The 131159-nt window shown below is 31.6% G+C and overlaps 9 protein-coding genes across 14 annotated transcripts; 4 read left to right on the top strand and 5 right to left on the bottom strand.

Annotated features, from left to right (window-relative positions):
• The first annotated feature begins 11055 nt into the window (after positions 1-11055).
• Positions 11056-15222, top strand: LOC108469510 (hypothetical protein At1g04090). Its single transcript, XM_017770386.2, has 2 exons — positions 11056-11298; positions 13327-15222. The coding sequence occupies exons 1-2, from the start codon at positions 11196-11198 to the stop codon at positions 14904-14906; spliced, it is 1683 nt and encodes a 560-aa protein (XP_017625875.1). The 5' UTR covers positions 11056-11195; the 3' UTR covers positions 14907-15222.
• Positions 15223-22584: 7362 nt separating this feature from the next.
• On the top strand, positions 22585-26078 carry LOC108469583 (RPM1 interacting protein 13-like). Its single transcript, XM_017770492.2, has 3 exons — positions 22585-23317; positions 24369-24455; positions 24524-26078. Exons 1-3 carry the CDS (start codon positions 22982-22984, stop codon positions 25727-25729), a joined length of 1629 nt encoding a protein of 542 aa, XP_017625981.1. The 5' UTR covers positions 22585-22981; the 3' UTR covers positions 25730-26078.
• Positions 26079-26386: 308 nt separating this feature from the next.
• LOC108469584 (uncharacterized) lies at positions 26387-32965 on the top strand. Of its 4 annotated transcripts, XR_008269673.1 has the most exons (15): positions 26387-27106; positions 27443-27494; positions 27621-27710; positions 28301-28378; positions 28487-28561; positions 29010-29062; positions 29433-29583; positions 30023-30133; positions 30501-30627; positions 30743-30840; positions 31395-31533; positions 32075-32127; positions 32224-32323; positions 32545-32584; positions 32660-32965. XR_008269673.1 is itself a non-coding variant. In XM_053018433.1 (14 exons), the coding sequence occupies exons 1-13, from the start codon at positions 27021-27023 to the stop codon at positions 32302-32304; spliced, it is 1194 nt and encodes a 397-aa protein (XP_052874393.1). In that variant the 5' UTR covers positions 26387-27020; the 3' UTR covers positions 32305-32323; positions 32660-32965. The 4 variants fall into 4 exon arrangements, 2 of the variants coding, with proteins under 2 accessions (XP_052874393.1, XP_017625985.1); XR_001869155.2 differs by having other exon boundaries at positions 32224-32385; positions 32545-32965; XM_053018433.1 differs by lacking the exon at positions 32545-32584.
• A 38-nt stretch (positions 32966-33003) lies between these two features.
• LOC108469585 (photosystem I reaction center subunit IV, chloroplastic-like) lies at positions 33004-34554 on the bottom strand. The gene is made up of 3 exons (XM_017770497.2): positions 34159-34554; positions 33292-33357; positions 33004-33205 (listed from the first exon to the last, which is right to left on the bottom strand). Exons 1-3 carry the CDS (start codon positions 34429-34431, stop codon positions 33101-33103), a joined length of 444 nt encoding a protein of 147 aa, XP_017625986.1. The 5' UTR covers positions 34432-34554; the 3' UTR covers positions 33004-33100.
• Positions 34555-36910: 2356 nt separating this feature from the next.
• On the bottom strand, positions 36911-40242 carry LOC108467539 (tetraspanin-18-like). Of its 2 annotated transcripts, XR_001868850.2 has the most exons (7): positions 39772-40242; positions 38785-38884; positions 38315-38395; positions 38102-38206; positions 37426-37638; positions 37125-37233; positions 36911-37048 (listed from the first exon to the last, which is right to left on the bottom strand). XR_001868850.2 is itself a non-coding variant. In XM_017768188.2 (6 exons), the coding sequence occupies exons 1-6, from the start codon at positions 40086-40088 to the stop codon at positions 37192-37194; spliced, it is 858 nt and encodes a 285-aa protein (XP_017623677.1). In that variant the 5' UTR covers positions 40089-40241; the 3' UTR covers positions 36911-37191. The 2 variants fall into 2 exon arrangements, 1 of the variants encoding a protein (XP_017623677.1); XM_017768188.2 differs by having other exon boundaries at positions 36911-37233; positions 39772-40241.
• A 3308-nt stretch (positions 40243-43550) lies between these two features.
• LOC108468399 (S-protein homolog 1-like) lies at positions 43551-44027 on the bottom strand. Its single transcript, XM_017769285.1, has one exon. It carries the CDS (start codon positions 44025-44027, stop codon positions 43551-43553), a length of 477 nt encoding a protein of 158 aa, XP_017624774.1.
• Positions 44028-55281: 11254 nt separating this feature from the next.
• Positions 55282-55746, bottom strand: LOC108468400 (S-protein homolog 74-like). Its single transcript, XM_017769286.1, has one exon. The coding sequence runs from the start codon at positions 55744-55746 to the stop codon at positions 55282-55284; it is 465 nt and encodes a 154-aa protein (XP_017624775.1).
• A 3459-nt stretch (positions 55747-59205) lies between these two features.
• Positions 59206-71614, bottom strand: LOC108469732 (sterol 3-beta-glucosyltransferase UGT80A2-like). Of its 2 annotated transcripts, XM_017770748.2 has the most exons (15): positions 71172-71613; positions 69232-69413; positions 67470-67709; positions 66584-66695; positions 66009-66179; positions 65399-65462; positions 65168-65225; positions 64906-65083; positions 64545-64675; positions 62554-62656; positions 62393-62469; positions 61201-61248; positions 60889-61038; positions 60059-60234; positions 59206-59611 (listed from the first exon to the last, which is right to left on the bottom strand). In XM_017770748.2, the coding sequence occupies exons 1-14, from the start codon at positions 71380-71382 to the stop codon at positions 60064-60066; spliced, it is 1896 nt and encodes a 631-aa protein (XP_017626237.1). In that variant the 5' UTR covers positions 71383-71613; the 3' UTR covers positions 59206-59611; positions 60059-60063. The 2 variants fall into 2 exon arrangements, with proteins under 2 accessions (XP_017626237.1, XP_017626236.1); XM_017770747.2 differs by having other exon boundaries at positions 59206-60234; positions 71172-71614.
• A 25251-nt stretch (positions 71615-96865) lies between these two features.
• On the top strand, positions 96866-99695 carry LOC108469019 (uncharacterized). The gene is made up of 8 exons (XM_017769904.2): positions 96866-97145; positions 97680-97760; positions 97841-97929; positions 98017-98091; positions 98497-98600; positions 98689-98766; positions 98903-98965; positions 99277-99695. Exons 1-8 carry the CDS (start codon positions 97023-97025, stop codon positions 99378-99380), a joined length of 717 nt encoding a protein of 238 aa, XP_017625393.1. The 5' UTR covers positions 96866-97022; the 3' UTR covers positions 99381-99695.
• Positions 99696-131159: the final 31464 nt, after the last annotated feature.

Raw genomic sequence — 131159 nt, 5'->3', positions numbered from 1 at the left:
TGATGGTGTGATGTTCACCTAATTTTTTTAAATTACCTAAATTAAAAATACAAAAACTTAAAAGATGACATGATACAATTTTAAAGCGTGACTAACATGGATCAAAAAATTAACCATATTTATGGAGTAATTTTTACTTTATCCATTTAAATTTCGATGGTTGAATTGTGGTTCTAGTCTCACTATTTAAAATATATATCATGTGTTAGTTCAAATAGATAATATCATTAATTACTATATTAATATGGATTTAAAAAAACACATTCTCGTCTTGATGTGGACTTTTTATGATGAAAGTTGTGTTTTGAAAAAAATTCCACATAATTACAATTTTAATGAAAATAGTTAATGGTGTTATTTATTTGGACTAACTACTAACAATATAAAAATTAAAGGATCAAATTATAATAAATTAAAATATATATTAAATCTCAATTTTGAATAAGGACCAAAATCATAATTTAACCAAAATTTTATATATATATATATATATTCGTGTCGTGTGTTCAATGGTGCAAGGTATAACAAAAGGGTATACATTTATCTTGCATGTGTTATATACCCTAACACACCAATAAACCAAGCATTGGTTTTTTATTTATTTTAAATTATTGTTTTGATAAAGGAAGAAAATGTTAAATAATACAAATAAATATCATCGATTGAGTCTTAATTCGATTGGCATTGATATTATTACTAATGAAAGAAGATGTAGGTTTGAGTACGCTGAAATATATTATCCTCCTATTTAAGAATTGGAGAGGAGTTATGAAAATAAGCTTAACGGTGTAAAAAGCCTTCAAAGTTTTTCAAGAAAAGCAATTAAGCCCCTATTTTATTTTTTACACTCAATTGAGTACTTAAACTTTTAAAATGTATTAAAAAGACCCTCAAACTTAAAAAAAAAAAGTAATTAAGCCCCTGCTTTTTTTTGCACTCAATTGGATACTTGAACTGTCAAAATGCACCAAAAAAGCCCTCAAAATTTAAAAAAAAAAAGCAATTAAGCCCCTGTTTTTTTTTTACACTCAATTTTCAAAATGCATCAAAAGACCCTTTGACTGTTAACTTTAACAGTTGATCGTTAAAGCTAACCGCCCCTAATGTTTTTCAGTTAAAGCAACCACATGCTATAACCACGACGTGACATGCAAAAAATAATAAAAATAAAATCAATTAAAATTATAAAATGATTAAATTTTAATAAATAATAAAAACATTTATTTTTATTAAAATTAGAAAAATTATAAAAAATTATAAAATATATAGAAATATAGGAAAAAATTATAAAATTTTATAAAGTAGTAAGAAAATTATAAAAATGTAAAGAAAAATAAAATTAGTAAAAAATTATAAAATTATCGCATCGAAAGAAGCATTTTATAATTTTTCTATAACTTTATTGATTTTTATTTTATTTTTATTTTTGTCACATGTCACTTTATGTTGCTGCATGCGATGGCCTTAACGAAAAAAATGGGGTCGTTAACTTTAATAGTCAACTGTTAAAGGGCCTTTTTTATGCATTTTATAAATTTTTTATGATTTTTATAAAATTTTATATTTTTTCTAATATTTAATAAAATTAAATATTTTTATATTTTTTTTAATTTTTAATATTTAATATTTTTATGTTTTTATTATTTATTTTTTGGCACATGTCGGGCCATAGTTATGAAACGTGGTGGTTTTAATTGAAAAAAATTAGAGGTGATTAGCTTTAACAGTGAAATGACCTTTTGATGCATTTTGGAAATTAAGTGCAAAAAAAAGTAGGGGCTTAATTGCGTTTTGTGAAAAAGTTTGAGGGCCTTTTTGATGCATTTTGGTAGTTTAAGTACTCAATTGAATGAAAAAAATAGGGGCTTATTTATTATTATTATTTTTTTTAAAAGTTTGAGAGCTTTTTTATGTATTTTAAAATTTAAGTACCCAATTGAGTAAAAAAAGCAACAACTTATTTTTTTTTTGAAATGATGTAAAATGTTTTAAGTATTTAGTATAACACGTTTAATAGATACATATTTTATAATTAGAATTATTTATATTGTATTTATATTTATACAATTTATCAAAAGAACACAAATTCACTCTATTATATGATCATTTATTCTCATTTTTATTAAACCAATACGTCCCTTTACCATTCTTAAAATTCCAAAAATTTAGCTGCCTTTATATGAATTTTGGGTTGGAATATACTTTGGTAATGTATAGCACATAAGGTTTGGTGGATGTGTTGTCATTTTTCTTACAAGGCAGAGCTAGTTATTCAGTCATAATTAAAGCAAAACATTAGGTCAAATATCCTATTCCTGCTTGAATTTGAAAGATATGATACCATCTCTTCCTGTTAAAGATTTAGCCTTGGTCGCAATATCTCGAGATTTTAATTTCGTCTTTGACGGACACACTTTATAATCGCTTAGTTAAGTTCTATTACCGCAATATTTTCTCTTGGTCATACTAGATTTTGTTACATATTCATCTTGGCATGATATGTGATAAGTTGTTCGGTAGTTCATAAATAATTTTTCGTTAGGAATAGTTTGTATAAAATTTTTCACAAAGAATAGTTCGTGTCAACCCTTCATATGATACGGTCCATAAACGACCTTCCACAATCCTAAGCACCTTTCGTGAGAACCACCAAAGCATAATCGTCTCATACGACCCTAAAGGAGAGTGTCAAAGCATAACCACATAGTACACTCCACGTTGATAGTTGACTTGCACAACTATGCAAGTACAAGCTTGAGTGCACGAGTAATCAAAGATCGACTCTCTCCCTTAACAAACTCTTTTTCTTCTTCTCCCCTTCCTTCTCCTACTTCTCTCTCTTCTTGCCACCCACTCTCCACCTGTCATATGTGAACCAACACTTCCCTCCATCATCCTCTCCTCTCTGTTGGTAACCTGTATCAACAGATTTTGATAGGAAGAAGAAAAAATATCATGTTAAATTTGTTTCAATTTTAAATTTAAGCAAATTGATCCTTTAAAAAATATCTATTAATAACAAAAGTTAATTTAATCTTTGTCAAGTATAATATACAATAAAAAATATTCAAAAGGGTCAAGCTTGAAAATGAGATCATGATTAAGCAAGAAGAAAAACCATCCTACTTTATCTCTACCAACAAAACCAAACTAGCATTTTTAAATTGCTATCGGAATTTTTCATCATTCAGACGTCTTTAATCTTTCGAACATTTATTAATTTAAACCAGAGATGGATCCTCATTAGGATAGGGCTTAAGGGGCTTTCGCCTTCTAAAATTTTTGAAAGTTTTAATTATGCCTCCTAAAATTTTTAAAAATTATTATTAAACCTTTGAATTTTTTAAAAACTTCAAATAGACTCTTTCACTTTCTTTTTTTTTTCTTTTTTTTTTTTGTAAATTTTCATAAATCTCTAAAATTTTGGAGCTTTTAATTAGACCTACCAAAATTTTGGAAATTTTCACTAAAATTCTCAAAACTTTTAAAAATTTTAATTAACCCTAAAATTTAATTCCAAAATTCACCACATATGTAAACCCCAAAAACAATTATCTTAATTTTTTATATTTTTATTTATTATTATTTTAAATAATTATCTTAATTTTTTTAAAATATTTACATTATACTATTAGATATTACTATAAATTTAAAACCCATGTATCATTTTTTAAAGGATGTTTTAAAAAATAAATTAAATTCATCTCCAATTTTAAATATATGAAAAGACGTATTTATATGGGCAGTGAAAGATGGAGAGAGAAGATAATTTTATTTCAAGTCTCTCAGTTTTATTTTTCAATTTAATCCATAATTTTAAGTTTTAATTTATTCAATTTAATCCTCACACCATGTTATAATTGAGTCTTAAATGTTTTTATTTGTTCATTTCATGGATGCAGTTATGGGTTTATGCAATTTGGTCAATAATTAGTTTTAATTATTGTTTGATTTATTAGTTTTAATTCTTTTCAATAATCAGTTTGTACTTTTTCTTCTAAGGTCAAGCAGAAAATTATAAAAAAACAATATATTTAATATATTTTAATTGATACATTATAATCAATTTATGCATCGCACGAGTAAAAAAAATAATTATGTATATCACATTAGTATAATAAAATTACAATATACTATCAACTTTTTTAGTAGAAAAAACAGCATAAAACGATTACGAAAAACCACACATTTTAAGAACTATAAAAGCTCATTTTATCAATTAACAGAAGTCCTTAGGTCAAAATTAAAAGCCCAGATACCGTAAGCTTTATCGTATAATCAACAATCACGTTTTAAGATCTAACACTCGCATGATCAACTTTTTATTCTAAATATTAAAGCGAATGTTGAATAATTATTTGTTAGAGTAATTATAAAATTATTAGATGGATGCAAATAATGATGATTAATGTAACATATTATTACTTTTAATAAAGAAATTTGAATAATTGATATATAATTTAATTAATATATACAATAACTTATATATTAAAAATAAATCCAATCCAAAATCGTAAATAAATAATTAATTAAATGGATGGAGGGGTCTAGAGCAGGGGCGAAGTCAGAACAAAATTTTAGGGGGGTCGGATAAAATTTTATTTTTTTATAGTTTATATCTTTATAATTTGTAAAGGATTAAATCGAATTTTTATAATTTTAGGGGGACCAAAGTACAATTTAACCTTTACTAATTTAAAATTTTTAAAAAAATTTAAAGGCCAAAAGAATAATTTTACATTTTAGGGGGCCAGGGCCCATGCCACCCCCTGACTTTGTCCCTGGTCTAGAAAATGTAAGTGGATTGAAGAATCTAACACCAACATTGACATATTTTTTACACCAAAAGTTATTAAATTATTAATAAATTTATATTTTGGTCATTCAACTTTAAAAATTATAAAAGTGATCATTGAACTAATTAAAATTTTTTATTTAAATCATGCATTGTTAAGTTATTTTTAAAAAATCTGTCTCATGAGCTTCAAGTAATAACTCAACAATCAGTATAATGGATTAGTACTCATAAAGGAGTAGAATATATCTTAATTTCAAGTTGATTTGATGGTCAGTGTCAGAAATTGGAAAAGAAAGTTGTTTGGATTTCAATTTGTGAATTCGTGACATTTAAACTTGTATCATACAAAAAATTGAACCATAGGAGAGAAGGAGAAAAAGAAAATTTCTAATTAGTGCAAGTGATGCAAACAAATAATGCCATTTAATAATCATTTTAATAGTCTAGTAACTTAAACAAAGACTTTGAACCTCAACACATGGCTTGATGGTCAAAGGTGTTCACCGCCCCAGGTGTGGCCTGGGTTCATGTAACAGCCTAATTTTTAGTGGTGTCGGAACAGTGATTCGAGATCACTAAATCGGACAAATGAGTAGGAAATATTATTAATTTAGTGAGTATAAGTTAAATGTGAAGTTAGGAAAAATTTTGAAGTAGTGAATAGTGTACTAAAAATAAATATTAAAATAATTAGAATCGAAAACGAGGTATTGAGACCTCGAGAATTTTAAATCGAGCCATAAATATTTTTATAAATATTTATAGAGTGTTAATAAGTCAGTATTAAAGTTTCATCAAGAAATTTTAAAGTTCTGATAGTTAATTGAACTTGTGAGTTTATATGGCTAAATTTTAGTGATTATTTGTTAATTTTATGAATTTCATGATGTGTTATTTCATATGTATTGATGATAAAATCGTGAATAATGTAAAAGCATGAAAATTGAATAAATGATCAAATTGAGCATTTCAGCTCAGTGACAAGATGAATTGAAGGAAAAGACCATGGTTGGACCATGGCAACAAGTGATAAGTGATAGCTTCGGCTACACTTATCTGATCAAGGATAAGTGAAAGTGATAAGTAATAGCTTCGGCTACACTTATCTAATCAATGACAAATGACAAGTGAAAATGTAACACCTCCTACCCGTATTCATTGCCGGAATAGGGTACGAGGCATTACCGGAGTTTACTGAATATTTTCAGATAATTTTGAGTCATTTATTATTTATATTTTGAAATAATCATAACGTCTCTCTATTGGGCCCTCGAAGCCCAAAACATACATTAGAAACCAACTGGAATAAAATCGAGATCATAAATTTTTTTTTTGCAAAATCTTAAATTATATTTTCATCTAAGTACTTACCATTTCAATGCTCCTTATAATTAAACATGTTACCACTCAATCAATAGCTTGACACTTGTCTAAGCGTCAAACAACAACATTATTAGTATACTTGCACATATTTCATATAAATTCAACATTGATATACCTATTTTCTCAACATATCACACTTGAGTTTAATAATAGTCTCAACTTATATAATTTCTTTGTATCAACATATCAAAGATAATTATATATGTACATGTCACAAAATATATTATTCTCTTCTTGTTTCTTCATAAGCATATATCATTCATTTCGTTATATCAATATTTCATGAACCATCATTTCCTTATATCTTGTTTATATTTATTTCGTAATAGTTCAGTATTAAACTTAGCATAAATTAAATTTCATGTACCTATACTTATTTCATTTATCTATCTTCTTAATTATTTCATACAACTATTTTGTACATATATTTCCATATGACCAATTCCTGTAAACATTTCACACAACCATGTCATATAACCATTCCATCTGATACATGTTACCTGAATATCGATTGTTCAATAGATATCTTGGCGTTTCTCTTCCTCGATCTTATTTATCTTCGACATGATATCATAGTATCTTTCAACTATGGTTTTACTCGTTTTCTGTCATGTTGCCATGGTATCTTTCAACCATGGTCTTATTCATTTTCCCGTCATGTTGCCATGGTATCTTTCAACCATGGTCTTACTCATTTCATGTCAGGTTGCCATGGTATCTTTCAACCATGGTCTTATTCATTTCATATCACGTTGCCATGGTATCTTTCAACCATGGTCTTACACATTTCATATCACGTTGCCATGGTATCTTTCAACCATGGTCTTATTCATTTTCCCGTCATGTTGCTATGGTATCTTTCAACCACGGTCTTACTCATTTCATATCAGGTTGCCATGGTATCTTTCAACCATGGTCTTATTAATTTCATATCACGTTGCCATGGTATCTTTCAACCATGGTCTTACACATTTCATATCACGTTGCCATGGTATCTTTCAACCATGGTCTTACACATTTCATATCAGGTTGTCATGGTATCTTTCAACCATGGTTTTACACATTCCATATCAGAGAGCACACTCTCGCGAACCTCATCCTTACAGTGAGATTACCAGTCCAGGCTAAATCCCCTGTAATATAAACTCATAGAGTATTGTCGGGATTACCAGTCCAAGCTAAATCCCCTGCAACGACAATTACTCTAATGAGCTTGGGTCTGAATTACCAGTCCAGGCTAAATTCAGACCCTAATTCGAATTACCCATCCGGGCTAAATTCATTTTTCACATATCCTTCGGGAGGGCTATATCAGGATAGGATCACCCGTCCGGGATAGATCCTTTTTATCGTCAATTCCTTTTCAGAGATCCATCGAATTTTCCTTCCATTCAACCGAGATTTTTTTCCCTTTTTTTTTTTCAAATATATCAATGTTTCATAAATTTCCATATAATGAACATTCAAATCATATTCATATAAAAAACATGCATTTCAAACATTTAAGAATATAATTCAAGTTACACGAACTTACTTGGCGAAATTGCAGAAATATCAAGATTAATGGGCATTTTGGTAATTTACCATTTTCCCAATTTTCACCCGATCTTAAATTGCAAATTTCATTCAATTTATTAATTTAGATAATAATAAAAATTCATTCCCTTCAATTTGGTCATTTTTGACATTTTTACAAAATTACCCCCTAAAGTTTTACTTTTATTCAATTCAGTCCTTAAGCCTAAAACATGCAAATTAGCCATGCTAGCTGGATATTCATATATATTTTCCTCCTCCTCCTCCTCTCCATTCCATATCCTTAATGTATATAACACACTTGTAAGTAACATTATCTATAATCTTTATTATTTACTTTTATGAATATTCAAGCTGCCCATCTGTGTCATACTCACTAAATTATTTATATCTGGAGCTATATAACTCCAAATTAAGATCCGATAATTTTCCCTGAAACTAGACTCATATATATTCTTACCATAAAATTTTCATAATTTTTGGTTTATCCAATAAGTACAGTTTATTCTTTAAAGTTACCCATGCTCTGCTGTCTAACAGTTCCAACTCTTCTTCACTAAAAATTAATTATATCCTCGTACAAGATTCAAATGATGTTTTCGTTTGTTTCTATGGAAAATAGGCTCATTAAGGATTCTAAACATATAAATTTAAGCCCCTAATTATTTTTCTCTAATTTTTTATGATTTTCCAAAGTCAAAACAGGGAAACCCGAAATCATTCTGACCTTGTCTCATAAAATTTATTATATCTCATGATTCACAATTCTATTGCTTACATCGTTTCTTTTATAAGAAACTAAACTCAATAAGCTTTAATTTCATATTTTATTCATCCTCTAATTCGATTTATGCAATTTTTGGTGATTTTTCAAAGTTACACTACTGTTGCTGTCCAAAATAGTTTTAGTGAAAAATGTTGATTTCCACTTTGCCCCAAATTTCACAGTTTATACAATTCAGTCCTTGCTCAATTAACCCCTCAATTGAGCTAATTTTTCTCAATTAATACTTTAGTCTATCATTTTAAACTTCTTCATAACCCCTAAAAATCAGAACTTTAGCATTAGACATTAATTCCAAACTCTTTCTTAATTAGGTCCTAAAATGAATTTCCATCAATTTTACTTGATAAAATCATCATATACCAAAAGTAAAGCTTCAATTCTATGATTATTCATCATATTATTTCAGCACTCATCCATAAAAACTTTAAAAATTAGCCATGGAATCAAAAACTAATGAAATAGTAAGTTGGACCCAATTATAAAATTCCAAAAACATAGAAATTTCAAGGAGAAAGCAAGAATTAAACTTACATGAAGCTAGAGCATGAAAACCAGCTTGAACCCCCTTCCATGGCTGTTTTTCAGCTGATGAATATGAAGAGAAATGAAGAGAATTCTAGATATTCTAATTTAGTCCCATTTTTATTTAGCTAATTTTGGAAATTTTCCAATTTTGCCCTTATTTCACCCATTTCCTGATTTTTCTCAGCTATTGCCCCCCAAAATATCTCCTTTGGGCTTATTTTCACTTTAGGTCCTTTCTCATTTGAAAATTGAGCTATTTAATCCTTTTAGCAACTTTTACACATTTTCCAATTTAATCCTTTTTATTTAATTGACCACCCAAACGTCAAAATTTTCTAACGAAATTTTAATACTACCTTATTGACATTCCGTAAATATTTATAAAAATATTTATGGCTCGGTTTATAACATCGAGATCTCGATACCTCTTTTTCTCAATTTCTTGACCAAATAAATCTTTATAAAACACAATTTACTATTCCAAAAATCTTTTAAAAACTACATTTGGCTTGTAAATATTAAATAATATAATCTACGAGTTCAGTTTTCAGATTTGATGGTCTCGAACCACTATTTTCGACATCGTTGAAATTCAGGCTATTACAGAAAAGTGGTAGCTTCGGCTACCTGATCAGTGAAAAGTGGTAGCTTCTGCTACCTAATTAGTGAATAGTGGTAGCTTCGGCTACAAGTGACAAGTGATTTCCGTATAAGACCATATCTGGGATATGACATCCGTGTGATATATGCTACTGTATAAGACCATATCTGGGATATGGCATCAGTGGAATATGTGATTCGTGTAAGACCATAGCTGGGCTATGGCATCGATATGTGATATGTGATTACGTGTAAGACCATAGTTGAACTATGACATCGAGTAAACGAAGTACTCAATTCCGTAAGACATTCACTAATTTGACAAAGTTTGGTAAATGTTACATGTAATTATGTGATACAGGAAGTACGAGTTGATAAGATATAAGTATAGAACTTGGCTGATAAATGAATTCATTTGTGATTATATAATTGTTCATCTTGAATGTATTGTCCATATGTATTGATAATTCAAACGTATTAATGAATAAAGTTCCGACATGGAATAAATTGAATACGAGACAAATAATTATGAAATTGAACTCGGAATTCATGAAAATGACGGTTATTGATATATGGAGACATGAGACATTGGTATATGAATATGGAAAATGTTTGATAAATGTGTTTATTCATAATTATCGAATTATATACCTCGTATGTACTATTTGCATAAAGATGATATTTCAAATACTTTGGTTATTTAAGCTTAAATATGAAACAGTATGAAATCAAAATAAGTTGTTATAAAAATATATTTAGATTACAGAGATATGGCTGATATATGTTGTATGATTACATAACGTGAAATTGTGTATATATATGAGAAATTTAATGAGAAATGAGCCCATACACGTTTCTTGTTATTTATATGAAGTGTACGACTGACAAGGGTGATGAAGTTATAAACAGAGAGTTACACGGGTTGAAAACACGGGCGTGTGACTCTCCAAAGTGTGAAAATTTTTTAAGTGTTGCAAAAGTTTCATATGTTTACGGTTTGGTCCCGAACCACCCTGAATGTATGTTTTGGGCCCCATAGGCTCATATAAGGGACGTTAAACATATGTATGAAAGTTATTAATTTAGAAGAAATTTTATGGATGATTTTTACATGATTGATCATATTAAGTTCGGTAATGCCTCGTACCCTATTCTAGGCTCGAAATATGGGTAGGGAGTGTTACTGTTCAAGTCGCGTTAATCATATTTGTTGTTTGGGCTTTGCCCTATTATTGTAATTTACAAAAAGAATAAAAGTAAATGAAGACTTCCTTATAATTCAGTGATTATTTTGTAATATTTTGAAATTAAGTGAACACAATATAATTTTACTAATAATTTAGTGACAATGAATGCAATTTATCCTTTTTATGTTTTGTATAGAACAAAAAGGAAGTTATTTGCATGCATACATGTATATATAATCTATATACGTATACATCGGACCCACGAAATTTGACATTTTGATCCATTTATTCAAAGAGATTGGGAATATATCAAAATAATGCGGACAGGTTTAAAGATCAGCAGCAAAGTTGCATCCAAATTTTCACTTTACGAGAAAAAATGTTCGGGTGCGAATGTTTCTACAGGAAGAAAATGGATCTGTTGCCTCTTTCAGACCCTGAACCCTTCTCCCTTCCAGCACCTCTCCCTCAATGGCCTCATGGTACTACAATTTTGATTTTTTGGGTTTTCTTCGCATTGTGTGTTTCGTTAATGGGTTTGCTTCTTCTTCTTTTTTGATTGGATTTTTTTAGCCTCGATTTGTCCTTTTCATTGTTATTTTCTGATTGATGGGGGTGATTTCATGAGCTACTATTTTACTTATTGTATGAACTGATGTTATTTTTCAACCTTGTTTTGGAAAGTTTGCAACAATATGTTTACCTCTTTGTTATATCGAATTATGGATCAGTTAGGTAGCTGCAAATATGAGATTTTGTTTTCACATCTATGATGAATGCAAATATATATATAGCTTGAACTTGGGGATGTTGAGTATGGTATCATGTTTATTAAACATATCATGTTCGTGTTATGTTTTCGTCTTGTTTCTAAATTTTCCGGGTTTAGATCGGATTATTGATCAGTAATATGAGTTGTAGTTTCCACTTCTACAATGAATGCAAAAATTTAGTTTGTAGTTGGGATTTTTTGAGTGCAGTGTAGTTCTCAGTTATAGTTTTTGTTCTTAATACAAGATTGAAATGATGAAACAAACGATAAAATCTGGGAAATTCTTGAAGAACAAAAAAATTAGCAGGCTAAGAACAGAGGGTTCTGTTTAAAAACTAATTTACTGCATTTGAATAGGCAATTGAGTTTTGCTCTAATGATATCAGAGATGTAGTCTTTCCATATAGGTATATACGTTCTTATGCTTCTTCAGTTTTCCTTTCAAATGATGTAAGCTTTTGAGACCAACAAATCTTGAGAAACACAGCTTTGAAAGATCCCGCTTTTGAAAGAATTTTAGCCTTCTCAATCCCCTACAGATCTTTGTGTTTGAGAGGCCGAATTGTTATGTCCTTAGACTTCCTGCAGAGAAAGTAAGCACTTCTACTGATAGATGAAATCCAGATATATGAAACTGAGGTAGTGTGGAAAATCTATCTAACATGGTTATACAATTATCCAAGAAGTAATGAAATGTTATATGATTTGGTGGTATGTCACACTGACTCTTCATTTTTTTTTTTGAAGTATTCATATTTGACACTCTTGGTTTTTTCACACATATTTGGAAATCGGGGTGGAGACACGATATACATGTATGCATGTCCTATACTTGCTTCTGAGTCCAGATAATATAGGTGCTGGATACGAATCCGTTTACTCCAATTAATTCTTTGTAGCTTATGCTGACAAGGCCACTATGTTCTACTTTGATTATTCTTTTAATTGTGGGTGAACAAGAGCAAATCTTTTTTCCTAGAACTGTTTCATTTGTTAATTTTGTATTCCTTTCAAAAAACAAATATGATACATCAAATTGTTTTTTCCATGAACTCGAGATGTGGCCCACTGTTGTTGCATAAATACCTTGAGTGTGAATGGTAGGCGTGGATATTTGTCTGACATGGGTATACTCAATTTTTTTTTCAAGATTTCCATCTAGTCGGAGGGTCCTTGGAGGATTGTATCCTTGTAGTTATATCCGGATATTGTGTAGGACATAGGTTCTTCAAGAAAATAATAAGTCAGAGCAACATAAGGCAAATCCCCCATTCCCAAATAAAAGTTTTTCAGCACTTATTTTTGAGCTTTTCTCTTATGTTTGAGTAGCATCTCTTTGTTTCATCATTCTTCTTCATCATATGTCAGCTAAAACAATCTATAGGGTCCATTATTGAATTCTTGAACTGGGATGTGAGTGTCAGATGTGTATGTGTCTGACACAGCAAGGTCAGATTTTTTAAAATTTTTCTATGTATTTGGAGGATCCTTGTATGCCATATCTCTGTTCCCATATTTGGACGCGTCTGTTGGACACTAATATTTCAAGAAAAATGAATAGTCGGAACAACATAAGTTTTGATGTCATGTGATGTTTAAATGCAGCATAGTCCATAGCGGAGGCTGGTAAAATACAATGCAAGTTCAAGTCAAAAGGTTCACTTGAGCTGATGTGGTTTTATCATTTTGAATATGACTTATCTTGAAATTTCTTTTATTGACCTGCCTGCATTTTCAGGTCAGGGATTTGCTTCTGGAAAATTAAATCTCGGAGAACTCGAAGTCGTTAAAATCTCGAGATTTAAGTTCATCTGGAGCAGTAACTTGGAGGACAAGAAAAAAGGTGTCACGTTTTATAAACCAGTTGGAATACCTGATGGATTTTATATCCTTGGTCACTATTGTCAATCTAATGACCAACCTTTAAGAGGTTTTGTTCTTGTTGCTCGAGAGGCACCTTCCAAATCTGAAGCCACTGATTTCTCAACTCGTGTTACTTCACCAGCCCTTAGGGAGCCTCTCGATTATACACTAGCTTGGAAATCGAATGATGGGAGAGAGGGAAGTCTTGAAGGTTGCGGTTTCTTCTGGTTGCCACAGCCTCCCGAGGGTTACAAGTCCGTAGGTTTTTTGGTCACAAGTTCTAAAAAACCAAAATTAGATAAAGTGAGATGTGTTCGAGCTGACCTAACTGATAGATGCGAAAAGTATCGAGTTATGCATTCGGAATTTTCGTTTCGAGTTTGGAGCACAAGACCGTATCATCGAGGGATGCTGAGGAGAGGTGTCTCCGTTGGAACTTTTTCTTGCATTAGTGATTCGATACCTGGACTAGAACTGCCTCTCTCATGCTTGAAGAATTTAGATCCTTCACTACATGGAATGCCAAACTGTGATCAGATTCACGCACTAATAAACCACTATGGACCTACATTCTTCTTTCATCCTGATGAAATCTACTTGCCTTCTTCAGTTTCATGGTTTTTCGAGAATGGAGCACTTCTGTTCAGAAAGGGGGACTCAGTAGGTGAACCAATTGATGTCGGTGGCTCGAATCTACCTAGTGGTGGCCGCAATGACGGAGAATTTTGGATTGATTTGCCAAGTGGTGATCAGAGGAAAACTATCAAACTAGGAAATTTGGCAAGTGCTAAACTTTATCTACATGTGAAACCAGCACTTGGTGGGACTTTCACTGATATTGCTCTGTGGATTTTCTGCCCCTTCAACGGACCAGCAACTCTTAAAGTCGGTATTATGAACATTGCACTTAACAAGATCGGACAGCATGTATGTGATTGGGAGCATGTTACACTCCGTATATGCAACTTTGCAGGAGAGCTTTGGAGCATATACTTCTCTCAGCACAGTGGTGGTGTATGGGTGAATGCATATGAATTGGAGTACATACAAGGAAATAAAGCGATCATCTACTCGTCAAGAAATGGACACGCTAGCTTTCCTCACCCTGGGACTTACATTCAGGGTTCTGCAAAACTAGGAATCGGTATTCGAAACGATTGCGCTAGTAGTAACTTCTATGTAAATTCAAGTAATCATTACGAACTTGTTGCAGCTGAGTATCTTGGAGATGGGATCGTAGCTGAGCCTGGTTGGTTGCAGTTTATGCGAAAATGGGGTCCAACTATTGTCTATGATTCGAGAACTGAATTGGATAAAATTGTTCATGTTTTACCGGTGATGCTTCAATCTTCGGTGAAGAACTTTTTTTATAAGCTTCCGGTTGAGCTTTATGGAGAGGAAGGCCCTACTGGTCCTAAGGAGAAGAATAATTGGGTTGGCGATGAAAGAGGCTAGTTTTGTGGGTTAGCCTCTGATCTTAATAGCATCTTGCTGGTTCTCATCTGCTGCCCAGCAAGTACCGGACATTGCCCCGGTGGGAGTGTATGTGCTTCCTAGGCTGCCGTCCTTGTGTTCATAGTACAACTGTTGTTGAATTACATGTTCATACCCGGTCTAATGATTTGTATATTTATCATATCCGTTGTTTCGGCTTTTCAATTTTCTTGAAGTGTCTATATCCGATGCTTGTGTCGAGTGCATATTTTGATACTGAGAATAGAGATATAGTTCTTCAAAAATTCTCTAAATATATAAAAAAAATCTTTGAAAATATGACATTTGTACACTGTTTGACAAAAGCCTCAGTGCTCCATAGACATTTTTTTTATGGAATAATGCTTTGAGTACGTTTAAATATAGACATGAGATATGATCTTTTACGAATCTTTAAAATACATAAAATATATTTATATCATCTAGTGATATATGATACAATCATGTTCAAATAACATGTCATTTTTGTTGCTAACATTAAAAAATCAATATAAATAATTAACTATTCACTCAAATTTACTTTTATATTTTAAATTAGTTTTTTTAATTAATAAAAATAGCAATCTATTTTAAAACAACTACTGTTATGTTATTTTAATCCATGGATATACTTATTTTTACTACCTTATTAGTAATAATTGTGAAAGTTTTAATCGGTTAGGTCACCGGTAAACCTATTCATGGCCAGGCTAGGTTGGATTCGGGCTGAGTTTTAATCAATTTCTAGGCCCGTTTGATAGATCCAAGCTTGGGCCGGTCTGTATTATTGATGTTAAATCTAGTCTCAACCTGTATAATTTTTTTATTAAAAAATTGACAGCAAAACAATAACAAAATTTTGAGAAAACACCAACAAAACAACGGGAAAATAATAGTTTTTTTTTTTTTTTTGCAAATATGGGTTGGGCCTAGGCCAAAAGAATCTTACTCGAGGTCTGACCCATTTTTTAAATAGGCCGTATTTTTTTATCCAATCCCATTTTTCAGGCCTATATTTTTGCCCAAACCTTTCCACTTTTTAGGCGAGCCAGGTGACCCAACACATGGATAGGTCTAGTCACTAGTTTGTTGGTCCGACCAATTCGATCAACCCATCCAATTCAATTAAATAAAATTATAACAATTAAAATATTAAAAAATTCGATTCAAAACCCTCTCTGAACTGATATCTTAGTTGGTTCCCGATTCAACCGAACGGTCCTGTTCAAACAACCTTGATAATTATTTTAAGATAGTTCAATAAAATATTACTCTATTAATGCACTTAAGTACACTTGAACCTACATATTCTTAGTTGTTACAATAACAACTATACCAACTGAATTAAGACTTAATCAGCTTTTAGTATCATGTTTTAAAATGTTATATATTTTAAAATAAATTTTGATATATTAATATTTTGTGTTGCATAAATTTAAACATATGTATCTCCTTTTCATTTGAATTAACAAGTTTGCAGCATTCATATTTAAAAATAAAACAAGAATTTGCCGATTGAGTCTTATCTTAATTGGCATAAGCATTGTTGCCAATGCAGGAGGATATAGGTTCGAGCGTGCTAAAGCACATTAGTCTTCAATTTACGGGTTAGGGAGAGGTTATGGATAGTTTTAGGCGTTGTATCAAAAAGAGCAAATATGATCAAAATCTATAAATTATGTTTGTAGAAAAGATATTTTATATTTATATAAAATTTAATACGTTAATGATTTATTATAAAAATATAAAATACTAATATATTAGTGGATTAAATATGTTAAAAATATTTGTACTTTTCAGATATTTAAAATTTAGTCTCTGTTTTTATTTTCATAAATTTAACTTCTCTATATTCAAATTGAATAAAAATAAAGCCTAATTAAACCAAATACTAAAAACAAAATCTAAATGATTGCAAGCTTGTATGGATTCTCGATCTATATTTTATTTTGATAATTTTTTGTTTGTTTGTTTGCTTAATTGGGTTGTATATGATTGATTAAAAGGTTGTTTGATAATATAAAAATTAAACACAAAATTTTATAAGTGTTAAATTTATATTATAAAAATTATTTGTTAATTTTTTTTTGGTAATGAATAAATTTTGATTTTTGGAAATTACTTGTTTTATAATTTTAATCTTAATGATATAATTTTAATATTATTTTGAATAAGTTAATATAAAATTAAATATAACCATTTGAATGTTTTATTTTTTATTTTAATAAAAGTAAAGAGATAACTTGTTTTAAATATAATTTTAAAAATAAAATTAATTAAACAATTTTAAAATTAAGTGATAAGTAGTTATTTATCTACTTATTTTACTTAATAATTTTTTGTTAAAAAATTAAATTAAATGAACATTTATCTTGATTATAGAACACATTTAAAATTTAAAAATTATTTTTTAATAGATGAATATTTTCAATGAATTATCAAATAAATGATAAGTGTTAACCATTATATAAAAACATAGTTTTAATTTTCGATTGAGTTTTAACTCAATTGGCATGAGCATTATGTGGGTTCGAGTATGCTCATGTGCACTATCTTCCTATTTATGAGTCGGGGAGAGATTATAAGTAGCTCTAGACATTATATCAAAAAGAGCAGATATAATTAGAACTTATAATGAGATTACGTGCTAGCAAACAACAATTATCAAATTCCAATTATACCCTTTCATTCGTCTAGTTTTTAGTCTGGTTTAGATATCCTTGTTTTATTATTTTAGGATAAAGCAACATTTAGACTTAAATTTGATAAGAATTTTCAATTTAATCCCTAAATTTTTTGTACACTTTAATCTTGAAATTTCACAAAATTTCCTAATTTTGGTATATGGGATGACATCCCACTCTCGCATTATCACCTGAAAAATTATAATATTCTTATAAATAAACTAGAAATATTATCATATGCATATCTATGTGAAAAACACGAATTTAGAACATAGATGAAGTTAATTTGTGATACTAACTCAATCAAATACATTATGTGTGTGGAAACTACGTATTTAGAACACATGGATGCATCATAAAATAACATATAATAAATAATGAAATGTAAGGTTTGAAACTAATAAAAATAACAACAGATGCAATATGTACGAAATTAAAAAAAAAGTAGTTTATCTTGTGAGGAAAAAATTGTTATAGATAAATACATTATATTAATAATATTAAATTCACTCTTATTGTTATAATAGTATTATCATTTTATTATAGCACGTCAAAAGAGATAAAGTTAGTGAAAAGACAATTTAATATTGAAATTCTATTCTTTAAAATTAAATATCAAGTTGACTCGTAATAACAATGCAATTAAGTGACAGTGATAATATACAAGTTCGGTGAGAGAAAATATTTTTCATTAAAAGTTAATTTTATTTAAGTTTGTTGTACTAACCCTAACTTGTATCCATTGCCGGAGTAGGATTACGAGGTATTACTGAACAATACACATCATTTAATATCCAAATCTCATACATTCATACAATCATATACATATATCTTTCAATATAATGATATTGTCCCTAATCAGGGCCTACGAAGCCTTAAACATGCTTTAGTTCGGGACTAAACTGATAACATTTGTAAACTTTAGAAAACTTAGAAAATTTTCATGCATACAGAGATCACACGCTCGTGTAAACAGGCCGTGTGCCTCACACGACTAGTAGTCACGTCCGTGTCTTAGGCCGTGTAAAAATAGGGCATACATACTGACTTACATCACATGGCTGAGGACATGCCTGTATGCCAGTCTGTGTGAAAACTGGAGGGTATTCTGACTTGGATCACACGGGCGTGTGTCCAGCTCGTGTGGAGCATACTGACTTCAATTCAATATCAACACCAGGGGACACACGACCGTGTAGCATGACCGTGTGTCGTATACGACTGAGACACATGCTCGTGTCTCTATCCGTGTGGACAAAAATAGGCCATTTGCAAAGCCAATTTGCTACCCTTTTTGCACATACCTACACAAGCTCTTATGGTACCATTTTTAGTCACAAAAATGCAGCTAAAGTTCATCAACCAATATAAAAATATGTCAAATCCCTTTCAACCATGAAATATCATTGATAATTAACCAAAATAATTTAACCATCTAGCCATCATGAAAACCATACCAAGCTTACCAAATCATAAGGCATTGTAAACCACCTTACATGGCTAAAAATATACCAAACATTTACATAATTTATAAGCCAACTCTCATATATCACAATAACACTAGCCTATACATGCCATACACCATATTTACAAAGCATCAAAAGTACCAAAAAGTTGATCGATAGTGTGACGATGTTCCTGATGATCCCCGAGTCCGAGCTAACTTCAATGATCTATAAAACAGGGAAAGAACACTTAAAGTAAGCTTTAAAAGCTTAGCAAGCAATATACAAATAAATTTACCACATGAATCAACATTATTTTCATCCATAGGCAAACTATGAGTAAGCACATATAAGCTCACAAACCTTTCTCAATGTATACATATACAATATCATAAGTGAATTAATCAAATACTTCCCTTTTCAATACTTGTATGAATCTCATATGTACCTAAGTCACTTAACTCATTCACACATTCTTTCTCGACTTGACTTTGCCTGTTGAACCTTTTGGAATTGTTAAGGATACTCGGAAATCACATATAGCTCTTACAATGCCATATCTCAGATATAGTCATTCATATTATCACATATCGATGCCGATAGCCCTGCTATAATCTTACACAAAATCAAATAACGATGTCAATGTCCCAGACATGGTCTTACACGTAATCACATAATGATGCCGATGTCCCAGACATGATCTTACACATAATCACATCTCGTTAATCCTAATGTCATGACATTCGTATCCTATACTATTCCTAAGGTTAGTAAGGGACATTTGGATATTGTAACCCTGTCGATTATTGCTCGTATTTGATCATTCAACATTCATAGCAGTTCAATGAAAATTAAACATATATACTTTAATTTAAAGATATTTATTTGTATATGAACTTACCTTGTATTCGAGATAAACGGACTGGATCAACTATTCGATAACCTTTGATTTTCACTGATCTAAATCTGATTTCTTTCGTTCTTGATCTATATACATTCAAAATTAACTCATTTATTCATTTAATCATTCAATTCAGTCCACAAACACCTATTTAGGCATTTTTACACTTTAGCCCTTAAAGTTATACATTTTTACAATTTAGTCCCTATTTCACAAATACACAAAATTCATGAAATTTCATTAAACTCAAGCTTATCTGAATTTCATATAGGCCCCTAGCAGCCAATAATTTCATTTATTTCACATTTCAACCCCTCAATTTACACTTTTCACAATTAAATTCTTAATAGGCATTTTTACTCAAAATCACTTAACAAAACTTGTATAACTATCAACAATTATTCATTTTTCATCATAAAACATTCATAAGCTCAAGCATTAATCAATTCCACTTCACAAAATCATTAACAACTTCAAAAATTAAGGCATGGGCTTGCTAGAATACAAAGCAACGATCTCAAAAGTGTAGAAATCATCAAAAACTGAGCTCAAAACACTTACCAATCAAGCCTTGCAAGTACCGAACCCTAACAAGCTTCCAACCTCTCTTTTTTTCTTTGATATTCGGTCACCAAGAGGAAGATGAACACAAATTATGAATTTTGTTTTGTTTATTAACCTTTATTATCCAAATTACAAGTTTAACCTTAATGAATAAACATAGAATTTTATAATGCATATCCATTAATGTCCATTAACACAACCAATGGTATAATATCATCATAAGGACTTTTAATTTAATCAACCATAGCAATTAAGCACTTTAAAAAAATAGTATGTAACTTTTGCATTTTACGCGATTTAGTCATTTTTCTCAAATTGAGCTATTAAACGATAAAATTAGCTCACGAAAATTTTACACGTACATACTATCATGCTGTAAACACCAAAAATAATATAAAAATAATTTTCTAACCTCGGATTTGTGGTTCCGAAATCACTGTTCCAATTTAGTCAAAAACCGGACTGTTACATTTGCTCAATAAATTTTATTGCTGTAGTGGTAAAAAATTATTTGTAAATCTATTAAACATTAGTTTAATCTCTAGATATGTTAATTTTAGTTATTTTATTTAATAAAAGGTATATTAGTCATTTTCTCACCGAGTTGGCACCGATTAATCCGTAATACGAACTCGAGGTTTTATTACTAGTAAATATAGATATACAAATTTGGTGAGAGAAAACATTTTATGTTAAAAGTTAATTTTTTAAGTTTAATCAGAAATTATTATTGATGTAGTGGTAAATAATTTGTTTATAAATTCATTAAACATGAATTCAATCCCTAAACACTTTAATTTTAGTTCTTTTATTTAAAAACTATATAAAAGTATGAAAATATAAAAGATCATCAAAATAATAGTAGTAATCATTTAATAAAAGGTTATATTAGTTATTTTCTAACCGAGTTGGTACTTGATTAACCCGTGACACCAATCACAGTCAGGGTTAAATTAAATGTCTTACTAATGCAATTGGGGTGGTTTCAAATTTCAAGTAAAAAGATTAAAATACGCTCGAATAGTATAATTACAAAAATGTCTTACTAATGCAATTGGGGTGGGTTCAAATTTCACCAAATGCATATTTTTATTTGTTCTCTTCAAGTAAAAAGATTAAAATACACTCAAGTAATATAACTTATTTTAATTACGAAAGGACATCTTGAGTGGTACCGAATTAACTCGTGACACCAACCCACAGTCATGGGCTAAATTAAATATTTTACGGGTAGGTTCAAATTTCACAATTTGCATATTTTTATTTGTTTTTTAAAGTAAAAATATTAAAATAGACTCGAATAAAATAATTTATTTTGATTACGAAAATATATTTTCGTAATTTCTATAATCAATTGATGTCTGATTGACTCGTGACACAAAATCAATTAGGAGCTTAAATAATGATATAGATTTAAGTAATAATGTGACACAATCATGTTTAGGGGTGAGTATTTGATTGATTTGAGTTGAATCAAGTAAAAAAAATTTGAATTAGTCGAGATGACGAATCTTATTTTAGCAATTAAACTCAATTTGAAAATTTTTCTAATCGAATCAAGTAAAAAAATTTCGAAAAATTTCGAGTCAAGTCAAGTGAAGTTAACAAATCCTATTTTTTATACTCAATATTGTGTTTATATGGACCGATTTTTTAACAACATAAACAATATAATTGTTTTGCTTTTTAACTTAATAGGTAAACATTTATAAAAAAGTAGTTTGACTTTTAACTTAATAGTTTTGACTTTTTAACTTTAGAAAAAGTAAATATTTATCAAAACGACGAAGTTTTATATTTTTTCTTCGGATTTTTAGATAACTCAATTTGTGTAATGCATATTCGAGTTAAGTTGAAAATTTTAATTTTTTATCCAAATTGATCCGAATAACTTGATCAACTTAAAATTTAATTTTTATCAATTTTTAAATTAAATTGAAATTTACTCAGAAGAAGGTGTTGAAAAAAATCAATTTTCCGATTTTCTTACTAATAATAATTTTTAACAACTCTCATTTTCCTCTCTCTATATATATATATTTCTAACCATTTACTTTTTCATTTTTTGTAATTTTCCTTCCACCCTACTATATTTCGCTTTTATGTTTTAAGTACGTTTCAGTATTTCACTTTCCCCAAAATTCTCAGCCAGGGGGAAAGAAAAGAAACAAGAAAACCCTCAATACAATCAACAGCCGTAAAAACCCTAACATTCTAAATCGACGGATCCTAAACCCTGAAAATTTTCCAATTTCTTTTTACCGAAAGCCAAAATTCACAGGTCATTATCAATTCTTCGTGGTTCCCACCATGTTTTCGCTTTTGATTTGTACTCTTTTTCTTTTTTAAATTCAGATTACAGAATCCTCAAATTCCCCCATATGAAAACTTACTATAATTTTGTTCCTTTTAATATATAGAAATCCTAAATTATTATTATTTTCATCGGTTTTTTTTTTGGTGATGGAGTCAAATCCAGTGGTTTTCGATATAAGCTCCGACGACGACGATGAGGTGGCGTCGGGTTTGGAAGAGTCCAAAGGGGACGACTACGACTGGTTTTCGGAAGTTCTGGAAGCCGTTAGTAAGGGGTTCGACGATTCCGACGAGGTGGTGGTTATCGGGGAGGTCAACCCTAATAAGAAGTCGAAGACACGGAGCTCATCGGTGAGGAAGGATGTTACTTTAGAAGACGATGATTGTATCGTTTTGGAAGGTGACCCCGAAAAGGCGGTGTCCGATGTTAATGATTACCATGATGATTCTGATGAGTTGCTTGTTGTCGGCCACAAAGGGCAGGTAAAATATTGAAATTTTAATCACTATTTTGTTGTTTGAACTTTTTTGTTGAGTGGTTTTTGTGATTAAGTACATTGATGGAGTTTCATTTTTATATGTTTGGTTGCTGAGAAAATTTGAACAAATCAATCTCTATGTGGTTTCCAGTAGTTCCTAGTGAAATTTGTCTACGATGTATGCTAAGGAAGGGAATATAGAGGTATAGAAATAGTTGATTGACTTGATAACTTGATTCTTAAGCATTATTTTTGATATTACTTCTATTATATCTTTATGTCCTTCCAATGAGCACGGCTTTGTGCAGTGTTGAATTTTACAATTGGGAATATGGTTATTCTGATATCTGGGTTCTTAAAGGTGAATGTTAAAATTCAGTTTTGCTATTTTTTCAGCATTTCTTGAATTTTTTTTTGTGTATTTTGTTGGGGTTCTAGATTGTTCTTTTAGTAATTTGTCTTCTAGCTCCTGCAATTTTGAATGTTCATGGCGTTTAGAGATGCCCTTTCAACCAGCTGAAGCACCATCATTATTGGATCATCAGTATGTTGAGCCGTAAGTGTCATCTTGGATGACATGAAAGGTGAGAATTGAGCCATTGAAAAACTGTAATCATCTGTTGCAGTGAGAAATTGCATCTTAGTCCTTTCTATTTGCAACTAGATCAGTAATTTTTGGAGAAATAAGCTGATCACTAGTTTTCCTGCTAATATTCAAGGATTGAACTTGCTGCGATGGAAACTACTTCGATGGAGAACCAAAAAGTATCAATCTTTGTGCTCAGATGATCTTAAGGGCACAATAAATATGTTTCATTGATGCTAAGTTTCCAGATGAGCCCTTGAAATGTCAAAAGAGTGAAAGTATGAATGAAGTCTCAGAGTTTTCTTATGCGAGATATCTAGGAGCTGATGTGATATTAGGGGCATTTAGATGCTGGTTGCATTACTTAGTTTTTTTATATTTAATGTTGAACCTACACTTTTTGTTTTGCTTTACACATAGCATGAAATTTTGAATAGCCGTCTCATTTTTCTATATCATCTGTTTGCAGATTGCTTGCAGAGATTTCCCCCACCCACGACATGATTGTGCTAAATTTCCATTTAGTTCAACTTCTCATGATCAGCACTGTGAACTGGTAACTTTTGGAACTTTTTAATTTTGATATTCTTGATTGTGCTATGATTATTCTTTTTGAAATTGCAGTGCCATTGCTTTGTTTGTGACGTGCGAGCACCCTGTTGTTATTGGGGCTTAGGTATCTCTAATACTGATCATTGTCATGCCACTATTAAAGAGGAAATTTGGAGTACTCTGCGGAAGAATTTCAGGCATGGGAGAAATGTTTCCGTGCCTCCTGTCACATCTCATTCTACAATAGTGCCCCAACATAACCAACCGCTGCATCGCGACATTATTCGGTTGACGACACAAAATCACGTTTCCAGACCAACTCCAGTTCGACCTTCTGGGAACTGCATACCACAAAATAATGTCCCAAGGCCATCCATAATTCGTGCTTGTTCGTCCTCTACCAGACATGGAGTTCCATATAACCCAACTGTTGGTAGCCGACATGTTCTAAATAGAAGCACGATTCAGTTGCGCTCGGGTTCACAGGAGTTGCTAGGTGTGCGTAATTCTGTAATTCAAAGGGATCGAGGTACTAAGACTAGGAACATGAGTTGCCAATTTGTCTCTTCCAACACAATGTCCAAAAGACTAGATACTGAAGTTCCTGCAACAGTGACCCGCAGCGCATATGTTCCACCAGAGAACATTGAGAACATTACTTCTGCTCATGCATCACAGTATCAACCAGAGAACATTGAGAACATTACTTCTGCTCATGCATCACAGTATCAACGAAATCCTGCTTCAGTTACAACATCAAACGAAAGGAACCCGAACCTCATTGTCTGCCCAAACAATTCTGATACAAGTCTAGGAACACATACATATCATAGCTCCTTACAACCAAGAATGGACCCCATTTTTGCAAACTCAGCACCTTCCCTATACCCACCATACAATCTGTGTGTTCCTCAGTCTAATGAATACAATGATACCAGTCATGTTCAGAATCAAAATCATCCTGCAACATATAATGGTTTTTCCGATTTTGACATTAATTGGGTCAATAACATTGGCCAAAGCAATCAACAATCTTCTGCTGATTATTTACAGTTTCAAACCTCAGGATCCACAAATGGGGAAGGACCATTCAAGGTAAATGGGGGAGATAAGTCGTATTACAATGAGCTTGAGAGCCTCCTTTTGGATAACCAGTGTGCTCCTGGAGGGTCTCTTACTGCAGGACTTAATGCACCATCTCCTGATCATATACCTCTGGAAACTGGTATGCTTTTCTTTGATATCGAAAGCTCTTGGGATCGTCTAACTCGTGCATAGAGCAGATTAGCATTTGCTCGTGTATTCTTGTATGCTTTTCTTTGATATTGAGACCTGGTGGGATCGTCGTTTAGCTTGTGTATAGCGGATTAGCTACCTTGCTCCACAGACCTTGAAGAAGTCATAGTTAGGATGCTGTTCTGCGGGAGGGAACTCGGAGCACAGAGCTTAGCTTAATTGGTTTGTACAGTCATCTTTAAAAACCGACATCGGAGTTAAAATCTTGAAATATGCAACTTTTTTTTTATTTCTCAAGCTATGGTTTCCTTTGTGTGGGAAAAAAACTAAGAGGCCGAATGATGTTGTACAGAGATATTTAAGAATCCAATGGTTTTAGCTTATTGAACAATGTCCAGAATTCATTCCTTTCTTGATGTTTTTGCCTTAAAATAATGTTTTTGCAAGATGGACAGGGTTTGTTGATGCTAAATGTGGCGAGAATGTTGGTGAGGTGGAGATTAAGATGGTTAGAGAAGGCGAAGAAAGGAGGAAGAAGTTTGGAGTAGGGGACGAGAGAGAGGTATTAACCTGAATATGGGTCAAGTGCCTAGGTGATAACTGATGATTGTTTTGTTTTAAGTGGTTTGGTTGTGTTAAGCAGTGTGAGGTATAGATGGTGGAACCCAACGAAGTGGATGGCGAAATCGAAATGGTTATGAGAGACTATGGCTGAATTGTGTTTCTATTTAGGACTAGTGAACCAAATTGCAATTCAGTGTTTTTTCCTTGGGAGTCAAATCTATCATATGCAATAGTCAATCCTAGATTTGTTATTTATGTTGTAAATTTTTACTTAAGTTTAAAAAATATTGCTCATTACATAATTATTTATACTCAAATTCAGATTCACTTGAGGAAGGGCTAGTTTGGTATTACCTCTTAGAAGTATTTTTGGGATTAAAAGTATTTTTGAGATAAAAGTATTGTTAAATAAGATACTTTTGAGCTTTTTGATCGGAGACAAAAAATGTTTTACAAAAGCACTTCTTTGGCCAAAAGTAAAAGCAGAAAATGTTAATTTTTGTTCAAAGGTGTTTTTTGATTTTGAAGTATTTTTAAAAAGTAATGTTAAATTGACTCGAATTTCTGCAAAACAGCAAATACCCGAAATATTTAATTTTCTTATTATAAAAAATCCGAATATCAGCCTCTCAGGCATGAAGGAAAAGAATTGGTTGGCTCCAAAGTTCCACCTCTTTATCCATGTTTCAACGCTCGTAGCTCTTACCAACGATACTCCACTATCTATCCCTAAAGAAAGCTTTATTACGAGGAGGAAGAAGAAAAAACAATGGTGTCATCCTTACTTTCGCCTTTCCCCAACGTCATTTCACAGCCCAACCTCGTCTCTCGCGCCTCTCCTCCTTTCTTTACCAGGTCTCGCTCCTGTCCTTTATTAATTTTGAGGAAATCCAAATTCAAATAAACCCCACAAAGAAATCTTTATTGTATCGACATGGATTCAAGCACTATATCCATAACAATCCCATTCTTTTGATGCAAGATTGCAATGGAGAGAGATGATGAATGAGTTTGATACCAATTCATCTATGAATTTTGCATTTCAAAAATTAAGAACTAATAAATATATATATTAAATTTTTTGTTACTTGCATGAAAAATTATAGTTGTTAAAACTAATTTTGTGTGTGGTACTGTGGTTTGCTCAATGGTCAATGCTTCATTTCTAGAGATTTTTTTTTCAAATTTCAGGGCCCAAATGTCATCCGAATCGCTTCCACCACTTCCTGAACATCGCATCGTCGTACGCTTTTTTTATTTTTAAATTGCATTATTGTCTCTATCGTATATTCATACCCCCTCTTTGTTTTTGTTAAAGCATTATCATAAAATTGATGAATGTTTTCAATTTTGTTAACATGACCGACAGCTAGGGTGTGGGTCGGTCGGAGTGGATTTCTTGGCCTCCGTCGCTTCTTATCCTAAACCTGATGACAAAATCCGAAGCACTAGCTTAAAGGTTGTTATTTTCTAAAAATCCTTGCTTCCTACTTTTATTTACTTAATCTAATGATGATTGACTTTCTTTGTAAAGCTTTGGGGTATAGAGTATGTGTCTGACATGGGTATTTTGGTTCGACACGATTATCTTATTCGGACCTTTTTTTAGTGTATTTTAAGTGAGCAATGTAGTTCTTATTTGATCAATGTTTCAATTTGCCCTTCTCTGTTCAGTTTCGTTGTAGAACCTCGTAGTAGGTTATGTTACTCGGGCTCATGAGTGTTGGGTATGTACATGTGTCCAATACGAATATTTTTGTTTATCAATGTTTCAATTTGCTCTTCCGTCTTCCATTTCTTTGTAGAACCTCCCAGTAGTTTGTAAGTGTTAAGTATGGATGTGTCTCCAACATGAGTATTTTCACTTTTTTTTCTCTAAGTTTTTTCCTTAATAGTTTGAGAATCCTTGGAGGGTCATGTTTTCATATCCAAGTTTAGATATGCATTGGGCACACTTGTTGTAAGAGAAGGATACTTAAGGAAAATTGTAAGAGCTTGAGCTATATAACTAGTAGGTTTAATTGATTAATTTAGCATTTATTTTCACAGGTTCAGGGAGGTGGGAATGCTGGAAATGCCTTAACTTGTGTTGCTCGTTTAGGATTAAATCCGCGACTAATTTCTAAGGTCTTACACATCTTTGTTCTTCTTTATTTTCTCTATCTACTTCAATTCCACCGTGAAATTTGACTGTTGAATGAGATAACACTTTTATTGCATCATATAAATCATTAGGTTGCCAATGATGCCCAAGGCAAGAGTATATTGGAGGAGCTTGAGTCTGATGGAGTCAACACTTCATTCTTTATTGTAAGGCTTTGAGATATTTTATGGCTCTTACTTATGGGAAAGATCCATAGCCTACTATTATCATTGCTTTTATCTTGATTGATATAAGAAGGTTTTTTGCCTCGAAGATTTATTCCATTGGTATTTTTGAATGTTTGGATATTCGATTCTAGAAATAATGCTCCACCCGGATTTATGCAATATAGTTAGGTCATTTGCGTTTGTCGATTATGACTTGTCCAGACTCTAGAAGTTAGAAGCCAAGAAAAGAACCTAGGAACTTGGACTGTCATATAGCAGAGACTGACATGGGAAGGAATATATTTTATCATACATCACATCATAGATGGCTAGATGAGCTTTGTGCACTGGGCAGCCTTTTTTTTTCATATAAGACATATTTTACTGCCATTAAATGTCTCATTACAACCTGGACTCCCTCTCTCTGAACTAATTGTGTGGATTTCAGGTTTCTGAGGAGGGGAATTCGCCATTTACTTATATAATTGTTGACAACGAAACGTGAGCACTTGTTGCCTTATTCCATGCATTATATAATCAGTTATCCTTTCAGTAAGAAGTGTATTTCCTTGAAAAATCCTTCTTTTCTCTCCGATTCTGTATATAGGCATTCGAGATCTGCCTATAGCAGGTTTAAAGCATGGAAAATTATCTTCTTCAGAGTGGCTTAGATGGTTTAAGGTCACCTTCGACCAGCTCTTTCCATCCTTTATTTAAAATAGTATTTATTTACATTTTCTTTGGGTGTAGATATAAGCCGCAACTCTTAACACTTGTGCCAAGAACCCAAAGAAAAAAAACAAGTGTTGCTTATGTTAAAAAATGAAAATAGAAAGCATATGTATCCAATCAGTTGACACTAAACTTTCAGGAAAACTCGCACCTGTATTCACACCCCTGGTTATCCACCCTTGATACCAGATGAACTCTCACAGTCCCAATTATTATCTGCTTTGGATGGAGCCAATATGGTCTATTTTGATGGAAGACTGTACGAAACTGCTTTAATTATTGCAAAAGAGGTACATTTTCTTTTTCTTGTTCTACTTATAGTATCAAGGCAGATGAAATTAAGAGCTATCATATGGCTAGGGGATGTGTTGCTCCTCCTTCATTTTGCTTGGAGTTTATGTGTTTGACATTTATTGGGACATGAGATATGAGGATATGAAACTACCAAGTACCCTCTACATAAATGGAAAAACTTGGAAAAAAAATGAACAAATCCTTGTTGGACACTTAAAGATTATTCTTCTTATTCGGTAACCATTGGATATTCGGTAACTATTGGATTTTCCTTATTTTAGCTTCTTTGATTAGCTTTGCCTTCAACTTATGGCATATTCGATGCTGGCAGTTTTTCCGTGATTGCTAGAATATTAAGTCGTTCCTCTACATTCTTCATCATTAATATCAACTGATAGCAAGTCAATAGCACTCTTTTGTATGTTTCCAGTACAGGCAGCTTGCAAAAATATTCCAATATTAGTCGATGCAGAAAGGGAAAGGGAAGGTTTAGATGATCTTCTGAATTTTGCTAGTTATGCTATATGCTCAGCAAGATTTCCGCAGGTAAGTTGATCTTTTGATGGATCACTATATGTTTCTTTTACATTGAAGTTCCCCACAGGTAACTTGGTTTTGCAAACATATGTAAAAAATTAATGAAATGCCCTACAACTCTTATCCAATCTCCATAGAATCCTTCTTCCATAATCTTTTATAAGTGATGTAATCTATCCTTATCTTTAGGAACTTATTTTGTCATTATTAGTTAAATCTATTTTAGTTTCTCACTTAATTGGTTATTTGGATATTTAATTTTGGCCTGGTTCTTTAATCTTTAGTTACAAAGATGATATACATGTGTATTGCCACTGATATTTGTTAACTTAGTTGATTTTCTTTTGGCACGTATTATGAACTTCTGATGAAAAAGGCGTGGACAAAGGCTCCATCTCTTCCAAGTGCACTTCTTTCCATGCTTCTGAGATTGCCAAACTTAAAATTTGTGATTGTGACACTGGGTGAAGATGGATGCATAATGCTCGAAAGAAGTGTAAATGGTAAAATATCATATGAAATGGAACTGTAATCTTGTTGGAACCGTAAAAAAAATCGATACTTGCTTGATTCATTTGAATTTGCATTTTTTACAGCTATTCTCTACCATGTTTGCAGGTGGTTCCGATGCTGAAGAAATTGATATTCACGGTTTATTGGAATCACTGAAGCAGAGAAAAGATGAAAGCAAGACCATACCAACATGTATCTCATCGGTAATATACAAAGCAAGGACTTTATTGGCTTACATATTATATCTCATCAGGAATACAGTTGCACGATATGAACTTCACTATCTTAAATCTTTTTCTAGATTTGTGTTCTCAATTCAGGAGCATGCCTCTGATTCATGTTGCTATTTTACACTATATTACTCTTACTCTTCATTTCTCTTGAAATACTCGTGTCCACACTTGTGTCTGACACACTTTTAGATGTGCGCATGGGGATATGCCACACCAACGGCTCTTTAAAATTTTCTCTATTATATTGCATTTTTTATATACAGCTCATCTTATAGGATTGCTGCTACAGGTAGTTCATATTTCTGATAATTTAGGATTTTAAGTTTTCAATGGAACCCATTTAATCTCTGCCGTGATCTAATGTTGCTTGAATCCGAGTTCAAAGTTATCTCTTCCTAAATCTAGTTTGCAAGAGTTCTCTGGAGCTACTTCTGGCTTCTAAAATTCTATTCTCTTATAAGTGGCAATTATGATCTTCTGTTTCATCTTCCAGATTTTTATTTGCTAGATGGCTCCCCTTGTAGGTGGTTACCAATTTGAGTGTAAATGGGATAGGAACAGTATTTGGTCGGTTATTTATCGGAACAGCTGAAAAGATTCCACCATCAGAACTTGTTGACACAACCGGTGCCGGAGATGCATTTATTGGAGCAGTAGTTTACGGTACATTTATCCCTTCAGACCTCATTAGTCTCCAACTTTTGTTTTCCGAGAGATTAAACATATTTATGTTTAATTTGAAAGTTGCTACAAATAGGTAGCTAAGGTTTTTTTTTTTTTTTTTTGCTTTAAAGGTTCTCATATTTGCCTTGATCTCAACCATCCTTTGTTCCAAAAGTGCATAACTATTAATTAGCAATAAACCTGGCAGAAATGTCAGATTCTTCTGTATAGCACTCGATTAAGGTGAAGGTGATTGTATGCGTATATAAGATGAACCCTTCATCAACAGTTTCATCAGTTAGTGAGGTTTCGTCTATTAATCTATGCACAACTTATAGCCTTACTAGAAACTTCGTGTCCTCACAGCTGAACTAGTATCATTTTATGGGGAATCATACGACATCATTTCATTCATCTTACATTTTCTTAGACTAATGTAGTCTGCAACATTTTGCAATTCGTAACCTGGCCAGATGGGTCATTTTCTATTTATTGATTAAGCCATTTTCGAGGTTGATGACAACCCATTTTTTGTTTTTAGCTCTCTGTGCGGGCATGCCACCGGAGAAGATGTTACCATTTGCTGCTCAAGTGGTAAGTGGATTTACTCTTTGTTAATTAGCTGCTAAAATTTCTAATTGCCAGGAGATGTTTTTAGTTTCCTTACCTATTTTCGAGGCTTCAATGCAGGCTGCATCTGGCTGTAGGGCTTTGGGAGCCCGAACTGGTCTTCCACACAGAACAGATCCACGCTTGGCGACCTTCTTGTGACATGTCAACTATGTTAGAGGTTAAGTAATTTGAAACTTTGCCCTACAACCAAGAGCATTGATATTGCCATGACAGACTTCTGTAAGCTTTACTTTCATCAACATCATAACATGGTCCCTAGTACAAGCTAAGACATCCTTTTATATAGAGTAAAGGATTATATATATATAGAAACACAACCTTCTTTGCCTACATTAGACTTCTGGTCTTAATTCACTTATGTTACACTTAATATTACAGGTCAGGGTCCCAGAGAGGAGTTATGAATCTCACATTGACAGTTTAGAAACACAACCTTCTTTGCCTACATTAGACTTCTGGTCTTAATTCACTTATGTTACACTTAATATTACAGGTCAGGGTCCCAGAGAGGAGTTATGAATCTCACATTGACAGTGTACTAGAGTTTGATTGAAGACTCACAAAGTGTGAGACACTTAATGTGAACAAAATTGTGAGGCTTAAATGACCGAATCAGATAATTGCTTGTAATTTGGTGTGAAAGCTTTATAACATCTTGTATTGAAATTGGGTTTGGGTTATTAGTGATAGTGAGGTGTCATTGGAGTGGGGGATGTTATGGTCTTAGACAGCAACCATCAATCCTACCCCCATTTGTTGGAATTACATTTCATTTGCAATATAAAAATATATTCACAAATATCTATAAGCATTTCAAATTTACCACAATGCTTGGAATAAGAAGGAAAGGATTAAATTTATATAGATTTGAATTGTGAGCTTGTAATATGATACAAAATACAACATAAAATTACAAAGACTTGATGGACTAATCTCATTTAACTTCTTCAATCTCATCCAATGCATAGTTGTTAGTAGATACATTGGCATAGTTCACTTTGTTGAATCGAACCACCACTGGGTACCGAGTCTTGGGGTCCTGCAACTCGTAAAGTGAATGTTTTAACTCACTCAGCCATCACTTGTAAAGAAATGTCTAAAGAATATTTAAAAATAAAAATAAACCTGGTCAACTGTAACAACGGATCCATAGCCATTGTACCAATACGACTCCCTTCTAAGGATCTTCACCTACAGGATAAAGTCAGAAAAGCATACCAAAATTAAATTATAATTTATACTATAATAAAAATACAATTCCATTATTTTTAGAAGGATTAAAATATAATTTTAATTTTATTAATTTAAAATTTAAAAATTTAAATAAAAAATTTTTCATTTTAAATTTGGCAGGAGGTTACGCCCCTGTTTACCACCAATTCCAAATATATATATTATGTAGCGTCCTTGTCCACCTAACACCAATTCCATATAAATATATCTTATCCTTAATAAATTTTACCTGCAATCATATACCTAACCCTAAATCGAATTATTAAACTATTAATAATACAAAAATTAAAATAAATTTTGAAAAATTAATAATATTGTTCTATATTAATTACATCAATACACTTTTTCTTAGGTGAATGTACTTGAAAAATCTACTTCATCAAATTAATCTTTCTATTATTAAATAGAACAATTTAGACTTGTATTATTAAAATTATGTTAAATTGTAAATATATCATTTATTGATTAAAAGAGTTAATATTTGTAAGTGTTTATTGTTTTGTAAATGAATTTTTTTCAAATAATTTTATAGAGTAAATGTTAACTTTATTACAATTTGAAATTATAATGTGTATAATATATATTATTTTTACAGTATTAAAATATATTTTAATAGCATAAGGAAAATGTAAAAAAAATTTAAAAAATTTAATATTTTTGTGATTAATAAATATAACTAAGCCGTGCGAGGATTAAAAAAAAAACCCTAGTATTTACCATAAAATCCGGCTAACATAGATTATAATAATTGCAGCTAACCTTGGTTCCTCTTTTTGGTCCAATCGGTGGTGGCTTAGGCTTAGGGGCTTCACCACCTTCTGGTGGCGCAGTGGTGGCTGCTGGTGGTGGTGCTGGTGGCGAAGCCTCCTCCTCAGCCGCCCTTACAACGAGCCTTGAGCCATTGTAGTAGTTGTTTCTGGAAGGGGAAAAGAGCATGCTGATGTTATTGGTCTTAGAAGCAGCAGTGCCGGTGAGACTGGGCATTAACAAGAACCCCGAGGCAGCCGATGCCATGCCGCTGCAGCTACCCATCTCTCTCTCTCTCTCTCTCTCTCTCTCTCTCTCTCTCTGCTAAACCGTGGCTCTATAGTTTTAAGCAAATGAAAAAGAAAAAGAACAGGAATGTTGAGAGGCCTTGAATTATTTGGAAGTTTTTTTAAAAAAAATTATCAATGAATTTTATCTGATATCGAGAAAGTGGCTCCTTTTTACGTTTTTCATCCACTAGGAAGCTGACACCTATGCACCACATCTCTTTTCTTTGGATAATGTGATTATAATTTTAAAATCCCATCTTTTCGGAACTGCTTTATATCTCTGTTTATTTTATTATTAAAATTGAAAAATGTTATGAAAAAATATTATTATTATTATTATTTATTATTATTAAAATGTGTTTTGAGAAAATAAAATATTTATTTTATGTTGTAAAGTAAAAATATATATTTAAATATATTAGTATTAAACTTAAATTATAATAAAAATTAAATTTTAATCTATTAAGTAATTAATATTATAATATATGAAATATACGTAATATATAAACTCAAATTCATCATGGATATGAAATATATACACTTAAATTATAATAAAAAATTATAGACTTAAATTTAAAGTATTATTATTTGGAGAATGCCAAATTATTATTATTATTATTATTATTATGGTGTTTACAAATATTCAATTTAGATTATATTATAAAGATAGTAAAATAAAAATATTTGAAATGTAAAATTTAAATACTTTTAAATACTTAATATAAATTAGTTGTAAAATTTAATTTGAATGCACAAATCATATTTATTTTTATAGTTAACATAAATGAGGGTAAAATTATAATTTGCCATTTAAATCCACTTTTGAAAAACCGAAAGTTAAAAATTTTATCTTTTTGATTTCGCTTGAAAAGACAATTTGAAAAGCTAATTTGGTTTGAAGCTTTTGACTTGAAAAACAATTTTGTAACTCAACGATAAACAAAACTTTTTCAAACAGTCCAAAAAGGGAAAAAAATAGAAATTTAAAGCTAAATTCATGACTTATTTAATTAAATATTTAAAGTTTTTATTTAACAATAAAGAAAAAGCGATTTAAATACCTATTAATTGTAACAATTAGTTGTAAAGTTAACTATTTAGACTAGATCTGAATTTCAGATCTATGAACGGGATATTCCCGAAACTCACAAAGAAAGAAAAAAAAAAGGAAGTGAAATAAAAGACTTTAGAAATTATGAGTTATTGATTTAAATCTCATTATGTGTGAGTTTGATTTAGATTTATTTTAATGAGTTCCCCGAATATATTTTGTATTTTTATAACAAATAACTTTTATGTGGTAAGTTGTTTGTTTCTTATCTTTTGTTTTGCTCAGCAGTAGTGTCAATTTTTGAGATGGCTATCACCTTTTTTTTCTTCTTTCATCAACATTTTCTTCTTTCTTCTTCTCATTCACACATGAATTCTCTCTTTTCAGTTTGCAGATATATTTTGTGATATCTTTGTTGTCTTCACAAGTTGTGATGGATAAATGATGGTATTTGTCGTTCGTTAAAACTCCACCGGCCACCAGTAGTTTTTCTTGAAAAGTGAGTGGCTCTTCGTCAACTTCTTAATCTGCTTCTGTTTTGAAAGTATTTCAAAATAATAAATGATTTCTCATGTCAATTTGTACCCGTGTTGTTTTAAGTTTTTTATATTTTTTTACTTGTTTTATTATTATTTAATAAGTCTTTAATTTTAAAAGTTTTTTCTACTCTTGTAGCACGTTTTTAGTCTTACTTATACATGTAATCTTAGTTTTACAAGTGATTTTAGAGATGATTTTGCTATAATCCTCTCTAGTTTGGTAAAAGCTCAATTATTTTATCGATTTTTACTTGCCGTTTTAGACCATCTAGGGTTGATTTTCTTATCATATTAGGTACTTGCAATCACTCCAGATATGTTGTACTTGAGTTGTAAAAAGTCAATTATCAACGTGTTATAATATTCTATTGATGCTGAGACTAAAACTTTTATCATGTCGATGGAGCTTGTCCTTTATCATTTACAAATAGTGTTTGCTATGTTTTTTTTCTCTAAATTGTATAATTCGATTTTTTGAATGAATAAATAAATTTAGCTTTAAAAAAAAATAATTTTAGTGTGCATCTATGATTATAACTTTTCTAATGATTGTAACGTAATGTACAAAACATGTTTAATGGGTCACTTTTGAATTAAGTAGTTCTGTCCAATGGTCGGATAGCCTGCCCAACCTGACTTGAGTCGGACTTAAACAAAAAAATTTTAGATTCACTTTTTTCACTATGAATTTAACATTCATGGAATAATGTAGATTCATGTACGAACACTAAATGTATAGAGCCCCTAAATACTATAAATAGGTTCCTCTCGCAACTCAAAACGATTCAAGTTCCTAAAGTTTTTACATTCCTTTTTGTTGAGTTTCCTAAGTCTTTAATTCTATATTCTTACAATTCTATTAATTGTGGAAAGACATTTCAATATTCACTCAAATCAAAATCATTTTAAATGACAAATGAGAATTACAATATTAGACCCAACAAACAAGCTTTATCAGTTATACACCAGATTCAATCATGAACACCATTACAAAGTAATACAGCGAAATCGAGTCCGATGACCTATATACAAATCACAACATCAAACTTTGTCCACAAAAGGAAAGAATTTAAAGGACTAGAGTGCAATGATATGTACTTGATCAATTTGAAATACGAAAGATATTGCCATCGTTCTACTTCGTCTTCTTACTTGCAGATGCGTTCTACTTCAGTGAATTATATTTATCACTGCTTTGCAACCCAAACTGCAATGCAAAATTCAGTGGCATGATTTAGGAAACAACTATGCATAGAAAGATGCTAGGGGTAAAATAACTCGGCATAAATGAAAAGAATATTTTGAAATTGATTTCATGGCGCAAAACAGGGTGGAACAATGGAGATGCTCATCATTTTCTCCACTGAAGACAAGCTATAAGCAATAAAGTTCAGGATACCTTTTCTCTTATTTGTGAGCCCCAGACGTCAGAGCGAGTTCCCCTTCCATCACCCTTGGCTGAGGTAGATGAGTGGCTAGACTGAGGGTTTAGCAATGGCTCCCAAGTTCTACCTCTAATGCTTTCATAATCATCTTCATCTTCATCATCGATGTCTCTTCTTCTAGCAGAAACCATTGCCCGCAAAATTATTGCCACTAGCATTGCTAATGCCTGAAACATTGAAGGAACAAATCTATCACAGTAAAGAAATCAGCAGATTCACCGGACGCTATATGCATACATCTTTTATTTGCTAGTGGAAAACAATATTCTTTTCATCTAGCCCTTGAATTTAGTTACCATATACATATATAATATTTACTAACTAGAAAAATAAACAGTTCAGTGCTGGCATTAAAAAAACAAAGGGGAAACCTAAACAAAATACTTCTTTCACAATGGAGAAACTGCAAAACATGGTAAGATCACTGTAAAGTGCCATTATGACAAAATTCATAAAACCTTACGACCATAAAATGAACTTTAGTAGAACTTGACTGATGAAGTGCAACAATTATGACCATAAAGTACGTGTTCGTTTAGTTACTTCATTTTCTTTAAATGTGCATAATAATTGCAATCAATTAATTTAGGATGTTATAAACTGCATGAAGACACGGGCTAAAAAGTTTACTTGAATAATGACCACACTGATGCCAACCCATTTACATATATCAACGTTGTCTTCGACAAAGGACCGGAAGCTATCAATTTCTCCAGTTGGGTCAAATGGAAGATCCTGTCATAGAATGCAGTATTTAGTTGCAATCTTGTAGATGATAATCTGCACATGATCAAAACCATGGCATCTCATGATAAACACAATGCACCAAGAAAAAGTATATACCTTCTCCCAGCTACGGTCAATTGCAATAAATGCTACTAAAGCAGCTTCTATTAGAACGAGAATAATTTTGAGAAGTGTATACTGGCAGTTTTATCAAGTTAAGGAAAACCAAATAATAGAATGCAGTCCACCGGGTAACTGCCTGCAAGAGCTTAAAACCGTAAGTACTTAGTTTTAGAGACACTTAACAGTGAAAAGTAGAAGATTAAAATTGAATTTTGTGCTTAAAGTTTTAGTCCTATATTAGCACTTCATCTTCTCCTGCTACTGCCACTCCTCAGAATACAAAGCATAAGAAAAAGTTAAAGAACTTAAAGCTTCAACACATAATACCATTGCCTGAAATTCACGACTTTCATTAAAAATCATACTAGTCTCTATTGTAGAGATGTTTAGAATCACTGCAGTTTAACTTATCATTAAGCCAACTTCTTTTGAAAAGAAATATAAAGACTCATCTGGTAGGATACAAAACAAAGGCAGCATCCATTAATAGATTCAGCAGCTATGCAACCAATGAGAGCAACACAACATATCGTAATTCCTATTCCCATAAAAGAGTATATGAACCTGAAACAAAGGAGAAATCATCAAGTTGACACACATGTAAGCACTTGCAATCCAAAACGTCCAATCAAAACCACCACAAAAAGCAAGCATTGTATCGCCAATCCAGTGAAATAACAATTTGAAAGACACACAACCCAGTTAGCAACCAGTGACAACCAAGTTCTAAAATAACATCTACAGAAATAGTCACGACAAACTTTAAACTTGTTAAAGATAAAAGTCTCCGCAATTTACATTAAGCATATTCCATCCTAAAGGTAAGACTTGTAAGTTTGTTTTCTCAAATCCTATGTTACTTGAACTTGGGTGTGATTGTCGGATATGGGAATATAATTGATACAGGTATGTTCAATTTTTTTTAAGATTTTCCATGTATTTGGAAGGTCTTTGAAGAGATATATCCCATACTCATGTCATGAAATGTGTCCAAAACAGATACCAAACATGGGTACTTGAATAAAAATGAAGAGCTGGATCAACTTAGTCAATAAATATGGTGATTTAAATTACTGACTACATATTAAGAGGCAAAAGTAACAAAACAAAAAAACAAAATTAGAATTGAGCTAGCAATTTTGTTGCATGGCATGTTTTGTTGAAGAACATGAGGATCTCACGTAAGCAACTCTTTATCCAAGGTTTTTCTCCGATATACAATAACTTCTTACCTAAGTACAGATCATTAAATTGCATGATCAAAGATTCAACGTGTATAAATCTCAAAATGAGATTATTAACCTGTTCTATCAAACCCCCTTCCCAAACAATTAAAGTTCGTCCCCCTTTTTTTTCAAAAAATTGACAGCATTTAATGCAGTCTCCACTTCAAAATTCCTTATAAAACAATCAATTAATTTAAAAAAAAAAGAACTAAATAGAGCAAGTACCAGGGAGCAGGTAGTTCAACTGAGCTCAAATTAAACCCGACATCATTGTCCAAACCGGAAACCAAACCGACAGCAAAATCGTCGAAAACCCTAGCTGCTTGATCTCCCATCTCCGGTCCCGAGTTGAAGAGGATCGAATTGGAAACAGAAGAAACCGGAGACGGCGCTGAAGGAGGAGGAGATATTGGGACGTGATGGTTCCACTGATCCAACATCCATATTGAATAGAGAATAATGGATACTCCAACGAAACCTTGGAGAGAATTCAATAACTTGAGAACAAAAGCAAACGAAACGTGGCAGCAATTCGTTCTCATTCCCTCAGATTTTCAATCGATTTTGATGAACTTTTTTTCCTTTCTGTGGAGGGGAGGGAATGTGATCGAAGCTGCGTTTATTAGCCCTTCTTTTTGTTCTCGGAGAATTAGACTTCGAATCTGGGAAGAGACGGAAATGTCTACTGTTAACGACGGTTATGATATTTTGGGCTTCGTTAACTTACGGCCCATGAGCTTGAGCTCATTATTTTTTTATATTAAAATGATTGAAATTGAAATATTAATTTTTTTAGGAAAAAAATTAAATAAATTAAATTGGATAATAAAATTTTAAATGAACATAAATGATATTATACCTTTAATAAGAGAAAAGGTAGCCATTATCGCATCAATAGTCACTATCGATACCCCGATCGATCCTCGATTCAATTAACTAATTGGTTCATATTCAAACAACCATGAAAATAGATATAAATTTATGTCCGACCCAACTAATACAATGCACAATGGACCAAGAAGAGAACAAAAGTTGGCTAATCCGAAAAGACCCAGACAACGGACACAAAGCACACACACCTAATGAGAAAAATACACACACAACACAATTACAAATAATAAAACTCAAACTCGAGTCTTCAATATTTGAAACTTCAACCTTAATCAATTATTCAACTTTTTTTTTCACAAAATAATTAATATAAAATGTAATTAGATGCAAAATTTTATTTAAATAAATAGTAATTGAATGGAAAATGGAAAATATGGGATGTCTTAACCTTTTGTGACTGACCATTTTTATTCCACAAATAATATTCAAAGATGACATTGTTACTAGTTTTAACCCATCATTTTCTTCTCTCTCTATATATTAGTTTCAGTCTTATTCCAAAGTTTCCATTTATATTGCAAACGATATTCTTTATGCTGATAGCTGAACAAATATACTCCGTCGTCTTACGATCTCCATCGGCAGTTATTCCCACCACAGTCGTTTAGCAGGGACTTGTCGTCCACCCGGATGACATCAAGGTACTTTTCGCCGCCGGTCCACCACATGTGGCAGCTGAATTTGGTCGTTGAGAAGAAATCAGTACAGAACATCCAATTGAACTCGTTGGAGGTACAGTTAGGTATATAATTAAAATACAATTAGAATTAAAATGAAAATTTTTGTAAGCATTAAGGGCTAAATTTGTTAATTTTTAGATTTAAGATAAAATTTATAAAATGTGTAAACATTAGGGGCTAAATTTGTTATTAGACCAATAAATAAATGTCTACATCAGCTTTTCTTCACTAAGATGACGTAATTAAAGAAAGAGTGACTAAAATATATAATTTTGAAAATTTGAGTGACTAAATGAAAAATATATAATAATTAGATGACCAAACTAAAACTAAAAGCATATTTAGATGACTATTCTTATAATTTACCTTTTCATTTTATTGGAACAAATCTAACTGCAAATCCAAATCAGCCCTAAATAATATAATAAAAACGTGCTAAATTGTATTATCTAATATCCAGTGAATTTTGAATTATATTATTGTTGGGGATTTTAATTTTTAATAAAAAATTAATTAATTAACAATGAAATTTAATTTTAAACTAAATATTATTAAATAGTAAAATATATTAAAATTTTATGTTCAAATTGTAATAATATTAATAAATCATATTTCGTTAAATATTAAAATTAAATTTGTGGTAATTATTTAGAGCCAAAGGGAGTTGTTAAGTTCATGCAAGTAAATATGCAAATAAATCATTTTAAAGATATTTTTAAAAATAAAATAAAATATTTAACTTTTCCTATTACGAATTGGGTAAAAAAATAAATATGATTTCTATCAGTAAATAAATGTATTAACCTAATCATCTAATATATAATTTAAAAATAAAATATTTCTTTTTAATTTTTAATATACATGCGTATATGATACAGTATGAGAGTACAATCTTTCTATTGGGTAGTTGCAATTTTCTTTGATTCTAGCTTTCGGATTTCATTTGTTGAGCCTTTTTGTTGTTCATTAGTGCATTCTAACACTTCCTTGTTTCTTGTGTTAGTAGGTACAATAAAAGTCGTTTTTCTTGTTTCTTGTTTCTTATTTATTAAAATTAATTAATAAAGATAAAAAAATAAGCAAGAAAATTATCATGAAGAATCAACGGTTATAATTTGTATATATGGTGAGTAATTAATGCTACTTAACGTTTTTATTGCAATTACTTATAGCCATAAATAGGATCAAAAGGATAGTTCTAATTTTTTACTCTAACTTAATTATAAGTATTTTTATCATTCAATTACGGAAAGTTATAAAATAGTAATTTAATTATTTAATTTTTTATTTTTGGTTACTATCCATTAAATTAACAATGATAATGATAATTTTAACCTCAACATTTATACATTATATCAATTTAATCTTTGATTATAAAAGATTTAACCTCGGCATTTACACTGTATAATTTTTTTGGCTTTTCTTTTGTGACATTGAGGGCTAATTTTAAAAGAATAAGAAAAGATTAAGTTTTATTATCTTAAATTTTTGGTGTTTCTATTTTTGATATATGTATATATTTATCAAATTTAACTGATACTTTTTTAGCTTTTTAGGTGAAAGAGTCAAAAAAAATAAACACAAAAAAGTCTAAATTACACAATGCGTAAATATTAAAAGATTAAATTTTTAAAATCAAAACTAAATTGACCCAATATAAAATATTGAGGATTAAAATTGATAACATGTGAATTTCAAACGCTGCAATATCATTTTTCCATTAACCACTAGTTAAAAAAAAAGAGAGAGAGAGAGAAAAAGAGACAATCAAATAACAAAAAAACCTTAATTAGTTTTATTAAGATCTTTTAGCATTTCCTTCCTTTAAATTGCATTTTGCTCTAACTAAATTTGAATTCGAGTTTGGCTTCCAATATTTTTTTCGTTGATAAAATTTGAACCCAAAATTGATTTAAAGGTTATCAAAATTTTTTTTAGTATAATTAATGTATTTTTCATATCCATTTTATTGTTTATAAAGATCAATCCTTTTGAAAAGGATATTAAACTGTTCATTACTAGACCTAAACATAGGTAAAATTAATTATTTGTCTCATGATTTATATTAATTTTTTAAATTTTTAACTTCATAAACATGATAAAATTAATTAAAAGTTTAGAAACTCCTAAGATTAAAAATAATCAAAATTTTAATTTAGATTTAAAACCGATTTCATTTGTCTTTCTTATCTTAATCGATTCTTGAGGGTTCGATATTTGCCCTTGGTATAGAATAGCTTTAAAACTCGTGATTAGCATCTACCCTTTATTAGGCCTACAAAATGCGGAGAATTAATTATTAAGTTCGCTTCCGTAGATATATAGAAAATTTAAAAGAAAAAAGAAAAGAAAAGGAGATGCCATTTTTTAACCTCTATTCACTAATCAATTTTATTCCAAAAATAACATTCAAAGATAACGTAATCAATGGTTTTAACTCAACATCTTCTTGTCTAAATATGAAAGATTTTTAGTCTTATTCCAAGGATCCCAGCTATATTTCAAACGATATTCTTTATGCTTATAGCTGAACAAATATACGCCGTCATCTTGCGATCTCCACCGGCAGTTATTCCCGCCACATTCGTTGTCAAGGAACTTGTCGTCTGTCCAGAAGACATCAAGGTACTTTTCGCCACCGGTCCACCACATGTGGCAGCTGAACTTGGTCGTTGAGAAGAAATTGGTACGGAACGTCCAATTGAACTCATTGTAGGGCGCGACGTGGCGGACGCCGAGATCGTCGTCCTTGGATCTGCAGTGAGCTTCCAGAAACTCTCCGTGGCTGAACCCGTTGATGACGTGAACGTGACACTTGTTTAGAATGGAGTGAGTAACGAGTGACTGAGTCAGGCAAAGCACAATAACCAGCATCATCTTCTTCGTAATAACATTTTGGGCGGAACTCATATTTAAAGGTTGTTTAAAGTTTGTTGATATGGTTAATTTGCTTTCCCCTTGTATCCTTTATAGCAAAAGAGGAGGGTCTCCTACAAAGAAATATATATATATATTTGGATAATGATAAAATATCTTAAAATGTATTTCAAAAGATTTAATAGCACAATTTAAGTATTTAAAAAATAATTAAATTTGTCTAATTTTATGATTTTGATTAAATCTTTCCATATATTAATCTTTTTATAATTGAAATTATAAAAGTTAAATGTTTCTAAAAGTGTATAAAAAGTTATTAAAATAAAAAATAGAAATGATTTGACGAGGATGGGATAATAGAATTTTGGTTAAAATCAAATTAATCGATCGAATCGATTTAATTCGGTTAATTGGTCGGTTAATCGATCTAACTTAGTCGGAGGTCGGTTAATGATTTTTTAGAAATTTAATTATCAGTTAATTCTGCTTTAAATCGGTAATTAACTGAATTAATCAAACTTAATAATTAATAATACAAATTATATGTAGTTTTAATTGGTTAATTCGGTCAAATGAACATTATCAAATTTTTTATATGTTTTATACTTGTTTTAACAAAAACAAAAATATATAAATTTCGGTTAATTGACCGAATTAACTGAAATATTTCAGTTTAGTTAATTTTTTTGAAAAATTTCAGTTCAATTAATAATTAAAAGATTAAAAGTTTGATTAATTTAATTAATACTAGTTCGGTTCAGTTAACCGTTTAAATACCACTAGATAATACAAGCTATTTGAAAATTATTTATATTTTATATCTAATTACTTAAATTATGAAATCATAAATTTCATAAGCTTGATAATAATGTTAAAAAGTTTTTATTTTATTTTATATTTTTTATTTTTTAATATCATAATTATAATTATTATATTAAACATTATCCGTAACCTCCAAGATTTTATTTCTTAATAAATTCTAGGCAATTAACTATAAATTTAATACATAACCCATCATTCCAATTAATATATTAATTTTATTGTATTTACTGTTACAATCTCAATTAATTTACTTTTCAAAATTGAAGATTTCCATTTAATCCCTTTAAAATCTTTAATTATATCAGTTTTAATTTAATCTCTTTAAATCTTTAATTATATTGGTTTTAATTAGAATAATAATTTTAGTGGGCGTAAATAGGGATAGGGTCCCTAAAATGATAAATATCCCTTTTAGTCCCTTTTGAAGTATATAAAATTATAAATTAATATAATAGTAAAATTACATTTTAACTCCTCTCTAAAATCTATAATTTATCTCTATCCCTTCCTAAAATAATTTTCTAACTTCACCCTTATTATTACACATTTACAATAGTGAGGAGATTTTTTTAAATTTTTATTATATTTTAGTTTTATATTTGGTATTTGTACTTTCATAAAATATCCAATGTGGTACTTTTCCTTTGAATATATTCAATGTAGGACTTAAACTATCAATCATGTATTATTATGGTACTTGGAGTTAATACCTATAGTAAAAGCTAAACCAGCCAATGAAAATTCAACATGTGGATTTTTTCCAAATCATTGATTCCACATAGATAATATAATATTATGTGAAAAGATAAATAAAACAAAAAAAATATGAAATGGTAGTTGAAATCAAGTTATTGAACCTCTCATTCAAGCAAAATATATAAATTTGGGAAATTTTTGACTTGTATAAATTTCAGAAAATTTAGGATTTTTAAAATCGAATAAATTTTGAGTTAAATTTTGATTTTTTAAAGCTAAACTTATGTTTTTAGGTTTAGTTATTTATTTTTAATTTAATTTAATTTTTATTTTATTCATCTTTTCATATAATATTATATTATCCACGTGGAATTCATGGTTTGGAAAAAAAATCCAGGTGTCGAATTTTCATTGATTGGTTTAGCATTTACTAAGGGTATTAACTACAAGTACCATAATAATATATTGATTGATAGTTCAAGTATCATATTGAACATTTTCAAAGTATAAGTACCTAGTTGGACAATTTATGAAAGTACATGTATCAAATAAGACACAAATTGATAGTTCAAGTACCACATTAGAGATTTTCAAAGTATATATATCACATTAGACATATTATGAAAGTACATGTACCAAATAATACACAAATTGATAGTTTAAGTACCACATTAGACATTTTCAAAGTATAGGTACCACATTGAACATTTTATGAAAGTATAAGTATCAAATGCGACATTATCCCTTTATAATATTATATTTTTCAATTTAGACTAATTAAGTAGGAGTAATTCAATGTTTCTAACTAAATTATTAGAATAATTAGAATAGTGAATTTTTTCCTTTTATATTAATAATTTAATTTAATTTATTAATAGATTGTATACTAAAATTACTTAAAATAATACCATTTTATATCGAGCTAATTATTTATTTATTGATTAAATTATAGTATAAAAATTTAAAGGTTATAAGTTGTTCAAAATTTTTGTATTTTTATATATTTGAAATTTAATCTCTATATTTCTCTTTCATAAATTTAAAATTTAGGTTTATTTGTTAACATTGATAGAATTCTGTTGTGTTGATGTGATATTTTGATAGAGTTTTAACATTGATATAATGTGACACTTGTTCAGGATCGATTGAGTGAGGAGTGACTGAGTCAGGCAAAGCGCCATAACCAGAATCATCTTCTTTGTAACAACAGTTTGGGCGGAATTCATATTTGTTAATATTTTTTGTTTTACTGTTAAAAGGATGTTCATATGGGTAAGGGTGAGTATTCGATCGAGTCGAGTCGAATCGAGTCAAAAAATTTCAAGTTAGTTGAGTTGACAAATCCTATTTTAGTAACCAAACTTAATTTGAATTTTTTTTAAAATAGAATCGAATCGAGTCAAAAAATTTTGAGTCAAGTCGAGTCGAGTTAACGAATCGTATTATTTATACTCAATGTTGCTTTTACGTGGACCAATTATTTAACTAGTAGACAGAGTACAAGATTATTTAACTACATAAACAATATAATGATTTTGTCTTCTAACTTAATAAGTAAACATTTATCAAAACGATGACTACAGATATTATACTTTGGACGTACCTGTAGCAACGTAAAATTTGCTTTCGGTCGCTAATTGTGGTGATTTATTAAAAACTTGAAAACCGAAGTTTGATTTCGAAATAAACAGGGAGTCGCCACCGATCCTTTTTGTAGATGTGATCGGACACCTAATAAATCGTCTTTTTTGAAAAGAAAATTTATTCTCGAACAAAAACGAAGGCTAAATTTAGGTCTACGTGAAAAGCCAGAGAAAGAATTACGGTTCGGGAGTCGGTTACGCACGAGGAAGGTATTAGCACCCTCGCGACGCCCAAAATTGGTATCTTATAAAACACGTGTTGTCTTGACTTTCAAAAATACGAGTTCAATGTTACATTTAGTCGTAATCCAGTTGAAACACAAGAATTTTCACTTTTTTCAATTTTTTCGATTTTTGAGAAGGACATACCGTTTTAACACGTGTCACTTGATATTCACCCAACATAGTGATGAAATCGATAACATAGTGTTTAAATCGGTACGTTGCCTTGCTTATTGAAATAAATAAAAACACGAATAAACATTTTAAAATAATGAACAACGAGGTAATATATAAAAATGGACGGGAAACGAAAGAAAATAGTTGGAAATACATCAATGCACATAATACAAACGACAATAATATTAAAAACAATGACAATGCACACGATATTAAATGTAACAATAGTATCAAATACGAGAACACAATGAATATACATATGTAAAAAAATGACATTAAGAGTATGTACATAATATATACTTATGCATATATATGTATAATTAGTAATAATGTTGGAAATATACTGCATATAATATTTGAAATATACATGAAGTGATAAAATATACATAACTATTAGTGTTAAAGTATATACATATGAAAGACGTTTACATAATAATACTAAATATAAGTACTAATATATGTATATATATATATCTATATACATATATTTAAAAAATACATAATAATATTAAAGAATACGTACATACTATACATACACATATAATAAGAAAATACATATAATATATAATATTAAGAATATATATATATATATATATATGAATAGTAATAGTGTTAGAAATATACTATATACAGTGTTAGAAATATATACTTAAGATAGTAAAAATATGACTAATAATGTTAAAATATATACGTGATATATACATATATATAAAATAAATATTGAAAAATACATGTACATAACATATATGAAAAATATATACATAATAATATTAAAATAAAATGATAAGTAAAAATAATGAAAATAATAGGTTTAATAATAAATATAAGGATGTATGAAAATAATACTATATATAAAAGTATATATATAGTCATATAATAAAATGTATGTACTAATGTTAACAATAAAATAATAGGGATAAAAAATAGATATAATAATATATACATAATATACAAAATATAACATTAAAATATATATATGTAATATACAAGAAATATATATATAATAGTATTAAGAATATAAACATAAGATAGTATATATACAAAAATAAGTAATAAAATAATATGTACATAAAATACGTATATACACATATGTAAATAAGTAATAACATTATTAAAAATAAGTAATAATAATGAAAATAATAAGATCAATAATAAACAGTAATGATAAATGTATTATAAAAGGATGAAAAATAATAATTATATATATAATAGAAATAAGTGTAATAATAATGATAAAAATAATAAAATATTCCTAAAGATAATACTAATAATAACAGGTAGTATAATAATAAATATATATGTAAAAGGATAACATAATTAATAAACAAAATACTAAAATGATAAGCAAGGATTAAATTGAAAGCAAATAGAAAGTTTGAGATAAATTTTAAAGAAACAAAAACAAATGAAAGGGACTTATTTGAACACGCGCTAAACTAAGGGGGTCCAAAACACAATTTTTCAGCTATTAAAACGCTGCGCAGCGTGGGGGACCAGAATGAACTCGGAACAAAACAATAGGCCCGAATTATAATTAAAAGAAAACTTGATTGCAATTCGTAAAAAAGCGGAAGGGCTAAAGGTGCAATTAGCTCTTCCGTAGAAAACACGCGAATCCTCCTTGGAGCGGGTCGGGCAATCGGGTCGGAGGCTCAAAGCGGCGTTGTTTGGGGCTTAATCTGACCCAAAACGACGCTGCTTGGAGGGCTATAAATAAGCCCAATTTCGAAAAAAATTCATTTGTGAGGGGAGAAAGAAAAAAAGGAGAGAAGAGAGAGAAAAGAGAAGAGGGGAAGGAGGACTCGGCCGGGGCCGATCACCGGTCAAATCGATCGACATGTCATGGCCGACGCCGGCCACCGCGTGGTAAAAATTATATTTTTTTGTTTTATTTTTTTTGCTTTTTGCTTTTTATTTTTTTGGTATTTGTTAATATATTTTATGTGTATCTATAAGAAAAATGAAACACTTATCAATATATGCGTGATTTCAAAGAAAAGAAAGAAATAATAAACCTTTCGTGTCTGCGATTTGTTGCTGAATCTGATTTTTAATATTGTGGAGATTATTCTTTCTATATTCTGGAAACACACTGTTTTTGTATTGATAGCAATAGCCGAATTGATCTAGCCGAAAAAAAAGAAGAAAAAAGAGCCCCCTGTGCAGTTTTTGATTTGGGTTTTTATAACCCTTTTTCACCTATTTTTTTTATTGCTTCTGTCTTGTCTGATTGCAGGGAATGGGCACGGACGGTGGGGTGTGTGATGGCTCAGCACGCGCGGGGCGTGGTGGCTGACATGGTGGAGCAATGTCAAGCGCACATGGGGCAACGGCGCCAGAAACCCTAGGAAAGCCAGAAACCCTAGGGTTTCTGGCTTTCCAAATTTTTTAGAGTTTTGGGCCTATCGGGCTTCACTGTTTTGGGTTGGTGTTGGGTTTAAGTGTTTAGGTTAGTTTGGGTTTTGGGTTGTAAATGGGTTTTGGGTATTTGTATTTGGGCCTGGGCAATTTAAATGGGCCATTTGGTTTTGATTGTAAATAGGCCAAAATTGGCCTACAACAGTACCGATGAGGTGCTAGGCACATTTATATGTTTAATTCGGTTTATGTCGATGAGGCATAGAAAGCATATTTTACTTGGACGTACCGATGAGGCACTAGGTGCCGAATATATTGGTGTGATGCCTACATGATCCATGTATCCGTCTTGAGGCCATGTGATCTGGTTAATAGAGATTATGAAAACATGTATTTTGCCTATTGATATTGTATATTGAAATGTGTAATTGTATCTTGATGTTTAAGCAATAAAAGATCTTTCACATTTGATCTAGTTAAACGAGCCCTGAGGGCCGATACAGTTATAAAATGAATCAGTAGATTCGAGAATGTAATGAGAAAGTGAAACGATCATTGTGAAATGTCATGTTTGCATGTAATTGAAATGTAATGGAATAAGGATTAAATGTTGTTATATGACATGTTTAATAGCTTAAAGCATGATGTTAAGTTCATGAGACAAGAGATGCAACAATGATTTAGATTATATTTGGATTTCATATATGTATTTGGTTTTTTTTTTGTTATATTTGATTAATGCTTTAAATCATGTTATCACCATTTATCTCTATTGCTTAACATATGGTTTTGTTTATTTCTGTGCACAGACACCATTAAATCTCGAGGGCTAAAAGAGTATGACGGCATCCAAATTTCAACTTTCAACTTAAAAAAGTTTGTATAGTTTTTGTTACGTGTATAGCAAATAGCATGTACCTAGTGTCTTGAGTTGGTCTTTAGGTTTATTTTGAGGTTTTGGTACACATGATAGGAAGGTTTAAAATATGGATGTGACCTCGTATGTTTGATTATAAGTGTAGCTACTAAACTAGTGGTATAATGGTATGCTCACTCATTTTGTATATATGTGCTTGTAACCCAGGATTGCTTGCATGCTAAGTAATAGAGTGTGATGCATGAAATTAGAATGAATATCATCGTATGCATAATTTTATTTTTACTTTAAATAAAAAGATTAAACTATCCTCAAATAATATAATTTATTTTAAATATGTAGCGACATTAAAGTAATTTCTCTAACTGAGTTGAGACCCAGTTGATGTGTGACACTCACTCAACCAGAGGCTTTATAAATATAAAGCCATTTACTGAATTAGTGTCACAAGTTAATTAGATACTAACTTAGTTGGAAAAAGACAAAAATACCTTAATTTACAAAGTAAATTATATTATTTTGAGGGTGTTTTTGTCATTTTATATCTTTTATATAAAAAATAGAAAAATAAATACACATACATAATAAGATTTAAATTCATACCTCTTTAGTTTTTACATTTGTATTTTATCATTTAACTAAATCTTTATTTTATTTTTATATAAATTTTTCATAAATACGTTTGTTACATATTTTTGTTTACCATCTACATCGTGGATGTGCTATACTCTAATAATATATAATAGATAAATATTTAAATTCAAAATCTCACTTTAAATCAGTTTGGTCATTTCAATTATCACACTTAGTTATAGGTAAATATCTTCGAAAATCGATTAAGTCAGCTTTTGAGTTTTTTTGACCAAACCAATTCAACCGAGCCCCTGCTCTCTTAAATAAGGAATTAATTAAAAGATGTTAATTTTAAGCATAATGAGTTATTTGATTCTCTAACTTTACAAAAAAAAAAAAGTCATTTTAATCTTTCATTAATTTTTTTTATCTTTTTTAGCCTTTAAACTTTTATAGTTTGTCAAATCACCCCGCAATGGATGGAAAAACTAATGTATGTTAACTTTGCTTAGGTGGCAATCAATGTATATGCCACATTAACAATTAATTAATTTTTTCAAAAAATTAAAATATATTTTTATATTTTTTGTACTTTTAATAAATTTTAAAATTTTACTATAATTTTTAAAATTTAAAAATAATTAATTGCACATCCACGTGATAATTTGTATATGTCATATCAGCAAAGTGGAATGATGATAATTTTTCTTAATTTAACATAATATAAATTTAAAGATAAAAATGAAAATTAAATAAATTACTAAAATGATTTGGTAGTATTATGCCTAAATTTTATTATAACAAAATGAAACAGTACGCTTTTCATCACTCAATAATATACTTCGATGAGTTGAAGAGCAGCCATTAAAGCAAAAAACCAAAGCTCATAATAAACATTCAAACAGTGGAACCATGGACAAACGAGCTTCCACCTTACGAAACTACATTAATGTATATAAGGTTTTTCTTTTTCTTTTTCTGATATTTGGATATATAGATGCTAATGGCACAACAGGAGCCTTAAGGTGTAATTTCAAAAAGGCATCAGTTTATTATTTCTTACAAATGTAAGCCAAATATATTGTTATACATACCATATGCTACGTTCAATTTTTTTTTTTAAATTATATCATGTTCAACGTACATTTTATCGATTGAATCTTAATTCGACTAGTATCATCATTGTTGTCAGTATAGAAAGCCGTGGGTTCAAGTCCAGTGAAACGCATCATCTTCTTATTTAAGAATTGAGGAAGGGTTATGCGTAATTCTAGGTATTGTATAAGTAAAAGAATAAATACAATAAGAACTATAATAAAATTAATGTTAAAAAACCATACATGTCGAATATAAAAATAAAAACAAGCATATCCCACATTAGTATATGAATATCCATATAATATGGTTGGAAAAAGATCGGAGAATTTTCATTTTTCAAGGTCGATTTGAATATTAAAATTTAAAATAAAATTACATTAAAAGAAAAGATAATTAGATGGGTCAAGATTAAGTTATATATTGCTATAAGAGTTAGAATGTAATTTTATTGTTGTATTGACTTATATTTTATGATTTTCAAATAATTAAATAAAAATTTAACATTTTGATAGACTAAATTATAATTTTATCACATATTAATTCAGGGCCTAAAAATTGTAATTTTTCGCTTTAGGAGGCCAGAGCCCTTGCATGCCCCCTCTCTCCACCTTTGAGAAGGTCTAAGAATCAAGTCAAGATTGAAGCGAGCAAAAAAATATCTAACTCGTCTTGTTGCCATCCTTACAATTAACAAAATCATAAAAATTTTAAGGTTGTTTTCCTCTTAAGGAAATGCTATTACTGGTGACGTTTTTAGTGAGATCGTCGCCAAAAATCGTAAAAATATATAAATAAAAAGATAAACTATACCAATGATCACCCAACTATACTTGCGTTCTTGTTTTGGTCACCCAACTTTAAATATTTTCAATTTAGACACTAACGTTTGAATTCGTTCATGTTTTGATCACCCATCGTTAAATTGATAACGAAAAGCATTTTTCTAACTAGGATAATGATACATTTAGTTCTCAATGCTTACATATTCTATCAATTCGATCTTAATTCTAAATAATTCATTAAATTTAACTATTCACATTTACAAATTCTATCAATTTGATCCTGAAACTTCCCAATTAAAGTTTTCAGCTTTTAAAACAAAGGCATTCCACATCTATAAATTTGTAAAACCCAAAAAAGAAAAAGAAAAAATTTTCTCTCAATTAACGAACCATTTTTTGAGCCAACTCCTGATACCAATGAATTTTTCTTGAAACTTTATTTTCTTTTCATTTTTCATTAGGTTTTCTTCTAATTAATATATTTTATAACCCTTTAATTGATAAAATTTTAGTTAGAGAAAATAGAAAAACCTTACAAAAAGACACTTTAGATTTACTCTTGTTGTTAACAGATGATATTTCCTTCAACGTACTTAGAAATAGTCCTTAAAACTAGTCTTTGAAATTGGAAATTAAATCCGAATTAAAAAATATATATGGTTTTGAAAAATCCAATTGTTCAATCAATAATTATAAAATAAAAAATATGAACATTTAATTTTTCATAAGAAAAAAGTGAAAGAATTAATTAATTTCCTTTTGTTACATTGATAATTATTTTTTTACTTTTATAAAACCGGTTAAGAGATTCTTATGTGTTCTATTTATTTTAATTTTTAAATCCACGATAAGCAATATGTAACGCTAATAATTTGATTTAGTGTGAAATCATTTGTCAAATTAATTAAAAACTGAAATTATGCTAGCAAGAGTGAAAAATCATTTTTTACAAATATTAAATTATTTATATAATTTTATTATATATTATATTTTTATGATTTGTATTTTTATTATTTTTAATGGTGTTTAGTTAATTTATAAATCTAACTTCTTAAAAATATAAACAAAAAGGGTTAGGTATAGAATTAGATAATTTCAACCCATAAATAAAACAATTAATATATGTGGAATGCCTATGTTTTAAAAGCTGAAAGCTTAGCAAGGTAGTTTGAGAATCAAATTGATAGAATTTGTAAATGTGAAGGTTAAATTAATTGAATTACTTAGAATTAAGATCAAATTGATAGAATAAGTAAGTATTGTGGACTAAATGTGTTATTATACCAATTAAAAAAAAAGCTTTCCTCTATCAATTAACTGTGGGTGACCAAAACATGAATGAATTCGAACATTAATGACTAAATTGAAAATTTTTAAAGTTGATTACCAAAAAAAGTACATGGGCATAATTAGTGATCAGTTGTATAGTTTACCCTAAATAAAAAAGATAAAAGACATTTTTATTTACCTAACATCTATGGTTTATTAACAATATTTGATTTCTATATTTTCAAGGATAAATTTGAGTATTAAATTTTAAAATAAAATCATATTCTAAAGAAAATAAGACAAAAAGTATAAAAATCAAATGAAAGCAAATGGCGAATTTAAGGGGGTCAGCAGGGCCTTGACCCCTCTTAAAATGAAAAGTTTTCAATTAAACCCCTTTGTAATGATAAAATTACATTTTGACTCCGAAAATGAAAAATTTTTAATTTAATCATTTTAAAATTATAAAGATACATACTATTAAAATAGTAAAATTATATTTTATCATCATAAAAATATATAATTTAATTTTGAACCTTCTTAAAAAATTTTTTTGGCTTCATCCGGGATGAAAGTTGAGGCGAGTAAAAACTTGTCCATGTTATTATTGGTGACATTTGTTTAGTGAACAGTCGCTAATGATCAGAAAATTTTATGGTAAATAAAAAAGATAATAAGGAGCATTTTGACTGACAGAGTTTACTAGCAACATTTGATTGAGGCAACAACAAAAAGAAACCCTAAATTTAAGCTGGTTAAAATAGTTGAACTCAGTGTTGGAGCAATCCAGGTTTCCATTGCCAACGAAACTCATCGGCGTTTCTAGGAACATTTTTTATATAAATGCCATCATCCTTTGCAATCCAAATGCAATCCTTCCATGAACATTTGTGAAACAAAAGCACATCTTGCCAGAACACCTTGAACGAAGCATGAGCACCGCCGCCATCGTAGTCGTTGTCATCTTTACTCACGTAGCACCAAAAAAGGGTTCTTCGAAAAATATGTTGTTGAAAACTCCAAGTGAAATTGGTTCCGACATCAAGATTTCGACCACCTAAATCATTGTCTTTAGACTTGCAATGGACGAATAACATCCGACCATCGCTCAATCCGTTAACGACGTAGACATGCCACCTTGTGAATTCTGTAGGCAAACCCTGCCGTGGTTCAACAGAAACAACGGTAAATGCAAAAACAAGGAGGAGGAGAGTGAAACCATTAAAGGAGCTCATGGTTTCAAGATAGTTTCTCAATATTTTTCAGCTAAAGAACACTTGGTTTTTTGCCTTTGAATTTATAGCTAATTAATCATGGCGTGGGGAAATTTTATAGATGCAATTTATGTTTTTATGCAAGGAATTGAAGAGTTCTTGAGAGATTGGAGATTTAACGTACGTGCATGTGATTTAAGTAATATTGAATAGCATTATAGCTAGCGTAAGAAGGAATATAGAAAGTTCGGAATTGGAAGCCCAAACATTTTAATTTTTCCCTTATTGTAATAATTAGAATTATTGATATTTTAATTTTTCCCTTAAATAATAGTATATATATACTATCATGTCTTGCGAGGGATAAAAACTACTTTTAAGAAAAAAATGGTACTATTCAAGTAATAGTATGGGACAAACTCTACGAAGGAATTCAAAAAGGAGATATTAGATAGTCTATGGATTCTTTTAGGTGACTTTAATGTCACTTTTATGCCACAAGAGAGTTCTAATAACTATGGGGTCCTGCCATCATTCCTGATATGAAAGAGTTTAGAGATTGCTTGGATTATCTGGATGTTGTTTAATTTTCCATTCAATGGTCCAACTTTTAATCGGACTAACCTTCAAGCTAGGAGTTTATTAGCTAGGTAGGGTACTAATCAGTCCAAGCTGGTTAGCTAGGTAGGGTACTAATCAGTCCAAGCTGGTTGACTTTTTTCCCTCAACCTAGTGTACAGTTTCTTGCACCTGGGGTATCTAACCATTGTTTGCAGAAATTGTAGTTTTCTCCTCCTTAGCCTTTCGAGTTTTTCAACTTTTGGACTAGGCACAAGGATTTCATGAAGACTGTTAGGGATTCGTGGGATTTACCAGTGCGTGGTAATACCATGTATTGTTCGTTTGTTAAACTCAAAAGGCTAAAGCACGAGACTAGAAGTACTGGAAGCAAGGCAGTTAGTAGCTTTGAATTATCTTGATGAGGAGACATTTGATTTGGTAAACTCCTTAGCTAACTCACTCATTTTAGAGGATGTTGATAGAAGCTGTTACAAACAAAAAGCCAAGATGAAATAGATGAGATGAAGATCAAAACTCTGATTTTATCCACCATGTGAAGAATAAAAGATAATCCATCGAAGTCCTTTTTTATGATAATGGGACCAGGTTATATAACTGAGGAGATTATAGGGCTTTATAACGAATTATTGGTGCTGAGGATAAGAAGGTAAATGGTGGTTCAGTAGAACTATTTAGGGACCTTCTGCATTGTCCTATGGGTGAAGAAGGTAAATTGCATTTGGTGAAACTAGTGACCATGGAAAAAGTTAAAAATATTTTTCAGCCCATCTAATGGTTATACCAGGCATGGTCTGTAATTGGAGAGGATGTTTTTGCTACTTTCAGTACAGCAACATTGGTGCTGTGCTTATTCCTAAGGGACAGAAACCTACTCATATTGCTGATCTCAGGCTTATTTCTTGCTCCTCAGTTATATACAAGTGTGTAACTAAGATCCTTGTGAGAAGGTTGACACCTCTTCTGCCTAATTTAATCTCACCAAACTAGAGTGCTTCTATAAAAGGGAGAAGCATATCGGATAATTCTCTTTTAGCGAGGGTATGAAAGAGGTAAAATTACTACTAGATGCGCCTTAAGAGTTGACTTGAAAGTTATTCACTGAGTTGAAGGTTTATTCTTGCTGCTATTGAACTGCCACAACAATCTATTCAACGGATTAAGGCCTGCAAGACTACCACAAGATTTTCAATTGCTTTAAATGGTGGTTTGGTTGGTTACTTTAAAGGGACAAGAGGTATTACGCAAGGTGATCCTGTCACTTTCGGTAACCACCCTCCCAAAATTGTAGGACTTTGAGAGCAAAAGAAAGAGTGTTCATTTTTCATCCAAAATTTCATCGAATTTAAGTGACCCATCTGTCTTTGCCGATGGTTTGCTTATCTTTTTACAAGGATAAAACAGACTCTGTGGTGGGCATTTGGCGTATTCTTTCTAATTTTTTTCAACTTTCCGGGCTTCAGTTAAACGTTGAAAAAAATGAATTTCTAATTCAGAGTTCCATTGATTTCAAAGGTAGTCAGTCGCCAATGAAATATCTTGTTAGTTTTCTAGTTACAAGGAGAGTTTCAGTGAAGGATTGCTTGCCTTTGTTGGAGAGAATCAGCCCTAAGATGACTACGTAGGCTTAGGTGGGAGAATACAATTGATTCAGTATCTTTTGTGCCAACACTCCATTTTACCTAAAACAATTTCTTAAAAGCTCAACCAAATGCGTACTTTTTTTTTTTTTTGAGGGCGGATGATAATTAAGACTCGACTCAAGGAGCAAGGGTAAGTTGGAAAAAGAATTGTCCTAAAGGTGAAGGTGGCCATAAAACGAAGGACCATCATCATTGAAATAGAACTTGTATTATCCAACATATAACAAACATTTTGATAGGATATGGATTTCTTTGGATTGCTTGGATCAAAGAGTATTTGCTCACAAATTATATTTTAAGAAGGTTCCATTAAAAGGTAACACCAATTGGAGTTGGAAGAAAACTGTAGAACTTAGAGAGGAAGCAACAATCATATTAAGAAATTACAAGTTAAATAGGGAGAATATTGCTATGTCCAAAATTTGGGAAATGGTCAAGCCTAAAGTTAAGATTGTATAACATAGGATTTGTTTGATATACATATTCCAACACATTCTTTCACCGCTTGGATGGCGATTCTAGATTCCAACCAATAAGAGGATGATACGGCGGTGTGGTCACTGCTTTTATTGTCATTATGAAACCCAAAATAAGAAACATCGCAGAATGCACATTCGAAAAAAAAAAAGTGTGGAACATGTTTAGCTTTTGTGCTGTGCAGAGGACTATGTTAAACTGGCAACTTGAATTTGGTTGGATTTTTAACAGACACAAAGGTAAAGCTCCAATCCTTCTAAAATTGACCGGGAGTGCTTTTGCGGGGGAGAAACAAAAGGAGGAGATTCTTAAAAGCATTAAAGGAATGATTAGCTTAAGTTTTCAAGGCAAGAACAGACTGTAGATAATTTGTGTTTGGCTTGAAACATTTTGGAATAGGTAATTTTATTTTCTATACATACAAAATAGTCTGTGTTGACAGTTTTACGGCTTTTGCTGTTTCATTGGATTACAAAACTTATCCAAAAAATAACAATAATAGTGACATGTGAATACTTATTACAAAATCTACTACCGCGCAGAACATTTGGATTCAAACCAATTAATTAATCAAATCTTAATTACTCTTTTAAAAATAATTTTTTAGTATTAAGCTTTTAGGTTAATAGACTCCACAACGGAATATAACAAGTATGAAATTTATTTATATAATTTTTTTTTTTACTAAACCTTATAATATATTTATTAAACCCTCAATCCGTTTAGCTATTAAATTATTCAGATGTCAACCAAATAAAAGATGTCTATAATAAATCTAAACTTCTAGAACAAAAAGAAACTTCAAAAATATAAAGATTATAAGCATACTGTTATTTACATCTGATAAATTTCTTTTTCATATCTAAATAATTGATAAAAGAAAATTTAGAACTCATACCGAAAGCTGACCAAAAGTAGGATTAGTTAACCAAAATTAATTCAATTTTTGACTAAATTATGCACACCCCTTCGAAGAGAGGAAGGCCGATTTCTTAATCAGACAATTCCCCTCGGGAACAAGGGGCAAAAAACACATGGGCTTTACATTATTATAACGAAGCTATGGGATTAGAAATTGATAATCCTAATATTCTGTAAAACAGACCTTATCGAAGAACATACAAAAGCTTTAAGATATTATTTTCGAGGACTAAACAGAAACTCGTTTTTACCACAAGCTTACCATCCTGCAATTATCCAATAACACAATTAAAAATAATAATTCACCGCCAAATTCATCTATATGTGTTATTCACAGTTTACACACATCTAATCCGTTGAAGGGGACTCTAAAACAGAATGTTTGACACAGTAATTTTATGACACTACACTTCTAGATTTCGCACCAATGATGGTAACTCGAATAATTTAGCAAATATAATTAGCTCAAAAAAAAAAAGTAAAAATAAAGGGCTTTTTCTTTTTTTCTTTTTCTTTATTTTTTTTAACCTTTGAGATGAATGCAAATTTATGTTGTACGCTAAAATGTGGCTTTGACTGTTATTTAAGTAGATTTCTGGAAGTAGGGATGAGAATTCATGATGTTTAGATAGACTCGGTAATAAGACAGCAACAAGTGCTGCAGAACACATTTAACTTAAAACAACTTAAAAAGAAGAAACAAACAGGCATACCAGATTCACGAACAACCAAAACACCGACTAATGGAGAACAGACTAGATGGTGGCTCCGGTGATGGCTCCAGTTCTGGCTTCTTGCGAGGAAGATGCTTAAAAAATGCTTTTACCGCTCCACTCACCCCATCCTCATTCTCCATTGCCTTGGCAAGTTCAACAGCTTTCTCTTTAACCTGAGATATCTCATGAGTGAGATTGTGGAAAATTTAAAATATATATATTTTTAACCTTGTCTTCTAAAAATAAACAAGGCATTAATTGTTGAATCAGTTTTCATCTGTGCTTCAGTTCACTTATATCACTTAAACGAAATCTAACTCGATGTTTCTTGAAATTTGATTTATACAATCCCAGCTTGGTGGAGATAGGTATTATCAAGAAGAGAGACATTGAACTCTCTTTTGAGTTACTCAAATCCAAAATGATGTTCGGCATCAAACAAACAACCAAAAATAGATACAAACGTATAGCTGCTTGTAGAAACTCCCTACAATCGATCTTTACTAGAACATGATAGCAATAGATCCTAACTACAGCCCCTCAACCTAAATACTCGGAGTCCTCATTCTTTTAAAGTCTCTTTTACTAATATGACCTTCCAAAGAAGCATGGAAAAAATCCTGGACAACTTAAACATACCTATCTCAAGCATATTTCCTAAGTAAAGTAACCCTCAACTCAATAGAAAAATGAAAAGAAAAACCGCCAACGGATTATGGATTATTAAAAAAAAAAAAGGAAGGGGCAAGACTAAACGGCTAAAATCTAAAATGGCAAAGCAAATGTAGATTGAACAAATAAATTTGGCATCTCAAATTCATAATTACCTTTGGGTCTAGCATGAATTTTATTGCATCAATCAGCTTGGGAAGTGAGAATTCATCAATCGGAATTGGTGCAGGTCCCACTCCTCTAGCATGCACTCGATCTCCCCAGAAAGGTTGATCACCAAAAAATGGCACAATGGTCGTTGGGCACTAAATTTGAGGTGAAAAAAGTATGGATCAAGATACGAGAGGACATCAAATGAAACCAAACGCACATCATCATCAAACCAGACATACAAGACAATGTATGCACCTAGTCATGGAACAAGAAGTAGATAAACTAACAGCAAAGATGTAAATGTTTGTTCTTACCGCAGCTTTAAGACCGGCAGCTGTTGTTCCAGCACCACCATGGTGAACCTGAAAGCAGGGAAAAAAAAAAAATAAGGTTTTGCCATTCAAAACCAAATAGGAGAGAAAGAGGAGGGAAACAACTTGAAGGGGAAAAACAAAGTAATATCACACTATATTATTCAGACTTAGGGGCGAATGTTAGATATAAATATGCATACGAATATGTTCAAATTTTTTGAAGTTTTTCCATGTATTTGGAGGATCCTTGAAGGGTGACATCCTCATTTCCATATTCTCATACATGTCAGAGACAGGTGTTGGTACTTCAAGAAAATGAACATAGAAGCACATCGACATCAAAAATTGTAAGAGATCCAATTAAAAATTTGATTAATCAGCATGATCAAATACTTGCATAGCCTCATATTACACATAAGCAGGTTATACTCCGGTAATTTAGTTTCTACATTATGTGTTACTAGCACCACTCAGCTTCTGCTCTAATCTTGTATCATGACCTGCACTACCCTTGAATGCCAAGCTTAGTTGACATACCATTATGTTATTGAGCACCCACCATACCTTAGATATCCATCAATGTATTTAAATACCACCAAAATATCTAAAAGTGTAAAGTATAGGCAGATATTTGTTCAAAGTTCTTAAAAAAATTTATTAAACACCACCAATTTGACCTCACCCAGAAACCCTAATCTTTGCACACATTTCCTCTAGGATGAAAAAAGGTTGCCTCAGCTGGCGTCCATCACGAAAAAGAAAAGTGTTTTTCCAAAAATAATAACAGTCATGTTATGATGAAAAGAGCTGATATGTGAAGTTTGAGGAGCTAACCAAAGTGATAGTAGTTTCAAAATATTTAGAAACTTTTTTCCCTTTTTACAAGACAAGAAAAGGGGGAGGGCTGCAACTTTGCAAACTTCCAATGTTGAACTTGTAATCAATTCAGACAACTAGGACAGGAATACAAGACAGAAAACATTCCGACAATAGCTCTCAAAGAAACTTTTACTATAAGCAGCATTCCATGCCCATTCTGAGTGAAAAGAAGTCAAACCATGCATTATAACCACTATATAGAATATGATTATGAATAAAGATGCTAAACAGGTTGAACAAAAAAAGCAAAGATGCTAAACAGATATAATGAGAAAGAATCCCCATAAAAGCAGTACTCTAGTAATGGACTCACCACAGCCATGCATTGCAAGAACAGCCAATCATGAGGGACGTTGTCCAATAAGTAAACAGAGTCCTTGGGTTCTGCCACTGAGAATAAATGGATAAAAAGCTAAGAAAGTATTGCACAGGAGCACTAGGATAATAATAATAAGTAAAAAGAAAAAAACTTACAGCTACCAAGGCCACCCCAGCCTTTATTAATGATACCCCTCTGCCCCGTTTGTTCCAATGCATCGACAATTATTTGGGTCATTTTTTCTGGTTCTTGAACAGGCTGACATGAGTAGAAGGAATAGTACAAAAAAGATCATATACATAGAAAAAAGTAAAAAGCATAAATAAGGTCAAACAAGTGAGAACAGTATCCGAGAGCAACCAACCAACTTAACTGTGATATTAATTCACTATAATTAGGGTAAAAATCTATTTTTAGGGTCAATGTGATGGATCTCTATTCGAAACGAGGGAAAAGAATCAAATGATGCAGTCATTTATCACATTCATTAGCCTTGGCTTTATAATGGCAACACAAATAAGTCATACAAAACTTGCTGGAAAACAGATCTTTATCAAATCCTATGCTTAACAAAATGGACAAAAATGCCAATTCCCTAGGAACACCAACAAAGGGTTCTAAATTCTGTCGTACTTTTCTATTTCAACCCTAGTATTCTTGCTCTAAGAATTTTACTTCTATTTCAACCCTAGTATTCTTGCTCTAAGGATTTTACTTCTATTTTAACCCTAGTATTCTTGCTCTAAGGATTTTACTTTGCTCCATCAAAATGGTATAATTGATGAGAATAAGTAGCAACCATATTAAAGCAGAAATATAAACAAAAAACTTCAAAAAAATTGGATCTCAGCCCACAACAAACAAAATATAGTTGTGTCAGGAACTTTTGACACATTCATCGGAGAAGAGCTACTTCAAAGGATTACACAAGGTGGTCAATGAATGTTTAGGACTCACAACATTATAGCTTACTCAGTAAACAAAGAAGCAATGCAATTTCTGGTTGCAACATAAAGGTGCTGGCAATTTCAGTACATAAGTTATGATACAAAATTCTACTACTATTTATGAATTTCAGCAGCTTCCCTAACTAACATACTTCAGATGTCTGGAAGAATACAGTTTAGAAAACCTCAACATAAGAAATTAAAAAAAAAACCTTTCTGTATGAAGAAGATAGAAAAAGAAAACAAGCAGGAAATGACCAAGCACGGTAGATTTAAGGTTTAGATTTCAAGAGAAATGCTTTTGTAAAGCCAAAAACTCCTTAACAATTTAATCAACATTGAAAACCAAGTCCTTAGCTTTGATTAAAACGGTTGTGAAAAAATTTATGCAACCTAAAATTCTTAATCTATCTCACCATGACAACATGTTACTTAATATCTTGATAGATATATTAACCAGTAAAAGGAGAGGAACCCATCTCTAGAGACCAAACTTAATATGTAATCTTTGCCCAAGGCCAGCTAGCATTGTATTTCAACTCTAACATAAAACCCCTTAGATAAATCCTAGATTTCATGTAATTAGTGGTCCCCAATATGTTTTTATTGTATAAAATGAGCAATCATTTTGTTCTTTGCAGATTAGGTTTACTAAGCACATCATAAGTAAAACACATTTTGATCCTTTGAAATTTTATCCGAAAATATTTTTCACAGTAAGGTACCTCCACAGACCACCAACTTCTATTGTTTCTGGAAATAAATTCAGGCATTTTCCATTACAGTTCCATATAAGTTTTATATGGTAGCACTAGAAGGGCACTGATAATTAAGAACGAAATATATAGATTAACAGCATGTCTCCAAGCTAGTAATTGTGGACCATGCCCTCCACACAACAAGGGTCTCAACTTATTGTAAACATAAAATATGAGAGAAAGAGAGAGAGAGAGAGAGAAACCCTAGACAGGGAAACCAATTTGACTAGTAACCATTCATTATATACTCAAAAATGTTTTGGGATTTATATTAATAAATAATATCACACTTATAGTTGGAGCTCACAACTCACAATGCAAAGAAAACCTTAAATTCTCAAGTAGCTACTGCTATTAATATCTGCTACTTAATAGGGAAAACTAACTCACAAACTACAGCAGAATATAGCAAATGATAATGAGAAAAGAAATCAAACTCACAAGGCTACCAAATCCAATATAAATAGGCTTTGGACCAGCTTCAAGCCACTTTACGAGTGATTCAGGAGGTTCATAATTTGTTGCAAGATCAAGAAAGCAAAAGCCTACCACGTCAATCTTAGGTCCCCAATCTGAAGGAGAAAAATGAAAGTGTAATCCTTCTGTTTGAGAAATTCTTGCTAGCATGTATGGTCATAAGAATATATTGTTTCTTCTAAAAAGACATCCTCCTGCTTTAATACATAAATCGAGAGAACATGAACTGAAAAATGAAATAAAATTAACTCCAAGATTATTAAAAACCCAGAGTTAATTCTGTTTGAGTTTTGCACACTACAAGTAGACTTATACCAACCACTACCTTTAGGCTTAGGAACAAGGTGAGGACTCCATATATATCCATGTGGCACATCAGAATCAGAGCCTTGGGAACCACTCAAATATGTGACTGGTCGCAGCTTCAGCTTTTTCTTTCTAAGATCATTTATCATGTCCCGTATCCCGAGCCAAATCATTGAATCAACAATTTGATAAGAAAGCTGCAGCAAACACAAACAAACAAGATAAGAAAAGGAGAACAAAAGAATAAAATGATACATATGAATATACTTTGTAGAGCTCACTCGATATCCAGCAGGTTGCTTCACACGGGACAAAGGGTGTGGAAACTCACTTGTTGGCCTGGAGGAAACAATAATGGATTGTGCAAAGCAGTCTAAGAGTGCCCATTAAACCATGTAATAGAACAACAGACTGATACAAAACAAGAAATGGCAATTGTAAACTGCTAGCTTTGGAGATGTTAAAGCAACATCTAGCTTAGCTATAGATAATATTACCCAGACAAGACTTACGTCCATGGCATCGTGAAAAATATATGAATTGGTACTTTCAATGCCTCTGCCACATGGGTATGTCCTAAACAGCATTGACAAAGTTTCTATCAGAATATTTAACCAATATATTGAACATGAATAAAACTAATATTCCAGAAACAATTTACAATGCATAACTGCAAGAATAAACAGTACATTAAGAGAAATCTTCACATTCTCCCACCAGAATCTTTTCTTGAATATAGACAACTGGGAGGCTTCATTAGATATTTACCTTCTTCTTTTTTTTTTCGAAAAGTCATTAGGAATCTACTTGTTCCACATCACGGCTATGATTTATGCATAAACTTTCACTACACCAGGATGCTAAAAGCAGGGTGCTAAAAGAAAAAATCTAAATATGATAATCTATACTGCCAAAAGCCCTTTACATATTGTATGTATCGTAAATAAATGCAAAGATCCATAATAAGTAGAAACCAGAACAACAAGTCTTAGAAAACCACAATATCTCCATTATTCAGATCCATAAATGCATACTTAAGCAAGAGTACATGTCCATTCAAGAATATATGGCCATATATGAAGAGAGAACACCATTATAACTTGAGAAGTAGTAACATCTAACCATATGCTGGAGGGTTTGCAATGATTGCATCTGCCTTAAAAGGGATAGCAGAATCAGGGTCAGGATCTTTGCAAGCTGGAAGCAAAGAGTAGATGATTTCCTTTATTTGGTTTCTTTGAATAGGAATCTCAGAAGGCCCTGATGGCAAGAAGCCTTTATTTTTAACCATATCTGCTCAGGGAAAAAAATTGAAGGAAAAGGAAATCATTAAGAAGCCCTGCAGGACATCCGAACTTTTAACAACTAATCACATTCAATTTCATTCATATATTGCTTCGAGCATACTGAACATCTTCAACTTAACATCTACATTATTCTTTTTTTTGAAAAGTAACTTAACACCTACATAGTTTATATGAAGCTTTGTTATTGACAAACTTACAAATAACAAGAAGGTTCAGTAATCAGTGCTACTGCTGCAAAAACGGATGAAAAATGTCTTGCAGTTATTTATGTGTTAAATGCTTAGCAAGGCACTAACTTTAATTACATATAGGAACCATCTCAAAACAATCTAATCAGAATCCCTAGAAGATTGCACCAGAAAATCATCAAATAATGTGTTAGGTACATACAACCAGCAAGAACTTTAGGATCTCCGCCTAATGGATAGAACTCAAGTCCGGCAGTCAGCACAAAGTCTTTGAAATTTGAATGAGTTGCCAGCCTTACACGATGACCATAGTCCTGCATGCAAAACATCCTTTTGAATGGTAACATTTTAAACAAACAATAATCCTGCGTGACCATAAAATTGTTTCACTTCCTTTTTTTTTTTTTTTTTTTGGTGCAATGCAGTATCCATGTAGTTGCCAACAAGGTTTCAAAGGAACATATAACTATTAGAAAAACTGAAAAACTGGTACTGCATAAAAACCATCTTTTGCACTAAACCCTAAGAAAAAAGGCTCCAAAACCTTTAAATATCTCATTTTTAATATAAAAGACAAAACTAATTCAGAGCAATTAAGACACTGACAAAGAAAGAAAATCATCCAACACTCTCCATTTCACAAGTAATGATACTGATCCCAGCAAGCAGCACTTTGATCCTGATCAAGCCAGCAAACTACCTAAATGATCATCACCAAGTGCAACACTTCCAGTCTATAAGTAAACTGCTCATAAAGAGCCTGTTTTCTATGGACTATAACAGATTTTTTAATCTAGTTTACCCTAAGTCAATGTGAGTAGAAAGAAGCAATCCCTGGCTCAATCTTAAATATAGAGAATTCGATTTTAATATATAAATAGAGAAAGATATAATTAAAACAAACAAGAGCAATAATTGAGTCCTCAAATTTCAACATAGTAATTTTGGTTGAAATTGCTCCATTTTTTATTTACAAGCATGTTAACAGAAGCCCAAACAAGGTTACAGAAAAGTTAAAAGGCTATAAGCAAACCAAGAGTTTAGCTAAATAGCAAAAATGAAACACATAAAAACAAAATATTCCTAACCTGGAGACGTTTTCCAATCGCAATAAATGGCTGCACATCTCCACGTGTGCCAACTATAAGCATCACTATTTGCAACGGAGGAATATACTGAAGTTCCGTTTCAAGTGACTCTTCTTCAGCAACTTCAGTATATACGTCTCTCTGTCCACCACCAAGAGCATGGGGTTCAACATCTCCAGGGACCTCAAACTCCACAGTCCCATCATCTTTCACAGTAGCTATTCTGTTCAACAAGTTAAGCTGCACGGATTTATAAGATTTATAGCATTGTCAGTTGTGCACCTCAAGTAATCAAGCTGTCACAGTAATCAATAAACCACTCATCAAGCAACATGTAAGAATACTGCTGTGGACATAGGACTCTTGGGAGAAGTTAGGCAGGACTTAAAATAAAAGAAGCTGTGTTTGGTAGGAATTTATTTAATTATTGTATTCTCTATTTAATAAAACCTAAGCAGAATTTCGGTCAAAAAACCCTACGCTCCAACAAGTCCTAAGGTTTTGGTCTCCCTTTGACAAGCTGAGCTATCAATCACAGTCGATCTAGGAACTGAGATAAAGGGAAGGCAATTGATTTCGACTTCCCCATCAATCGTCCAGAGACATAATAATATTCACGTATTCTTAACAAGTTGGCATCAAAGCCTACCACAGTGCGAGCTTCTATGAAATCCTTGGTGGATGTGCCGATCTGAAGAACCATATAAACCACTACCTCCAGTTAATGAGTCTCCAAATGCAAGAACAAGTGAAAACCCTACTCTATAGTTTGAGAAAATCAACAATTAGCGATGGTCACACAAGCAGTACTGCAACACAACTAGACTACGTGCCCTTTCCACCAACTATAGGAAGAGACACAACCGCAGCCCCACTGGGAGGGATGGTTAAGTAAGAATTAGCTAACGTACACAAAATTTCTCAAAAGCTTAGGATGCAAGCAAGACAAGGTGTTTGTGCGTTAAAGAAACTGAGGCATCTTTTATTCTTGTCAATAGACATTAATGATGAAATCCTTCAAACTAACCAGATGCCTGCTTGACATGGCCCGGTTTTAAAACCTACTTCCAACTCAACTACTACATTAAGTCATACTTTTCTGCTCCTTCAAAGGTGCAGTCCACTTTTATCAGATGATAGAATACAAGAAGCACTCCATCACATCATTTTCAGTCTCTCTCTGTTGTCTCCCTTTTAATGTTGAAACAATCCTTGCGCACACCAACCCAAACTAAATCGCGATTTAGATAGTGTTGATGTTGACAAGGATGGCAATTTCTCCCTTCTTGTGTAACAGGGAATCTTATTCTTTTGGTAAATGATGGGACTGTTTCTATCATGTCATCAGCATATCCATCCCACGACTGTCAGGTGCTTGAAATGATTTTTAAAAAAATTCCAGCATATTGAGCACTATATGTCACGTATTCATGCTTACAAATACAACATCATATACTAGAGGAATGCAATTTAGCACTATTTGTGATTCAAAATCCTTAAGCAATCATCCATCTAGAAGAAAACAATTTAAACATTCCTCTTCAAGTTCAACCATTAGTTATTTAATGTTTCTATCAAGAACTTATATGCATTTTGGTATTTAAATGTTCTTCACTTAGAATAATCAATATAATGGAATCATTCTCCAAAAATATCTAAAACTAAAATAACACTCATGCAGCAAAGAGTTATTTTTTGTTTTATAAATATAAATTGAGACATTAGGAAATCATACAGGTGATTCATCCAGAGAACTTAATACCTTCTGTTGGGCAGGTAGATTATTGTCAAAAATCTGAGCTGCCTCTTCAGCAAGTATGTTCCGATGCCTTTGCGCTTCATTTTTTGGAATTTCCAGTTTACGCTGACTTGAATCCAATTTTTCAATGTTTGAAATACCCACAGGCGATGTTCCAACCTCTGAGTAACTTCTACGAATAGTGCCTGAATGTAGTAAGAAATATATATAAGAAATTTAAGCCTCTATATAACAAAGAGAAAATAAAGAAAAGCTCAGTTACAGTATTATTCCTCTGAAAGCTTAGAAGCAGGAATAAGGCCCCCTCAACAGAAATTGCAAAACTTTCCCAACTATAGTTTTCCGCTAACCTTGATTCTACCAACTATAGGCACTCAACTCCTTGTATACTGCTATATCCAAACGGAAAATGGGGGAAAATACATTTTTTGACATTTTATCCAGCAATTCTCACATGTACCGAACCTATTCAGGTTTCAACGACATTGAAGCATTTGAACATCTGTTCTATGTAACCTAAAGTAAAAAAGTTTCTTCTAACTTCATTAACACGGAATTTTTAACTGATGGCAGCATTTTCTCAAATTGAACATAAATAACAGAAGCATAAATATCAACCCATCCACATTTGTGCTTGTCTGTGTATTTTTATGTGTCTATGTGGATATCCATCAGCATTGGAGTTCCAATCTATAAAAGGAACTCTTATCTTCCAAAATGATAGATGTTCTAAAGGAACTACAAAGGTGCTTGGTCTTAAATTTAACTTACCTCCACCTTGACACCTTGCTATCACCTTCAAACTTAGCTAAAATAGACCTGATATCAACGCATACTTTATAGCTGATTCTATTGAATAAGCCACACCAAATGAGTACCAGGATCTCAAATTGGCACTCCAAAAAATATTGATATCACGCCTATTAGCCAAACTTGCATGAAGGCAGACCTACATGATGTAGCCACCATCAAAAGTCCTTGACAGTTAGACTATTTAAAACATCCAATAGAAAAGTCAATTCTTTTTATTACCTAAACATCACCAAAAATTCCTCCTCCTTTTTTACTAACAATACCCCAGTCAGATATGTGGATGAAGCAACAGATGTGACAAACTGACAATACACTTGCTTTCCTTTTTATCCATTGCATAACAGGAAGTACAGTCTAACTGCAAGACTAATGTTGTTCACCATATAAAGGAAAGCAAACTTCTAAAATAGAAGGAAATAGAAAAGGAAAAGAAGAACGATACAAGATAATTGGGTTTATCATTTACAAGTTAAGTTTGGAAAATAAGACGGGTGAAAGGCAGTGTTCTTCCTCAATCCATGCTTAGAACATCTAATCCGTCACAAATACAGAGGAATGAAAATACAAATTTTACATCATTAAAATAATATATTATATTTGACATTCAATCTCAATCCTTCCCTTCGCTTTTATTTCCTTCCTATAAACTTTCTCGTCTTGTTCCTAGTTCCCACACCCTTTCCCCTTTCTTTTCTTACCCTTTTACTTCTCTCCTGTCAACGGTCAGGCATAACGCATATCCCTGATGTACTTTTCTATACACAAGTCACTATTATTTTCCCGAGGAAAGATCCAATATAAACTTCAATTTTAAATCTTTTAGTGCATAAGCCAGCAATGAACTGTTCTTCCAGATAATACAACTCAATGAAAAGCAAAATACACTATCAAATTTAACAAAAATGAAATGAAAGGTCCGAGAAAGGCATTAGGCAAGTAGAACGCCGAACATAAAAATTCAAAGATAAGAGAACAATAAATTTGAGGAAGTCAAAATCAGGTCTAAATTTCAGTTAAAATTGACCAAAGGTAATTTGAGGAAGTCCAGAAACAAACTGTGCAACAAAACGCTCGGATTTTGAATCCTATTGCTAAAGCGGAACGAAGTTCATGAAGAGAACTTAACGCACCGGACGACTCGGCGCCACCGTTGTTCATTGCACTGCGATCAACTCCAGCGCGAGAATCATCGCCACTAGCGGCTTCCAGGGAATCTCTGCTACTATCCATCTGTTTAGCATCGATACATATTTCTTGCTCACTTTTCACTGGAACCTCCACGGAAGAAGAAGATGAAGAGGCGAAGGACGAGTTCCGGCGATGCTCCGGCGACGGCACCATCACCGAATCCGGAGAACTCACTCGAGCAACGTGGAAAACTCCTTGCTCGTTCTCCAGATCTACTCCAATTCGTAGAACAAAAGTGTATCTCCTGGTCTGAGAAGCGCTTGGATGCCGAGAATCTCCTTTCTCGCATAAATATTTTTTCTGGAAACCTATATATATGGAGAGAGAGCACTATCGAAAGCGTAGGGCATGGGTCTGCAAAACCAGAAATATTTGGTTGCGGGGCTTCCTCATCAGACGACACGTAAGCAACCCGCCTGTCTGAACTCTGTAGGGATATTTCGGTCAAATCCTGTCCGATAATATTAAATGAAATACCAACAAAAATAATAGAAATTTTTAAAAACCAGCTTATATGTGGATAAAAATTATAGAAAATATATTTATCATTAAATTTAAATATTTAACAACTCTTTGAAATTCTGAGCAAGAAAAATCAAAAATCGACTCAAACTACTGTATTTGAACATTTTATAATATGTAAATAAATTATGGTTATTCGAAAATTGAATTAAATTTCATTTTTATTTAATTTATAATTAATTTTAATTATTATAATAAAAATATATTTAAAATGAAAAAATTTAAAACTTCTTGAAAATTTATTATTTTAGAAATATTTATGAATTTTTAAAAAATATTTTTAAATAATATTTAAAAGCTATAAAACAAAGATCATTTTGTTTAAATCTAAAAATTCGAACTAATAAGCTGAACCGATTGACCCGAAATATGATAGATGATTCAAAAAATTTAATCAAACCGAACTATTACCACCGCTACCTTGGAGTAGTTATTGAGCTTTCTTGTTTGAACCGAACCAAACTAGTTCGATCTAGAATAAATCAGGATATCAACTTAAAGAGTGACAAAAAATTGATTGATAGATGAATTGATACGAATCAATTAGATTAAACTAAAAAAGATTGAATCAGTAGTTGAAACAAATTTTATATTTTTTATAATTTATCTAAGGTTCAAATCTTGGTATCAATGAAGAAAACGGAATTTTGGTATTGTGATTGAAATAAAATTTAAAAGTTTGGAAGGATAAAGGTGAAAAAATTATTTAAAAATGACTTAAATTGAATACTTTATAATTGAAAGAGACTAAAATTGTTATTACCTCATTTAATTAAGACAGCCAAAACTTATGGCTGCCCTTAGTCATACCTTTTTCTCGTATTGTATATTTAAGTAGCTTTTTAAAGATTTTATATAAATTATTAAAAAGAAAACATAAATATTCTTGCAACAGCAGACGCCGGCTGACAAAATGGAAAATATTCCAATTAAGTTTTTAAAGTTTTAAAATTTTAAATTAATAAAAATTTTAGTCCTTTAAAAATAATAAAAATTAATTTAATCTTTTAAAAATTATAAAAATATAGGCTATTAAAATAGTAAATTTATATTTTTACTATCGTAAAATTACAATTTAATTTCATTGCTTTAAAAAATTTTCTAGCTTCACCCTTGGCAACAATATTTGTTGTTCTTTTCAATAACTTTTAAACATTTCAAATTGAGTTAATTTTCAGTTAATTTATGACATCAACCCAATCAAATATTTTATATCAATATAAATAAAACACAAAATTAGCATGAATATTGAATTTTTAAATTATATAACTATAAATTATCAAAATTTATAAAATAATTTAAACACGATTGTAATTTTATAATATGATGAAATACACATTCACCACACAAATGCATGAAATATCTTGTAATTGTATAAAAATCGTGTGTATTTTATAAAAATAGTTTATCTAACAAATAACATGAAAGAATTATAACTCGTATATATATAATTTATTGTACTAAATTATACTTGAAATATTTTATTTATGTATTAAATTCGTTAATAAAGTTTAGGTTAAACTATGCTACTAGCCCTATACTTTCAGAAGTTATGGATTTAGTCTACATACTTTATTTGATCAAATTTAACCCTTGTTCTTTTTAATTGGTCAATTTTAATCCTTATACTTTTTTTGAATTTCGAAATTTTAGTACTGAATCAAATAGTAGCAGTTAAATTCAATTACTAGTCATGTACCATGTGTATAGTTATAGGATTAGTTTATATTCTCCAATTAGATCATTCTAAATCCCTAAACTTTTTGAATTTTGAGTTTTCAATATTGTTGGAAATGGCAGTCATTAATCCATTAGCTTAAATTTTTAGTGAGTATTATGTGAAAATAATAAGCTGACATAGCATTACACATATGATCAAAGGCGAAGATTGAAAATATTTTTAAGGGGCCAAAATTAAATTGTTATTTTTACGATAGTAAAAATGCAATTTCACTATTTTAATAGCCTATATCTTTATAATTTTTTTAAAGTATTAAATCAAATTTTCATCATTTTTAGAGAGAAAAGTGTAATTTTACATTTACTAATTTAAAATTTAAAAAAAATTAAAGGGCTTAAATGAAAAATTTTTTCATTTTAAAGGGGACGGGACCTCCCCCTAGCTACGCCCCTGCATATGATAATATATTTGCGACATCAAATTTTGAAAAAAGTATAACTTAATGAATTAAACAATTATCGTTTGACGATGATTAAAATTTGAAAATTTAAAAAGTATAGAGACTAAATCTAATTTTTTTAAAATACGGAGATTAATACTAGAATCTTTATATATTTATACTATTATATTTCAATGAATTTATTTCCTAGTAAAATTTTGATTAGTTGCAAATTAAAGTTGTTCAGAACAAAAAAGAAATACTTTAACATAAAAAGGACATAAAATATCAAAAGTAGAAAAATATTCTCTCTTTAGGCCTTTTGCCTTTTACTTTAGCAACGTAATAGTGCGCCACTAATAAAAAATACTAATAAGAATTTTATTAAAAAACAACAATTTTTAATATTAAAATTTAAGTATTTAATGTTTATTACGATTTTAGTTTATAAATAAAATAAAATTAAAAATATAATAAACTCAATTTTATTTATAAAAATAATCAAAAACCAAAAAAGAAGTGGAATCGTCACTTACGGTAGGTTTAAACTTTTACTATAGGAATCTGGTACTGGTCCACTGATAAATATAATAATAATATGATTTTATTTTCATTTAAAATTAATATTCAAATATTCTTATAAGTGAAAGAGTTTTAATGGCTCAATTTGAAAATCAATTCAACCGAAGTATTTGGACGGTTTATCAAGTATAAGTTTAAAAATTGTGTTTGGATAATTTATGAAATGTAATGTTAAAATTGTGATTCTCGAAACTAAATTAAATTATATTTTTATTAATATACAATTAATTTTATTTTTATTAAATAGAAATAAATATTTTATATTTAAAATGGTGAAAATAATTTAAATATTCTTGAAAATTTATTGCTTTTTAGAAATATTTATGAAAAGAACTTTAAAATTTTATCAAATAATATTTAAAAGTTATGAAGCAAAGTTTATTTTGTCAAAAATAAGTCTAAAAATCTTAAACAAAAAATTAATATGAAAAAACCAAAAGCGAACTGACCCAAATTGAATTTTAATAGATGGTTCAAAAAATTTAATCAAAGTGCTCATGGGTTGAATCAAGTCAGACTTAAGTATGATATTAACATGTTTTATGCTTGCCCAAGCCTAGCATGGTCTAAAATATATGCCTAAAATTTTTCCCAAACTGGTTCATATTTATAAATGGCGAACTTAAACCCATTTTAGGTTTGTCCATATAATTATTTGAAAAAATTATAATTATTTTATTATTTTATTTTAATATTTAATAATTTTTTATTGAATTTTTTATATAGACATCTTAACAATGTTTATATTAGAGTAGTATTATATATTTAATATAAGTTTATTTTTATAAAATTGTTATAAATTACATAATATAAAATATTATAAACTTAAAAACAACTCGGTTCTGGTCAGGCTTGGGCCTTGAATGTTCAAACTCGAGCCCGACTCATATTTTAAATGGACTTATTTTTTGCCTAATTTTCGAGCCTAATATTTTACTAAAACTTTCATAAATTTTAGGCAAACCTTTAAGCCTAGACAAATAACTTAACCCATAAATAAATCTATTGCAAGCAGCAACTTTTATCTTGATTTGCACCATTTTTGTTTTATATACATTTTTTTCAAGTTCTGTTATAATTAATGTGCTTCTTTATATATTTAAAAAACATTTTCTAATCTCAAAATCATAGTTAAATAGAGAAATTGGAAGACTAAATTATTCTTTGTTTTATAGAGAAAGAACTGAGCTTTGCTTTTTCAATTATGTCACGTTGCCTCGAAGATGAAGTCATGCAAATTCTTCACAACTCTAGAATTTGCCTCTAATAAATAGTGAATCCTCTTTCCCCATTAAGTTTTTGATATATTTTTCTAAAAATTGTTAGCATAATAGTTGGTTTTTAGTAGTATAGAAATGGTAATTTTGGAATCTTGATTTTAATGATTAAGTTAATAAATATCATTTATTAATATTTATTAGTCTATTACATAGTTATATTAAATTTTAATATAGTAATTTTATTGATTTAGTGGTTAATTAGTGTACAAAAATTAAATCGTAAAAATTGTAAATTGTAATCGTTATAGATTTTTATTAGATAAATGACTTAAAATGTAACTGAATAGGGTATTATATGGAAAATTAACCACTTTGTAGAAAGTGATAGACAGTTAGTGTGTTTTAATTGAAAACATGTTAATTATAATATTAAATTAATAATAAAATATGATAAAACATAAAATTAAAGGTTATCATCTTTTCCAATTATCCTTCCACTGATTTTTCACCATTGTTAACAGAAAGAAAAGCTTCCAACCATTCAAATTATTCTGCCTTTGCATGTAAGTTCAATCTAAGTCTGTTTTTTTTGTAAATTTTATATTTTCAATATCATTGTAGCTTAATCCAACTAACCTGGGTACTAAATTGTAAAATTGTCAAAGATTTTAAAAGTTTTCATTGATTCTTTTGAAGTTTTTTGGATGTTAAATGGTAGAATTTGAAGCTTAGATATGAAATATAACTATTTTGTAAAGAGAAATTTGTTAGTTTTGAGTACAGAGACTAAAGTGTAATGATTTCGAAATTAGAATGAAATTTCTGTAAATATAGGTGTTTGAGAGCTGTATAGAGGTGTATTTGAAATCGGGATTGTAAAACGGTGCTTAAATGTGAAAGATATGTTTGTTCCAGTTTTAGGAATTACATTGAATAAATTGTAAAACTTTACAAAAATTATGAAAAATAATAATAGGATATCATATGCATTAAATAAAATGTTGTGAGGTAATTAGCACTGATAATTTGAAATGAATTACGATATAGATCAAGAATTGAACCAACCAGTAAATAATCGAAGAAAAGAGAAAATTGTAGATTAGTCCCTAGCACTTCAATTGTTTCTAATCTTACTTGGTAAGTTCATATGGCAGGTTTATATGTATAAATGTATTGTATATATTTGAATTATGAATTTTGGATTGTGTAATTATATTGTTAATGAAACAATTTAGTATACTAAGGTGAGGAAAAGACTGAATTGTAAAAGGTGGTTATGATATGTTAAATTGTGTCCGGATGAACATAAGATAGGATACAATTGGCATGTCAATAGGTTTAGTTGCATGCTTATATGGAATCGCACTTCGATGCAACTGATTTTCACTATTATGTCTACTATTTAGCACTTCGATGCCTACTGTCCAACACTTTGGTGCCTATTGGTGTGGTGTAGTTACTTGCATATCCATATCTATTAATTTGGTTCATCCGGCTAGTTGTTTAAAATGAAATGTATTGACAGATTCTATGTTATGAATGGAAATGGATGTGTTTAAACAAATAATTATTACATATGATTGGATTGAGTAAATGTTTGACAGATTTGATGAAATGATATTGAATTATATTGTACTGAGTGAATTGATAGGTATATGATTGTATACGAAATGCTCACCATATGAATGTGAAATGTTGTGACAGAACTTAGTTAAATTGGTAGTTTCAGTATGCTTAATTATGAATTGAAGTAAGTTTAACGTTTAAGTACCTATGAGCTTACTAAGCATTAGTAATGCTTACTTTGTTTCATTTTCTATTTTTTGTAGTTGACGTTTTACGGAACTTGGTAAATTGGATCACCCCAGAGCTCACACTACCCAACTTCAGTCTCGATAAATCTCAAATTATTCTAATTTCGGTTATGTGGCATGTATTTAGGTTTCTAGATTAGATACATGTTGAATTTGGACAAGGATGTAAAGGTCCATATAGTATGCCTATTTTGAATGTGTTTATGGTAAGTTATGTATGAAGCATTTTGAATGGCTAATTTGAATGTGGTTGTTTTGGTATGAAATTGTGATGGTAACACATGTTAATTAGTATATTTGAATTGAATGTATGGTATAGAATGGTACCAATTTAGTTGAATAACTTGTAATGTTGTTATAACCTTGTTACTGTATTAGGGCCATTATGACATATTGGTTAGTTATTTAGGAGGTTGATATATGTATGTTTTGGCTTGAAATAAGTAAGTTTTGATCAAGTTTAGGATTTGTAAAAAAATGCATTTTTGAGTTATTGGTAAGTGCTAAAAGTAACATATTTAAACCTCATTTTTAATGCATTTTTGGGTGATTATTCGATTTTAATAGTGAATTTTATGCTCCTAATCCTTTAAATTTGGTTTTTAATGCTTACTAGAGCACTTGGGAGCAAAAGAAGCGAAAATCGAGCAAAAACCAGAGCGTTAGAGCAAGCTGCAAGAGCCACATGGGCTGAACCATTCCACACAGCCAAACCACATGGTCATGTGACCCACAAGGACATGTGGTAGGCCATGTCGATTTCACGGAATTACACACCGAACAATGAAAAATCGTGATTTTAGGTTTTTCGGGTAGTCTAAGACGTATATATGACAAAAAAAAAAGATGAGAGAAAGTCGTCATAAAATATTCAAGAAAACAACTCAAAAAACACCATTGAAGCCAACTTTGAAACAGATTTCCGTCAAGATTTAGGAAGTTATCATGAGTTTATTTATTTCTTTCGGTTATACTGTATCTTGGATGTTTCTATTTTTTAGCATGAACTAATTTTCTAAATACCTAAAAGAGATGAACCCTATGATGGATTCTATCATTTGATTTTTATTTTACTTAATAAATACTGTAACACCCCTATCCCGTATCTGTCACCGGAATAGGTAAGGGGCATTACCAAACAAACAGAACATTTCGGACCAATTCAGAATCACAGATATTCTTTAACATCATTTCATAAGCAATCATCTCTAAATATGTCTACGAGACCTAAAAATACATTTAAGAACGGTTAGAGCTAAACCGAACATAATCATAAAATTCAAAACATAGAATTTTTTTTAATTACATTGATGTAATACCACGAAAATTTTATAGTAAGATATTATCATTGATATAGTAAAATAAGAAAATAAAGTGACAAAAGGAAATTTTAAGTTATGTCAATATTGAGAAGTATATTATGATATATTAATTCAAGAAAGGATTAAATTGTAAAAGTGAGAAAAATTTTGTTACACAAGAATAAATACTCAAAATTTGAGGGATTAAAGTGTAAATATGAAAAAGTTGAAGGACCAATAGTGTAAATATTTTAAGAGTGGAATGATCTAGAAACTAAGGAAAATGGATGAATTAGGACCAAATTGAATAGGTGAAGAACTATGAGGGACTAAAATTACAATTTTACCAAATTAAATGATGACTCAAGGATGGAATTTTAAAAGATAATAAAGGGCAAAATGGTCAATTGGAAGAGAGAGAAATCTAGAAAGTAATGATGATGTTGATGATATTTTATAATTATTTAATTAGATATATATTATTTTAATGAGATATTTTATTATTTTATTATTAATTATTTAGTATAAAAGGAAGGAAAGATGAAGAATTTTCATCTTCTTTTCATGCATGCAATCAACGTTAGAAGAGAAGGAAAAGAAAGAAATTTTCTTTTCTTTACAATTTGGTCTTTCCACCAAAAATTCACTATTTTCACCTAGATATCAAAAGAATTTCTATAGCTACTAAGAGAGAAAAATGTTAAGAAGACCATGGGGAGTTATAATATCAAGTTGGATTCAAGAAATAGAAGTTGGAGGAGAGAGAAAATAAGTTAAAGATTGGTGTCAATAGAACAAGGTAAGTACATCAAGATTTCAATATGTTTTTAAGTTTGTTATTATTGACAAAGCATGGAAATAATGTTATAGTAGAGTTTTCTTATATATGGTCTTATGTTCTTGTCATGTTAGTGAAGAGAAAATAAGAGAAAATAATGAAAAAATGGTGTAGAAAAAGAAAATAAGGGTGTTATAACATGATAACTAATATCTTGCACTAAAGCAGTTTTGGACAGCAGTAGTAGTCTAACTTTAAAAAATCATCAAAAATTGTAGAAATCTAATTATAGGATGAATAAAACATTAAATTAAATCTTATTAAGTCTAGTTTCTTATAGAAGAAATGATGTAAGCAATGGAATTGTAAATCATGAGATATGATGAATTTGTGAGACAAGGTCAAAATGATTTTGGGCTCCCTTGTTCTGACTTTGTAAAATCATAAAAAATTGGATAAAAATAATTATGGGATTAAATTTATATTTTTATAACCCTTAATGAGTCTATTCTCAATATAAACAAACGGGAACATCATTCGAATCCTGTACGAGGAGATAATTAATTTTTAGTGAAGAAGGGTCGGAACTGTCAAACAGCAGAATAGGGGAGACTTCAACGAATAAACTGTATTAATTGGCCCAACCAAAAATTATGAAATTTTTATGATAAGAATATATGTGAGTCTATTTTCAGGGAAAATTATCGGATCTTAATTTGGAGTTCCTTATCTTCAGATATAAATAATTTAGTGACTATGACACGGGTGGATAGCTTGAATATTCACATAAGTAATTAGTGAAAATTATGGATAAGGTTACTTACAAGTGTGTTATTTACATTAAGGATGTGGAATGGAGAGGAGGAGGAGGAAAAGTATGTATGAATATTCATCTAGCATGGCTAATTTGCATATTTTAGGCTCAGTGACTAAATTGAATAAAAGTAAAACTTTATGGGTAATTTTGTAAAAATGTCAAAAATGACCAAATTGCATGAAATGGATTATTTTATTATTTAAATTACAAAATTTAATGAAATTATTAATTTAGTTTAAGATCGGGAAAACATGTATTAGGGATTAAATTGAAAAGTGTTGAAATTATAAAAAATTACGATATTTTATAGAATTCATGGACTTTTATCGATATGTATGATAATAATAGCTGGAAATAAAAATTAAATTGTAAGAATTTTATTTTTCTGACCTTGAGGATGAAATCATCATTAATTAAAAGTTTAGAGGCAAAATGGTAATTTTGCCTAGAGCATTAATTAAATGCATTAGAATATGAAATGAATGAAAATGATGATCAAATTTATTTATAAAGATCCGGACGACACAAATACGAGACTTGATCGTGGAAAAGAAAAGATATCGGATTAATGACATTATAAACACAAACAATCAATGAGGTAAGTTTGTGTAACTTGAATTGTATTTTTAAACACTTGAAATATGTGGTTATGTGATGAAAATATGATTTGAATGTTCAATTCATGATAATTGATGAAATATTGATAATACTCGATATAAATTGAAAATAAATCCCGGTTGAATGGAATGGAATTCATGATTATACTTGTGAATTGTATTTTTGTCATGCATATGAAATTGATATGGATATATTTGATAATGCCCGATAAAATGATAAATCCCGTTGAATAAAGGAAAATCAATGGATGTAAGTTTCCCGAATTGGTTGTGGTTCTGCATATGTTGCAGACACACCATAGCTCGAAAGAGCATCCCGATATTAGCCCTATCGAGCTTCCCGTTATATGGTTCTTGCGAGCTTCCCATTATAGCTCTTCGGAGTGTCCCGATAGATTGTGATCTGCATGTGTTGAGGACACACCGTAGCTCTTAAAAGCGTCCCGATATATAGCTCTTTGTGAGCTTCCCGATAGGCTCTTTGTGAGCCTCCCGATAGTGCTCGCTTGAACTTCCCGATATATGGCTATCTGGAGCTTCCCGATAGGCTCTTCGTGAGCTTCCCGATAGGCTCTTCGTGAGCTTCCCGATATGGTTCTTTATGAACTACCTAATTTCTGCTCTATTGAGCTTCCCGTTATAGCCCGGATTAACTTCCCGATATTGCTCTTTATAAGCTTCCCATTAAATAGCTCGAGATGGTAAAAAAGATCTAGCCTGGACGGGTGATCTTATCCTGATATGCCCTCCTGAAGAATATGTTGAAAATGGATTTAGCCCAGACGGGTAAATTTGAATTAGGGTCTGAACTTAGCCTGGACTGGTAATTCAGATCCAAGCTCATTAGAGTAATTATCGTTGCAAGGGATTTAGCCTGGACTGGTAATCCCGACAATACTCTATGAGTTTATATTACAGGGGATTTAGTCTGGACTGGTAATCCCGCTGTAAGGATGAGGTTCGCGGGAGTGTGCTATCTGGAAAAAGGGTATATCCATATGTGTACGAATTAACGGACCCGAAATTGTACACTAAAAGTGTACCTCTGAAAATCATCGAAATTCCGAGAAATTCAACGGGATAAATATGAGAAATGGAAAAACATGAAAATTATGGAATTAATGAGCTCATCAATCATTTATCTTTGTATTGAATTTATATTATGATTTGTACATATTATATGGACACATGGTGTGGAAAGTATATGGTATATGAAATATTGATATAATGAAATGAATGATATATGTTATTAAAGAAACAGTAAGAGAATGATATGTATCATGACATGTACATATGAGATTATCTTTTATATGTTAATATAAGAAAAATATGTAAGTTAAGACGAGTATTAAATTCAAATATGACATATTGAGAAAGTAAGAATTTATATGAAATAAGTGTAAGTACACTAACAAGTGTTGTTGTTGATGCTTAGGCAAGTGCCAAGCCATTGATTCAATGGTAATATATTTATTGATGCATTGAATCGGTAAGTATTTAAGTGAAATTTTTTTTAAGTGATCTGCAAATGGTAGTAATGCTCTGAAACCCTGTTCTGGCAGCGGATACGGGTTAAGGGTGTTACAGTTGAGGTCACACGCTCGTGTAACCAGGCCGTGTGCCTCACACAGGCATCAAACACACCCATGTGAACCAACCGTGCCAAAATAGGGTAACCATACTGACTTTCACCCACAGCCAATAGGCATGCCCGTGTGCTATGGCCGTGTGATACTTAGCTAGCTACTGACTCTAGCCCACGGCCACATGACACGCCCGTGTCCCCTGACCGTGTGGCACCATGCAAGCTTGATTTAAACCAATTTGCCACCCATTTTAGAAGTCATCCTTACAAGCCATATTAAACAACATTCATACAACAATTTTCAACCAATTCTATGCTCAAAACATGCTTCATTATAACAAAAACATATTAGCTCATAAAACACTACAACCATACATCATTTGGCACAATCAACCAAATACCAAAACAATATACAACATTTCATTTGCTAGCCAACTCCTATGGCATAATATATACACATAAAAATTTATATACATAGACCTTCTAGCCTATACATGTCATACTTCAAAATATTTACACTTTCAAAAGTACCAAAATGAGATCGATAGTGTGGTGACAATCCTCGACTATCCCCGAGCCTTTAGTAGCTACGATAACTGTAAAACAGACAGTAAACACACAGAGTAAGCTACAAAAAGCTTAGTAAGCCAAATACAATTGGTCTAACTACTAAAGCATATAAGTACAATTCAACCATATAGATTCATAACCATTTCATAGAATAATTCATAAACTTAACCATGCTCCTTTGTTTGCATATATGTCATGCTTCATTTCCATACATATTTCACAGAGACAGAGTTTTTCATATTCAGAAAATTTAGTACGATACAAACGTACCTGCATAGGTTATACATTTCATATACTCAATCTCATATTTCGTATGCTATCATTAGACGGGTTAGAAACGATACAGATGCTCATAAATAAGTACAATGCCGACGTCCCAAACGTGGTCTTACATGTAATTCAATATCGATGCCTCTGTCCCAGACAGGGTCTTACACGAAATCAGATACGATGCCGATGTCCCAGACATGGTCTTATATGTAAATCTTAATTGAGGCTCATGTCCCGCACACGATCTTACGATGTCTCGAACGGATGTCAACTTTTCTTAGAAACATCTGAGCTTTTCAGATATTAACATATTATCATACTTTACTCCAAAGATATTCATCAGGCACTCAAGGCCATCCAATACAGATTACAGTGCAGAATTTATTTCAATTAACACGTAATAGTAATTTGACTTACCTCGGACGGATTTCGGATAAAACGAGTCGACTATTCAACTATTTTAGACTTCCCCCGATCTAAGTCTGATTTTCTTTGTTCTTGATCTAATACAATACAAATTCAACCATTAAATCATTCATTTCATTCAATTTAATCCATATACACATATTTAGGACACTTTAAATTTTAGCCCTTACATTTTCACACTTTGACAATTTAGTCAATTTTTCACAAAATCACCAATATTCAAATTTTTTTTGCAACAAGGGCTAGCTGAATTTTCATGGCTTCTATATAAGCCAATACAACATGTTCAATTCACGATTTAGTCCTTCAAAACCTCATTTTCAAAATTTAACCCAAATAGCTCAATTTCATCAAAAACTCAAAGACAAAACTTATGAACCATCTACCAAGCCTTCATAATTCATTCAAAAACATCACAAAACTCATGATATCAACAATGGCATTTCATGAAATCTTTAACAGAAATAGAAATTTAGACATGAGTTTTGAAGAACACGAAGTAACGATCACAGAAACGTAGAAATTATCAAAAACCGAACAAATTTCATACCTCAATTTAGCTACCAAAGTGCCAAATGTACAAAAACTTCAAACCCTTCTTTCTTTGGCTGATTTTCGGCTAATATGCATGATTATAAGCCACCTTTTTGTTTTCATTTTATTATAATAAGCATTATAATCACCTTTTACCATTTTGCCCTTAATGATATAACATTAAATTCACCAACTACATGACCATTTTTGTCCACCATTGAAACAAATGGTAAATTTGACATGCAAGGAATTTTATTTTAAAAGCCAGGCCAAATATGTGCTTTAGCATCTAGCACTCAACTTTTACACTTTACGCGATTTAATCATTTTTCATAATTAAGCACAGAAACAGACAGATTAAATCACAGAATTTTCATAGATGTAAATTCACATATCAAAGACACAGAGAATAATATTAAAATATTTTTCGGAGTTGGATTTGTGGTCATGAAACTACTATTCCAACTAGGGTCAAAATCGGATTGTTACAAATACTCAGTTTCTTGTTCTCAATTATGTGTGTTTAATTCTTGATTTGATAGTTCTAGAATATTGATCCATGTTCGATGTGCTTAAATCGGTGGTTGAATAGACCCTGTTTAAGATTAGATATTGCGTAATTGATTGGAGTTGCATGCAATCCTAGAAATAAGATGACACAAATCTATCAGATTAGAGTCAAATCTAATAGGGGAATCTATAACATGACTTAATGAGATAATAGGGTTTTAATTAGAAATAAATTTCAATTAATTAACCTAGAATTAGAAATAAATTCACTAGGACCTATCGTCACACACATAATGTACGAAATGCAATAATTGATTTTATAACATCTTGCCATTTAACATACATAAATTGTATATATTTGAGGACATGCCCTTCGAGGGTACTACTCACTAAGTTAATAGCAGATCAACTGCTAGTCTCTTGAGACGCTAAATTTATTTCAGGCATACACCTTTCAAGGGTATTGTCCGCTAAGTTAGTAGTAAAATCATTGTTGAACTTTTAAGGCTCTTAGCGAATTTGAGCACACACCTTTCAAGGGTATTGTCTGCTAAGTTAATAGTAGAATTTTTGCTAACCTCTTAATGCACTTAACCAAATTTATTTGAAGCACCCCCTATGAGAGTATTGTTCACTAAGTTAATAGCAGAACCACTGCTAACCTCTCAATGCACTTAGTCAAATTATTTAAGGCGCACACCTACAAGGGTATGACCCGCTAAGTCAATAGTAGAATCGTTGCTAGCCTCCTAAGACACTTAGCAAAATTTATTTAAGGCACACACCTTATGAGGGTACTGCTAGTTAAGTTAATAGCAAAATCATTGTTAGCCTCTTAAGGCACTTAGCTAAGTTTATTTAAAGCACAAACCCTACGAGGGTATTGCCCACTAAGCCAATAACAAAATCGCTACTAGCCTTCTAAGCCATTTAGCGAAATTTATTTAAGGCATACATCCTATGAGGATATTACCCTCTAAGTTAATAGAAGAATTGCTGCTCGCCTCTTTAGGCACTAAAATTCAAGCTTACACCATCTCAAGTACAACTCAGCAAATTTAAGCTTATAGGTATGGCTTTCTGAGTGTTAAGCTAATACCTTCTTTAAGCAAAATGAAATGTGTATAAATTAATCCTAATAAAAAAAAACCTAACGTATGACTCAAAGTCTTCACCATACTTTTGTCTCGAATAATGTCATTTTATGACCTTCCCTTCGACAATGAGAGGAATTGTTATACAAAATATCAACATTTGTCCTATCACATCAATACTATTTTATAGCCACCATACACCATAATAGGCATCATTACGCGAGTCCCACCAAAGCCTTTTATATACCTTCCTAAGTTCTAAGGACCTTCTGCAGGGGTTGATTCTCTTCTCACTCTCTTTCTCCCATCTTCTCTATGGGAGAACCCACTTCGTCTTTATCTCCAGCCACTTATACGTCGACACTCCTTCTTGTCCTAAACAAGCTCAACAGACCAACTTGGTCACCGACCAAACTTCACATCACAATTCTAAATATATAATTTTATTCAAATTAATCTCGAATATTAGCCAAGTTTTAGCATCTAGTTTTTCTTTACATTTCATTTTTAAGTTGAATTTGGGCTTTGGTATTAAATATGACATTATTTGTGGTTCAATCAACTTTGAGCTTAGTATTCAAATTAATCCTAAATCTTGGCCAAGAATTATTACTAGTAGTAGTATTAAATAAGTTTAAAAATGAACATCATTTAAATGTATTTGTGTATGGATGGAATATTCAATTATGCTACATTAACTTACCATTTTCTCAATCTCAGATTTTTTGGGATTATCTTGATATATGGTTTCTGATTTTTTATAAAGAGAGCAATTTTTTGAAAGAAAATGTGAGGGACTTAACTTGCTCCCAAGAACCATTTGCCTCTCTTAACCTCTCACTTAGCCCACAACATTCAATCACCACTATTAGCCACCAACAACTACTCTTCACCCTTCACATAACCATACAAAGAGCCTAGCAAACCACTTATGACTCGGGAACACCACCCTTGCAACAATACACCACTCATCATCATCACCAAAATACATTAAATTTTAACCAGACAACCACTAATTCGTTTGAACCCTTAATTAACCCTCAACGCCAACCTCACCCAAACACAAATGTCACAAATAGAAAAATAAAAACATAAAAACCAATGGCTTAATTTCAATTTTCTTAGGTTGGAGTAGTTCTGGGTGTTGTTTGGATGATACCTATGCTAGAAGTGAAGCCTAACACTATATATGGATTAGGGTAATGAGAATGAAAGTTAAATAACCCAAGGAAAATGATTCTTTTTTCCCTTGTTTGGACAATGTATTTTTTTTACATAGGATGTAACGCGAAAGGAGTTGAGAATCCTTCACATTTCTTTATTTTCCCTTATTTCCTAATATCTTAAATTGGGAGGGCGATTATAGGAAAGAAAATCTAATAATATTTTATTTTAAAAATGTCATTTTACCTCGATTTATTTTAGTGATTTTTTAAATTTGAAATGTCTCCTACTAAAATTTTCTCATTTTAATAGTTTTTAATTTGTTGTAAATGGTTGTAATTATTTTTAAATTATCAACTTTTTACTTTTTGGATTATTATAACTCTCAATAATATCAGTCTCTTTTAATTTTGTATCAAATTAACAATGTATCAAAATTATTTTCTAAATTTTGAATTATTAGAACTTTTATTTTTAAAATTGTATCAAATTAATAAATTTATCGAATCAATTTATACTTTCTTGGTTAACACCGGTAATTATTTTTTATGAAATCTTTGATTTTTTCAATTTAATTTAATTTAATTATTATATGTTATTTAAGTAAGGTTATAATTGGAAAATTATTTAAGCAAATCGTTTACTTTCATTTGCATGCTTTAACCAAACAAAAACTCTTTCACTTCTTTTTATTAATTTTAGCTTTTCAAATAAGAAAAATATTCCCTTACTTTTATTATTCATTATCCAAACTCAATGTGAAGGTAGAGGAGCAACATATTACTGGAGGTCGCCGGAACAATGTAGGAGAAAGATCATAAGTGAGTTAGACTACAACTTCCATTGTAAATCCTATAAAAATCTATTTTGGCAATTCGAATTCGATAATTTGGAAGAGCAGGTTGAGAATATTTTGGTAGATTTTGAGTTTGACCACCCAGAGGTGATCGATGGTCAATGTTCATGATTGGTGCTCGAAACGATCAATGTAATAGTCAACCATCATATTTTGAGTTTGAAGATGAACTTGATATTGGGTTTTAAAGAATTATAGGTAGAAGGTAAATAGCAAGTGTGTAATGCCCCGAAAATTTCTATAGTAATATATTATCCTTGATATAGAAAAATAAGGAAATAAGTGATAAAAAGGGAAGTTTTGAGTTATGACAACATTGGGAAGTAAATTATGATATCTTGATTCAGAAAAGGACTAAATTGTAAAAGTGTGAAAAGTTTTGTTGTACAAGAGTAAATACTCAAAACTTGAGAGGTTAAAGTGTAAATATAAAAAAGTTTAAGGACCAATAGTGTAAATATTTTAAGGGTGGAATGATCTAGAAACTAAGGAAAATGGAGGAATTAGGACCAAATTAAATAAGTGAAGAATTATGATGGACTAAATTGTAATTTTACCAAATTAAATGATGACTCAATGATGGAATTTTAAAAAGATAATCAAGGGTAATATGGTCAATTAGAAGGAGAGAGAAATCTAGAGACAATGATAATGTTGGAGATATTTTAGATAAATTAAATAAATATTAGTTTATTAATACTTTAAATTGATTTTTAAATGATATTTTATTATTTTATTATTATTTTATTTAATATATATATGTAAGGAAAGAAAGAGGAGGATGGACATTTTTCCCATGCACTTACGTGAGAGAAAGAGAGAAAGAAAGAAAGTTTTGCTTTCTTTACAATTTGGTCCTTCTATAAAAAATTCACCATTTTCACCCAAAAATTAAAAGAATTTCCATAGCTACCAAGAGAGAAAAATGTTAAGGAGACTATGGGAAGTTATAATATAAAGTTAGATTCAAGAAATGGAAGCTGAAGGAGAGAGAAAATCAAGATGAAGATTGAAATCAATAGAACAAGGTAAGAACATCATGACTTCAATATATTTTTAAGATTGATATTATTGAAAAAGCATGGAATTGATGTTAATGTAGAGATTTCTCATATATGGACCTATGTTCTTGACATGTTAATGAAGAGAAAATAAGAGAAAGTAATGAGAAATAGTGTAGAGAAAGAAAATAAGGGTGTTATAAACATGGTAAATAAATATCTTGTACTAAAACAGTTTTGGACAGCAACAGTAGGCTAACTTTGAAAAATCACCATAAATTGTGAAAATCGAATTAGAGGATGAAAAAAATATGGAATTAAATCTTATTCAGTCTATTTTCTTATAAAATAAACCGTGTAAGAAATGGAATTGTAAATTATGAGATATAATAAATTTTATGAGACAAGGTCAGAATGATTTCGGGTTCCTCTATTTTGATTTTGGAAAATCATAAAAAATTTAAGAAAAATAATTATGGGCTTAAATTTAAATTTTTAGAATCCTGAATGAGTCTATTTTCAATATAAACAAATTAAAACATTATTCAAATCCCGTACAAGGAGATAATTAATTTTTAGTGAAGAAGGGTCGGAACTGTCAGATAGTAGAACAGGGGTAACTTTAAAGAATAAACTGTACTTATTGGCTAAACCAAAAATTCTAAAAATTTTATGGTAAGAATATATGTGAGTCTAGTTTTAGGGAAAATTAATGGATCTTAATTTGGAATTATTTATATTAAGATAAAAATAATTTAGTGACTATGACAAGCTTTGAATATACATATAAGTAAATAGTGAAATTATAGATAATGTTACTTATAAGCATGTTATATGCATTAAGGATGTGGAATGGAGAGGAGGGGGAGAAAAATATATATGAATATTCAGCTAGTATGGTTAATTTGCATGTTTTAGGCTCAAGGACTAAATTGAATAAAAGTAAAACTTTAGGGGGTAATTTTGTAAAAATGTCAAAAATGACCAAATTGAAGGGAATGAATTGTCTTATTATCTAAATTAATAAATTGAATGAAATTATTAATTTAAGATCGGGTGAAAATTGGGAAAATGATAAATTACCAAAATGCCCCTAAATCTTGGTATTTCTGCAATTTAGTCAGGTAGGTTCGTATAACTTGAATGAGCATATAAATATGTCAATTTAAATATTATATTGTATTTTATATGATGTTTGAATTGAATATATGAAATGTATGGATGTTGAAATGAAAGAAATAATACATGTTCTGAAACTACTTGAAAGAGATAAAATCTGTTTGAATATTGGGTTCCGGATGGATATAGGTGATTTCCCAAATGAAAGAGTTCCTGCATGTGTTTCAGAAATAGATAACCCGGACGGTTAATATGACAAAAGTCTTCTCGAGAATATAAAGTGGATAGGATTCGTTCATGATTCACTATGGTAATTTATGATTTATTCCTGATTCACTATGGTAACTTAAGGTGGATAGGATTTAACCTGAAAAGGTAATCCTGATTCGCTACAGTTACATGATATATGATTCATTATGGTAACCTAAGGTGGATAGGATTTGACCTGAAAAGGGTAATCCAGATTCGCTACGGCTACACGATATATGATTCCTTATGATAACTTAAGATGGGTAGGATTTGACCTGAAAAGGTAAGCCTGATTCACTACAGTTACATGAGATGTGGCTCGAGAGAGTGCTTGATGATTAAACGTCCTAAGGGTTATTTTCGAATATGAATTGATGGAATATGGAAATGTACGCTTTGAGTGTACTGTTGAAAAATCCATCGGAACTCCAATGATTCAACGGATAGAATATTTATATGATACGAGAATTATAATATAAAAAGGATGTTACATAAAACATCAAAATGAATGCTAAACGATATAAATTAATTGAAATTATTTTGAAAATTTCGGTAATGCCTTGTATCCTATACTGGTCTCGAGTACGGGTATGGGGTGTTACAGAGTGAAAAGGAGATAATGAAAAAAAAAGTTTAAATTTACCATTTTTTTTTTTTTTTGCACAATTGTGATTAAAATCCAAAATAATTTTAGAGAAGACGAAATATCCAATTAAGAGGCTACAACTTAAGGTTCTTACATATAGCAATTATCATAAAAGGATTGAGTCGCCTTTTATTTCTTTGAAAAGGAATAAATAATAATCAAAGAATGCAAGTGGAATTTAAAAAAATATAGGAAAGGAAAAATGGAAAAAAAAAAAAAGGAGAGAAAGGATAGAGGAAAGGAAAATAAAGAAAAAAGTGAAAAAAAATATATAAAAAGATGATAATATTTTCAATGATAATTTTGTTTTGTTTAAAATAACACAAAAAATAGTTTGAATTTTTATATGTTTTTTCTATTTCAAAGAATGAAAAATAATTGAATTTCATGCTCAATTACAATTACAATTTTTCCATAATAAGATGCATATGCTTTCAAAATTAATTAATACATACAAAATTGAGTTAGAATTATGGGTGCTCAAGTTTCAGGTAACCCGAGCCAATTTAGCTGAGTGCGAGTTTAAAATTTTCAACCTTAAGTTAACTAGTCCGACTGTTTTACGATTTAAAACAATAAATATATATATATAAATAATATTAACATTTATATATTTTGATAATCAAATTTAAATAGCAATTTTTTAAGCAATAAAATGATTCGTTTGTATAGATTAGGTTAGAGTAGAGCTCGAACTTAAAATTTTTTTAAGAACTAAAGCTTTGCCCAACTAATAAACACCTTTAATTAAAATATTCTTTTGCATTTTTCACAATGTACAAATTAAACCTATTTCACTATTTTTAAAAGGTAAATTGTAATGCTGATAACGTTCTATTTAGGGCTTAGGAATTACAAGTTTTTCAATTTTGTAACTAATGTTATTGATGTTGAATTTTTTGTTGGTACTCTGCTAAATCATTAACGAAATAATAATGTCACTTCTTTTAATTTTGATTGAAGTCCCACTTGGAATAGTTTTTCTTTTCCAATTCTTAATTCTTCTTCTTCTTGTCACCTTCACCACTATCAAACCATTCCTTCTCACCACTACCGAGATGATTGAGCATTCATGGTGACAACCAATGATGAAAAAATAAAAGGGGATTTTCTTTGTGGATTTACGTTTTATAATGATTTTTGAATTAAAAAATAGAAAGAAGAGATGATGATGAAGTATGAGATGAAATTTTGATTTTTTGTTTTGGATAAGGATATGATAGTCGATGGAAGCGACCACGAAGGCCAGTAGTGACAAAATTAAGAGAATTTAGAAAACAATATGTTAATGGGATTTGTTTGGTTTAGATAGAAAGAATATGAACATTTTAAAGAGAGAAAATAAAAGAACTCAAGTTTAGACGGATAAATTGACCTACTTGTAATAAAAGAGAATACCAAAAGAATGAAAAATAGAAAAAAAAAAAGGAAAATATGAAAAAAAAAAAAAGTTGAAAAATGAAAATAAGAAATAAGAAAGAGAGAAAGAAATGAAAGAGACGTAAAGCAGAAGAGGAGGAGAAAAGAGGAAAAAGTGGAAGATAAAAAAATGTAAAAAAAAGAGAGGATAAAACAAAATCTATTAAAAGGGGAAAGAGATGTAAGAAGAGACGCGAAGTTGATGACATGAGGATAGCTAGATAATTCTCATCTATTTTAGTATTTTTATTTTTTTAGATTTAATTGTTTTATTTAATATTTAAAAATATCATACAGAAATAATCATCAACCCAATACCCAAATAAGCTTGGCGACCCGATCTAACCCCACTTGATGGATGCACACGAGATGTAACAGATAGGGAAGTTCACAGTATTGGGTTGCGAGAGTTGAAGGGAGCTCGCGTATTAGCTCTTATACATCCAAGGAGTTCACTTGGAGGGAACCACGAACTCTAGCATGCGACTTGAAATGATACACATGTCCATCATGCTTGAAGCTTACTCAGAGTATCAATTCTATGAATAGTAGGGTTAAATCATGAATAATGAAGTCAAATCATTGACAGTGATAATATGTATAAATATTCGAATGTTTCTTTTAATGGAACACATAACAAATTACTCAACAAAAAATAAAATAGTTATATTAAAATGGAAAAATTGCTATTCATGGACTCCACGAAATTTGTAGTAGCAATTCCACTAAAATATTGAAATATTTAGTAATAATTTTTAATGTTATTTTTATATGAATAAAAGAGTACAACCTTTGTAAGCGATAACAAATTATCAAAGCAATATTAGATGTTGAGTGAGTATTGGATATGAATAGAAATGGAGGGATTTTTACCTTAATAATATAAAAATAAAATAAAATACTAAATTAGGTTGTTTAAAAGATTAAGTATTAAAATGGTACATTTAACTTGGTGGAGGGTGATGCATAAGTGGCATCACTCTGAATTTCTAACCCAAAATAGTAAAAAATAATAATAATAATTTAAAAGATTTAGGGACCTATTATGTAATTTTTCAAATTTTGAATGTATGCTGAAAAGGAAGGGGAAGGGTGCTAGTGGCGGCACCAAACTTTAAATTTAGATAATTTTCCTGTAAGCCATCCTTATTTATTATTATTTTTTTATTTCCCTTCAACTCACTATATTATATTTAAACAAATCATTAACCTATTTTTGTAGTTAAATAAGCCCTTTACTTATGGTTTTTACTCATAAAGGCCCTATATTTTAATATTAAAGTAAATATATATATTTTGAATTTCAAGCTCTTATCTTAATTTTTGTTAATGTAATAAAAATTATACACTTTAACATCAACATAAATTCTAAAAAGTAATTATTTCCATCAAATTATAATTTTCTTTAATAAATTATTCTCATCAAATTTACATCAACGTAAGATGTGAATTAGTTTATTATTTAATAAATTATTCTCACCAAAGTTACATCAACATAAGATGTGAATTAGTTTATATTTTTTTAAATAGCTTTACTTTGGGTAAAATATATTTACTTTAATACTAAAATATAGGGCTTTTATGTGTAAAAATCATAAGTAAAGAGCTTATTTAACTACAAGAATAGGTTAATAGTTTGTTTAAACAAAATACAGTAGTTGAAGGGGAACAAAAAAATAATAATAAATAAGGAGTGTTTACAAGGAAATTATCCAAATTTAAAGTTTGGTGCCGCCACCCTGCCATTCAAAAATGGAAAAATTCCATAACAAGTCCCTAAATCTTTTAAATCATTATTTTTTTTACTCTTTTGGTTAAAAAATTTATGGTGGTGCTGCCTATGCACTACCCTCCACAAAGTCAAATGTACCATTTGGGTACTTAATATTTAAAACAACCTATTTTAGTATTTTATTTTATTTTTTATATTATTAGGGTAAAAAACCCAGAAATGGAGTATCATTTTTAGAACGAAATGAAATTGGCTAAATTTACTTTAGCCCTTGAAGTATATCTATTTTTCTATTTTTGTATTTAATTTTTTCTTGTTGGTACTTAAATATCAATTTTATCTATTTTTGGTCTATTTTGTAACTACCTTAAAAAAAAAAATTCTTTTAGCTCACTTTGGCAAATGAAATAGTGCCACGTGACTTGTTTTGGTCAATGAAAAAATGCCACAAGGCAATTAGATTTATTTAAAATTAAATTATTAAATGTAAATTTAAAAATAGAATATTATAATATTAAATATTTAAATATTAAAAATACTATTGACTTTGACTGATCGTTAACTAACCATTAACTAGCATTGACCGTCCACATGGCGCTATTAGAATACGCCACGAGTCTTTTTAATTTTTTAATATTATATATATATTATATGGATTAAAATGTAAAATTCATATATAATATATAAAAAATTAATTTTTTATATATATATAGTTTTAAAATTTAAAATTCAAATTAATATATAAAATTGAAAATTGTTATAACATATAAAATTGAAAATTTTATAAAATTTTAATAAGTACTTAAATTTCATGTAATTGCAAAAAATCTTGAAACTTAAATATCTTTTTATAATTTTATAATAAATTCATTAATTCATTTAATGAATGGAATCATACAATTCAAAGAAAAAAATAGCAAATACTCATTGTAGATGGTGAATGACAAGTTCCATCAACACCACAAAGACTTTAACCTCAGCATCAATAGAACATTATGAGGTTGACAATTGACTTTGTCACAACTCAAGCACGACATATCTGGAGTGATTGCAATCATTTAATACAATAAATAAATCAACCTCGGATGGTCTAAAGCGATGAGAAAAAATCGAAAAAAGAATCGAGCATTTACCAAACTAAAGAGGACGAAAACGAAATCATCCTAAAATCACTTGTAAAACAAAGATTACATGCATAAGCAAGATTAAAAAACGTGCTGCAAGAGCAGACAAAAAACTTCTAAAATTGAATACTTATTAAATAATGGAAAAAAAAACAAAAAAAACATATAAAACTTAAGACAACACGGGTCCAAATCGACACGTGAAATCATTTATTATTCTAAAATATTCTCAAAATAGAAACAGATTAAGAAGTTGACAAAAAGTTACCCACTTTTCAAGAAAAACTACTGGTGACAGATATAGTTTTAATGAACGACAGGCACTATTATATGTCTATCACAACTTGTGAAGACAAAAAAGATACCCATAGAGAAAGGGTTGATGGGAGACGAAAAAGGCGGACGATAGCTAGCTCGGAGGCTGACATTGCCGTTGAGCAAAATAAAATATAAGAAACAAATAGCTTGGAGAAAAAAAAAAATTTTTTAGGGTTAATATAATATTTTTAAAAATATTTTTTTATATTTTTGTTATAATATTTTAATTTCACCTAATTTCTTTTTAATTATCGTAATTTTCTTGTAAATTTTATTTTTTATATTTTATATATACTTTTCTGAAATTTTTATATATTTATTTTAATTTTTCATATTTTTTAATGTGTATATACATTTAATAAAACAATATATTTATTTATTTTACATAAAATCATAATCATGTAGCACTTTATGATTGGCTAACAAAATTTTTTAATGTTCAAAAAAAATAGACTAAAAAATATAATAGAAGCATACTTTAAGTACCAAAATGGGAAATGCTTAATACTTTAGGTATCAAATTAAGATAAAAAAGTTTAAATAATAAATTGAAAAAATAAGTATACTTCATAGACCAAATTGTGAATTAATCTAATGAAATTTTATGAAAATAATAAACTCAGTATAACTCGGAGGCTCATTCAAAATTTGGAAGGTTTAGACAAAAATATTAGGCCTGAAAAATAGGTTTGGGCAAAAAAAATTAATCTCGTTTAAAATATGAATTGGGCTTGTCCTTGAGTATTCAAGGCCCGAGCCAATCCGTTTTCAGTTTATAATAATTTATATTATGTAATTTAGAGCAAATTAAAAAAATAAACTTATATTAAATATATAGTACTACTCTAATATAAACATTAAAATAATATTAAAATGATTATATAAAAATTCAATAAATACAAAAGATATAAAATTATTAAATTATTAAAATAATATAAATATAAATATTTAAAAGAAATAATATGGACTGGTTTAAATTAGTCCTTTGTAAATATTGACGGATTTAGGTAAAATTTTTAGTCCTAAATTTTAGACTTAGTCGAACTTGAACAAACATAAAATATATTAATGTCATACTTAGACCCGACCTAACCTGACCATAATCACCTCTAATCCATGTTTAAGATGTTTTATATTTATATATAATCTATGTTAACTTATTTTTAAATAACAAAAATAACTTTTTTTTAATTCCAAAAAAAAAAAAAACAATATGGATACAAATTTTTCGAGCTGCGACCCAACTCGGGTTGACCCAAAGACCCATCGGATCAAACCCGACATCAATATCGGCAAAGGCGTAAATCCCAGAAAGGGCCTTTTCATTTTGGTGTTAGGCTCTGTGCTGGTGCTGTGATTTAATCAGGGTTTTTTTTTCTTTCTTTGTTTTACTTCCACTCCTCCAATGGATAGATACCAGAAAGTAGAGAAGCCAAAGTCCGAATCACCCATTAACGACAATGAGATCCGAATCACTTCTCAAGGCGCTATTCGAAACTACATCAACTATGCCATTGCTCTTCTTCAGGTTTCCCTCCTTTCCCTTTTCGACTTTTTTTTTTTGGTCTCATTTCTTTGTTCATTGCTCATTTCGTGCTTCTGGGGTTCTCTTTTTTGCTTTTTGACGTTCAACATTGTATTTATTCGTCTCTTTTGTTATTGGGGTTTTGCTTCTTCTTCTTCTTCTTCTTCTTCTTCTTCTTCTTTCCCTTTAATGTGTTGTTCATTTAGGGATTTCGATTTTTTGTGTGTGCATGTACTGAGTTTGGGCATTTTAATTTTTATATGGTATCCTATGGGTTTGATTTTTAGGAAAAAAAGTAATGCAAATTTGGGTCTATTTGATTTCTAGGATTCTTTGTTTGCATTTTCTCTAGTAGTCAGTGGGTTTTATCAGATTGTAAAATAAGGTTATTCGACGTAATTTTTATCCATGTTCTTTTCTATTATCTAACATTTGGGATTTTTCTTAATCTTTTACTGTAATCACTTTGTGTTAATGTTGAGATGATTTATATCTTCTATTAGTTTAAACTATTAATGAGCTGGTATAGTTTATTAGGAAAAACAAGCGAAGGAGATTGTCTTAAAAGCAATGGGACAAGCAATCAGTAAGACGGTAGCCATTGCCGAGATTATAAAGGTTGATGTCCTTTTCTTTATCATCTCTGCATCGTATTTTTCCGACTTTTCCTTATTAGATCTATTTGTGCTGTAAAACAGAAAAGGGTTCCCCAACTGCATCAAGATACCGCCATTAGTTCGCTGAGCATAACTGATGTGTGGAACCCTATTGAAGAAGGACTTGTTCCGTAAGTCTCCATATTTCTCTATTCCCATTTACGACGTTTTGGTTTGCTTCTTATTAATCCGAGCATTTAGTTTATTGTCTTGTGCAGTGTAGAGATGACTCGCCATGTCTCGATGCTTTCTATCACCTTGTCAACCGGAGAGCTAAATAAAAACTCTGCCGGGTAAGCTAATTTGTTGATTGGGTATCCGGTTATTACATTATCAGGGAAATGAAACTGTGGAAACATTTTTTCTTTTTTAATATAATGCTTAGCCGGGATTAGTTATGTGCTAAATGCCGGTACTTAAATGTTTTCTTTTGGAACCTACTTCTTAAATGTTTAGAACCCCATAATGTGTAAAAACTAATATTACTTGAAATCGAGTGTGAACATCGGATATGTATTTGTTCAATTTTCTTAAAAGTTTCTTTTTCATATTTGGAAGATGCATAGAGGGTCATACCGCCGTACTCATTTTGGAGTATGTGGTGGATACGAGTATTAGACATGGGTAATTAAATAAAATTGTTATTATATTGTTTGCTTAATTGAGAGAACTGTATGACTTGATATATGTGACTTCAGGTATCAAGCTCCACATTTTGTTGAAGAATCTAAGCCGCAATATCATTATCATCAGCAGCAACCACAGAAACAAGCCCAGATCTCGTATAATTCTGTTAATGAAGGTAATGTTCAGAAAAAAGTTGTTACGGAGCTGTTTTTTTATGAACATTTTTCTTTTAAATCTCAACATGTCTCACATTTCATTTTTAGATTCATATGGCCGAGGAAGGGGTCGTGGTAGAGGGAGAGGGCGGAGTTGGGGTAGGGGTGGATATGGAAATTATCCAGGTATAGTAAATAGATTCTGATGCTTTGAATGGTTTTCCGGTGATTATTGATATTTTTGTCGAACTTTTAATTTAATGTGGTAGAAAAGTGATTTTTATTAAACATACCTTATAATTCACTAATATCTTTTTTATAGATAATGGTGGATACTCCAACTGGGGCAGAGGTGGTGGGCGAGGAAGAGGTTGGGGCTATCGTGGTAAGTATGCTTCATTGATTCTACTCCAACTTTTGATTTTGATTGAAGTACTCGTGTCTAATACATATTTGAACATGTTTGCGGAGATATGACTTTCCAATGACCCTTCAAATACATGGAAAAACTTTGAAAAATTGAACATATCCGTGTTGGATACCTTTTAATTTGAATCAGCAGGTTTTGCTAATTATTTTTAGTTATCGAATTCCCAAAAAAATAACTCAAATTAGTTGGAAAAGAATTCAAATAACAAACAATCTCAAATTCACTAACATTTAACCAAAGTTATTTCACTCTTTTTATTCCAACAGGTAGTGGCAATGAAAGAGGCAGACGCGGAGGGGGCAGAGGCTATAACCGTGGCCGTGGAAGGATGGGTGGTGGCCGCTCAAGGGGGGGTGGTGGTGGCTACTAAAGCATAATCAGCGACCCGAAGCTCTTGGTTAGTTTTCTTCTTTTTAGACCATGAGCTAAAATACTTGCCTTGGCCAATGTTTTGGAATAGCATGAGATGTGGCTTTAAAATCTCCATCATTGTTAGGCAGTGGTTTTTTTTGTGTTGATGTCTGCATTATATGGATGAGAGGCTTTTTCATTTTTGGGTCATTTCGGATTTAGGCAAGGGCAAGTGGGGATGGGCGGGTTATGATTTGCACTGTAATTAAAGTTACTGTTAAAGGTTGCGAAAACCCTAATCATGTTTATGTATATATTGATTTTTTCTTTGAAATGGTTTCTTACCTCCCTGATTGCCTATGAATGGATTAACTTCAAGTCTTAAACTAAAATGGCCAATATTAAGTATTGGAAATTTTCTTATTTGATTGCAGTATAAGTGATAAGTAAACCTGTCCAAGAATCCAGCATGAGTTGGACAATCAATTTTTATTTTATTTTATTTGAAATTCAGGCTAGCTTAAATTATTATTTAAAAGTTTAATATGAAAATGTATTTTAATATTATAATGAAAACCCAGAATTGGGTTTGTATGAAGGAAAAAAATGAATCCCATTCCCAAATTGGGTGATAACTTTGGATTTTCCCTCCTGATATCCATGATTACGCTTTGAACAAAAAATTTAAAAAAGATCTATAAAATTATGAATGAATATAGCTATACTGCTCAAAATCATTAATTGGATTACTGGTTGTTTGGATGGAGAATTGATCTGATGGAACATATTAGATGAGTTGATTTTAGCGAATTGGTGGTTTGGCTCGTTCGAGCACGGATTCGAATATTATTTTGAATTTTAGCTTAAAGTTAAAAGTGGGTGAATATACCTTAGAGGTGTCTCTATTGTAGGGACTTAAATTAAATTAGTCCTTCTATTGTTAAATGAATCGATTTAGTTGTTGTACTATTAGAAAGAATCAAATAAGATTAAATTAGAATAGAGTTAACCTTTATTGTTTAAAAATATAATTTACTATTTAGCAAAGTTAATATTTCTAAAATTTTTATAGTTCGTAAATGAAATCTGTTTTTGGAATTAAATTACAATTGAAAAATATAATCTTTAATATATTTTTATACAATATAAATTTATTTGATTTTTTAATAGTATAGAGACTAAATTAATTCATTTAATAATAAAGAGATTAATTTAATTGAATCACGATAATATAAAAACTTTCCAAGCACTTTTTTTTTGGGTGAAAAGAAAGAATGACAAAAGACAAAAACTAAATCCTCATAGGAGGATCCTCAATCAATCTTAAGCCAAGACTTTTGGAATGAACTGACTTGGCCAAACTATTGGCGACTAGATTTTCACTGCGAGAAATATGCTGGATCTTCCACTGTTTTAGAGAGTTGTGAGAGCGAAATGTATTTTTCTGACGAGAGTAGAATTAGAAATCCCTTAGGAACCTTCTTGAATAGCATTAATAGCTTTAAGACTATCAGTTTGGATAATGACCTTTTCGAAACTTCTATCCAAAAGAAGATTTAAGCCATCTAATATCCCCCAAAGCTCAGCCTCAACCACCGTACAATTACCCAAATATCTGCAATAATCTATAATCCACCCACCATGATGATCACACACAAAACCCCTAGCAGCTGCAAAGCCTTCATCAAGTCTAACCGAACCATTTGATTTCAAGCTTACCCAATTGCTCTCAGCATGTGAAATGTGTGAGTAACCATGCTCTTTGTGTTCAGCTAGCTTTGAAGCTAATAAATATTGCTTAGCCCAACTGCAGGAAACTTTAAGGATTCCTTCATAACTCCAAGAAAAGTATTGAAAAATAAAAAGGTTGCGTTTCTTCCAGATGCGCCAAGTAATAATCCCAAAAAGACAAGGCCAATCCACTCCATCTAAAGAAAAAGGGAAAAGATTTGTGAGATTAACCATCATTCAATTTTGGAAAGAACCGATATAAAACCTGGATCGTCTTTCTTCTGGGATAATATTGTCCCAGATGTTTCTAGCTGCAAAATAGTCACGAAGTACATGAAGTACATCCTCACATTCATGTCTACAAAATCCACAAGCACTGCTATTCTTAATGCCTCTCATTGTCCTTTCGACAATCGTTAGAAGGCGATGCTTGAGAGTGAGCCATAAGAAATTCCAAATTTACTGTGGACCTCTAAAACTCCAAGGTAACTCCTAAATGCATTCTTTAGAATTCAATGAACTAGCTCGGATCTTCTGATAGGCACTTTTTATAGAAAATAATCCAGTCAAGGTAGCCCCCCACACTATTTTGTCGGGTCCCAAGGAAGGGTGCGGAGGTAGAATTCCAACAATTTTACAAACGATTTCTTCTAGAATCCACAAACGGAAAAGATCTAAATTCCACGATCCATCATCTACAATCATGTTACTAAGCGTACAGTCCATATTAAGGTTAGAAGAGCATGGAATATAATATAATAAGAGGCCATAATTTGGGATCCAAGGATCTCGCCAACATTGGATATTCTTACCATCTCCAACGGGCCAAGAAAGGTTTTCGTAGATAAGGGGCCATACCTTAGCAATGGATTTCCAAAGGAAGGAACAACGCCCCATCGATACATTTTCGGGTAATCTACTGAGAATGCCGTACTTAGTTCTAAGGACCCGAACCCATAAAGTATTGATATTAGAGACAATGTTAAAACCCATCTTCATCATGCAAGAAGTGTTATGATCTTCCAAGTGTCTCAGACCAAGGTCTCCATGAGCTTTCGGTTGACACACTGAATCCTAACTCACCAAAGCTATTTTAGCATTGCCGTTAGTGGATCCCCAAACGAATTTTCACACTATACGTTCGATCTTATCACACAGCCCTTTAAGAACCATCATTGTCTGCATAAAGTAACTTGGGATCGACAGAAGGACAGATTGAGCTAAGGTCACCCTACCTGCCAAGGAAAGTTGCCTGACGTCCCAGCTAGACAGCTTGTTGCGCACTTTATCAACCATAAAGTGTAGAGTATTATTTGTAACCCTTTCGTGGAAAAAAGGGAACACCTAGGTAAAACCCCAAATTGTTCACTTCATGGAAACCAAAAAAACTGTTGATACATCTCCTTAAATTGTCATTGATGCCTTTGGAGAAAAAAATATTTGTCTTCCTCTTATTAATCCTATGAGCCGAGTAGCTACAAAAATCATCAAGAATATTTTTGATGATCTGAGCCTGATGTTCCCCAGCATGACCAAAGAGAATCAAATCATCCGTGAAGAAAAAATAAGAAAGCGGTGGACCATTGCGAACCAGACGAATGGGGGACTAATTGCCAACACCAATGGTAGCATGAATACTGTGACTCAACCATTCCATGCACAAAAATGAATAAATACGGTGATAAAGGAGAACCTTGTCAAACACTTCTGACTGGTTGAAATTTCGGAGTTAGAACCTCGTTCCAAAACACCTGCATAATAGAATTGAAAATTGCAGACATAATAACAATTACGTACAAAATTAGGAATACCTGCAGCTTGGAGATACGAGTGAATGAAATCCCAACGCACTCGATCATAAGCTTTTTCCAGGTCTATTTTGATGGTCATCCACCTCCTATTTTTTTGTGAGCTCCTCATAGAGTGGAGAACCTCTTGAGGAATGACAATATTATCTATGATATTTCGTCCTGCTAAGAAACCAGTTTGCTCTGGTCAAATAAGCTTGGGGAAAACCACTTTGAAACAGTTAGCAATAATCTTCATAACCAGTTTATAAAGAACAGAACACAAACTGTTTGGCCGAAACTGGGCAAAGCCTTCCGGATTTTGGGTTTTAGGAATAAGAACAATAAGCAAATTACTTAATTCTGAATCAATACTATTTTTCGTAACCATTTTTTTTGAAAAAACGAGAATCGACTTAGATTTTTGGAAATGAAAACGTATAGATGAGTCGCCACCAATCTTTTTTGATGAGGTGTGATCGGATCACCTTAAATTAATTATTTTAATAAAAGTTAAGATTTACTAAAACGATAATTTTTGGTCTACGAAATCAGAACATGAGTTCGGAGTCGATTCACGCACAAGGAAGGATTAGCACCTCGACGTCGCCCAAAATTGGTACCTAGTTGATTAATTAGTGTCTTAGTGTCGAAAATTTGAAAACTTGAAAGAATTTAAAATACGATCCCTTTTGTAAAGAAAATGCTCAAATGTTAAAGACCTTCTCGTCTCACAATATAAAATGTCACATCCAAGAAGTTAGACACGACATCTTGAATTTTCGAGAGCGAGCTTGCCTTTTATATAAAAATTCGTGTATTTCAAAAGGTTATTCAGTTAGTTAAGGTGAACGAGGAAAATCGAAACCCAGAAGTTAGGCACGTTCCTCAATTCCGAACACCGAATATTGCCTTTACTTACAAAAATCTTATTTCGAGGTAACAAAATGCCATACCCGGTAAGTTAGGGCACAACACCTCGTATCTCCGAGAATAAACATTTTTTAAAACTCATGTCGCGATTTAAAAGAGTATTCCGTTATTTAGGTTAAAGGAGAAAAATTGAAACCCAGTAAGTTAGGGCACGATTGTCTCGAATTACCAAATACGGAATATTACTTTTATGAAAGAATTATTATTAGGTTGGATATAATGATAATAATAATAATATTAAAGTAAAGTAAATAATAATACTATATATAAAATATATATATGTATATAATAGAAATACACACTACTATATAATAATAAATATAGAAATACAAAAGCAAATATAATAAAAATATTAAATTAAAGTAATAAAAACAATACTATATATAAATATATATATATATATACATAAAAGTATACACTAATATATAATAATAATAGTAATAGCAAAAATAATGAAAATATGAGTAATATTAATAATATATTAGAATACAAAAGTAAAGTAATAACAATAGGGTGATAATAATAATAATAATAATAATACAAACAATAATACATATATATATATAATAATAGTAGTCGAAATAAAAATAATAGAAGTAACAATAATGATAGTAATAATATAAATAAATATGGAGAGGCATATATAATATAATAATATAAATAATAATATATACATGAGAAATAAATATAAATAATAGTAAAAATAATAAAATAATAAAATAAAACAAAGCTCTCAACTCTCTTTCTCCTCTTTTCTAAATCCGCCATTGGTCCTTTTTTTTGGGTCACGGACCCCACTCAAGTCATGGATTGGTGCCATTAGTACACTGCAATGGACCTAAAAAAAACCTTTTCGGTAATGAAAATATGGGTAAGCTTCTTACTTTTATTTTTACTTTAGTATAAAAAAACAAAATAAAATTGAAAGGAAAACAATAAACAAACAAAGAACTTAAGATGAGAATAGACAAAAGAAACCTCTTTTGCTTTGATCTTTGATTAATCTCCAAAAACTAGCCTTTCCAAAAAACAAAAACCCCCCCTAACATAGTCTTGAATGGCTTTTATAGCCAAATTTTACAAATAATTTTTTTGTAGGCAAGTGGAGTGGTTGGGGTGGTTTAGTAGAGTGGTTTAGTAGGGTGGTTAGGGTGGTTTAGTGGAGTGGTTAGTGTAGTGGTTTAGTGGAGTGGTTGGAGTGGTTTAGTGGAGTAAAGATATTTGGATTTTACTTCTTTTATTTTTTTTATTTTGGGTATTGGGCTTAGGTTTGGGTAGGTGCATTTAGGTTTGGGCTTTGGAGGTTGTTGGGTTTTGGGCTAGGTTTAATTTGGGTTTGGTTTTATTGGGCTCCGGGCAAAATTTGGGCCATACACTATTACCAACAAAAATACCTTTAACCTAACTACAAACGGAGGCACCAACGTGGTCCTACTGACTTTGGTAGAAAATGGAGTGAAAACGGTCACTTCCTAGAGCCTTCAAAGGTGCCATGTCAAACAAAGCGATTTTGATTTCCTCATCAGAAACTGGCCTATTAAGGAAGTTAAAATCTTCATCATTGAGAGGCGGAAAAGCGTTCATAGGTAAACCTCTCATCGGTCCGGGATGTTCTCCATATAAAGCTTTAAAGAAATTGATCGCTTCAGTTTTTAGCTGCTCCTCATTCATGATCCATTCCCCCAAATCATTTTTTAAAGCGGTGATTTGATTCTGTTTCCTTCTTCTCAGAGTTCGGGTATGAAAAATTTGGTGTTGCGATCTCCCAAGGCTAACCATTCGCATCGAGTTTTCTGTCTCCAGAGAATATCTTCATAATACAGTACATTTTCCAAATCTTCTCTAACCTCCATCTCAACTTGGCTAAGAAAAGTCGAGTTTCTTCTGCTGCGCTCGATTTCAATGTTGTGAAGTTTCTTTGTCAAAAACCTCTTTCGGGTAGGAATGTGACCATATACATCTTTATTCTATCTTTTGACTTGATCAGTAAACTCAGAGTGAACCCTTCCAGTTCTTTTTAACAAAATTCGAGAACGCAGGGTGTTCAACCCAACCTGTTAAAAATCTAAACGGACGCCCTTGTGAGGAATGAAGACCTGGCATCAAAGACAACTTAAGTGGCCTATAGTCCGATTTAAGTCGTGGCAAGTGGGTCACCAGAGAATTAGGAAAAAGAGTACACCAAGCATTATTACAGATAGCCCTATCCAGACGCTTCATAATCCCCCCTCTCTACCAAGTGAATTGCGGACCTTTAAAGCCTAAGTCTTGCAACAAGGCGGAGTCCATAAGTTTTCCAAAGAAGTGGCATCTTTTCCCTAGAGTTCGACCCCCTCTCTTTTCACTAGGAGAAAGAATAGCGTTAAAGTCACCAATCGCCATCCATGGAGACTCATCCACTGGAATAGTTCTCTGTAAAGTCTCCCATAAAAGTCTCCATTTACTATGATTAGGACTGGCATACACAAAAGTAACCAAAAGAGGCTGTCTGAAAGAGGTACCAATAACTCTGACTAACACAAATTGCGAATGGTTTTTAAGAACCTCCACACAAATGGATTCTTTCCAGCCAATCCAAATACCATCTGAAAAGCCCAATGCCTCAAAACGATGTGAGTAATGAAACCCAAGCTTCGCAATAATTGAATTAGCTTTTCCCCCACTGACCCTTGTTTCGATAAGACTGATAAAATCAGGTTTATGTTCACGATTGTATTCATGAAAAACCCGAATAAACTTCGAACTAGCGCAACTTGACAATTCTAAGAAAAAATAATAAAATTCATAAATAAAAAATTAAAAGTACGAGGACTAACCTTTCAAAGGGCAATGGAAGCTTTATCTCCTTCATCGTTAGTGATGACCTTATCAGAAAATATCTCCACTTGTTCACCAAAAAGCTTTGCCATGGAATTCATAGCTTTAGGGAGTAGGACACGTGAATTTCCAGGAATTTTAAAGCGTCCCCCTCTTCCATGAATTGTTTTATTAAGCGTTCTTCCAATGCGCCCATTATTTTTTTTTATTGTCAAGTTCGTTTCCTTTTGGAGGAGCGTTCAAAATAATAGTCCCCTGGTCTATTCACCGACCCTGATACTATAATATTGTGGTCTGAATTTTCTTTAAAAATCATGGCCGAATGACGTTTTGGGTCCAACAAGTTAGAGTTTAAAACCACATTTGATTCAATAAGACCTTCGAAAGTGGGGTTAAAATGCAAGGAATAATTTTTGTTTTGTAATTCAGCTGTGGGGCCCGACTGAAAGTGGTCCAAGTTCCCTGAAATATTTAAAATCGAATTGTCTGCCGAAATAGGTTGATACCCGTCCAAATAGACCTGCTCATGGGTCGGGGATACCTGGCCAGGCCCAAAGGCCCGCCCGAAATGTGGGGAGGGTTTGGGCAAAAATATAAGCCCGAAAAATGGGCTTGGACAAAAAAATGAGGCCCGTTTAAAAAATGGGCCGAGCCTCGGGTGAGGTATTTTTGGCCGGGACCCAGCCCGGCTCGGTCCAAAGTCACTAAATGACAAAAAAATTCTACTATATTTTTTTGTTTTTGAATGCTATTTTCTTGTTGTTTTCTCCCTATTTTGCTACCATATTACTATTAGATGCTCCTATTTTGTTGTTATTATTTAGATATTGTATAAAACTTATTTTATTATTAATTTTGTTATTATTTTAAAGGCATTTGTTAATTTTATTATTTTAGAAGTATTTGCTTGTTAAGTTACATCTATCTTAGTGTTATTTAAGTCTACATATTTTTAAAATTTATTTTCAATTTGTTGGAAAATATTTATTTTGATTTTTTAGTATTTTGATGTATTATATATATTTAAAATTATATAAAATAATATAAAAATAAATCTGAGGTAGGGCAGTCTTAATTTTAGTATTTTTATTTGGGTCTGGCTTGGGCAAAATTTTAAGCCCATTTTTTAGGCTCGGCTCGGTCGAGCCCAATGAATAGGCCTAAATTTTTAGTTGAGCCTGACCCGCCTCGGCCCATGATCACCTCTACGTCCAAATTAAGGCAAATATTATTCCTAATAATTAAATTCCCACGCGGCAGGCCTTGACCAGCCATGTCTTGTTCAACATCCAAGTGGACCAGCCCACTTGACTTATCTTCTAGCCCAATAAACTTACTATGGTCCAGAATTCCCTTTTCCTTATTCACCTCAGCCCGTAGACCAAAATTTCTCCTAGACCTAACCTTCTTTAAATTCCTTAGAAAATCACATTGTTTAAAAGAGACCTCCTTCAATCCTGAAATTTTAACTCTCAAAATTCCAACCCCCGAGTTCCCAGTCCCCAAATCTGTCGATTGTTTATATCCAGTAATTAGAACCGTAAATCTTAATCCATCCCGATTTTCTTCCACAATTTTTGCTTCTTGATTTGGCTTTTTGGCTTGATTACGCCTTGATTTTCGCTGGACTACCATCTACAGACCAAAGGCGTCGTCCACCAGCGCCGGATCTGTACCTTTGTCCATCGTCACAGATAAGTCTTCCTTCTCCCTTTGTATGCTCCGGTCTACCAAAAAAGAAGAACAAGAATTTTTAGAATGGCTATATTTGCCAATATAAAAGCATATCATAGGAAGAGCTTCAAATTCCACTCTTTGGATTCGGCTGTTGATCGAGACTTGTGAGGTAAGTAGCTTTTCCAGATCTACCGACATCGCCATCCTAGCAAATTGGCCTCTTACTCCACTATCCGTCTTGAGGTCTAATTTCATCACTTTTTCGACCAAGCTTCCTATCTCCTCTAAAATCCTTTTCTTATATAGGAAGCCAGACAATCCTAGGAATCGGATCCAGGCCATAATCACGCTAGGAAAGGGTTTCAGCGGATCAAACTCAATCGTCCATGGCTGAACGGGTAAATAGTGTCCAAACATTATCTAGGGGCCTTGAGTCAAAGCTCGACTCTGCTTTGGAAACAGACAAGGAAATATCCGTTCTCGATGTCCATCAGTCTAAACAATTGAGAGGGTTTCCAAAGGCTAGAAATACGATTATGAAGTACCCCGTAGCCTATGTTCCGTCTGTTGTTCCAATAGGGTCGGAAGCGTGTAAATTATTGTACTAAAAAATCACACAAAGTTTAATTCCCAGGAAAGAGAGGTGGATCACAAGAATCTCTTAAGTAGCTAGTCTTTCCTTAGTCAGAATATCCCTTCTATCGTAATTTAATAGTACAATTAAATACTACTATTATACCCTCAAATATTGAAAGAAAAATAGGACAAGAAAAAACACAAGAGTTTTAACGAGGTTCGGTAAATTATACCTACGTCCTCGGGCACTAACACCAGATGATAACTTTATTATCTCTAAAATATTACAAACAAATAGAATTCCTTAAGAATTCTCAAATGGGAGAAGAGAGAAAACTAAGAGAGAAAGATTGGTTGGGATGGTTGAAATGAGAAATGGTTAGGCCTATTTATAGTTGAGGTATAGGGACTAACTTGCAAATGGCCTAAAACATTAGGGGCCAAAATTACAATTATCCCATTCAACTTTAAACAACTTGCCTGCCACTTTTTTTCTTTCGGTGCCAATTGCACTTCCCATTTTTGACTTTTCAACACCCCCTTAATTGACTTTTCAACAATCTCTACCTTGAAGATTTGATTAGGATAATCACATCTTCACACACTTCCTTCAACTCCCAAAATTCGATAAAGCTATCTTTTGTAGTGCCTCCAAATGCGCTCTCGAGCGCCATACACCTGAAGGTGCTCAAATTCTCAGGATGTTAATCAAGTTCAAACAATGATTAAACTTGATTGTTGTTACTGTGACAGCCCTAATTTGACCCTAGTCGAAAAGTGGTTTCGGGACCACGAAACCGAGTCATAAAAATAATTAACAGTCATATTTGATGCTTATTATATATGAATATGCATGTGTGAAAAATTCATGCTTAAATTTTGTATATAGTATGTGAAATTTATTAAATAGGACTTGTATGAGAAAATTTAGAAATGTGCTAGGCAAATGCTAAAGTGGCCTATTAATATATGTTGGAAAGTGCTTGTACTTGCATGTCAAATTAGCCAAACTATAGGTAGTGGCCGGCCATGCTACAAATTATATAATCAAATATGAATTTTCTATTAACTTTAATTAGCTAGATGCCATATTATCATGGATGAATGTAATAAAATAAAGAAATAATAATTAAAGGAATGAAATGGGTGAAAGAAACAAAGTCTTCATCCATGTTTCTTCCTAGCCGATTCTAAAGAAAGAAAAAAACAACCATTCGGTGATCTTGAACTCAAACTAAGCTCAAGAGCAAGGGGGGTCAAAGTTGGATAGGGGAAAAGAAAAAGTGATCGAATAGCTGTTGAAATCGTTCGACAACATCCGAGGTAAGTCTTTAAGTAATGGAACTTAGCTTATGATTTGATAAAGCAATTATATATATATGCATATATGTGTGAATGTTAATCGGGGTTTAAATCCGAGCTTGGTCTCGAAGGGCTTTTGAGCCAGTGTCATAATCCGAGCTTGGTCTCGAAGGGCTTTTGAGCCAGTGTCATAATCCGAGCTTGGTCTCGAAGGGCTTTTGAGCCAGCGTCATAATCCGAGCTTGGTCTCGAAGGGCTTTTGAGCCAGTGTCTTAACCGAACCTAGTTTCGAAGGGCCTTCGGGCCAATGTCATAATCCGAGCTTGGTCTCGAAAGGCTTTTTGAGTCAGCGCTAAGAATCGGGCTTGGTTCCGAAGGGCGTCTATGACGGCATAATATTGAGTTGAAAACTCGTAAATATTCGTACGAGAAATCATATAAAAAATGTTGAAACAATTTTAAACCAATGTGTTACTTACAATAAGATAACTAGGTAAGTAATTTACTCTCGTTGAGAATATGATTATGTTAAATTATGACTTTAAAATTGGTGGGGATGCTTAGACCATTGTTTAAAATCATTCGAACGTTTATGATCTGATTACGATGTATGAGTTTCGAATTAGAGAGTTCAACTTCACAAATGTGAGATGTAGGTGTATATGCATGAGATTGACACGGAAATGTGAGATGAACGTATTCGACTATAGAATGAATTTAGTTGGATATATATATTGCTTTCACCTTTGTGATATGAATGATAAAAGTAGTACCTTAGTTATTTTCTATTCGGCCAAAGGATGAAACAAACAAACTTAGATATTATTATGCCATTCTTTTAAATGATTCCATTATTTAAAACTTACTAAGCATCGAAATGCTTATTCTTTTGCTTTAATTCTCGGTTTTATAGATTTTGTTCGTCGGCTATCGGACTCGGAAGTGTCAAAGTCAAAGTCATCCACACTATCTAAGCCACTTTTTGGTACTCTTCAGTTGAACTTGATAATGGCATGTATAGGGCTGACCCTTGTTGTTGATTAAGTATCTTTTGGTAATGAATATTCGTATAGCCATGCGAAAATGGCTTGTATATTTTGAGTATAACATTATGATCATTTTGTATATATGGTCTTATGATATGGTTATTAAGTGGTGTGGAAATGTTTGGTAATGATTAGCCATTGGAATGGCCAATCATGGTCCTATTGGTGCTACGTATGTCATGGCTAATCGTGATTATACTTGGAAATAATGTATGTCAAATTACTAGTTGATTCATGGAAAACTATGAAATAGGTAAAATTTACCTTAAAATAGATCTTGACAAAGAAGAAGTGATGTGAATTTGAAAAATCACTAAAAATAGTAAAAATGGAATTAAATAATGAATAAATTATGTAATCGAATCTTAATGAGTCTAATTTCATATGAAAGAAACGAAACGACCATATGAGCCGTATTTTATGAGATGTTTAAGTTTTCGTGAAACAGGGCCAGAGCGATTTCTCTATCCCCTGTTTTGACTTTGGAAATTCACCATAAATTAACCAGAGATAATTAGAAGTCATGCTTTATATGTACAGATTCCTTTTTGAGTCTAGTTTCATTAGAAACAAACGGAATAAGTATTGAAGCCTTGTACAGGGAGATATCTAAGTCGTAATGCATGAAGGTCAGAGTAGTCGAACCCTGAAACAGGGGAGAATTAACTAATAAACTATACTAATTGGCCTGACCAAAAATTCTAGAAAATAATTAGTAAATATATGTATGAGTTTAGTTTCAGGAAAAATTTACGGAATTGGATTTCGAGTTTTGGAACTCGAGATATGATTTTTAGAGTGATCTGTGATGCGATTAGCCACTTCGTCTGAAATTTTAAAATGAATTGTATGAAATTTGTTTAAGTAAGGAATTAAGTCCGTTAGCACCTCGAGTTCAACTCCGGAAATGGTCTCGGGTACGGGGTGTGACATCTAATTGGTATCAGAGCTACGGTTTAGTCGATTCTAGGACTACCGTAATACGTAGGGGAATAGCTATACATGCCATTATGTGTTTATCTGATAGTGTGGTGATTTACGGCGATTAAAATGTGTTTATTTATAGTAATGGATCCTGATCTCAACCGAGCGGTAGCTGATGATGTTGAGAGTGTAGCGCTTGCTCTCGCACATGGGACGGTGTCAGTGGACTCTCAACCTATTGCTAGTAATCAGAATGATGAAGCTAGGCAGGCTTTTTATAGCGTGATGAATGATTGGTTCAATCAGTATATTCGAACTAATACGGCTGTCCCACAACCCCCACCCCCGACTAATACACCCCCTGCAACCGCAATACCTCCGGTGATTGATCAGATGAGGTTAAATAAGCCCCAGTTGATGAATCCGAAAGCACGGCTATGAATTTAAAGCTACTGACAAATGATGATGCCGAGCAAGTGAATTTTGGTTGGACAACACTATTCGGGTACTTGATGAACTATCTTGCACACCCGATGAATGTCTGAAGTGTACTATTTCTTTACTATGTGATTCTGCATACTATTGGTGGAATACGTTGATTTCTGTTGTGCCCAGAGAACGAGTAACTTGGGAGTTTTTCCAAACTGAGTTTCGGAAAAAGTATATTAGCCAGAGATTCATTGATAAAAAACGGAAGGAATTTCTTTAACTTAAACAAGGTTCCATGTCATCATCGATTATGAACGAAAGTTTGTGAGGCTTAGCCGGTACGCTCGAGAATGCATTTCTTCAGAAGCTGTAATGTGTAAACGTTTGAAGATAGATGAATGAAGATATAAAAGCGTATGTTGGCATTCTTGAAATCGAGAATTTGTAGTACTTGTTGAGCGAGCTTGCAAAGTCAAGAGCTCAAAGAAGGAGAAAAGAAAAGCTGATATGGGAGCAAAAGAGTTTCGTAAGAGATCTTCGGGAAAGCTCTTTCAACAGTCATCGAAGAAATTTAGAAATGAGTCAGGTCGATCTAAAGACACTTCGGGTTTTTCCAGACGAGATCGTGATCGACCCCTGAGTAATCTGTGAGTCACTTGTTGCCGTGTTGGAAATGATCGTCGGGACAGGACAGAGTGCCAGTATTGCGGTAAATGGCATTCGAGGAGTTGTAGATTCTATGACCGCTCCTATTATAAATACGGATCAGCTGACCACTTTATCAAAGATTGTCCGAGACTGTCTGAACAAAATGTAAATCAGAGTGGGAAACTGGGTGCTACTACAGCACGAGGTAGGCCATCTAAAAATGCGGGGAATGCTAGTGGCGGTCAGAGAGGATCTAGAGATGTTACCACCAGATCTGAGGCTCGTGCTCCTGCTAGAGCTTATGCTATACGTGCACGTGAGGATGCTTCTTCGCCTGATGTTATTACCGGTACTTTCACTCTCTTTGATACTGATGTGATTGCTTTGATTGACCCTGGATCTACTCATTCTTATGTATGTGAGACTTTAGCGTCCAATAAGACTTTACCTGTTGAGTCTACTGAGTTCGCTATTAGAGTGTCGAATCCCTTGGGTCGTTATGTGCTTGTCGAAAAGTTGTGTAAGAAATGCCCCTTAATAATCCGAGGCTCCTGTTTTCCGACCAACTTGATACTTTTACCGTTTGATGAATTTGATGTTATTCTCGGTTTGGATTGGTTGACCGTACATGATGCAGTTGTGAATTGCAAAAGTAAGACTATTGATTTGAGATGTGCAAATAATGAGATAATCCGAGTTAAGTCTACTAATTAGAACGGATTACCAATAATAATATCCTCAATGTTAGCTCAAAAATATGTGAGAAAGGGGTGTGAAGCGTATCTTGCATACGTACTTGATAATAAAGAATCAGAAAAGAAACTTGAATCGGTACCAATGGTTTGTAAATATCCAGATGTTTTTCCCGAAGAATTACCGGGGTTACCACCTGTTCGGGAGGTATAGTTTGGCATCGAACTTGTACCTGGGACTACACCGATTTTGATAGCTCCGTATCGTATGGCACCAACGGAATTAAAAGAATTGAAAACTCAGTTGCAAGAGTTGACGGATAGAGGTCTTGCTCGACCGAGTTTTTCACCTTGGGGTGCACCAGTATTGTTTGTGAAAAAGAAGGACGGAACCATGAGGTTGTGCATCGACTATCGTCAGCTGAATAAAGTGACAATAAAGAATAAATATCCATTACCGCGTATTGATGATTTGTTTGATCAACTAAAGGGGGCCTCAGTGTTTTCAAAGATAGATTTGAGATCGGGTTATTATTAGTTGCGAGTTCAAAATTCAGATATACCCAAAACTGCTTTTAGAACGAGATACGGTCACTACGAGTTCTTAGTGATGCCATTTGGACTCACTAATGCCCCTGCGATATTTATGGATTTGATGAATAGGATCTTCAGACAGTATTTGGATCGATTTGTAGTTGTGTTTATTGATGACATTTTGGTCTATTCGAGGGATGAAACCGAACATGCTGAACACCTGAGATTAGTGTTGCAGATTTTATGGGATAAGCAGTTATATGCTAAGTTCAGTAAATGTGAGTTCTGGTTGAGAGAAGTTAGCTTTTGGGTCATGTGGTATCTGACGGTACTAGAGTTGATTCGAGCAAAATTTCAATTTGTTTAACCGGAAGCCTCAGAAATATTACGAGGTTCGAGCTTTTTGGGACTTGCTGGTTACTACAGACGGTTTGTAAAGGGTTTCGATGATAGCCACACCAATGACGAAACTACTTGAAAAAATGTTAAGTTTGAATGGACGAAAAATGTCGAAAAAGTTTCGATCAACTAAAACTTATTTGACTGAAGCTCCAGTATTAGTGCAGCCCGAATCAGGCAAAGAGTTTGTCATTTACAGTGATGCATCCTTACTTGGCTTGGGTTGTGTATTGATGCAAGAAGGTCGAGTTGTAGCTTATGCGTCGAGGCAATTGAAGCCACATGAGAAAAATTATCCAACCCATGATCTCAAATTAGCTGCCATCGTATTCGCTTTGAAAATATGGCGACATTACTTATTTGGTGAGAAGTGCCATGTATTTTCAGATCACAAAAGTCTCAAATATTTGACGACTCAAAGAGATTTGAATCTGCGACAAAGACGTTGGCTTGAGTTGTTAAAAGATTATGAGCTTGTCATTGACTATCACCCGGGAAAGGCTAATGTGGTTACGGATGCTTTAAGTCATAAATCACTGTTTGCTTTACGAGCGATGAATGTACACTTATCCGTTCTATCCGATAATGTGTTAGTAGTAGAATTAAAGGCCAAACCATTGTTGATTCATCAAATTCGTGAAGCTCAGAAAGTCGATGATGAATTGGTTGCAAAACGGGCTAAATGTGTTTCGAATATGGAATCAGAGTTTCAAATTGATGATGACGATTGTTTGAGGTTCAAAAGTCGTTTGTGTGTTTCAAGAAATTCAGAACTTATCTCGACAATTCTGAACGAAGCTCATTGTAGCCGAATGTCAATTCACCCGGGGAGTACGAAAATGTACAACGATCTGAGACGTCAATTTTGGTGGCATGGTATGAAACGAGACATATCCGATTTTGTTTCGAAGTGTTTAATATGTCAACAAGTGAAAGCGGAACATCAAGTGCCTACGGGTTTACTTCAGCCAATCATGATACCTGAATGGAAGTGGGATCGAGTCACGATGGATTTTGTATCTGGATTGCCATTGTCATCAAGCAAAAAAGATGCGATCTGGGTTGTTGTTGATAGACTGACAAAGTCGGCTCATTTTATCCCTGTACGTATGGATTACTCCCTTGACAAGCTATCTGAAATGTATGTATCTCAGATTGTAAGGTTACATGGAGTACCCGTTTCTATTGTGTCAGATAGAGATCCGAGATTCACATCGCGATTTTGGAAGAAATTTCAAGAAGCTTTGGGTACCAAATTGCATTTCAGCACCGCTTTTCATCCCCAGACCGATGGTCAATCTGAGCGGATAATGCAGATACACGAGGATATGTTGAGATGTTGCATTCTTGAGTTTAGTGGTTCGTGGGAACGGTATTTACCCTTGATTGAATTCGCTTACAACAATAGTTTTCAATCAAGCATTAAGATGGCACCTTACGAGGCTTTGTACGGTCGTAAATGCCGTACACCGTTATTTTGGACCGAACTCAATGAAAATAAAATTTTCGGAGTTGATTTGATTAAAGATGCTGAACAGAAAGTAAAAATAATCCGTGAAAGAGCTTCAAATCGTCAAAAGTCGTACGCGGATTTGAAACGAAAAGACATTGAGTATCAGGTAGGAGACAAAGTGTTTCTTAAAGTTTCACCTTGGAAAAGATACTCGATTTGGCCGTAAGGGCAAATTGAGTCCGAGGTTCATTAAGGCGCATGAAATATCCGAACGAATTGGTCCAGATTGCATATAGATTGATTTTACCCCCTGAACTCGAAAAGATTCACAACGTTTTTCATGTTTCGATGCTTCGACGTTATAGATCCGATCCTTCGCACATAATTAATCTATCAGAGGTTGAAATTCAATCCGATATGAGTTATGAAAAAGAATCGATTCGTATCCTAGCTCGTGAAGTGAAAGAATTATGAAACAAAAAGGTTCCTTTAATAAAAGTGTTATGGCACAAGCACGGGATGGAAGAAGCTACTTGGGAACCCGAGAACTCTATGAAAGAACGACATCCTAACTTGTTCACTGGTAAGATTTTCGGGGACGAAAATTTCTTATGTGGGGGAGAGTTGTGACAGCCCTAATTTGACCCTAGTCGAAAAGTGGTTTCGGGACCACGAAACCGAGTCATAAAAATAATTAACAGTCATATTTGATGCTTATTATATATGAATATGCATGTGTGAAAAATTCATGCTTAAATTTTGTATATAGTATGTGAAATTTATTAAATAGGACTTGTATGAGAAAATTTAGAAATGTGCTAGGCAAATACTAAAGTGGCCTATTAATATATGTTGGAAAGTGCTTGTACTTGCATGTCAAATTAGCCAAACTATAGGTAGTGGCCGGCCATGCTACAAATTATATAATCAAATATGAATTTTCTATTAACTTTAATTAGCTAGATGCCATATTATCATGGATGAATGTAATAAAATAAAGAAATAATAATTAAAGGAAGGAAATGGGTGAAAGAAACAAAGTCTTCATCCATGTTTCTTCCTAGCCGATTCTAAAGAAAGAAAAGAACAACCATTCGGTGATCTTGAACTCAAAATAAGCTCAAGAGCAAGGGGGGTCAAAGTTGGATAGGGGAAAGGAAAAAGTGATCGAATAGCTGTTGAAATCGTTCGACAACATCCGAGGTAAGTCTTTAAGTAATGGAACTTAGCTTATGATTTGATAAAGCAATTATATATATATGCATATATGTGTGAATGTTAATCGGGTTTAAATCCGAGCTTGGTCTCGAAGGGCTTTTGAGCCGTGTCATAATCCGAGCTTGGTCTCAAGGGCTTTTGAGCGTGTCTTAACCGAACCTAGTTTCAAGGGCCTTCGCCAATGTCATAATTCGAGCTTGGTCTCGAAGGGCTTTTTGAGTCGGCGCTAAGAATCGGGCTTGGTTCAGAAGGCGCCTCAGTGACGGCATAATATTGAGTTGAAAACTCGTAAATATTCGTCGAGAAATCATATAAAAATGTTGAAACAATTTTAAACCAATGTGTTACTTACAAGAAGATAACTAGGTAAGTAATTTACTCGCGTTGAGAATATGATTATGTTAAATTATGACTTTAAAATTGGTGGGGATGCTTAGACCATTGTTTAAAATCATTCAACGTTTATGATCCGATTACGATGTATGAGTTCAATTAGAGTTCAACTTCACAAATGTGAGATGTAGGTGTATATGCATGAGATTGACACGGAAATGTGAGATGAACGATTCGACTATAGAATAAATTTAGTTGGATATATATATTGCTTTCACCTTTGTGATATGAATGATAAAAGTAGTACCTTAGTTATTTTCTATTCGGCCAAAGGATGAAACAAACAAACTTAGATATTATTATGCCATTCTTTTAAATGATTCCATTATTTAAAACTTACTAAGCATCGAAATGCTTATTCTTTTGCTTTAATTCTCGGTTTTATAGATTTTGTTCGTCGGCTATCGGACTCGGAAGTGTCAAAGTCGAAGTCATCCATACTATCTAAGCCACTTTTTGGTACTCTTCAGTTGAACTTGATAATGGCATGTATAGGGCTGACCCTTGTTGTTGATTAAGTATCTTTTGGTAATGTATATTCGCATAGCCATGCGAAAATGACTTGTATATTTTGAGTATAACATTATGATCATTTTGTATATATGGTCTTATGATATGGTTATTAAGTGGTGTGGAAATGTTTGGTAATGATTAGCCATTGGAATGGCCAATCATGGTCCTATTGGTGCTACGTATGTCATGGCTAATCGTGATTATACTTGGAAATAATGCATGTCAAATTACTTGTTGATTCATGGAAAACTATGAAATAGGTAAAATTTACCTTAAAATAGATCTTGACAAAGAAGATGATGTGAATTTGAAAAATCACTAAAAATAGTAGAAATGGAATTAAATAATGAATAAATTATGTAATCGAATCTTGATGAGTCTAATTTCATATGAAAGAAACGAAACGACCATATGAGTCGTATTTTATGAGATGTTTAAGTTTTCGTGAAACAGGGCGAGCGATTTCTGGATCCCCTGCTCGACTTTGAAATTCACCATAAATTAACCAGAGATAATTAGAAGTCATGCTTTATATGTACTGATTCCTTTTGAGTCTAGTTTTAAGTATTGAAGCCTGCATGGGAGATATCTAAGTCGTAATGCATGAAGGTCGAGTAGTCGAACCACGAAATAGGGAGACTTTAACTAATAAACTGTACTAATTGTCCCGACCAAAAATTCTAGAAAAAATTATTAAATATATGTATGAGTCTAGTTTCATGAAAAATTTACGAATTGGATTTGAGTTTTGGAACTCGAGATATGATTTTATAGTGACTATGATGCGATTAGCCACTTCGTCTGAAATTTTAAAATGAATTGTATGAAATGTTTAAGTAAGGAATTAAGTCCGTTAGCACCTCGAGTTCGGCTCCGGCAATGGTCTCGGGTACGGGGTGTGACAGTTACCACCTTGGTTATCATATCTGCGGGATTATCTGCTGTCGGAATCTTCTGAAGTAGAATTTTTCCTTTTCAAAGACTTCCGCATAAAGTGATATCTTACGTCGATATGCTTGGTTCTTGAATGATAGACTTGATTTTTCGCTAAATGAATAGCGCCTCATCGTCACAATATAGACTAATGTGACTTTGAACAACTCTCAAGTCTTTCAACAATCCATTAAGCCAAATAGCCTCCTTAATAGCTTCAGAATCGCCATATATTCGCTCAGTAGTAGACACGATTCAGAGATCGTAAGGTAGACTTCCAACTCACTGGGCTTTCGCAAGAGTAAACAGATACCCGTAGTTGAACGACGTTTATCTAAATCACCAGAAAGTCGGAATCAACATATCCAACTACAAACCGACCAAGTGCTTCATCCTGTTCAAAATTAAACCAACATCTACGGTTTTCAAGATACCGTAGAATCCATTTCACAGCTTGCCAATGTCCTTTTCAAAGATCATGCATATACCTGCTCACAACTCCAACAGCTTGTGAAATGTCAGGCCTCGTACACACCATCACATACATCAAACTCCCAACTGCATTAGCATATGGGACTTTCGCCATATATTCTCTTTCATCTTCAGTCTTCGGAGATAATTGAGCACTGAGTTTCAAATGAGAAGCAAGTGGGGTACTTACATGTTTTGTGTTTTCATTTACACCAAAACATTGTAATACCTTTTTCAGATATTGCTTCTGATTCAAACAAAGCTTGCCTCTCTGTCTATCTCTACTTATTTCCATGCCGAGAATCTTCTTGGCCTCACCTAGATCTTTCATCTCGAACTCTTGATTCAACTGAGCCTTCAGCTTATCTATCTCTTTTTGGCTCTTTGAAGCGATTAACATATCATCAATATACAAGAGTAGATAAATGAAAGATCCGTCATGCAGCTTCTGCAAATACACACAATTGTCATATTTGCTTCTTGTGTACTTCTGCCTTCTCATAAAGCTATCAAATCGCTTGTTCCACTGCCTCGGGGATTGCTTCAATCCATATAGCGATTTGTTCAACTTACAAACCCAATTTCTACCACCAAGATCATGTATCCTTCTGGCCGAGTCATATAGATCTCTCTTCTAACTCACCATGCAAGAAAGTCGTCTTAACATCAAGTTGAGCTAGCTCCAAATTTAACTGTGCTACAAAGGCCAACAAAATTCTAATGGAGGAATGCTTCACAACAGGGGAAAATACATCATTGTAGTCAATTCCCTCCTTCTGAGCGTAGCCTTTAGCTACCAATCTTGCATTGTAGCGAACATCTTTCTTGCTAGGAGATCCATCTTTCTTTGCGAATACCCACTTGCATCCGATTGCCCTTTTACCTTTCAATAATTGCGCCAACTCCCAAGTATTGTTCTTCCGGAGAGACTGCATTTCTTCATCCATGGCGCTTTTCCATTTGTCATTTTCTAAGCTTTGCATTGCTTCTTGATAAGTGATAGGAATATCATCATCAACAACGGGAAGGGCATAGGCTACCATATCAGTAAATCGAGCAGGTTTACGAATTTATCTTCGTGGCCTTGTAACTGCAACTGGTTCTGGTGTACTTAACGGTTCTTGGGTCAGAACCTCTTCAACCTCTAATTCCTCCATTGTGGCTGGAGAATTAGACTTATTAACTGGGCAAATCCCCATCTGCTCAAACTCCACCTGTTTTGGAGTACATTCTACCTGCTGTGGAGTATCGCTTGTCTGAATATCTTCATCTGCTACATTTTTCAATGTGGTAGATTCATCAAAGGTAACATCTCTGCTACAGATCATTTTCTTTGTGCTTAAGCACCAAAGACGAAATCCCTTCACTCCAGAAGTGATTCCCATAAAGAGAGCTTTCTTTGCCCTCGTATCTAACTTTGACTCCTTCACATGGTAATATGCAGTGGATCCAAACACATGTAAGGAATCATAATTTGTAGCCGGTTTTCCAGACCATACCTCCATAGGAGTTTTTCTTTCTAATGCAGATGATGGCAAACGATTAACAAGATGGCCAGCTATGTCACAGCCTCAGCCCAAAATTGCTTGCCCAACCCAACATTGGACAACATATATCGAACTTTCTCCAGAATGTTCGATTCATACGCCTCGCCACTCCATTCTGCATGGTGTATCCCTAACTGTGAAGTGTCGAACAATACCATACTCTTGGCACACATCGAAGAACGGATCACTTTTATATTCCCCTCCATTGTTCGTCCTAAGCCGCTTGATTTTTTTGCCAATCTGTTTTCGATCATAGTTTTCATTTAAGAAAACTCCAAGCACTTCATCCTTAGTTCTCATGGTATACACCCAAACTCTTCGGAAAAGTCATCAACAAAAGTAACAAAGTAGTGTTTTCCTCCCAACGAAGGTGTTTTGGAAGGCCCCACACATCCGAGTGAACATATTCCAAAATACCTTTTGTATTATAGATAGCGATCTTGAATTTCACTCTCTTTGCTTTCCCGAACACAATGCTCGCAAAATTTTAATTTGCAAGCCTTTGCACCTTTCAACAATCCTTTCTTTGCCAGAATTTGCAAGGATTTTTCGCTGGCATATCCCAACTTCATATGCCACAACTGCATTGAGTCCAATTCTTTGTTACCGGAAGCTGCAGCGACTGCTCCAATAACTGTACTACCTTGGTAGTAATACAAGTTATTTTTCCTGATGCCCTTCAATATTACAAGTACGCCAGATGTCACTTTCAAAATCTCATCTCTCATAGTAACAACTGAACCATTGGATTCCAAGGCTCCGAATGAGATGAGATTTTTCTTCAAACTGGCACGCATCAACATCGGTCGAACTCGGTTGATCCATCTTGATTCTTTAATTGGATTGAACCTATCCCAACAGTTTTACAGGCATTGTCATTGCTCATATAAACAACTCCTCCATTTAGTTCTACTAAATTAGAGAACCATTCCCGGTTAGGGGACATATGATAGGTACAGCCCGAATCCAATATCCACTCATCTGAATGGAATGACGATGATGATGCAACCAGTGATAGTTCGAGTCACTGGTATCATGCTTTGCAACACAAGCATCTCTGCACTTTTCCCTTATTCTTCGACTTTGGACAATTTTTCTTCCAAAGGGCCTTTCTCATGACAAAAGGCACATTCATCTTTCCCGAGTCCGGACTTTGACTTTGATCTCCTTTCGAGTTTTCTTCCAAGTGTATGAACGACCTCGGACTACTAAAGCTTCAGATCTCGATTAAGTTTTTCTGTTTGTCCTTCTTTCTCTGCTCATAATCGTATAAAGTGCACAGCTTCGCTTCGAGATATATCACTCCTGCCATGAAGTAGAGTAGTTTATAGGAACTCAAACTCCTCAGGAAGTGACCCCAACAGCATCAAAGCCAAATCTTCATCTTTGAATGTCTCATCCATATTTAGCAAATCAGTGACTAACTGATTAAATTGGGTGATGTGATCATTCATTGTGGTACTTGGGACGTAAGTGAAGCGAAATAGTCTTTTCTTCAAGTGGAGCTTATTTTGACTGTTTTTCTTCAAAAAATTTTCTTCAAGTGCCACCCACAACTTATTTGCAGAAGTCTCCTTTGAAAAAGCATACCTCTGCTCTCGAGAAAGGCATGATCGAATTGTGCCACATGCCAACCGATTGATCGCCTTCCAATCTTTCTCCTGTACATCATCTGGTTTCTCTTCATCAATGGCAATGTCTAGACCCTGCTGAAAAAGGGCATCTAGAACCTCACTTTGCCACATACCAAAATGGCCCGTGCTATCAAAGATCTCCACGGCCAATCTTGTATTTGCAATTGTCGGTCTTGTCTACATGAACGATGTTGAAGCTCCTAAACCGTCCTTTTTCTCCATAATCTTTCAATATACCTAAGGAAATCTTTTCTGATGTGGAAGATCAGTTTAAACTACAACCACAGAGCATACTACGACTAACCTTCAGCTCTGATACCACTTGTTGTTCCAATAGGGTCGGAAGCGTGTAAATTATTGTACTAAAAAATCACACAAAGTTCAATTCCCAGGAAAGAGAAATGGATCACAAGGATCTCTTAAGTACCAACTCTTTCCTTAGTCAGAATATCCCTTCTATCGTAATTTAATAGTACAATTAAATATTACTATTATACCCTCAAATATTGAAAGAAAAATAGGACAAGAAACAACACAAGAGTTTTAACGAGGTTCGGTAAATTATACCTACGTCCTCGGGCACTAACACTAGATAATAACTTTATTATCTCCAAAATATTACAAACAAATAGAATTCTTTAAGAATTCTCAAATGGGAGAAGAGAGAAAACTAAGAGAGAAAGATTGGTTGGGATGGTTGAAATGAGAAATGGTTAGGCCTATTTATAGTTGAGGCTCAAGGACTAACTTGCAAATGGCCTAAAACATTAGGGACCAAAATTGCAATTATCCCATTCAACTTTAAACAACTTGCCTGCCACTTTTTTTCTTTCGGTGCCAATTGTACCTCCCATTTTTGAGTTTTCAACACCCCCCTTAATTGACTTTTCAACACCGTCCCAACAACTTGACAACAACAGTAGTCTACATATCCCTAACCAAAATATTCCGTAAACACTCCGAGAAGACTATGGTGGGGATTCCATTAATGGAGGACCGAATAATGTCACCATCTTCAATTACAAGGTCTCCATCGAAAGAACCATCACCAGATTCAGATCCATTCCTTCCCAAAAGCTTCTCTTTCCAAAAAACTTCTCTCATTGGAATCGTGTTACGTCCATTGAATCTTCACTCACCACTTTAAACCTGACCTTTTTGGTGTTACGTTGGATAATTTCGGCATCAGTTCGGTCATCGGTTAAGAAAATTGATGCTTAGACAAAAATTTAAAATTTACCAACTCTAGTTTCAAAACAGCTATTGTTATTGATTATTTGCCACTTGCTTTTCCATTCTTTTATTGTGATAGATAAAGAAGCATATACCTTAGGTAGCAAACTTAACCAGGTCAAAACTAACCCAATTTAAAGACTCAATCCAAGTTGAATCAAATAATTTGAGTTAATTACACTTCGTAATATAATGTAAGATTATTTTAACAATAAAATCATCGAATGTAAAATTAAAAGCTTTATTATAGAATGTTTTTAATAAGAATTTAGTTCTTTTATTATTAATAAGAAGATATTGAATTGGAAGTTGATAAAAAATTTCATTGGACTAAAAACATAGACCTTAAATTTAACATAGTATTACTATGATTAATATATTAATTTTCCTTACAAATATTATCTGAACACACTAATTTTGATTTTATTTTATGGATTAATATTTAGTACATTAGTAGTATATTTTTTATCCCATAAATAATTTTAGAAATTTGTCGCATGTCTTTTTTAAATTAATTATTTTAATATTTTACTATACTTCTATAAAATATTTATCAACTCTCGAACTTGCTTATAAAGTCTAAAATTATACTTGATAATATACTCAATATTATTTCTTATGTTATTACTACATACCATTCTTTTTATTAGGAGTCAAGCGTGGCCCCACCCTTTTAAATTGGAAAATTTTTATTTAAGCTCTTTAAAATTTTAAATTAATAAATGTAAAATTACACTTTGACCTCTTTAAAAATGATAAAAAAATTAATTTAGTTCTTTAAAAATTATAAGATAGAGGCTATTAAAATGGTGAAATTGTATTTTTACTATTGTAAAATTACAATTTAATTTCGCCCCTAAAAAATTTTCTGACTTCACCCCTGTTAAAAAGTATTTCAAATATTTTAAAATTAAATAATTATAATAATAAATATGATGAGGGATGGTTTTACCTATTTCTTATTAACGTATTAAATTAGGATAATTATTTTATGTAATGTTGGTGGAATGAAAAAATTCTAAAAACAAAAAATTGAACCCACGACAATATCTTAAATTGTTTGTGAAATTTTTTATTCCACTAACAATATATAAAGTAATAATCAAGTTAAAATGTTATATTATAATAAGTTTAAATTTAGGTTAAATTCTACTCTTAATCCTGTACTTTATGAAAATTATGGATGCAACCCTTATACCTTCATTTGATATTTTTAGTCTTTGTATTGCCAAATGATAACTATTAAATTATGTTATTTCCAAAATTTAACTCGACAAGCATATTATTATATATGTAATGTCGTATCACTTGTTATTTATATATATTACACACTAAAAATCCAGTTAATGGATTAAAGATTGTTATTTCAGAATGATTGAAATATCAAAATTTAAAAAAATATATGAACTTAAAATGATCTAGTTAGAGAATATACATTAAATCTACAACTATATGCATAGTATATAACTAATAATTAAATTTAACCAAACAGATTTAATCATTACTATTTGGGTCAAGACTAAAATTTCAAAACTTGAAAAATATAAAGACTGAAATTGACCAATTAGAAAAGTATAGTCTAAAATTGATCAAATTAAAAATATAGGGACTAAATCCAAAATTTTTGCAAATATTACCTCGGAATCTTATATTGCCAAAGAAAAATATGATATTAAGATTATTGATTTAAGATAATGTTTGAAATCCAAACATCTTATATAACAATTTCACACCACAGCATAAATATCACAATAGAATCAAATGCACTCTAGTAATCTAAAATTACGAAAATATTATTTAAATAATAAATTTTCATTTATTTTTAATTAAAATATTTAATATTCATATACTATATATTTCAAGTTTCTAAAAGAGAAGAATAAAATTGTGGCTTAAAATTTTCGTTTTTTTTAATAATCTCATTATAAGTTCTAATTATATCTACTCTTTTTGACACAATACTTAAAACTACCCATAGCTCCTCTATAATTCATAAATAGAAGGATCATACACTTTAGCACACTTGAACCGCATCCACATATATTGACAACAATGTCCATATCAATCGAACTATTACTTCGACTAAAATTTTCTCTTAAACAAACAATTAAAATTAACATACTAACAATAACCTAATATTATTTGTTTTTCTCAAAATTTTTTAAAAAAGGCTCACATTTTAAAAGTTTTTAAATGTTAGAGCTTAAAATTTTAATCACAAAATAATTGATTTATAATAATAAATATTTTAATTTTAACTAAAATTAATTTTGGGTTACATAAACGGTATTTTAAAGCACAATTAATTTTAGAATCATCTTAATATAAGTTATTTTATTGTCATAGATTTAATTTGGGGCTATATCTTAATATACGTTAAAGTTTTTTATTGTCACCTTTATTAATTATTTTTTCTATTTTTATTTAGATTTTTGTATAGCATATGTTTAATTTAGTGTCAATTATTATATTTTGATTTTGATTTTAATTTTTCATGTATTTTATGTTTTGGTAAAACTCACGCATCATTGGTACTACTAACATATGATTTTTGCGGCTTAATCTAACGATATTTTGCAGATGTTGAATTTGCTCATGTCTATAATGAGATGGTGAATATTTTAATTTGTTGGATGGCTTCAAAGTGAAGAAGAAAAGTAGAAAAGATTGGTGGGATGAAGCGCAAGCGCACATTCATACCATGAGAGGAAGTTTATTGTTGATTTTTAACTCTCAAATTTTCATCTTTTGTTTCTCTTGCTTATTTATTGAATTATGGTATTATAGGTATGGGGGGATTTTATTTTCTTGGTTGCTAAATGAGCGTTCATTGAGAGGTGTTTCTATGAACTGGGTGTGTGATAAGTATGATGTTTTTTTTTTCTTTTAAATGTAACATTTATGAATTTTGAAATTTTAAAATATATATTAAATTAGAATATATATATATAAATAAAGATTTTTCAATACATATTTAAATGATGAGAATTTTTCTTGTTATTATTTATCTCTATATCCAAGTTACTTATATGTATTTTAATGTATTTATTCCTTCAGGGATATTTTATTAGAATTCATTTAAGCATCATTTGTTATTTTACAATTAAAATTTGAGAAAATATTTAGTATACTTGTCATTGTGTTTTTAAATTCCACAAGCGGGTCAGGGGTTGACAAGTGTTCTGTAAGAATAAAGTTAAATATTAATAAATAAATATATATTTTTAAAAAATGATACATGATAATTTTTTAAGACTGCTTGTAGAATAAATAAAAAAAACACACTATTGGTGTACCAAAGACTATCCCTTAAAAATTATAAAGATTTGTTATATAAATTTTCAAATGTCAATTAAAGATTGATTTTACAGAGTTTTTTTTTTTCAAGGTATTTATTGGAGCGAGCTCAGTAATCAATCCTCCGTATTTTGTAAGCCCATTAAGAAGTTAAATGCTAGTCTCGAGTTTTAAAACTACTCCATATTTCTTGTTGTTTTAGAATAATCAAATAAGTAATATTTTTTACATTATCTATTTCTTTGCTTAATTATTAATAATTTAATTGCCATATTTTTTAAAAAAATTATGATTCATTTAATCATCCATTGTTAGTTTTCAATAAAAAATTGATTGGGTATCATGTTTTATATATCTTATATATATCATCTTTTAGCATATTGAGTTGCTCTAAATGTTAATCATTGTCAAATATTTATCAAAGATATTTTAAAAGGTTCTTTCTTTTACTCGTGAAGAGGAAATAATTTTGAACTTTGTTTAAATAGTAACATTTTTATATTAATTGTTTATCTTGATAAACAATTAACTACTTTATCACGATATTTATAGCGAAAGTGTAACAATTCGATTTTTGTTGGTATCGAAAAAATGCGATTTTAAAATTCTATTTCCATCAACCAAGTCTGTAAGGATAAAATAGGAAGGTTTATTGAGTTGGAATGATACTATATTAAAGACTAGTTAAGAAATTTAATCGAGAAAACTATTAATTAAAGCTCAGGGACTAAATTATAAAAGTCTAACTACTATTAAATTTTAAATTAAAAATGTTTGAGGACCTAATTAACAATTAACCAAAGGACCTAGATGGTTATTAAACCATTGCTTTCCGAGAGTTAGTGGAAGTGATGATGATATTCATTAAATTTTCATAATTTCAATTAATATATATGTCATAAATGAGTGGATTAAACTTGATTAATTAAGGTTATTTAAGACTTAAACTAAGTATTTATATAATTCAATGGGAAAGAGAATCTAGAAAGCTATCATCTCATTCCTCTAACCATACAACCATTAAAAAGTAAAGAAAGAAACTTCAAGCCTTTAATCAAGCTATTTTCTTCAATTTTTTTATAGAAATTGAATCATGATAGTTTGATCTAGTTAGCTCATGTGTTAATTTCTTCAATTAGTTGATGTTTAGCAAATTGTCATTAAAGCATAATTGATGAAATTAAGCTTGAAATTGAAGAGATTGTTAGATAGTGAACTTAGATTATGGTAAGAATTAACTTAGAAATGAAATTAAGCTTGTTAGAAGATTTTATGACATAAGGGACTAAATCGAAAAGTATCATAAAATTATGCTATAGATGAAAAATACAAGGTTCCTAATGAAAGATATGAAATTAGATTTTGATATGATGTTAGATATCGAAAAATATGAGTATTTAGATTATGGGGACTAAAATGAATAAAATGTAAAATATGTTGATTACATGTTTTAATGTGAATCAGATGTAAATTGATATTGTTTTTATAATTGAATTATCAAATGTAGCTAAAGGCAACGTTGGGCCATCTCAAAAGAAAGGAAAGATGAGAGTCATAGACAAGTGACGAAAATGCGATTTGTACTTTTATGATTTGAGTTCAATATATACACATGATTATTGCAAGCTAGCTATTGCAGTAAGCTTATTACTTGTCTCATGACTCAGTTTGTATGATGATATTGAATGTCGAGAATTGAATTGAATTAAGCATAACTTAAACAAGCATGATATGAACTATGATATGTGATCATGAACATATACGTATTATAATCAATTTTACTTTTTACAACCTAAATGTTTAATATTGGTATTATTAAAATTTAATGATATCAAATTATTTTCATAAAATAATTTTTATTTTAAATTATTTTTATAGATTATTTAATGTTAAATAAAATTCAGAGGTTACAAATTTTGAATATTCAATTTGTTTGGTAAGTTACAAAATGTATATAAAAGTCATTTAAAAGAATCAAATTAAAGCCACATAAATTTCAATTGTTGTCCATCCTTTTTGTCACACTACAATCAAAGGCAATGATTATTTTTATTGAATCCTCTAAGTCTAATATCTTTTATTTTTTTATTATTATTTAAATTTCATATTTGAAATATCAATTCATATCATTTTAGTTTTAGGGTAAAAATATTTATTTAGCCGTACGAAATTCTTATAAAGGAAATTTAAGTAACTTATCAGTAATTTAAAAAAATCATTTTTATATAAAATATTAGGTTTCTATTCCCATTAAATATTTCTTGTAACACCCCCTACCGTATTTCAAGCCTAGAATAGGTACGAGGCATTACCGAATTTAATATGATCAATCATGTAAAAATCATCCATAAAATTTCTTCTAAATTAAAAACTTTCATACATATGTTTAACGTCCCTTATATGGGCCTATGGGGCCCAAAACATACATTCAGGGTGGTTCGGGACCAAACTGTAAACATATGAAACTTTTGCAACACTTAGAAAATTTTCACACTTTGGAGAGTCACACGCCTGTTTTCAACCCGTGTAACTCTCTGCTTATAACTTCATCACCCTTGTCGTTCAGACACTTCATATAAATAACAAGAAACGTGTATGGGCTCATTTCTCATTAAATTTCTCATATATATACACAATTTCACGTTATGTAATCATACAACATATATCAGCCATATCTCTATAATCTAAATATATTTTTATAACAACTTATCTTGATTTCATCTGTTTCATATTTAAACTTAAATAACCAAAGTATTTGAAATATCATCTTTATGCAAATAGTACACATGAGGTATATAATTTCATAATTATGAATAAACACATTTATCAAACATTTTCCATATTCATATACCAATGTCTCATGTCTCCATATATCAATAACTGTCATTTTCATGAATTTCGAGTTCAATTTTATAATTATTTGTCTCGTATTTAATTTATTCCATGTCGGAACTTTATTCATTAATACGTTTGAATTATCAATACATATGGACAGTACATTCAATAATCACAAATGAATTCATTTATCAACCAAGTTCTATACTCATTTCTTATCAACTCGTACTTCCTGTATCACATAATTCCATGTAACACTTACCAAACTTGTCAAATTAGTGAACGTCTTACGGAATTGAGTACTTTGTTTTCTCGATGCCATAGTTCAACTATGGTCTTACACATCTTCACATAATGATGTCATAGCCCAGCTATGGTCTTACACATATTCATATATCGATGCCATAGCCCAGCTATGGTCTTACACGTAATCACATATCACATATCGATGCCATAGCCCAGCTATGGTCGTACACGAATCACATATCTCATTGATGCCATATCCCAGATATGGTCTTATACAGTAGCATATATCACACCGATGCCATATCCCAAATATGGTCTTATACGGAAATCACTTGTCACTTGTAGCCGAAGCTACCACTATTCACTGATCAAGTAGCCGGAGCTACCATTTTTCACTGATTAGGTAACCGGAGCTACCACTTTTCATCGATCGGTGCGAAGCTACCACTTTTCATCGATCGTGCCGGGCTACCACTTTTCACTTGTCATTTGTCCTTGATCAGATAATTGTAGCCGAAGCTATCACTTAT

This window comes from Gossypium arboreum, chromosome 8 (assembly GCF_025698485.1).
Source record: "Gossypium arboreum isolate Shixiya-1 chromosome 8, ASM2569848v2, whole genome shotgun sequence".
In the NCBI taxonomy this organism is placed as follows: Eukaryota; Viridiplantae; Streptophyta; class Magnoliopsida; order Malvales; family Malvaceae; genus Gossypium; species Gossypium arboreum.
Note: the sequence above shows the minus strand (reverse complement) of the source record. Positions and strands in the feature narration are given on the sequence as shown.

Bases quoted from the DNA above. Each gene is read 5' to 3' on its own strand.
- LOC108469019 (XM_017769904.2), top strand. From the start codon at position 97,023: ATGGATAGATACCAGAAAGTAGAGAAGCCAAAGTCCGAATCACCCATT. The intron at 97,761-97,840 runs GTTGATGTCCTT...GCTGTAAAACAG, and splicing joins CCATTGCCGAGATTATAAAG to AAAAGGGTTCCCCAACTGCA. The intron at 98,767-98,902 runs GTATAGTAAATA...TCTTTTTTATAG, and splicing joins TGGATATGGAAATTATCCAG to ATAATGGTGGATACTCCAAC.
- LOC108468400 (XM_017769286.1), bottom strand. From the start codon at position 55,746: ATGAGCTCCTTTAATGGTTTCACTCTCCTCCTCCTTGTTTTTGCATTT.
- LOC108468399 (XM_017769285.1), bottom strand. From the start codon at position 44,027: ATGAGTTCCGCCCAAAATGTTATTACGAAGAAGATGATGCTGGTTATT.
- LOC108467539 (XM_017768188.2), bottom strand. From the start codon at position 40,088: ATGAGAACGAATTGCTGCCACGTTTCGTTTGCTTTTGTTCTCAAGTTA. The intron at 38,396-38,784 runs GTATCCTACCAG...TAAAACTGCCAG, and splicing joins ATGGATGCTGCCTTTGTTTT to TATACACTTCTCAAAATTAT. The intron at 38,207-38,314 runs GTATATACTTTT...ATTCTATGACAG, and splicing joins TTGACCGTAGCTGGGAGAAG to GATCTTCCATTTGACCCAAC.
- LOC108469583 (XM_017770492.2), top strand. From the start codon at position 22,982: ATGGAGTCAAATCCAGTGGTTTTCGATATAAGCTCCGACGACGACGAT. The intron at 23,318-24,368 runs GTAAAATATTGA...ATCTGTTTGCAG, and splicing joins TTGTCGGCCACAAAGGGCAG to ATTGCTTGCAGAGATTTCCC. The intron at 24,456-24,523 runs GTAACTTTTGGA...TTGAAATTGCAG, and splicing joins ATGATCAGCACTGTGAACTG to TGCCATTGCTTTGTTTGTGA.
- LOC108469585 (XM_017770497.2), bottom strand. From the start codon at position 34,431: ATGGGTAGCTGCAGCGGCATGGCATCGGCTGCCTCGGGGTTCTTGTTA. The intron at 33,358-34,158 runs GTTAGCTGCAAT...TTTATCCTGTAG, and splicing joins GACCAAAAAGAGGAACCAAG to GTGAAGATCCTTAGAAGGGA. The intron at 33,206-33,291 runs GTTTATTTTTAT...TACGAGTTGCAG, and splicing joins CCGTTGTTACAGTTGACCAG to GACCCCAAGACTCGGTACCC.
- LOC108469584 (XM_053018433.1), top strand. From the start codon at position 27,021: ATGGTGTCATCCTTACTTTCGCCTTTCCCCAACGTCATTTCACAGCCC. The intron at 27,711-28,300 runs GTTGTTATTTTC...TTATTTTCACAG, and splicing joins TCCGAAGCACTAGCTTAAAG to GTTCAGGGAGGTGGGAATGC. The intron at 30,628-30,742 runs GTAAAATATCAT...CCATGTTTGCAG, and splicing joins GCTCGAAAGAAGTGTAAATG to GTGGTTCCGATGCTGAAGAA.
- LOC108469732 (XM_017770747.2), bottom strand. From the start codon at position 71,382: ATGGTGCCGTCGCCGGAGCATCGCCGGAACTCGTCCTTCGCCTCTTCA. The intron at 65,463-66,008 runs GTTAGATGTTAC...AATGCTGTTTAG, and splicing joins TGCAAACCCTCCAGCATATG to GACATACCCATGTGGCAGAG. The intron at 65,226-65,398 runs GTAAGTCTTGTC...TGTTTCCTCCAG, and splicing joins TTTTTCACGATGCCATGGAC to GCCAACAAGTGAGTTTCCAC.
- LOC108469510 (XM_017770386.2), top strand. From the start codon at position 11,196: ATGTTCGGGTGCGAATGTTTCTACAGGAAGAAAATGGATCTGTTGCCT. The intron at 11,299-13,326 runs GTACTACAATTT...CTGCATTTTCAG, and splicing joins TCTCCCTCAATGGCCTCATG to GTCAGGGATTTGCTTCTGGA.